The sequence below is a fragment of the Lygodium microphyllum genome, chromosome 21, assembly GCF_053477565.2.
Source record: "Lygodium microphyllum isolate KBCC chromosome 21, Lygodium_microphyllum_v1.1.10, whole genome shotgun sequence".
Classification (NCBI taxonomy): domain Eukaryota; kingdom Viridiplantae; phylum Streptophyta; class Polypodiopsida; order Schizaeales; family Lygodiaceae; genus Lygodium; species Lygodium microphyllum.
In genome coordinates, this window is record NC_141155.1 from 64,937,882 (window position 1) to 65,082,060 (window position 144,179).

Genomic DNA, 144,179 nt, shown 5'->3' on the forward strand with positions numbered 1-144,179 from the left:
CCCAATAACTTTTGTAGTTATATCACCTCACATGCTATCATAGCACCACCGTTGTACACACCGTCTATAGTTGTAAAGAAACTATATATTTATTTTTACTAATCAACATAATTGCTAAAGGAAATAGCTTACGATCAAGGAATTGGTCATTTGTGTTTTTCCGATGGAACAAATGCAAAAACATGAGACGTCTATGCATTCTTAGCAATTTGTTATATGCATTACAAGTAACGAATTTAGATCAATTAAAGATCATCTTTATAAAGTCGAAATTATTATTTTACACTTCGATTAGGCATGGAAAGAATAAATCGCATGTCGCATTATTAGGCATCTTTCCTTCGAAATGATTCATTAAAAGAAGGTTGGTAATAATCCGTAGGAATTTGCAAGGCATGGAAATGGTTCTTAAGCTGCATGAAGTAGATTAAACTCTAGTCGATTGGCTTAAATTTCAATCAAATATGTAAATAGTTACGAAAGGTTGTGTAATGCTCATTCAGCGTACGAAAATCTCATTTAGAAAAGAAGTTAGAAAAAGCTTCATGGTTCAATCATAAAACCCTAAAGTTTAGTAGTATGAATCTTGAATGCATGTTATAAAAGGATCAATTCGAATTATGCTATAACTTAACATATTCTTTGATCTTAACCCGAAAATTTAGGGTTTGTAAATCAACTTATATGCAGGCAATGAATCATGTGGTTACAAAAATGGTAGCGTAATTATCTTCAAGAATAGACAAGTAAAATTGATTTAACCTAAACACCTAGACCACAAGGGACTCATTTAGGAATGGTTAAATCAATGCAACATATCTCAAGTGCTAACTAGGACTTAGCATGTTGAGGACATGACCTAGTCGCTCTTATTGCCAAAGCTGAAACTCTTATACCCTAAAGACTTACCCACATTCACGGAATGTAGGGACAATAGGACATACTTGCGAGAAACAATCTAGGGTTTTTACCCTAAGGATCGCTTGCTAAAAAGAGGAAGCTCGATTTGAATTTGGAACCCTAGGACCGACAATGTCGGCCTAGGGCAATCAAGGACGGATTGTTATAAACCCTGTTTCCTATCTAATCATGAATTCGTGATTAGAAGGCGCCGTTGATGGGTAAAATAGTCCCATGGATTAGATGCGACACTCATACAACAAGTTGCAAAGTCGCATGATCTTGTGAATTGATCACAAAGGAATGGCCAATTCCTCGAAATGAGATTGGCAAATTCTTACGCAAGTTTATCTTGCAAGAGGATGAATAATCGTCCTGATTTAGTACCTTTCTTGGGTGAAGTAACCAAGATATGGGGATTAGATATTTGCTTGGAAGCAAAAGACCAATCAGTACATTGGAATAACATATTTATTGCTAATAGAACTTAAGGTATTGGTTAATTTGGGTTACTAGGGTATGGCCCTAACCCAAGGATATAAGGGTTAACAAACAAACCCTTTGGGATCTTGCCAAGTTGCAATTGATCTCGGATCGAGTGCTGGATGCATGCAAAAAGAAGAATTCGCCCCTTAGCAGTTGGCCAAAAATAACGACCACTGGAAATGATTGTGCTTGTAACAGTTTAAAGAGCATTATTTTGCTTTGTTTGCTCAAATAATTAAAGGATGAGAAGATATCTAATGCTTCAGGTTGAGGGCTTGAAGGGAGAGGCAGCTTCAATTACCCCCAACTGCCTGCCTAACCCTAACCAAGGGGGTTGTTAACTGCACCGGGAAGGTGGACCAAATCTGCCGCGAGAGGTCTCTCTGTTGAGCACTACTTGGAGCAGGAGGACGCTTGGGTGCTAGGGGGGGCTCTGTCCGTAAATCCCTTGCCTTTCCGGCCCTGCATAAGAGGCCAACGTGACTCGGGATTGGATCTCGAGATCCGCATACTAGTCTACAGGCGGAATCTTGGATTAGTAATCCCTATGGATTGCTAGATAGCCTTTGGGCGGATTATGGATAAGCCTACGCGGGGGCTGGATGTTATAAATGTATTCCAAAGATAAATATGATAAGTTGTTGAAAAGGAAATTGTTTGACATTGCTTTTCTATGTCAAGTGCTATGATTGCATGAAGGAACCAGTGCCTAATGGACTAATTAAGGAAGCTGTTTGATGCATATCCAACTAAATGTGGTGGACAGTAAGAAGATCGTTCAAAGAACACGAACAACAAGAGCATTGACCTAGAATCTAAATTACAATAATCCTAGTTTACGTTGTTTTAGGGGAACGGAATGGCACTATGCCTTATGGCAGAGAGGTCAACCCTTGCATCCCTCTCGTTTCCCATTCTCCTTGAACCAAGTGCAGCGTAAATCCGCTTCGACCGTGGCGTTTGTGCGTAAAGTAGTTTGCTTGGGGTGCAACGCTAGTTGCCGTTTAGAAAATGACCATTAGGGAAAACCCTGATTCAGGTCGGTCCTGAGTGGGAACGGCCAGAATACTTCCGCTACGTGGCAGACATGGAAATTCCTAGATCGCAAACCCCGTAACATTCCATGGGAGTGCCGGGCAGAGCTTTCTAGACATCCTTTCCGATGGACTGCTAAGACGTGTCCTGAAGATAACAGGTGGACACGTTACAATTGGTATAAGAGCGAGCCAACAAAGGATTTTTTTAAATGAAATCTTAATAAGATGAAGTAAAGCAAAGGTTGACTGTTCCAAACATTTCCTTACTTTCGATGCTGTCTTGCAGAATTACAAAGCGTGAAACAAGTTCTTAGTTTTCCGAGTCATGTTTATGACTGCGATGCATTCCCCGGATTATCAACAAAGGGTTCAGATGATGAACATCTTAGATTGTATCTATAACCCATCGCTTTATACATGGAACGAAGATGGATGGGTGCCTCAGGAATCTACTATATAGATGCCCACCGGTTTGCATACCTTCAAACCAACCTAAAGAGGATCAAGCGGTTGTAAGGCCTGAAAATCGTGAAGCTGTTCATTTTTATGGAGGCTCGCGTAAACTCAACTTTACATATTCGAGGTCGGAGGGTTGAGATGAACTCATATGTATATGAGGAAGTGACCCGTGTAATCCCTGCCGACAGGATCAAAGTGTTGGGGCGCTATGAGAAGAATGGATTCCAAAGAAAAGGATACCCTGATCTTCCAATGACTTACCGATTCTTGAAGATCCATGACCCGAAACCATACTATTATCCAGTTCCCATAGATAAATGTAATACAACATTATTCTTCCCAAACTAAATGTAAACAGTTGCCCTATCATCCCAAGAAATGTTGTATTCCGAAAGGGCTATGCCCATATAAATGCAATAAAACTTCTTTTTATCAATGTCTATTTTGTTCATGAGAATTGATAAGAAGTTAAGTAGTTAGATTGCTTAGTTGATAGCGAAAATGGAGATGAAATATAAATCATAACGATTAGTGAGTAATAATGTTAGGAAACCTTTATCCAAGCACAACCCTAGGTATAGGTTCCTAGTTCACCTCCTACATCAAGTACTATTGTAATCCAGGAGAAGAAGTTTCTTCTCAAGCAGATTAAGCCACCTAAATTTGACGGGAAAGGCAGATCCATCCAAGCAAATGCTGAAATTTGGATTGAATCCATTGGGGATTACTTTGAAGCAGCCAGTACTCAGCCTACCAACCAGGCTATGCTCGCCAAGCTGAAGCTCACCGGCGAAGCCATGCTTTGGTGGAATCAATGGTGTAGAGATCAAGGGACCACGGAAGGATCTGTTACCTAGGAGAAGCTTAAGAAAGCCGTGCAGTGAAGATACTTATCACCTACATATCGCACGCAAAAAATGAATGAGTTCTACGAGCTAAAACAGCTGGGACTCACTCTTGACACATACTACTCTAAATTCGTCTCACTTCTTAAGTATGTGCCACAGATGGACATGACACAGCAGGTGTCAAAATTTTGCGCTGGTTTAACCCACCAGTGAATACCCGTCTCGAATCTATATGCCCATCCGATCTTCAGGACGCACTCATTCGAGCTGCCCCTATAATTCAGGAGGTGTAGGCTAGACCAAGAGGTAACAAAACTTGGTCTTATAATGACCCAAACAGAGGAGCATTTAGGCCTCAAATGAAAAGAGTTCAAGGTCAAAATCAGGGACAAAGAAAGAAAGCAAGGACTAATAATATCAACAACTTTGTTCCTACTCAAAGCAATGGCCGAAACCTTCGTTGTTTCCACTGCAACAAGCTCGGTCATTTCAAGAGGCAATGTCCCAAGCTTGGAGGAGGACATCGCCAAAGCACCTTTCCGAGGAACTGGCCATGGTCAGGGAGCCGCTACTCGAGGCAGAGGAAGAACCGCTTGCGTTGCCAATAGGCAAATGTGCGAAGAAGAAGAAGATCCGACCATGGAAACAGAGTTTGAAAGGGCGACAGTCCATGCCAGTTCACGGTGATTCAGACACCGTAAGACTACCAAGGTAAAGGTTTCCAAACCTTGATTGATTGTGGCAGTACACATTCCTTTATCTCACCAGCTTGTGCAAAAAGATTAGGAATAGCCACGAGTAGAAACACCTGTCTTGCTTGTGGAATTGGCAAATGGTCGTGAGGTCACTTCCACCAAGAAAATTGCTAAGGTGGAATTCTTTCTGGGAGGAAAGGTGACTTCAGTCAAATTTAGAGTCATGAGCCTAGGCATCCATGAGTGTCTACTTGGAATGGATTGGCTTAAACCTAATGACGCCCACATTCATTGTGGAAAGGGCCAAATTTCCTTTCGGAACACTGAAGGGGAATTGGTCACAACTTAAGGTGAGGCTGGAAAGCCAAAAATTCAATTGGCCAAAGCATCTCAGATTATAAAGGGAGTCAGAAAAGGATTACCTGTCTACTTGATTAAGCTCAATAAGTTAAATCAGAAATAGGAGTCTAGTGAAGGACCTTCTTGGCTAAAGGAATACACAGACATATTTCCTGAAGAGTTAACAGAACTCCCACCTCAAAGAGAAGTGGATCATGAGATCAAGCTAGTGCCAGGAGCTGCGCCAATTGCAAAGAAACCTTATAAAATTTCCATCCCGGAAGCAATTGAGTTGAAGGAACAACTCAAGCAACTGCTAGATCAGGGCTACATCCGTCCTAGTAGTTCACCATGGGGAGCTCCAATACTATTCTAGAAAAAGAAAGATGGAACGCTTCGACTATTTATTGATTATAGAGGGTTGAATCAATCAACTTTCAAGAACAAGTACCCTATTCCTAGAATAGATGAGCTTCTTGATCTTCTTCAAGGTGTGAAGATCTTCTCCAAGATTGATCTCAGGTCTGGTTACTATCAGATAAGAATCAAGGAAGAGGATATCCCAAAGATGGCCTTCAACACAAGATATGGACAATTTGAGTTTCTAGTTATGTCATTCGGGCTTACGAATGCACCTGCCACCTTCAACAGGTTAATGCAGGATATCTTTAGGCCATATCTTGATGACTTCGTACTCGTCTTCTTTGACGATACTTTAGTCTATTTCAAACAGGAAGAAGATCATGAACCCCAACTTTGGATTGTCCTTGAGACAATGAGGGCACATAAGCTGTATGCTAAGATAAAGAACTGTGCATTCTTCAAACGTCAGATTGAATATCTGGGATTCATCATATTAGCGGAAGGAATCTCAGTGGACCCAGCCAAAGTTAGAGATGTGCTAGAATGGCCAATACCAACAACTATCAAAGAAATACACAGTTTTCTTGGGTTGACAGGATGGTACAGGGTCTTCATAAAAAACTATGCTTTGATTGCAACACCTCTGACAGACTTACTAAAGAAGCAAACATCTATTGCATGGTCAACTCCCGAACAAACTAGCTTTGATAGATTGAAGCAAAGTTTGGTATCAGCACCTATCCTAAAACTTCCAGACCTCAGTAAGGAATTTGAGGTAGTAACTGATGCTAGCATGCTTACCTTAGGTTGTGTGCTCATGCAGGAAGGTCATCCTGTAGCATACTCTTCAAGGAAACTAAAGAGCCATGAGAAGAATTATGCTACCCATGATCTATAACTATTAGCTATCATCCATGCTCTAAAGCTTTGGAGACACTACCTGCTGGGTAGCAAGTTTACTCTAGTGACTGATCATAAGAGTCTCAAGTGGATCTTTACCCAGAACAAGCTCAACATGAGGAAACGTCGGTGGATTGAAGTGCTGGAGGAGTATGATTTTGAAATCAAATATCGACATGGAAAGGAGAATGTAGTGATGCACTCAGTAGCAAGGCATTCCTTAATTCTCTAATCTTGCAAAATCCATCAACAGCTAGATCTCTAGCCACAAAGGTGTCCATGCCAAACAACCCAATACTTGAGCTAGCTAGAGAGGAAGCATGCCATGATTCATCCTATCAAAAGATGCTAAGGGAGATCTCTGTCAAGGACCAGGACCAAAAGCTATAGGCTAAGTAGCATGAATTCTCTACCAATAGTGGACTTGTCTACTATAGAATGAGGCTATGTATACTGGCAAGCCTGTCACTTAAGTAGAAGATATTGTGGAAACCTCATGATTCCCCTTTTTTAGGACATCCTAGCTATGCCAAGACTCTCAATGCAGTCAAGAAGAGCTACTATTGGGAGAGGTTTAAAGGTGACGTTCTCAAATATGTCACTGAGTGTTTGTCTTGTAAACGTATTAAAGCCAAACATGTCAAAATGCCAGGAAAGTTACAACCACTCGACATTCCCCAAATGAAATGGGAATTCATCAATATGGACCTTGTTGGCCTATCCCAAGTTCAAGGAGGATACAACTCCATCATGGTTATGGTTGACATGCTTACTAAGGTTGCACACCTTATTCCAGTAAAGACAAACTATAAAGCCTTAGATATTGCAAGGTTGTTTATCAAGGAGATATTCAAGCTACATGGGCTACCCAGAACAATCATTAGTGATCGTGACTCTCTCTTCACATCACACTTCTAGAGAGCTATCTTTGAAGCCATTGGAACTCAACTCTATTTCAGCATAGCTTATCATCCCCAAACTGATGGACAAACGGAGCGAGTCAATCAAGTTATTGAGGATATGCTAAGGGCACACTGCTTTCATGAACCAAAAAGGTGGATTCAATATTGCCTTTGGTGGAATTTTCCTACAATGCTTCTTACCAACAAAGCATTCAGATGACCCCTTTCCAAGCATTGTATGGTCATGACTGTCGAAGTCCCCTAAACTTCTCAGATCCAAGCTTGAGGGTTGAAGCCAGATGTTGGAAGAGATGGATGACCAAATAAAGTTAATAAGACATGACATCCAAGCCACCAAGGATAGACAGAAGGCATACGCGGATTTGAAGCGTCAAGATAGAATCTTCCAGGAAGGAGATATAGTCTTCATTCGCGTACGCCCAAAGAAGAGTTCTCTATCCTTAGGAGATTGCAAGAAGCTAAGTCCAAGGTATTGTGGACCATACAAGATCCTTAAGTGCCTAAGACCTAATGCTTATAAACTGCAACTCCCAGAGAACCTCAAGGTTCATAATGTATTCCATATCAGCCTATTGAAGAAGTATGTACCTAATCCTAACCATGTACTTGATGACCAACAAGTTGTAATGCCTAGTCAAGGAGTCCTTGAACTAAGGCTTGACACGATCTTAGATGTTGGGGAGAGACAACTGAGATCCAAAACCTTGAGAGAATGCCTCATCTAGTGGAAATATTATCCCGAGGAGGATGCCACTTGAGTAGATGAAAGCACTCTCAACCATCAATATCCCCAGTTTATCTCAAGATGAGGACATCTCGATTCCTCCAAGAGGGAGAGAATGTAACATTTCCGATTTCTAAACCCACGTTCTTCACAAGAACCTCCGCTTGATAGGAGGTCATGAGGATAATAATTGAAATTATGGCTAAATTTTTAAAAAATTATCCCCTCTTTCCCCCAGCCGACTATCGTGCTAGAGGAGAGGGAGGGGAGGCTCTATGACCAAGCTCCTTGCTGGAGCTCGTAGAAGGAGCTTAGCCATGCGTAAGGCCGCATGGGGGAGGGAGGTTCCCCTCTCTTCACCTATAAATACCCGGTGTGGAGGGAAGTGAGGCAAGAGCTGAGTGTAATGCTGCGAGAAGGAGAGTGGGTGGAGATTTGATGCTGCCAGTCAAAGGCTGAAGGAGTCATGGAGGAGCCACGCTGGTCTGCGGCACCGTGAGGGAGGAGCGCTGCCGAAGCCGTCACCTGTTGTTGCTGCCAACACGCCACCATTGAATTCATCCCCTTCTCTCCACATGGAGTGGCCACACCCACAGAAGCTTCTCAGAAGCTTCTTGAGAAGCTTCTAAGGGGAGGAGCTAAGCCCCCCTTCCTATGGCTTTCTTAAGCCTTCCTCTTGAAGGTTTTTTAACCCCTTTTCCCCCGGGATTTAACCCCTTCATAGGCGATCTATACATCCCCCTTCTTCCCTTTTCCAATCCATTAAGTCCATTTAAAACCCCCTTTTCCCATGGGGGTCCATACAAATCTTTTTATTAGCCACCTTTCAGCCTCGGGTTTCGAAAAACCTCTTTTCCTATTGGCTCTCAGGAGGGTTTTTATAAACCCCCCCTCCCCCCCCCCTCCCCGAGGTTTAAGCACCCCCCTTCCCCGTGGAAATCCTCATTTCCGGGTTTCAAACCCCTTTTCCATCGGCCCTACAAAGTGGGTTTTTTCAAACCCAGAGTTTAAGACCCTTAGCATTTCCACAAAGTCATTATTGACGGTTGTAAGGCCCTAATCGTGAAATCCCTACTTCAAGGAGGAGACCTATAAAGCCTTCTAAAGCCTATTTCGAAAGACGGTGCAATCGGTCACAAAGGGAGTTTTGCGTTCGAAGGAGACGGGCCAAGATTAAGTCTGCGACCAAGGCGAGAAGGTCGAAGTCTCGATGGCTCCTAAGAAGGCATAAGACGCAACCCTAGGAGGATCATCTCCTAACATCCATGTGGACATTTGATCCTCTGCATTACTCAAATCTTGCTGTAAATCAGCAATTCTGCACTCCAGTGGGGGCTGAATATCCTCAGCCCTCTACTCTATGGACTACATAGGAACATCCCTAAACTTTGGATGTTGAAATATTTTAGTAGAGTAAACTTTGTTGGCTGAAAGTTTTCAGCCCTCTGTGTCTCTGTAAGCTGATCATAATCAGCCGAAAAATCTATTTGCTGAATTTTTTCAGCACTCAATACTTTTTGCTGAGTCACCTCAGCCTCTGACTCTATTTGTGACACAAAATCTGCAATTTCATGAAACATGTCCAGGGATTGCACTAATACATTAGTGTGACAACTCTGCATATCATTTTCAGCATATTTTCCATCTCTGACATCGTATCTGCACAAATCATACTATCATACATCCCATCTATATGCTCATCATCCTCTAAAATTCTTGCATTTTTCAAAATTTTCTCCTTCCTGCATATGTACTGCCTGGCAGCTCTAGGCAACTTAGAAGTCTTCTGATAACTCATCGAACTGTTTGCTGAAATTCCAACAAAACTGGAGGAGAAAACACTGCTGCCAAGAGGCGAGAACTCCAATCTCCTCTGCTCTGTACCACCGTCATCTCGCGAAACAGTGGTACCTAATGAAAACCCGAATCTCTCACAATGGGCAAAGGTGCATCTCTAAGAGTATCCCTGTTTCTAACATGGTTCACACACATAGTCATAAACTGAACTACTCTCATGCCATCTTTACTACGAATCCGTGCATAAGCAAATCCATCATCCATTACTTTTGTTTCCATGCGCATCTCTGTGATGAATAGCTGTCCAAGAATTATGGGATAAGAGCATGAATCCTGCACAAAGAAATGGAAATCCTCCTCTACATCTCCAATAGAAACCCTGACACTGGGGCAGGCAGCATACAAATCACCTGCAGTATTGTTGGCAGCTCTCATACGCCACCCATGCTCTACATCCATAGGTTATCTATTACTTTCATAAACTCCACGAACTATGCGATTAATCTCTGAACCATGATCCACCAAAGCAACATAAGGCACCTGTTTCTCTCCAATTTTTACCATCGTTTCTGTAGTTTCCCTAGCCCAATGACTCCGCAAAAAGTGACTACGCAGTATCAAGACAGGCTCATCAGTTTCAGCATAATGCATAGGCTGAACCCTCTTCTCTATCTGTGGAAAAAGAGAAGCATTCTCAACCATAACCTCATCCTCATCCTCATCCAACTCCCCAATCAAAACACCCTATGTATCAGTAGTAGGCAATGCATGTCTTTTCCTCTTCAAGACTTCTTGGAATGATCTTGAAACTCTCTTTTCGAGATGCCCAAAACCTCAGAAATAGTAAAAGTCACCTCACTGCCAAGTATCTTGTCATTAAAGATTTTCTTCATGTCCGTAGATGTCTCAATATCGGACATCAATCTAAACCCTGGCTGCTTTCTCTCTCTAGGCTCTTGCCTATTTTCTTTCTTTTGAGTATCTTCCATCTGTCGTTCTGGCCCTGGTCTCAAAGAAGGTCCTGCAGTAGGTGGAGTTACAAACTCACCCCCTCTAATCTTTTTAGCTACATTTGGATTTTCTTCATCCCTCTTACGCTTCTCCTCAACAAGTACATCTGCTCCCTGAGACTTAGCCAAGTAGGCATAAATAGTGTACCTATCAACAGGCGAATCCCAACCTGTCTCAGATCTGATGCTAGAGTCTGCACTAGTCAAAACAGTTTGCTGAATTTTTCCCTTGTTTGACATCTCCATAGCATAAGTCCATAATGCTGACTCATTCTCTGATCCTTTCTCAATTTGTACTCCATATGCAGAAGCATCTCCTCTAGCTACCACATAAGAAGTACGCGCAGCCATGTCATCCACTAATTTCTTCATTCCGTCTTTCCCAAAATTGGTAGCAAGCGGAGCTCCTGTTTCAGTCAACCAGATCTCACCATCTTGTCCCCAAAATACCAAATTCTTCCTCCTTGCATCCTGAAAAGATTCACAATCCCTGCAATGCTGATGGTCCGTACTATCACACCAAATACATCTTCGATCTCTCCTAGGTGCACTAGGAGCACTCCTAGGTGCAGTAGGAGTACTAGAAGAAATAGTAGGCGCAGTCGAAGCAAACTACTCTTTCAATTTTTCCACCAATTCTGCTTTAACTGACTCTAGTGTCAAATCCGTTATGCATTTGATTATGTCATCAAGAGAGGAAGGAACCGACGGAGCGGATGGTTTTGGAGCAGAAGGAGCCGGCATCGGTCTTGGAACAGGAGAAACAGGAGGAGTAGAAATAGTAGGCACTGGCATAGGCCAAGAAACTGGCTAAGGAAGAGAAGAAATAACAGGGATAGAAGCAGGCATAGGAGCAGAAGAAGGCATCGATGTCATAGATCCATTCTGTAGGTGGGTCTTCCATATCCTCCTCTTGGTCAAAGTCGAGACTGCATCCTGAGCATCTTGCCAATCCGTTTTAAGACCCATAGGCTTCGTGCGATCCTCAAGAAGCTCTCCTAATTATTCCTAAAGAGCAGGATCTGTAGCTTGCAAGAAAAGCTCAACTTTCTCAACATCCAATGCTCTTTGTTCAATGGCATCAAGCTGACTATACCTCTCTTCAAATTCTTGTATCAACTCTGAAGCAGCTAGACCTTTGTTTGGCATGTAGACCCACTCTCGGAATGACCGCCGTGTAGCCATCCCAAAGTCCTCAAGGAAATACTCTTCTTTCAGGGCCTTCTTAAAATCTTGCCAATGCGAATTTTGAATAAAAGGATCAGTCACTTTTTCCCTCAAGGCGGGTGTGACAAGACGAAGGAAATACTTACTCATAAGTCTAGCTGGTACTTCAAAAAATCCCATCTTGATCTCATATGTCTTCAAGTAAGCAGAAACATTACGGCCATCAAATAGCTTCTTCTCATTCTCAACTGCTTCAATCGCCTTAGTTGCGCTGATCGCATTCTCCTGCTCCGAATATAGTTGCCTTTGCTGAGACAACTGTTGTTGATGCAATTGCTGCTGCTGCTGCATATACAATTGTGTCTGCTGATTTTGAAGCTGCATATACATAGGCATATTCTGCAAAATCTACTTTAAATCATCCGTTGAAGTACTTGAAGCAGCAGTCAATGATGGAGCTGAAGTAGAGGACAAAGCAAGAATCGTAGAAGAGGCTGAAACTGATGCTGAAGTATCTCCCATCCTGAAATTTATGCGACGCTTTCACGTCGGGTTCACCAAAGATGTCGATGGATTTCAAAAGCAAAGTCACGACCAGAGAGGACTTTGAATAACTTCAGGATAGAAGATCAATCAAGCAAATGAGCAAGATGAGAAAATGATACCAAGTAACAATATCTTTCCAAGAGTTAACAGCCTCTTTCCACTGGTGAATATTGTCAAGTGTTGCTTGAAGCCGATGCTTCTAATCAGATAAAGACGAAAGCTCTTATGAGGTTCTCTTTTCTGCATTTGAAAATCAGTTCATTCCTCTTCTTTGGCAGCAACAACATTCTGAATTTTCTGAAAAAGTAACTCAAGCTCTTCCACTCCAACAGAGCTTAAAACAGAGCTCATGCAACATCAGCATGCAAACTAGTTTTTGCTCCTCCCAACAGTTCCACTAGCTCTATGTAGGACACATTTATGTGCAAGTCCATTTGATCTTGAATGTCCAGGTCAGAACACAAGTTTTTGTTTTATCTTCTGAACACGATCGTCATCTCCCTTGTTGCATTCACCTCAAGATCATGCTGGAAAACAAAGTCTGGGATTGTAAGCTGCTCCCTGGACACATACTTGAACAACTGAAGGATTCTTTCCACATAAACGACCTTTCTCTAAACCTCTAGCTCTACAAACAGCTGTAATCCTAGAACTGTGGCCTTCAAACCCACTGTAGGATGGAGAACATAAATTGCATGCAAATTCTTTCTATGTTTATGGCCCAATAGTTGCTGAAGTCACTTCATCCAGTCTACTTCTGGTTGCATTTGCAATGTTGCCACAGAGTGGAAATATACAATTGTGTAAGGCCTTTGCATCAACGACTCAAACTCCTTGCCACTGGAAGTTATGGACTCTGAGTGGAACCTCCATCAATTGAATCAGAACCTTTGATTTATCCTCCTGCAACGCCTCGAGGCTCAGTAATTTCGCTTCGCAAATCAATCCTCGATGATGAGAGCACTGGTTGTGGATTCCTCTTCGCCATTCTTCGATGGTCGACTCCTCTCTGCATCTCACAGTTCTACCATCGTCAATCCTACTTAAAAACTGTTTCTTTTGTGTTACAGAGTGGCAACTATTGTGATTGCTTTAGCTCAGATCTTGTCAGGAAACTGATGATGGTAATTTGGAGACAGTTACTCTGTAATCTATAATCTGCTGAGTGATGTGGAACCCGCAGCCTCCATAGCCCTTCACAGAGAGTACAATACGCAGGGGTTCAAATTGTTCTCGTAGCAGTATTCCAGTAATGAATAAGTTTGATGGATGAAGTAACTATATAAGTGCTTCGAATAGATTTGAATGGATTTCTGCGCCTCCATAGCCTTCCCCAGAGAGCATTCCCCTCTGTTCTCTATTGCAGTTCTGAGATCAGGATGCTCCATCAAAGCATTGACTTCTTTGTCAAATCAAAAGATGAAGCTTATAGTAGGTCTCTTTTTATGTCCCTCTACCACACAGTACTGAATCACTGAATTAGCGTAGTTAGAGCTCCAGCAAGTCGATCCTCTTCCTGTTTTCCAAACTCAATTTTTAGTTTTTTTCTTCCATCCGGGCCTGTTACACCTCATACCCCTAGTAGACCAATTGCCTCCTCCCTTTTTACCTTTCTCTCATCGCAGTCCCCAAAAGTATCGTTCTCCGTATTGCGCTGCCCCATCAGACATGGCTTTTTCTTCCCTTTTTCTATTTTTCTTTTGCATTTTCCTTTGGTTCGATCCCACAATAGCCATCCGAAAAGCTGCAACTTGCCAAGCCAAAATCCCAGTAGGTCCACCTTAGGCTACATAGTGCTTCACAGTAGGAATAATGCCATACACCCCAGTCATGGACTCAAATATCCGAATTCCCTTGTCAATAAGGCTAGCACGACTACAAGCAGAAAAAACTGAGAGAAATGCCAATCCATCTGGAGCAATACTTGCCAGGCACATTTCTTCAAACATCAGCAAACTAGCTAAATTTTTCCTCCTTCTGCATACCCAGATATGCATGCAGTCCATGATACAACATTGTGCTCAGCATGTTCACAAAACACAATCTCCGCATCCATAATATTTCCAAACTCCCCACACATACTTATGAGAGTATTAGAAACAAATTCATATGAAGCAAATTCCTTTGTTTCAGCATCATCATGTAGTGCCCATGCTATCTGGAACAGCCATATGGAGCCTGTAATCGAAACCTATGCCACCATCTGCAACTAGGATGGAAAAGACTGGCATTCCACTCACATCTTCTCCAATTTTTTTAGCATTAGGATAAAGGGCATGAATCATGTCATTGGCAAGCATCAAATAATTGACTGCATTCATATGAGTTGCTAGCCCAAAATACTGTCATATCCCCCATGTCAACATAGCCAAGGATAAGGGAACTCCAAGAATACTCATTGCGTTGTGGCAGGCAGTCAAACGTGCAGTGCTGAACATCAAGCAAGCTCCCACATTTGGCATACATATCCACCAGTGTACTTCGATCTGCATCTCTTTGAAACAATTTAGTACTTCCTCACAAAGCCCATAATCGGCATATCCTAAAATAAGTGTAGCCCATGAGACTGCATCTCGAGTTACCAATCTATCAAAAACTCTATGTTCTACAAGCATGTCACATTTAGCGTACATGTCAACCAAAGCATTACGGATAAGTTCCTCTTGCACCAAACCCCTCTTCACTATATTACCCACGTAGAATAAAAGAGCAAACATAACGACTAAGTATGTACAAAGTATCAAATCCCACACACACAACTTTTTGGTGGATTCCACACCTTGGATGCACAGTAGTACGGCAACGGCCCTAACCCAAGGATATAAGGGTTAACAAACAAACCCTTGGGGATCTTGCCAAGTCGCAATTGATCCCGGATCGAGTGCTAGATGCATGCAGAAAGAAGAATTCGCCCCTTAGCACTTGGCCAAAAATAACGACCACTGGAAATGATTGTGCTTGTAACAGTTAAAAGAGCACTATTTTGCTTTGTTTGCTCAAAGAATTAAAGGATGAAAAGATATCTAATGCTTCGGGTTGAAGGCCTAAAGGGAGAGGCAACTTCAGTTACCCCCGACTGCCAGCCTAACCCTAACCAAGGGGGTTGTTAACTGCGCCATGAAGGTGGACCGAACCCACCACGAGAGGTCTCTCTGTTATTTATGGATAAGCCTGGGGGGGTTGGATGTTATAAATGTATTCCAAATATAAATATGATAAGCTGTTGAAAAGGAAATTGTTTGACATTGCTTTTCTATGTCAAGTGCTATGATTACGTGAAGGAACGAGTGCCTAACGGAATAATTAAGGAAGCTGTTTGATGCATGTCCAACTAAATGTAGTAGCTAATTAGATAACTAAAACAACCTGAGGAAAGTACGGTGGATGTGGCTATGGGTCCGTCCTACAGATGGGTGGTCCCAGTTCGCTGGAAACTTTTCTCAATCATGATGGACAGCAAGAAGATCATTCAAAGAACACGAACAACAAGAGCATTGACCTAGAATCTAAGTTACAATAATCTTGGTTTACGTTGTTTTAGGGGAATGGAATAGGACTATGCCTTATGGCAGAGAGGTCGAGCCTTGCATCCCTCTCGTTTCCCATTCTCCTTGAACCAAGTGCAGCGTAAATCCACTTGAGCCCTGGCATTTCTGCGTAAAGTAGTTTGCTTGGGATTCGACGCTAGTTGCCGTTTAGGAAATGACCATTAGGGAAAACCCTGATTCAGGTCGGTCCTAAGTGGGAACGGCCAGAATACTTCTGCTACGTGGTAGACGCGGAAAGTCCTAGAGCGCAAACCCCGTAACATTCCATGGGAGTGCCAGGCGGAGCTTTGTAGACATACTTTTCGATGGATTGCTAAGACGTGTTGTGAAGATAATAGGTGGACACGTTATAGCAATATGGATTATTTTACCAAATAATGACAAATAATACTAGAACCGATAGAATCTCTATTTTTCAATCTATCTCTTTCTCTAGATTTTTCCCTATCTCTAAAGTTGTCATGGCATCATGGCATCTTCAAACCTGTAAATCACCAAACTATTGATTTTACCTGATTGGCTAGCTATCACTCTAGTGTCCCATACCATGACCTCTTGAAGAGGAGGACCTACCACATCTTCTTTCTGAACTAGAGTATAATGTTTGGACATGTTCACCACTTCTTCTGAGGGTTCACCTTTGAATATTGATCTTTCCAATCATCATGTGAGAATTCAACTTATCAAAATCTAGAAAAGACTTCCATACATACAAAAAACTAAGAAGTGATTTCCAAGTCTTTTCTTTATTAAGACCACCCAAAGTAGATGATACCAAATCATCATCATTAGGCATTGCATCAATCACTACCAAAGCATTTGTAATACCCTTCACTTTCAAAACATACTCATTGACAAATATTTTTCATTTCTTCAAAGTATTCAGCTCTTTCTTGAGGTAAAACTTTTGTGCCTTTCTATTCACGGAAAATATATTTTTAAACGTACTCAATGCTACATGTGAACTTTTTACATTTCTAATATACCCCAACGTAGTGTTATCAACGACTACAGATAGATAATATATCATATCTTTACATTTTGCATTTAACTCTTCCATGCCTTTAATTCTTCTACAGTCACAAGGTCACTCATGTTTGACTAATTTTCTTCACCTAAAATAAACTTGTCGATGTAATATTTCCGTTTGAAATATTACTACACCTACCTCCCGCACATCGTAAATTTGTGAAAAGGTTATCTCCATTTCCGGTAGCTGATTTATGATCGTACGCGAGAAAAGGAGTACTCCGCATTGGTAAATCGGGACCGAAGAATCATGACCTCTCCACTGGCAAAGCGTGACCGAGGTTTAAATAACCCGCATAACCATAGGTAAACTCCCTCTTGGGAGGAGGTCAAGAGATTAATGTCATAATTAGTGCAAATTTTTTTATTTCCTTTCCCCAGCCGAAGCGTGGCCGAGGGAAGGGGATGGACTGAAGTAGGGAACTTGAGAGGTGGAGGGGAGATGAGCCATGCAGGCCACCACGTGGGAGGGTGTCCTCTCCCCCCTTTCTTATATAAACCCCCTCTAACGGGGGAGTTGGGAGGGCGACCGTGATGAAGGACTGTGAGGAGGAGACCGTGTGGAGGATCAGAAGAAAGGAGAGAGAGGACGGATCAACTCTACTGCTGCCGTTGTCACCTCACACGTGATCCCCCTGTGGTTAAGTGGGAGGAGGATAGAGAAAGGAGAGTGGGGAACGCTGCCGTGAGGAAGGGAGGAGGCTGCCACACTAGGAAAAAAAGGCACGGGAAGGCACGATTAGAGTGGAGAGGCCGAACGCTGCTGTGAGGAAAGGGAAAGGATCAGACGATTCTGCCGCTGCCATCGCCATTCCGCCGCCTGCTGTGCCACGGTCCGTCTACGGCGTTGGGCTGCCATCCATACTCCCTGCCATCATCGCTATAATGATTAATTTCCCCCCTTTTCTGTCGTCGACCTCTACTCTAATCATTACCCCTTTTTCCTCCCACGTCACGTCTGTGACATGCTGAAGAAGCTCCCTTAGAACCTTCTAAGGATAAGGCTACTTTAGGCCTTGTGCACACGGGTTGCACCCCGGGTGTTGAAAACCCTCACTCGTAGCTCCATCTCCTACGCAAGGAGGAAAAGTATCGACCTACACGCAACCTTGCAGAGCATGAACAAAGGCTAGAAGGAATCCGTGGAGTCCATAATCACGTCTACGATGGCTCCCAAGAAGATGCAAGGCACACCTGCGGGACGTTCCTCCCCGAACTTACATGTGGACATCACTGCGGATCCACAAGTCCAGGTTCTATGAATTTAATTCCACGTATAAGAAATGCTTTAAACACGCTTAATTCCATAGGGAAAATGCATTTTACGCTTATCGTTAATTCATGTGGTAGTGATAGAAGTACATTTGATAAATTATCTCTTTGAATGATTGATAAGGATTGGTGCATATCATGCAATTGGATCGTTTGTATCTCCAAAGTTATAAATGTAAATCACTTACTCGCCCTATGAACTTAGTCGCAAATTGCCTTGTCGTGCATTTTCAAAGTGGAAGTCTACAACACATATTGCCCAGGGTTAAAGAGGAAATTGTTAAGTGCATTGGCCGTGAAGGAAAAGAGTATCTTGCATTTAGTCAATAACTTCCTTCATTATGACTCGCATGAGGAAATTGTTAACTTCCGCTGCACGGCATTAAAATGGAACAATGGACATTGCATGTTGCTTGCAAAGATGTTTGTCGAACGGATTAAAGGTTGCATGTCACATGAACTTCATTAACAATGTTGTATTTAGAAAAGAGTCGCATGTGACATATTCGTCGTGCGTAAATTTCATTTCATTGAGTTGCATTTAGAAAATATCGCATATCATATCAAAGCATGAAATTCTAAAGCTTAGACAAAAAGAATTGTGAGCATGATTCGTGAATGCAAGTCCTAGTTGGATCAATGGAAGTTATGCTGAAATTTAACATGCCTTTTGGCCTTAACAAGAAAAGTTAGGATTGTGAATCTAGTCGTACGTAGAAGCAATGAATCGTGTGCTTACGTAAATTGTGACAAAAATGCAACTAGTTTTCCCCTTTTAGATCAAGTAAACATCTCTAGGAATGGTTCGTCCTTATCGCAAGACAAGTAAACTCGAATACCTAAATCACTTAAACCGCAAAGTATTCGCATAGGATGGCTAAACCGATACATAACCCAAGTGCTAACTAGGGTTTAGCACGTTAAGGACTTGATCTAGTTCCAAGCACTTGTTACCAAGACGAACCCTTGAACCAAAGGTCCTACCCACATTCATGGAATGTAGGGACAATTGGATGCTCATGCATAAAACGATCTAAGGTTTCTACCCTAAGGATCACTCGTTCAAATGATGAAACTCGGATTGAGTTGGAATTCCTAGGACCGTGGTCGGCCTAGTGTAATTAGGAATGGGTTGGGTAAGAAGACACCCTAAACCTTGCTTCTCATCTGGAGATAAGCCGTTCAATGGGTGAAATGATTCCGTGGAATAGATGCAACACATGTGCAAAAAGTTGCAACATCGCATAGACTTGTGATTTGTTCACAAGAGAGTTTTGCCATTTCTTGAAATGAGGTTGGCAAGTTATTGCGGAAATTTAACTTACAAGAGGATGAGTAATCATCCTGTTATATCACATTTCTTGGGAAAAATTGCCAAGTAAAAGGGAAGTTAGGTATTTTCCTGGACGCAAATGACCAATCAATAAATTGAAGCGACATGGTCGCCAGGATTTACTATTAATAAAACCTAAGGTATTGGTTAAGTTGGGTTAACAGGGTATGGCCCTAACCCAAGGACAAAAGGGTGAACAAACAAACCCTTGGGGATCTTGCCAAGTCGCAATTGATCCCAGATCGAATGATGGATGCATTCGGAGAGAAGGATTCACTCCTTAACAGTTGGCCAAATAAACGACCACTGGAAATTGATTGTGCTTGTAATAGTTTAGAAAGCACTGTTTGCATTGTTTGCTCAAGGAACTAAAGGTTGAAAAGATATCTAAATGCTTCAGGTTGAAGGCCTGAAGGGAGAGGCAGCTTCAGTTACCCCCGACTGCCTGCCTGACCCTAACTAAGGGGGTTGTTAACCGCGCCGAGAACGTGGACCGAACCCGCCGCGAGACGTCTTTCCGTTGAGCTCTACTTGGAGCAGGAGGACGCTTGGGTGCCAGGGGGGGCTCTGGCCGTAAATCCCTCGCCTTCCGGGTCCTGCACAAGAGACTAACGTGACTCGGGATTGGATCTCGAGGCCCGCATACTAGTCTACGGGCAGAAGCTTGGAATAGTGATCCCTGGCGGATTACTGGATAGCCTTCGGGCGGATTATGGACAAGCCTACGGGCGGAACTCCTTGTATTTCAAAGATAAAATGATGAAATGATAATAAAGAAGTTGTTTGATATTGTTTTTCTATGTCACGTGATAAGATTACGTGAAGGAACCAGTGCTTAACAGGGTTAATTAAAGAAGCTGATTGCTATATGTCAAAGTAATGTGTTAGATAATTACATAACTAAAACAAACCGAGGAAAGTGGGGAGGATGGACCATGGGTCCGTCCTACGGGTGGGTGGTCCCGGTTAGCCAGGAACTTTTCTCAAAAATCTCGAAGAGCAGCGGGAGGTTCATCGAAAGCAATGACCTAGAATTATGTTTTACCCAATTTGCGCTGTTTTAGGGGAACGGAATGGGACTATGCCTTATGGCAGAGAGGTTGAGTTTTGCATCCCTCTCGTTCCCATTCTCCTTGAACCAAGTGCAGCGTGAATCCGCTTCGGACCTGGCGTTTCTGCGTAAAGTTGTTCGCTCGGGTCTGACGCTAGTTGTTGCTAGCTAATGACCAAACAAGAAAACCCAAATTCAGGTCGATCCTAAGTGGGAACGGCCAGGATACTTCCGCTACGTGGCAGACGCAGGAAGACCTAGATCGCAAGTCCCGTAACATTCCATGGGAGTGCCGGGCGGAGCTTTCTAGACATCCTTTCCGATGGACTGCTAAGACGTGTCCGGGATGATTCTAGTGGACACGTTACAGTTGGTATCAGAGCCGACCAACAACGGAATTGTTTCCGTGAGATCTCAATAAAATGAAGTAAGAAAATTGTTGCTGTCCAAACATTTCCTCATCTACAATACTGTCTTGCAGAACTATGAAGCATGGAACAAATTCTTAGTGTTCCGAGTCATGTTTATGACCGCGATGCATTCCACGGATTATCGACAAAGGGTTGAGATGATGAACATCCTAGACCGCATTTACAATCCATTGCCTGTGTACATGGAACAGAGATGGATGGGTGTTTCAGGGATCTATTACATAACTGCCTATCAACCTGCGTACCTTCAAATTAACTTGAAGAGAATCAAGTGGATGGAGGATTTGAAGATCGTGAAGCTGTTCGTCTTTGTTGAGGCTCACGTAAACGCGACCCTACAGGTCGGAGGTCGAAGGCTTAACCAGAATAAGTATGTGTACAGGGAAGTGATTCAAAGAATCCCTACCGACCGAATCAAGGTTTTGGGACGTCATGAGAAGAATGGATATCGAAGGAAAAGATACCCTAATCTTCCAATGAACTATCGATTCCTGAAAATCGATGACCCCAATCCGTACTACTACTCAGTTCCTGTAGCTGAATGCAACAGTATCTTATTCTCCTCGAATTAATGTATCAACTTGTTCCATCGCCCCAAGAAATAATTGTACCTCGAAAGGGCTATGCTGATATGAATGGAATAATTTTTTTTTTTGTTAAAAAAAATCAACGATTGTCTTGTCTGTGAATATTGATAAAAGAAGTAAAGTGATTTGCTCACTTGGCTAAAGGAATACGCGGACCTAGTTCCTGAAAAGTTAACAGAACTCCCGCTTCAAAGAGAAGTAGATCATGAGATCAAGCTAGTAATAGGGGCCGCGCCAATTGCGAAGAGACCCTATAGAATGTCTATATCGGAAGCAATTGAGTTGAAGGAACAACTCAAGCAACTACTAGATTAGGGCTACATCCATCCTAGCAGTTCACCATGGGAAGCACCAGTACTGTTCCAGAAAAAGAAAGATGGAACACTTCGGCTATGTATTGATTACAGAGGGTTGAATCAATCAACAGTCAAGAACAAATATCATATTCCTAGACTAGATGAGCTTCTTGATCGCCTTTAGGGTGCCAAGATCTTCTCCAAGTTTATCTTAGGTCTGGTTACTATCAGATAAGAATCAAGGAAGAAGATATGCCAAAGACGACCTTCAACACTAGATATGGACACTTTGAGTTCTAGTTATGTCATTCGGGATTACGAATGCGCCTGCCACCCTCAACAGGTTAATGCAGGATATCTATAGGCCATATCTTGATGATTTCGTGCTTGTCTTCTTCGATGACACTTTAGTCCATTCTAAACAGGAGGAAGATCATGAACCTCAACTACGGATTGTCCTTGAGACAATGAGGTCTCATAAGCTGTATGCAAAAATGAAGAAGTGTGCATTCTTCAAGCGTCAGATTAAATATCTAGGAGGGAATATCAGTAGACCCAGCCAAAGTCAGGGATGTGCTTGAATGGCCAATTCCAAAATCTGTTAATGAAATACGTAGCTTTCTTGGATTGACAAGAGGGTATAGGGTCTTCATCAATAACTATGCTTTGATTGCAGCACCTTTGACAGAATTATTGAAGAAGCAAACGTCCATTGCATGGTCAACTGCCGAAAAAACTAGCTTTGATAGGTTGAAGCAAAGTTTGGTATTAGCACCAATCCTAAAACTTCTAGACCACAGTCAGGAATAGAGGTAGTAATTGATACTAGCATGCTTATGTAGAAAAGTCATCCTATAGCCTAATCTTCAAAAAACTGAAGAGCCATGAAAAGAATTATGCTACCCATGATCTTGAACTTTTAGTTGTCAAGCTTTGGAGACACTATCTGCTGGGTAACAAGTTTACACTAGTGACTGATCATAAAAAGTCTCAAGTGGAACTTTACCTAGAACAAGCTCAACATGAGGCAATGTCAGTGGATTGAAGTGCTGTAGGAGTGTGACCTTAAGATCAAGTACCGTCCAGGGAAAGAGAATGTAGTTGCCGATGCACTCAGTCGCAAGGCATTCCTAAATTCCCTAATCTTGCAGAATCCATCAACGGCCAGATCTCTGGCTACAAAGGTATCTATGCCAAGCAACCCTATTTTCGAACTAGCTAGAGAGGAAGCATGCCATGATCCAGCCTATCAAAAGATGCTAAGGGAAATCTCTATCAAGGACCAGGAACAAAAGCTATAGGCCAAAGGTCATGAATTCTCTTTCAATAATGGACATGTCTACTATAGAATGAGAGCATGTATATCGGCAAGCCAGTTACTTAAACAGGAGATATTGTGCGAAGCTCATGATTTCACTTTCTCGGGACATCAAAGCTGCGAAGGATAGACAGAAGGCATACACGGATTTGAAGTGTCAAAGTAGAATATTTGAGGAAGGAGACATGGTCTTCATTCACGTATGGCCAAAGAAGAGTTCTCTATCCTTAGGAGATTGCAGGAAGCTAAGTCCAAGGTATTGTGGACCATACAAGATCCTCGAGTGCTTAAGACCTAATGCTTATAGACTGCAACTCCCTGAAAACCTAAAGGTTCATAATGTATTCCATATCGGTCTATTCAAGAATGAAGTATGTACCTAACCCTAACCATGTACTTGATGACCAACATATTGCAATGCCTAGTCAAGGAGTCCTTGAACTAAGACCAGACAAGATTTTAGATGTTAGGGAGAGACAGTTAAGATCTAGAACCTTGAAAGAATGCCTCGTCCAGTGGGAAGATTATCCCGAGGAGGATACCACTTGGGTGGATGAAAAGCACTCTCAACCATAAATATCCCCAGTTCATCTCGAGATGAGGACATCTCGATTCCTCCAAGGGGAAGAGAATGTAATATTTCCGTTTGAAATATTACTAGACCTACCTCCCGCACATCGTAAATTTGTGAAAAGGTTATCTCCATTTCCGGTAGCTGATTTATGATCGTACGCGAGAAAAGGAGTACTCCGCATTGGTAAATCGGGACCGAAGAATCATGACCTCTCCACTGGCAAAGCGTGACCGAGGTTTAAATAACCTGCATAACCATAGGTAAACTCCCTCTTGGGAGGAGGTCAAGAGATTAATGTCATAATTAGTGCAAATTTTTTTATTTCCTTTCCCCAGCCGAAGCGTGGCCGAGGGAAGGGGATGGACTGAAGTAGGGAACTTGAGAGGTGGAGGGGAGATGAGCCATGCAGGCCACCACGTGGGAGGGTGTCCTCTCCCCCCTTTCTTATATAAACCCCCTCTAACGGGGGAGTTGGGAGGGCGACCGTGATGAAGGACCGTGAGGAGGCGACCGTGTGGAGGATCAGAAGAAAGGAGAGAGAGGACGGATCGACTCTACTGCTGCCGTTGTCACCTCACACGTGATCCCCCTGTGGTTAAGTGGGAGGAGGATAGAGAAAGGAGAGTGGGGAACGCTGCCGTGAGGAAGGGAGGAGGCTGCCACACTAGGAAAAAAAGGCACGGGAAGGCACGATTAGAGTGGAGAGGCCGAACGCTGCTGTGAGGAAAGGGAAAGGATCAGACGATTCTGCCGCTGCCATCGCCATTCCGCCGCCTGCTGTGCCACGGTCCGTCTACGGCGTTGGGCTGCCATCCATACTCCCTGCCATCATCGCTATAATGATTAATTTCCCCCCTTTTCTGTCGTCGACCTCTACTCTAATCATTACCCCTTTTTCCTCCCACGTCACGTCTGTGACATGCTGAAGAAGCTCCCTTAGAACCTTCTAAGGATAAGGCTACTTTAGGCCTTGTGCACACGGGTTGCACCTCGGGTGTTGAAAACCCACACTCGTAGCTCCATCTCCTACGCAAGGAGGAAAAGTATCGACCTACACGCAACCTTGCAGAGCATGAACAAAGGCTAGACGGAATCCGTGGAGTCCATAATCACGTCTACGATGGCTCCCAAGAAGATGCAAGGCACACCTGCGGGACGTTCCTCCCCGAACTTACATGTGGACATCACTGCGGATCCACAAGTCTAGGTTCTATGAATTTAATTCCACGTATAAGAAATGCTTTAAACACGCTTAATTCCATAGGGAAAATGCATTTTACGCTTATCGTTAATTCATGTGGTAGTGATAGAAGTACATTTGATAAATTATCTCTTTGAATGATTGATAAGGATTGGTGCATATCATGCAATTGGATCGTTTGTATCTCCAAAGTTATAAATGTAAATCACTTACTCGCCCTATGAACTTAGTCGCAAATTGCCTTGTCGTGCATTTTCAAAGTGGAAGTCTACAACACATATTTCCCAGGGTTAAAGAGGAAATTGTTAAGTGCATTGGCCGTGAAGGAAAAGAGTATCTTGCATTTAGTCAATAACTTCCTTCATTATGACTCGCATGAGGAAATTGTTAACTTCCGCTGCACGGCATTAAAATGGAACAATGGACATTGCATGTTGCTTGCAAAGATGTTTGTCGAACGGATTAAAGGTTGCATGTCACATGAACTTCATTAACAATGTTGTATTTAGAAAAGAGTCGCATGTGACATATTCGTCGTGCGTAAATTTCATTTCATTGAGTTGCATTTAGAAAATATCGCATATCATATCAAAGCATGAAATTCTAAAGCTTAGACAAAAAGAATTGTGAGCATGATTCATGAATGCAAGTCCTAGTTGGATCAATGGAAGTTATGCTGAAATTTAACATGCCTTTTGGCCTTAACAAGAAAAGTTAGGATTGTGAATCTAGTCGTACGTAGAAGCAATGAATCGTGTGCTTATGTAAATTGTGACAAAAATGCAACTAGTTTTCCCCTTTTAGATCAAGTAAACATCTCTAGGAATGGTTCGTCCTTATCGCAAGACAAGTAAACTCGAATACCTAAATCACATAAACCGCAAAGTATTCGCATAGGATGGCTAAACCGATACATAACCCAAGTGCTAACTAGGGTTTAGCACGTTAAGAACTTGATCTAGTTCCAAGCACTTGTTACCAAGACGAACCCTTGAACCAAAGGTCCTACCCACATTCATGGAATGTAGGGACAATTGGATGCTCATGCATAAAACGATCTAAGGTTTCTACCCTAAGGATCACTCGTTCAAATGATGAAACTCGGATTGAGTTGGAATTCCTAGGACCGTGGTCGGCCTAGTGTAATTAGGAATGGGTTGGGTAAGAAGACACCCTAAACCCTGCTTCTCGTCTGGAGATAAGCCGTTCAATGGGTGAAATGATTCCGTGGAATAGATGCAACACATGTGCAAAAAGTTGCAACATCGCATAGACTTGTGATTTGTTCACAAGAGAGTTTTGCCATTTCTTGAAATGAGGTTGGCAAGTTATTGTGGAAATTTAACTTACAAGAGGATGAGTAATCATCCTGTTATATCACATTTCTTGGGAAAAATTGCCAAGTAAAAGGGAAGTTAGGTATTTGCCTAGACGCAAATGACCAATCAATAAATTGAAGCGACATGGTCGCCAGGATTTACTATTAATAAAACCTAAGGTATTGGTTAAGTTGGGTTAACAGGGTATGGCCCTAACCCAAGGACAAAAGGGTGAACAAACAAACCCTTGGGGATCTTGCCAAGTTGCAATTGATCCCAGATCGAATGATGGATGCATTCGGAGAGAAGGATTCACTCCTTAACAGTTGGCCAAATAAATGACCACTGGAAATTGATTGTGCTTGTAACAGTTTAGAAAGCACTGTTTGCATTGTTTGCTCAAGGAACTAAAGGTTGAAAAGATATCTAAATGCTTCAGGTTGAAGGCCTGAAGGGAGAGGCAGCTTCAGTTACCCCCGACTGCCTGCCTGACCCTAACCAAGGGGGTTGTTAACCGCGCCGGGAACGTGGACCAAACCCGCCGCGAGAGGTCTTTTCGTTGAGCTCTACTTGGAGTAGGAGGACGCTTGGGTGCCAAGGGGGGCTCTGGCCGTAAATCCCTCGCCTTCCGGGTCCTGCACAAGAGACTAACGTGACTCGGGATTGGATCTCGAGGCCCGCATACTAGTCTACGGGCAGAAGCTTGGAATAGTGATCCCTGGCAGATTACTGGATAGCCTTCGGGCGGATTATGGACAAGCCTACGGGCGGAACTCCTTGTATTTCAAAGATAAAATGATGAAATGATAATAAAGAAGTTGTTTGATATTGTTTTTCTATGTCACGTGATAAGATTACGTGAAGGAACCAATGCTTAACAGGGTTAATTAAAGAAGCTGATTGTTATATGTCAAAGTAATGTGTTAGATAATTACATAACTAAAACAAACCGAGGAAAGTGGGGAGGATGGACCATGGGTCCGTCCTACGGATGGGTGGTCCCGGTTAGCCGGGAACTTTTCTCAAAAATCTCGAAGAGCAGCGGGAGGTTCATCGAAAGCAATGACCTAGAATTATGTTTTACCCAATTTGCGCTGTTTTAGGGGAACGGAATGGGACTATGCCTTATGGCAGAGAGGTTGAGTTTTGCATCCCTCTCGTTCCCATTCTCCTTGAACCAAGTGCAGCGTGAATCCGCTTCGGACCTGGCGTTTCTGCGTAAAGTAGTTCGCTCGGGTCTGACGCTAGTTATTGCTAGCTAATGACCAGACAAGAAAACCCAAATTCAGGTCGATCCTAAGTGGGAACGGCCAGGATACTTCCGCTACGTGGCAGACGCGGGAAGACCTAGATCGCAGGTCCCGTAACATTCCATGGGAGTGCCGGGCGGAGCTTTCTAGACATCCTTTCCGATGGACTGCTAAGACGTGTCCGGGATGATTCTAGTGGACACGTTACAGTCGAGGCCTTTTCAGTAAGGAATTGTGTCACATGCAACACAACTAGTCATAATTTGATGAAAATCAACATAACTCTGATAGTAGAGAGATGCTAGTAGAAAGACAATAAGAGAAATATGTATTAGATTTTGAAGGAAATGTAGCAGCAACATATAGTACAATCAGAAATTGCACTCTAATGTGGAGATCAAATCTCTTGACCACCTGCGAGTTGACTTCATATATATGAAAGAATCACAATCTCACTCTCAATCACACTCTTGCTCACAATGTCAATCATAATCACAATCATAGTCACATTCACAATCTCAATCTCAGATTTTTAAAGAAGAGGATAATGAAGATAACCATTTATTGAACTTTTCTACCAAAATGACTTTATGCATCAAGAATAGGCCTTTTCCAAGAATAGTGTGTTTTCCAAGAAAAGTGTATCAGAATTGATGCAATCATCCAAATGATCGCTTACATCATGCAACCTATCAAAAACAAAAAGAAAGCACAAAAAGCATGATACAGTTTTAAAAATATTTTAAGTGTTGAATTTTTTTATTTTTATTTTTTAAGACTTATCTCTAAAATGGTGAAGAATTAGACTGAACTTGTGAGACGACAAAATATTCTCCTCAATCTCCTCTTTGAACTCCATGAGAAGAACTTTGACCAAAATTTTCTCCATTTTTGACCACAAATCAACTTCCAAACTAGCTCTTATGTCTAAAAGTTGGAAACAATTTAACCAAAACTTTACCATCACTAAAATTTTTCAAAACACTTAAAATGACCTAAAAATCATTTCCAAACACTATCTACATACATGTTTTAAAATTTTCAATATGACAGGGTATATCACATCACAATGGAATCTCCATGATAGGTAGTTGTTCTTGGCAAGTCTCTCAATGATGAAGTTTTCACTATTCTCTTTCATTATCATAAAATTGATACAAATCAACAAGCATGTCTTTTGCAGCCTTTCACAATAAGCACGCAATAACACACCAAGTAACTTTTTTCACTGACTACTCACAATACATATAATTTGTAACTAATTTATAGATAAAACTTATGTTTTTTTCCTAGAAAAACAAAACTTATAGATTCAACATTTTTAGCATGTTCATCCACTTTCATTGATACAACAGAAATTGCGCAATATATCCTAAAACTAATGTTCACAACCTTACAATTCTAAAATGGAGCTTGTAAAATGACCTTAGATGGTCAAAAAGGTAGTAGAGAGCTCCAAAGAATTTATTCATAGAATATACAATGTGTTGATCACACACAAAATCTCCCAGCAATTTGAGATTTTTGCTCTATCGTTGCATTTGGTGTCTTCATAAATACTATCCAAGAGAAAAAGTGAGAGAATGAGAATGCTTCTTACCCATTGCTTAGTTGTTTGAATCCTTGCTTATTCTCCTTCACTTCAACCTCCAAAACTAGCCTCTATTAATGGTACAATTCTGATATTATGTCATGAGTCACGTGGTGGAGACACGTACATTAGTTGTTGTGCCAAACACACACCATACACATAAGAGAAAGCTCACTCAAGAACACAAGAGGAGAGATAAAAACTAGAATGTTTTCTTGCTCATTTATTTTTCTTATATCATAAACTTTTTAATGTATACAAAGTATAGATAAGGCACAATATAAAGGAAAGTAGACTACTAAGTCAAACAATCTATAATAGACTATAGTAATTGATTGAGGCTATAATTATACTAGTCCTAGATACGTTGTAAAAAACTAAATATAATAAGTGATAAGTCAATGGCCATGTAAGAATTATAATAACCACTAATGTACTAAGTGTAGATGTGTAGATCCATCTGACTATGCAGGCCATCATCGTCAATGTCCACATGTGTTGAGCTTGCCATGTCAATACCACTAATCTTTACCCATAAGAAAATTTGTCAATCTAAACTTTCAATTATAGAAGTTATACTTTTCAAGCTTATCACATTGATAATCTAATTAAATCCCTCAAGCATTGTGCAATAGAACCAATAAATCTACTTTAATCAACAACTTGCTAATTCAAGTAAATTGTCACCCATATTGAACTCAGTACATAAGTATACGCTAAGCAACACTTGTAATGTCTGATAGTCATATTTACTAAGTTAGTACATAAGTAATCAGTTAGTAAATAAGTAATGTCCATGATGTGAATACACTGAGTAGAAATATGACTAGATAGATATCCCGTAACTTAGGTAAGTGTATTAACTGATGTCCATCTATAAAGTATTACTAGAATGATATGCTAATGCAAGTACCAACACATTATTGATATGAATGCGGAAATAGACATCCACATATCTAAGTATCAGTTCATGTTGAGCCTACATGGCAAGTCCTTATCTCTTCAATGGTTTTACAAAATATCTCATAAAATACTTCCCTAATTTGATTTCATCTGTGGCATCTATGGCTTGTAATAGTATCTCCTCCCTTAATGAAACCATTATGATATACATGGATACTACTACATCTAGTTATGTCCAATTTTTCTAAAGTCAACCCTCTCAAAATGTTCTTTTACCTCTGATTGACAATTTTCTAGAATATCATGTAGTAATGAGTGCCAAGATGGTCGAAAAAAGCTAGCCCAAACTCTCATGTCTTCTATCATGCATGTTTTTAGTGATAATGATTGACAATTGTCATTGTATACTCAAGAAAGAGATAGTTGTAGTAGCCAAGGACATTTGTGTTTCTTCTAAAAGTATCATGTAGGGAGGTTTAACAATCACTTGATTTTTTAGAGGCATTCAAGAGGAGAGAGAAAAGAGACACACTCATAAATTGTGGATTAGAATGCCCTTGGACACCCACCATGCATCCATCACCTCAGGATACATCCATACACAATAGTGCATCCATATGCATGTATGTGCATCCATGCACATGTGTACATCCATGTGCATCCAACCATATGTATTTGCTTGCATTATAGTACACTCATCAAGTCTTGCACATACACTTGTATATCTATCACCCTAGATTGTACATATGTGCATTCTTGTGCATCTATAGTGTGCATCACATTTTAGTGCATCTGCGTGTGTATCCTCATGTATTGGACCACACATAGTGTGTTTGACTGCATACAACACATTCATACATCATACATCCATGCATCCCATTGCATGCTATGTGTATCCACACATCTCAGTCATGTCTAATCTCCTAGTCATACACACCACCTATAGCATATCCACACAACTTTTAGGTGCACTTATATGCACTCAAGGACACTTGTGTGCATTCAATATACTGGCACACCTTCTTGCACTAAGAAACCATTCATGCCTAGTGTGTTGTCATACTCAAACACTACCTAGAAACAAGGATAGACACCAACTTTTATGCATCAACAATTAGGTGCATTTTCATGTCCTCACACAAAGCTTGCATCATATCTAGGATATGTACTCATAAATACAGGATTGCATACACACATAAGTTCATTAGTGCATTTTAGTACACGTAGTGCACTTTTGCACTACATCCACATGCATATACTTAGAGCACATACTATTATTTTTTCCCGACACATTTCATTATATAACACACACACTAAACCACATGCATCCACCCATGCACCCACACCACGTGGCCACACACACCTAGGACCAAGGCACATAGGTTAGGTCACACCATCACATGTAACTTTGTTATGCAACAAACTTTGAGAGGTGCATCTATTAAACTCAAATTGAAATTGCAAGAGGTCAAGCAAAAAAGACCTAAGCTATGAGGAGCTGTTGAGTGTTGAAATGACTTGTTTTTTGGCTGATTTTTGTTGTTTTTGAGAGTTGAATGGTTGATTTTATGGGATGATTGATTGGTTTGGAAGTGGTTTGAGAGTGTTTTGGATGATATTGATTGTGTTTTGGAAGATCATGATGTTTGTTGATGGTTCTGTGATGTTCTGATAGGTTTTGATTGGTTCTGTATACCTTCTGTTTTGCTCTGTTTTGGTCTGTTTTGTTCTGATTGTCTTCTGTAAGGAGGGAAGGAGTATTGATTGATGAAGAATGAGATATTGTGAAAGCTTAGTGAATGGTTTGTGAGAGTTTGGAATGGTTTGAGAGTGAGTTATGAGGTTTTGATGACCTTCTGTAATCTTCTGTAGGTCTTCTGTAGAGCTTCTGTTTCTGTTCTGTTCTGTTCTGTTTCTGTTCTGTTCTGTACTGTAGCTGTTCTGGTACTGTTCTGTAGACTGTTCTGTAAGTGTTCTGTGGAATGTATGTGTGACTTTTGGGAAAGTTTTCTAGCCTTGAAAAGAGGTGAATACAAGTGCAAAAGAGCTGAAGGAAGTGGAAGAAGTAGCTGCTGAAGACTCAAGAGAAGACTAGAGTGAAGTGACAGTAGTGAGCTGTGAAGAGACACTGTAGTGGCTCTGGTGACCTTTCATATCAGACATACCTCTTGGGAGGGGTATCCACGACCTAAGAGTGATTATTGAGAGTAATTTTTGAGAGATTGTAGTGAGCAGATGATGTATTATTGATGGAGTGAGATAGAGAGAGTCAAAGATAGCCAATTCTACTAAAACAGAGTGATTGTATGTGAGAGATTGAGAGAGAAAACTATGAAGATATTGAAGATGAATACTATGTGATGTATTTCCATTCAAGGATGGTGTATTTCTTTGATTTCTTTGTTCCATTGATGGATTTTATGAGGATGTTGAAGAATATGGTTGATTCTATTAAAAACCGTGGGAGATTTACATGATGCTGCATGAAGATTTGTTGTGCTTGGTGTTCTTTTCTTCATTGTGATCATATGAAATATGAAAAACAAGCTTGTTGATGTTACAAGATAGATTTTCTTGCAAGAGAATTCCCTTTTCCTTGGTGTTCTTCTCGGGGCTCCATGTTTTTGGTGCGCAGCCAGGGAAACTTGCCATCAACAAGCACCAAAAGAGGCTGAAAATGAAGGAATTGGCATTGCCAAGAAGAGAAAAATTCAATGGATGCTTGTAAAATTCCTTCTTCCACTGAAGAGTTGGAATTCCTCATAATCAAAGCCACTTTCCACAAGAAGTTCTTCCCACAATGGCGGAAACACATCACCATCATGATGCATGCTCTATGTGGTGGACAGTTTCCTCTTCCTATTGAAGCAGCAGAAACTTGCATCTTGGTGGCAAACTGTTTGGGAACAAACTGAAGAGCAGAAACAGAGAGAATGAACATCCATGGAAGATTTGGCATTCATTGAGAAGTTTCCAGACAACATCAAGTGGGAGATTGTGAAGAAGCTTCAGGAGTCTTGGTCTGTAGAGGTTCACAGGGACAAGAAGGAAAAGAGTTGGAATTTGTTCGTGGATGCTCAACAGCAAGATACATGGGATGCTTGGTGTACTGATAATCTTCTGTTTGTTCAATTAGCAACCCACTGGAAGTTGGTAGACAGAGTGTTTTTCACAACATACACTATTGAAACCATTAGAAGCTGGCATTACTATGATGATGGCACCACCACAATGCTCAGATGTATGCATTTTGACACCTTCAGAACCGAATACCTTCCTCTGTGCAGTGGCATGAAAGCAGAATTTAGGGACGTTGAGAGGAAAGAAGTAGAAGAAATGTTGGCAAGAGAGTCCTCCAGAGACTGAAGCCTTCTGTTAACCCTCTGTGGAGCACTAACAACATAGTGGAGTCAACCCCCTGATGAATGACGCAATAAAAAGGCAAGCATTAGAACGAGTCCAGAGGTACGTGAGAAGAGAGAAAGCAAGAATCAGAGCCGAGAGCGAGCTCGCAGCAGAAGCTGCCTTTGACGCCCTTGCGGAACTCTTTACAGAAGTCCCAATGGCACATCAAGCCCTTCCTCTTCCTGCTGGAGGTCCACTTCCAAGCCAGATCCATCCTGGAAATATTGATGACAGACCAGCGAATGTAGTTCCATTGCCAGTTTTTAAGGGAGAGTACAATGAAGACCCCGATCTTCATGTAGCAGAGTTTATGGTAGCATGTGTGGCTAACAATGCCAGAACCCCTGAGCATTGGTTAGCAATATTCCCCGCCACTTTCAAGGGCGCGGCATTTCAGTGGTATGAGAGACAAGCAGCAGGAACTTTTGGCACATGGGACGACCTGAAGTTGACCTTCCTCACTAAATTCAGGCGTGAAGGTTTTGAAGAGCGGATGAGAGAGGAATTTATGAACCTAAGTCAGTCCTCTGGAGAAAGAGTGGAAGCCTATGTCTCACGAATGGAATCCATCCTGAAGAGATGGACTAACCATAATCTAGATGATGGCATTCAGAAGGGAGTGTTTCTCAGAGGATTACAACCAGAAGTCCGTAAGTTTGTAGAGCTACAAAGACCAGCCACCCTGCAAGCTGCAACAGAAGGTGCAAGACTGTACGATGAAGTGGAAGCTAGATTAGCAATGAATACAGGAAGAGGAGTCCTACCTCCTCCGGTGCCAGGAATGATGTACCCACCAAATGCAGTCCCAAGGACTGTTCCCTATCCCTACCAACAGATGCCCCCGGTATCACAGTACAGTGCACCAAATCCTCAGTGGCCACAATCCATGCCTCAAATGATGGTTCAACCACAACAACAATGGTCCCAACCAATCTCCTCGATGCAAAATCAGCAGCAACAGTGGAACCCTACCAACTGGAGTCAACAGCCAATAGTTCAAACAGGAGCTCTGAATCAGAACCAGAACAGAGACCCCTCTGTACCAACCCAACCAGTTTATGCAGTGATTACAGAGACTCCTCAAAACCCTCCTGCCAGTACGTCAGGAGGAGAAAGCTTGAAGGATTATTTATCCAACTCAGTTGCAAACATCAAAAAGGAGTTGATGGATGTGATTACAGAGCAACTACAGACGCTGAAAGTGAACACAGCGAGCATATCCAACGTTGCAGGAGCAGGAAGAGATGTGATGCGGTCAAATACTTGGTGTGGTAAGTGTCATCAAGCAGGCCATTTAGCCACTGAATGTACACGGAAACCAACCATCCCTGGAGCCTTCTGTTCCTACTGTTTGCGGAAGAACCATACAGAGGACATTTGCTCCCTGAAGGAGATGCATGACAGGAGAAGAAAGGAAGAAGACGCAAGATTTAACTTGCTAGAATCCAAAATGACAACACAAGATATTGGACCCAAGCCTAGAGAGTTTGGTCCTAATTTCGGACCCAGAAGATTTCCTTCTCAAAGTTACAGAGGAAGACAGTCTGGCGGTGGTCAGAGATCAGAAGTGGAGTGTTACAGATGCGGAGAAAAGGGCCACATCTCACCAAATTGTCCAAATCCTCGAAGGTCAGTGGATTACAAGCCCTTATGCAGTCGATGCAAAGGAGAAGGCCACACTGCAAAAGACTGTCCAAGCCCAGCCCCAGTGAAAAACAGTGCTACTGATAGTCCGTCCAAGGCCCAAGAGCCTACCTCCAATTTGGTAGAATTGGAAGTTGCTGCCATCACGCGTGCAAAGCAGAAGGAACCACCTATCCAGAAAGAAAATAGCCCTCCTGCCAGAACAGTGAAGTTCAATCTTTCACTAGAAGAACAGAACAGAACAGAGCCTAACAGTGCCGTACAGAGCCCTATAGTGCCACAGAGAGTTACAGAGACAGGACCAGAGGTCCAGGAGACAGAAGAGGAGGAAGTGCCACAAGTGGCAGAAGAAGTTCCTGTAATTCCTCTGTTGGAAGAAAGAGGGAAAATGAAAATGGGTGTTGCCCCATTCCCTAATCGGTTAGAGAAGCCAGTGGATCCTATTAAGGAATACGATTTGGTCAGAGATCTAGATACCTTTAAACCAAACCTCACATTCCGACAATTATTGATGTTGTCTCCCAGTTGCCGGAAAAGGTTCAAAAGTATACTGACAAAAAGACGTGGTTTAAGGATTGCTCGCGCAACAGCAACAAAGTCCAACAAGGCTCCAGAGCCTGTAAAAGAAGTGGATGTGGCTAATGCTTTTCTAGATCCAGGTACTCCAGAGACTGGCGTATGGATAGAAGGTTGCTTCATTGCAAATGCACTGATTGATGGAGGTTCATCAGTGAACATTATGACGGATGTGACAATGAAGGATCTAGGCCTACAAGGTATGCAACCAACCCAATGGCTCATCAGACTGGCGGATCAGAGTAGAATCAAGCCTTTGGGCATTCTTCCATATGTGAAGACTACAATGGCTGGAAAAGATTATTGGCTGACCTATTTGGTGGTGAAGCCAAACTCTTATGGTACATCCTATCCTCTATTACTGGGCAGACCTTGGCTTTTTGAAGCCAGAGCAAGGACGGATTGGTTCAAAGGAACCTTGACCTTGGGTAGAGGACCCAACAAAGTGGTGCTGAAACTGTATGGTTCTCAAAAAGGACATGGATCCACCTCCTTGGAATTATCTTCTGATTCCCCTAACGAGGCTACAGATGGAACATCAGCAGACGAAGATGCTGTCAAACAGATCCTTTCTAAGAAAACAGTGGCACATTCCTTAACAGTGGATACAGTAAGCCGACTTCCAAAAGATGCAAAGCCATTATCAATGGGTGAATACTTCTTGCCTGAACCAGAAATGACTTCGGAAATCACTTCTGACAGTGAGATAGAAGCATGGATGTACTGCTCTCCCTGTTATATGGCCACAGCAGAGCCAGAGACAGAGGCGGAAGAGGAGACAGAGAATCTATTCTTCTGTTACAGAGCTCCTACAGAAGCAGAAACAGAGACAGAAACAGAGACAGAAGCAGAAGCAGACGCAGAGACAGAGACAGAGACAGTAGAGGATGGATATGATATGGACGAGGAAGATTATGAAAGTAAAATGGAAGGGTCTATCCCACCTGAAGAGGATACATTTGAGGAAGAAGTTCCAGAAGCATCAGAAGCCGACGAGCTCATGCTATGGGACAGAATGGCAATGGTACCATTTGGTCTAGTAAATGGATCATCTCATATGCAAAACCATTATAAGAAATGGATTAAGAAGAGCAAGCCGTCTTTTAAGTGTGGCTCCTGCCGTCCTACCCCATCCTTGCCAAAGAAAGATGATGATGATGCACCGTGCCAACAAGCACCAGTCCGACAAACCCAACAGGCATCAGAGGGTCCCTGTTATGTGACGTTCCTGGATGTATCTTCAGAAGATGAGTCTTCAAGCCAAGAGGTAATTAATTTTGAAACCAAACCCGAAACAGCTCTAATTCCATTTCAACATCTTAAGGAGCAACCTAAGTCTACACCAAAAGAAGAAGTGAGTTCTAGTGGGACATCCGAAGAGGATACCACTCCCTTGAAGGAGTCGGATCTCTACCCAGAAGCAGTCCGTGGGACCTTCATCTGTGAAGTAGAAGGTGAAAGACAGTTAACCTTTGTGGATTCAGAAGGCACTGAACGCCACTTGAAGGTAGGTAGCAGTCTCCCAGAAGAGGAGTTGTCAACTTTGTACAACTTGTTGAAAGAAAATTTGGACGTGTTTGCATGGTCTTACAAAGACCTAAAGGGGATTGATCCCACAATATGTCAACATCATATTGACTTGGAGCCTGATGCCAAGCCAGTACGGCAACGACAGAGGCGAATGAATCCGAATTATTCCACATTGGTGAAAGCGGAGCTACTGAAGCTTCTGAAAGCCGAGTTCATTTATCCAGTGGCAAATAGTGAATGGGTTTCACCCATCGTGGTTGTACCCAAGAAGAATGGCAAATTGCGAATATGTGTGGATTTTCGAAAGCTTAATTCCAAGACAAAGAAGGATCATTTTCCTATCCCTTTCACAGACCAACTGTTGGATACAGTGGCAGGACATGAACTTTATTCTCTTCTGGATGGATTCAGCGGATACAACCAAGTCCAAATCGCAGAAGAAGACCAATCCAAAACAACCTTCACCACAGAATGGGGGACCTACGCTTACCGAGTGATGCCATTTGGGCTCTGCAATGCCCCTGCTACTTTCCAACGAGTCATGATGGCTGCATTTCAAAATCATCTACACGACTTTATTGAGGTATATTTGGATGACTTTTGTGTCTATAGTTTGATCAGTGAACACTGGGGACATTTGGAACAATGCTTTGACCGATGCCGGGAGTATGGGATTTCCCTCAACCCCGACAAATGCATCTTTGGGGTCTCTTCTGGAGTTCTGTTGGGCCACATTGTCTCAGCACAAGGGATATCAACAGACCCTGCAAAGATCGAAAAGATTGCAGCTCTGACAGCACCCACCAACCTCAAACAGTTGAGGGGATTCCTAGGCCATGTGGGTTACTACAGAAGGTTCATAGCCCATTTTGCGACAAAGGCAACCTCCTTGCACAAGCTTCTGAGGAAAGATGCAGAGTTTACTTGGACAGAAGAATGTGACAAAGCCTTCCACACTCTGAAGCAGTGTCTGATTGAGGCACCCATTCTGCAACCTCCTGATTGGACGAAAGAGTTCCACGTACACACTGATGCATCAATTGAAGGCTTAGGCGCTGTCCTCTGCCAAAAGGGCTCCTCGAAGCTGGATCAACCGATCTATTATGCAAGCCGAAAAGTCACTGATAGGGAACGGAACTATACAGTGACAGAGCTGGAGTGCTTGGCAATGGTGTTTGCCCTGGAGAAGTTTCGCCATTACCTCCTATCTACCCACTTTAAATTTTATGTGGATCATGAGGCCCTATCCTTCTTGATGAACAAAGTAGATGTGAAAGGACGAATGATGAGATGGCTCCTTTTATTCCAGGAGTTCAACTTTGAGGTGATTACTAAGCCTGGTCGTTCCCATGTTTTGGCTGATCATCTGTCGCGTATCCCACAAACAGCAGACGAGGAGCAGGATGATCCAGACCTCCCTGATGCTTCCTTATTCTTGGTAGAAACTGTCACTCCCTGGTATGCGGACATTGCCAATCTGTTGGCAACCCAACAATACCCTCCTGGTATTTCTAGTCGGGAAAGGAAGAAGCTCATGCTAGAATCAGCCCCCTACACCCTGCTTGGCGATGCACTGTACAAGAAAGGCAAAGATGAAGTGCTCCGAAGATGTGTTGCCGGGGATGAGATTGGGATTGTTTTGAAGGCTTGCCACGACGAGCCATGTGGAGGTCACTTTGCAGGAGAAGCTACAGCCAGGAAGGCTCTGCTAGCAGGATATTGGTGGCCTACCATTCACAAAGATTCCTATGATTACTGTAAAAGATGTGATGCTTGTCAAAGAATGGGGAAACCCACGAAGACAAGTGCCATGCCATTGCAACCTATCCTTCCGTTGAAGCCGTTTGAGAAGTGGGGCATTAACTTCGTAGGTCCAATCGATCCTCCCACCAGAAGGAAACAGAACCGATACATCCTCGTATGTACGGATTATGTCACAAAGTGGTGTGAAGCTAAAGCCCTAAAGCGGGACGATGGTAACAGCGTGGCCCTGTTCATGTACGAGAATATCATTACCCGTTTTGGCAGTCCCTTAGAGCTGGTAAGTGATAGAGGCACTCATTTCCTTAACAAAGTCATGGAAGAGTTGACAGAGTTGTATAAGATCCGCCATCGCAAGTCCACTCCCTATTACCCCAGAGCCAACGGCCAAGTCGAAGTCACCAATCGCATCCTCTGCTCGATTCTGACAAGAACGATCGCTGCACATCGTCGTGATTGGGATGATCGACTTACAGAGGCCCTCTGGGCGTACAGAACCTCCCATAAAGCAGCAACGGGACAGACACCTTTCCAGTTGGTGTATGGTACAGAAGCTGTTTTTCCTGTTGAACTAGAATTACCCTCTTTGAGAGTGGCGATCAAAGAGCGTTTGGGGGATGACGATTCACTGCAACGCTGTCTCCTGCACTTGGAATGTTTGGACGAAATTCGTAGGATGGCTCTACAGTGCATGGAAGCCACGCAAGCTCGACGCAAGGCTTACCATGACAGTTTCATCAAGCACAAGGAGTTCAAAGAAGGTGATTTGGTCCTAGCCTATGATTCACGCTTTGGCAAGTTTCCTGGCAAGCTCCAACAGCGGTGGATGGGCCCCTATAAGGTACTTGCAGTTAACCCTAATGGTTCTGTCCAAATACAGACCGTTGATGCCTCTGATGATCCCTTTCTGATCAATGGATATCGCTTGAAGAAGTACTTCCCTCCTTGGGGATCTTGACAATTACGGACACTTGATCTTTTCCCTCGTTGGCATGGCACTGTACTTCTTATGATGCTATTTCTGATAGCTGTTCTTCAAACACTCCTGATGAAGTGGACGCAACCCTCTGTCCCCTCAAAACCCCCTTCCAGCCTTGATCTCTTATCCTCTATTTTCCACCAGCGACAGTGGCGAGGTGGGTTTTGACAAATGGTAGTTCTGCCATTCCCTTGCTCAATATTGAAAAAAAAAAAGAAAAAAAAACAAAAAACAAAATATATCGGTCATGGGAGAAAAGGACTTAGGTCCCTGTCATGCCGACCTATTCTTCGAGAAAAGGTGGAAACACCCTCGGGAATAGGGGAAAATAAGCAAAAGAAAGAAAAAAAAAACAAAGAAGAAAAAAAAAACAACAAACAAAACAAAACAAATCTGTTATGAGAGAAAAGGAAGCAATTCCCTGTCATAGCAGGCCTCGTTCCAAGAAAAGGTGGTAAACACCCTTGGGCGAGAAGCTAGCTGTGGAAAAGGTGGTAACACCCAGCAGTCCAGAAAATGGATTCATTAATTGATATCCCTAGGATTCAATTCCGAAGCTGCCTCCCTTGGTACACTGTGTCATGGGTCTCTTTGCAAAGTGACTAACTGTCCTCTAGCAGATGACATGTTCCTATCCAACACAACATTCGATTTGATGGCTACCTCCCTAGGTACGCCTCTTTAACAATTGATGACGCGATCTTCATCGACAACCCCTTGAGTGATGTGAGCTTTCATCCTAACCGGATGGGGAAGTGAGTATGGTTGCCCTCTTATATCTATCAACAGAGAGTGAGACAAGGGTGGGGCGAGAGACCAATCTTTTCCCTTCAAATCAAATGAGAGGTGAGAAGTGTGAATGAAGTGTTGCACCCACGGGATGGGCCTCTCAATGCACCAAGCACAATTTGTTTCTGTGCACTGCACCATAAGGCTCCCTTGCCTTCCTTCTCGCATTGTATGCCGGCACAAGGCGGGATGCACTGTTGTACCATCAACTGCGCACAAGGCATACACCCTTTGCACAAGTGATTGTGAGGATTACATCAATGGGTTTCAGGAAAAGGCTGCCCTCTTATATCTATCAACAGAGAATGAGACAGAGGGTGGGTTGAGTGTGAATGGAGTTTCTTCAATCATTTACCGAGAGGTGAGATTGAGGGACGTTACGACACTTGGAGTCAGGTATGTTCCCGTTTCCCTGTGCACCCACGGGATGGGTTTTTACCGTCATCACAAGACACATCACCCTGTTTTGTACACTACACTGTAAGGCTCCCTTGCCTTCCTCCTTGCACTTATGCCAGACGGCTTGGACGCACTAATGCACCATCAACTGTGCACCCTGGCATACCCCTTCTGCACCATTCCCCCTTGTTGATTCCTCAACCGGATATGAGTTATGGGTTTTAATCATTCTTCCGCGAGTGATATTAGTTATGGGGCGAGTGACTGATCTTTCATTCCAATTGAGTGACTGTGAGTTGAGTGTAATATCCCTCATCATCGACAACGAATTTCCTACGATTCCTTCCATCAGCTACCTCCCTGGGTGCTGTGGCATGGTCCCTGCCATGACGAACGTGTGCTGTAGAGATGCCTTGGTCCCTCCAGCACCGACAACAACACTAGGCGTGCCATCGACACTCAACCTTGATTCTGGACGAAATGGGCCAAGTTCTTCTAACCCTACACTTTGGTTTCTTCGTGCTGGTCATGTTTTAAGTGTGGGGAAGTTAGTGGATGGTCTGTGGCGTGGTCCTAGGTCCCTGTTGCTCGGTTAACCCTATCCGTTCAGGTCTTAAGTGTGGGGACGCGTCCCTGCGCGTCTACATTGCATACTCATTTGCATATGCCTTATTTTGCTCATGCATGTATACCATGACTTGCTTTTACCTTCCTGGGGTCCCTTCCCACCCACCCGGTTATGTTCCACCCACCCTTGGGGCTGTTCCCTTGCAGTTTTTCTTCATTCCCTGATTTTGAGGTTTTTCCATGTGAATGCCTCTTACGTTCACCAAAATCCAAATCTAACCTTATAGCCCTGTTTTCCCCATTGACATGATCATTTTTCCTTTTTACCTACCCCTGTTCCGGTGCACGGTTTTTGAGTTATTAATTTTTGAAGCATTTTACGCAATTTAGACGGTTTTCCATGTGAACGCGCTTTTCTTGCTTCGGAACCGTGATCTGACATCATAGCCCTGACAACCACTTTTCCCCTGATATTTTTCCTTTTTATTCCACATCATTCCGATACACGGTTTGTCCGTTATTAATTTTCCGGGGTTTTCACGACTTTTTCGTGCGTATTTTTGACATTTTTCCATGTGAACCTGCCCTATTTGTATCGGAATTCCACTTTGATTTGACAGCCGTGTCCCCTGTGCCTTCCCCTACCTTTTTCCTTTTTCCTCCACCCTTTTTTGACTTTCGGATTTTTACTTATTAATTTTTAAATGACTTTTCGGGCGTATTTTTGGAGTTTTTCACATGTGAACCCCTCCTATTTCCGCCGGAACTGCGGTTTAACGTGATAACCCTGTGCCACTCCTTTCTGTGGACATTTTTCCTTCTTACTGCACGTCATTCCGGTGCCCGGTTTGTCAGATATTAATTTTCGATCCCATTTTCAGGGTTGTTTTTTGGGTTTTTCCCATGTGAACGCGTCTTATTTCAGTCAAAACTATGTTTTGATGAGATAGGATTGTCGGGCACATCTTTCTGCACCGTTTTCCTTTTTGCTGCACCTCATTCCGATGCACGGATCTTTCGATATTAATTTTTAAATTGCATTTTTGGTTCGTTTTTTGTGTTTTTTGCACGTGAATGCCCTTTACCCCTCCCGGAACCCCCGTCCCGTATTTTTCTTGTTTCCCCCCTGTCGTCCTGCCCACTTTTCGTTTTTACGATATTTCGTTTTGACATCCAGATTGGGAGTTATTAATTTTTCTTTCTTTTTACGTGTATTCGCGCGCCCGTTTTGCGCGTGAACGCGCCCTTTTTCGATTTTACGAATCTCCACGCGCCCTGGTCATGTCCACGTGCTCCGTTCCTGTATCCGAGTGCCCTTTCCCTTCCGTCACCGCAAATTTTTTTACCCCCGCCCCGCGCATGCGCGCGGGACAGGGGCATCTTCCCTTTCCCTCTTTTCTTTTCTTTTTACATTAATTAATTACCTTATTTTTTTAAAAAAAAAACTAAAATACAATTTTTTTTACCCCACCCATCCCCCCAACGGACACCCTTCCCCCCCCGAATCCCAACCGTCTTCCCCCACTCTCTCTCTCTCTTTTTCTTTCTTTCTCTCTCTCTCTCTCTCTCCCTCTCTGCGCGTACCTTCTTCCTCTTCTCCCTCCATCTCCACCTTCTCTCCTTCTATCTCCTTCCTCTCCCTCCTCCCTCTTCTCCCTCCATCTCCACCTTCTCTCCGTCTCTCTCCTTCCACCCCCACTCCATCTCCTCCTTCCACTTCTCCCTCCCTCCAGGCAGCGCCCCCGCCCGTGGCTTCTTCCTCCACAGCGCCCCGCCCGCGCGCTCCTCCCCACTCCTTCTCCTCCTCCCTGTGCCTCCGCCCACCCCGCCTTCTACACCCTCTGCCCACCCTGCCTTCTACTCCCTCCCTCCACCCCGCCTTCTACTCCCTCCCTCCACCCCGCCTTCTACTCTTCCCCCCACCCTGCCTTCTACTCCCTCCTGCGCTTCCACCTCCTTCTTCTCCTACCCAGCGCCGCGCCTCCTCGCCGGACCGCTGTGACGCGCCGCCCTCGTCGCCCGCCGTCGCCGCCCGGATCGCCCGATGTCGCGCCTCCTCGCCCGCCTGGCCTGGTCGCCGCCTGCACCACCTCCCTTTTCCTCCACCACCCCCACCTCCTAAGGTTAGCTACTAACCTTAGTTAACTCATTAACACTAACCTAATCCCACTTAACTTAACAGACCTAACTTACCCTAACTAACTCGAGCTAGTTAGACCTTAGTTAGACTTACTTAACTAACCTAGGTAGACCTAACTTAACTAACCTAGGTAGACTTCCGAGACTGACCTAGGTAGACTTACCTGACTAACCAGACTAGACTTAGGTTAACCAACCTGACTAGACTTAGGAAGACTAACCTGACTTACTCCTACTAACCTGACTAACCTGACTTATGTCTAATGTGACTAATGTGCTTAATGTGACTTAATTGATCACTACAAATATTTTTTTCCCTAAAAAATTTCAAAAAAATTTCTAAAAATCCCTTCTGCCAGTTGCCAATTTTTGGACCTTTGTCTGCTAAGAATTGCCTTTCCTATAATTTCAGAAAATCCATCTTTCCTAAATTTCCCCATAAATTGCCAAACAAATATGGAAAAATCATTTTAAAAATTGTAAAAACTTCTAAAAACTTCTAAAAACATTCTAAAAAATTTCCCTCACCTCCCTTGCTCATTTTCCATTTATTCCACCAAAAAAAAATCACAACTACAAATAAAATAAAATAAATAAAAATAACAAACCAACATAAACTAAATTAACACATCTGCTAAGGTGTTCTCATTGTTGTTTCATCAGTACTTTTTGCTTTTCCTTTACTGGGACTCTTCCGCGCGCATTCTTGCATTACATACACACCATTCCAGGTATTTATTTTATGTGCTTTATTTAATTTTTATTTTCCCCTTAATCACGAATTAATTGTTAAAATAAACCCTTTAATCCACCCACCGTTTCCACGCGCATTCGTGCTAAACACACATTTTTTTAATTAAAATAAACCAGCCGTTCACTTAGCACGCGCTACGTGCGCTAAAGAGGCACTTTTAAATTTTAAATAAAATCAACCAGCCGTCACATGAGCACGCGCTGGCAAAAAAGCGCTCCACATCACCTTAATTATAATCAATGAATTGCATTTAGAGACCCAGTCGGGAATCGAAGTCCGGGAATCGTATAACTGCACGGTTTAACCTAATAATTGGTAAATAAATTTATAATAAGGAACCGCCGTTTTCTTATTAAGGTTTATCACCTAATAAAAATTCACCCATTTTTAATAATTGATGAAAATCAACCCTTCATTAAAATAATTCCCCCCTCACTGCACTTAATCCCCTTTTTAATGAACCGTTTCGTGGGATGGGTATACGCAGTTCTTAATGTTATTTTCCATGGTCCAGTTTTGGTTCTATCACAGATGTTGTATTGCTATGGTATGGTTTTGGTTTCCTGTCTTAGTTACGGTTACGAGTACGGTATGCAGTTTTTTCTTTTATTGCCTGATACGGGGTTCAGGGTGTTTGTTTGATGCATCGCATGAAGCTTTCGGTCGCATTTGTCTCGAGGTCATGTCAAATTTTTTCTAGGATGTGGTTTGCTTGGGGTTAGTAGGTCGAGTCACGTTTATTTGGTAATTCTCTTATCCTTGGTTTTTTGTCTGTTGCTTTGCAGGCATTCACCTTGATTGTCTGTGTTTGTGGTGTGTGTGTAACCATCTGAATGGCGCCTTCTCATGCTCCTCCCCCTATCCAGTACGTCCCATTAGTTAGTAGGGATTACTCGTCCCTACTTACTTTTGAGCCCCTCACGAAGGCAGGACTTGCTGCTTTTGTGGCCACTCCTTTTCCATTACTTCCAGAGGATCCGTCCGTCTGTGATGAGTTCCTGGCCTCTTACAGCAAGAAGACAGGAGTAGTCCAAGGCATGTCTATGACATTGACGTCTCGAGGCTTAGGGAAGGCTCTGTCCTTACCCTCCAAAGGAGAACCTTTTGTAACCACTCGTCAGCTCTTCTCTAATAAAGAGATTCTCAAACTGTTGCAGAAGCAGACAAGGGAAGTCCTTGATGTTAAGAAGGTGATAAACTCTTCAGGAGTTTCGTTTTCTATGATCACTGATCCCGTCTGGAAGACGATGTGTCAATTCCTTCAGGACAGGTTCATGCCTGCCAAAACGCCATCCCACTATTTGTCCAAAGAGCTTTTCACAGCTTCCAGGATGGTGCTAAAAGGCGTTGCCATTGATTGGAGCACATACCTCCTTACTAAAATGGATCAGCATTTTGTAAAAGTCACGAGGGGTAATGTTACCAATGTTACCTATGGATCATATTTGTCTGCCTTCTTGACCTATTCAGGTTTACAGAAGACTGTACCTCCACCTCCTCCATCAGATCCAGTACCTCCTCCTCCACCTTCAGAAGAGTCAGTACCTATTGACATTGAGGATGATGATTCTCCGCCTCCCCTGGTCATACAGCGTAAACGCTTGAAGCGGGTAGCGGATAAAGCCCCTGCTGTACTTCCCTCAGTGTCTCTCCCTGCTACTTCTAGCAGTGAACTCCCTAGGTATCTCACTTGCAATAACCTGTTCCGAGCACATAGAGAAGGATCCTTAGAGATCTCAGTTCCTTCCCTGAACAGTCTCGTTTCAAGAGATGCCATTCCTTTCCTCTGCAAGGATATTCAAAGTTCCATTGAGTTGTCAGTGACAGCCTGTGTTCAACAGCTGTACGCATCTTTCTATGAGGAGCTCATGCAGTCTAAAGACCAATTGCATAAGGCAACATCTGAGTTAGCTTCTGCTAAGGATACCCTAGCAGATCTATTTAAGCAAATGGAACAGCAAACCCAACTGGTTGCCACTCAAAGCGATGAGATTTCTTCATTGAAGACCCAGTTATTCGAGGCTCAGTCACAGGTTACTAGCCTTTCAGCAGAGAAGGAGCGGATGTCCAGCGAAGCGAAAGAATTCCAAGTTCTTTTAGATGACAAGCTTTCAGCTTTACAGATGGCTAATGACACAGTGGCCAACCAAGCCTCCCAAATCCAGCAGTTGCAGGATCAGCTTGCAAAGTCCCGCTCTATTCCTCCAAGCCCTCCTATTTCATTAATTCCTTCTCTTTCACAGCAGGATTTGGCTGCCTTACAGAGACAGGCTACTTTGTGCCCTCTATTCCAAGACAAAGTGGAAAGATTGCAGTCCAGAATGGACTTGTTATGGTCTACCTTTGAACAATTTTAGGAATATGTCTTACCAGACCATTCTTTCTTTGTCCACTACCACTTGCAGAAGTTGGTTTTCTATATGAAGCTTTCCACGATGGATTTACCTTTTCCAGAGGATGGCTGGAGTGGGGCTTGGTCTGCTGAGTTGTTGACAGAGGTAGTCAGAATGCTCTTTGAAGATTCTGTCACGCCAGACACCATGTTGATGTCATACATGTATCTCCGAGGAGATTTGTTAATTCCAGATGAGGTAGATATGGCATGGTATGTGGGGGATGTGGTCTTACAGGCTGTTCTATATGTCAATCATTTGGAGTTGCGCATAGCTGATATGTTCCAGAGTTATTCCTCCAAAGTAGCTGATTGTCAGGATAATTCGTGGCATCCCATGATTGAGTCAGTGGTCCTAAATCAAAGACAAAATACAGCTCCTACCTTTGCCCAGAGTACTAACCAACTGAGGATGGATCTCTTAACCTATCTTTCCAAACATAATCCATTTGATGCTATCTTCTTTGATGCCTATCATAGACGATCTCTCTTAGGACCTTCTGTTCCTACCCTCCTCTATTACCAACAATTGGCTCACCGTTATGCTATATATATTTCCCTTTGTCAAACTAATTCCACAGTAATTTTACCCCTTCTTTTCCAACCTTCCAATTTCCCTCAAATTCCTATTTTCACTTATTGTTCCTTTATTGAGGATAGGGTATTTTCCCCTTCTCCACCTTGTCCTTCACCCCTCATTAATGTTCCCTCCACATTTCCTATTTATCAGTTAACACCTTTCCTTAGTGATTCCTTACAAATTTCTGCCACTCCTTCTTTAACCTTTTCTTCCTTTTATGATTTTTCCTATCCTTCCCTACATCCACTTTCCCTTATTCCATTACCCTCTCCTAACACTTCCATATCTCAACCACCTCAGTTGGTTAGTGACTGTGACGGTTTTGATACTCAGATTTCCAGAAGAAGGGGATGGAGTTCGGATGATTGCCTTACAGGATCGCAGATTAATTGGCCAGTAATTCCAGGGGAATGGACAGCTTCAAGTCAAGCTTATCAAAACTATGTTCATTTTGCCCAACAATATTCACAGTCTGCAGATCCCTCAGTGAGATTAACTGCTCACTTTGCTTGGTACCTGGCGTATATGCATAGGCACTCTCATACTGATTCAAAGCCTATCCCAAAGTTGTGCATGAATGTCAATGTTAGCATTGATTCCCAACAGTTGGAGATACTGTATTTTCATGCCCTCTGTTTGCCTAGCAGATACTTGGTCCTGTTGGAAAGGATGTGTTGTCTCCAATTTTTCCAAAATCCTCCTAAAAACTTTGTAGATGAATCCTTATCTATGGATCGATTCCGACAACATCAATCTTTTAAGAGGGATCATCTTCATTGATACCTTTCCAATGTATGGTGCAAGCTTTTTAATGCCAAAACTCTTCTTTTTGAAGAAGTCATTCAGATGGTTGTGTTGTGTGTTTGTGCTGTGAGTTCATTTATGTCAAACGAACGTGGTGGTTTCCTATTGGATTTTGTGTACGAGCTATATTTTGGAGATTTGTCGAGATGGGGTCGTGGTTGGAGAATTGAAGCTGATGCTGATGAAGAAGAAGCAAACTCTTATATCCTTTACAAATTTGTGGTGATTTTTAGTTTGATAAGAGGTGTTAATTTCAAACGAGTTTTCCTTTCTTTGTATTATATATCAGAAACAGGTTATAAGTTGGGGTCGTGGTAGATGGATTCTTTGTAAGAAGATAATGAAGATCAAAGTGAAGCTTTTTCTTGAACTTGTATTCCCTTTTTCCTGGGTCGCGAGGACGCTTCCTTATTAAGTGTGGGGATATGTTGAGTGTTGAAATGACTTGTTTTTTGGCTGATTTTTGTTGTTTTTGAGAGCTGAATGGTTGATTTTATGGGATGATTGATTGGTTTGGAAGTGGTTTGAGAGTGTTTTGGATGATATTGATTGTGTTTTGGAAGATCATGATGTTTGTTGATGGTTCTGTGATGTTCTGATAGGTTCTGATTGGTTCTGTATACCTTCTGTTTTGCTCTGTTTTGGTCTGTTTTGTTCTGATTGTCTTCTGTAAGGAGGGAAGGAGTATTGATTGATGAAGAATGAGATATTGTGAAAGCTTAGTGAATGGTTTGAGAGTTTGGAATGGTTTGAGAGTGAGTTATGAGGTTTTGATGACCTTCTGTAATCTTCTGTAGGTCTTCTGTAGAGCTTCTGTTTTTGTTCTGTTCTGTTCTGTTTCTGTTCTGTTCTGTACTGTAGCTGTTCTGGTACTGTTCTGTAGACTGTTCTGTAAGTGTTCTGTGGAATGTATGTGTGACTTTTGGGAAAGTTTTCTAGCCTTGAAAAGAGGTGAATACAAGTGCAAAAGAGCTGAAGGAAGTGGAAGAAGTAGCTGCTGAAGACTCAAGAGAAGACTAGAGTGAAGTGACAGTAGTGAGCTGTGAAGAGACACTGTAGTGGCTCTGGTGACCTTTCATATCAGACATACCTCTTGGGAGGGGTATCCACGACCTAAGAGTGATTATTGAGAGTAATTTTTGAGAGATTGTAGTGAGCAGATGATGTATTATTGATGGAGTGAGATAGAGAGAGTCAGAGATAGCCAATTCTACTAAAACAGAGTGATTGTATGTGAGAGATTGAGAGAGAAAACTATGAAGATATTGAAGATGAATACTATGTGATGTATTTCCATTCAAGGATGGTGTATTTCTTTGATTTCTTTGTTCCATTAATGGATTTTATGAGGATGTTGAAGAATATGGTTGATTCTATTAAAAACCGTGGGAGATTTACATGATGCTGCATGAAGATTTGTTGTGCTTGGTGTTCTTTTCTTCATTGTGATCATATGAAATATGAAAAACAAGCTTGTTGATGTTACAAGATAGATTTTCTTGCAAGAGAATTCCCTTTTCCTTGGTGTTCTTCTCGGGGCTCCAGGAGCTAAAGGACGTGCGAAGCCAATGCAACCGAAAGCTCAAGAGCCAACATGAGCAATAGGTACCACAATCCCTATAAAGATTATTGGACTGTTATTAACATCTCAAGTACTCCAAGATCCACGAGTTTTTGAAAAGAAAGGAAAGCTGCTTGCACACCATGAGTTTGCACAAATTAAAATCAAGGAAAAGTGTAACTTTGCATTCACATTACTCAACACATGATTGTGGGAATTAGAACCAATAGAAACATAAAGGCTAGGAACACCCAAGGGTGCTTACATATCGAAAATGGACCTAGACCTTGTAACTTTCTTCTTGTATCCAACTCTTCACCTTCATCACACATCGGAAACCCTAGTGCAAGTTGGAATTCTTGGACAAATAATGATCATGGATCCTTTCCAACACACAACAGAGTCTATGCGCTTCAATGAGATCCCAACAACCTTTGAGTTGAATGCCCAAGGAACATATTCACTAGCTACCATCACAAGAAGCACACAAATTGGGTGCCACATAATTTCCATAATTGGACCTCATAGCTTACTCAATCTAAATGATAAAGCCATTCACCTTTCCATAGATCAAAACTTGAAAAGAAACCATATGCTTAAGAAAGCCAAAATTCTTCTTCAACTCACGACATGATAAACCAACTTGAAGAAAAAGTGCAAAATCTATGTGCCCAAATGAGACAAAACCCAACCGCCATGTAGTCATCTCATGACCCACTCCACACTTCATATGTTGCATAGCCTTGCAAGCCTTGTTCTTGTTGGAAATGCCATTATTCAAGCATGTGGCCTGCTACTACCCAAAGACACAAAGTAATGCTAAGGAACCTTAGCGCATTGAGTTTACCTCTATGCATCATGAAGGTCAACAATGCACAACACCCACTAGCAATTTTCCTATGCCTATTGGTCCTAAAATTTCTACTAGTATGGGAAAGGCTATCATCATTAACCTGAAAGAAAATGAGCTAATTTCGCCTGCCTATCTTAGGGTTAAATTAATTGCAAAATGAGAGCACATCATTGAATCTCTTATATCAAAGAAGGATCTAATCACAATATCCTCACCTATAATGCTTGGACTTGCATAAGACAACCCAAATTAGCTCAAGGAAGATACTATATGTATATCCTCTACATCACGTGCATTCAAGGCCTATTTATAAATATCCTTATCTGTGAATTTTTTCTAAATAAATCATAACCATTTTCTATTCAATCTATAAATAACCCCTATATATTGCACCCTTCTGTATGTAAAAAATGTATAAAAATGGTATTTGAAAATACCTTATTTTGAACTCGGGTGATGCACACATATATTCATGAGTAACTTACCTAAGCAAGTTAGTGCCTATTGATGCTATAGTTACTTCTTATGGAGGGTCTTCGTACTCTCTTCTAGGAAAATGAAAAATCTTAATTTCCTTAGAAATTGAATGCTTTTGAAATAACTTTTATGTACTTGCTAATTAAGAGGATATTACGAAGGAAATCCTACTTGGCAGACCCTTCAAATGCACAACTAAGTGCAATGTAGACTTTGAGGCACACTGGATATATTTGACCCTACCAAGTGTCAAGATCATCATGATATTAAGCAAAATAAACCTTGCTATTATTCAATACAAGGGCAAGATTTCAATTTCTTCCCTAGATTAAAACTCAATAGAAGAGAGTCATGAAGTAGGCTTAGAGAACTACTCGAAGCACAAGACTGCAAGCAAAATGCCCCTCAATATGAAGTTCCCTAGTCCTAGAAAGAAACTCCAAGCATCTCAGATCTCCTATCCCATTTCTAGTACTATAAAAAATAGACCCCACACACAAAAAAAAAAGATCCTAGGGAAACCACCATAAATATTGATAGAGAGTTAGAAAAATGCCATGATTGGTTCCCAAAGTGTTGCTATGAGCTGAAGGGTATCATATAAGAAATCAATGGATCTAGTTACCCAAGCCATCTTCATCACCACCTCTATCAGTCATACCCCAAAAGAAACAAAAGAAAAGACCTTAAATTGAACCCTTTCCTATGACAAAAGCCAGTCAAGAAATTCAACAAGCTAAGAAAGTTATAAAAAATCCAAACATCACTTATTGGAAAAAGGAGACATAGCCTAACATTGAGATACAACCACAAATGCACTTATTCAAATCTAAGGAGATGATGATAATACATCATAGGAAAAAAAATCCAAAATAGGAATCAAAGTTTCCACTCCATGGTGATATTCTTGATGTGGATAGGCGTTTATGTGCAATGTGTTGAAGTCGACTATAGGAGATACCAAAGCTTGTCCTAGCATGCTTTAATCAGGATAGGTACCATGCAGCAACGCGTAGGGAGATAGCATTGTTGATGAAGAGCCATTACGTTATGGAGGATGAAGAATATAGTGCTCAACTCAACAACCACTCCTGTTTGCTACACAAGAATATTCACAAGACAAAGGAGTCACAGTATCAACAAGCAATGAGCAGGCACTAGAGGCACCAACGAGCCTACTTAGGAGTCACAAGTCTCCTAAGGACTCTTTGCCTAAGACAAAAAAATAATTCCCACAACAACAGCCTCATATAGACACAAAAATCAGCCAAGGACATTGTCATGCCCAACCCAGATAAAAATCTCATGAAGAACTCGCCCTAAAATGATGCATGTAGCTAGTCCTTTGATGCAACTATCATTACTTCCATTGAGAATCTAAATAGTCACCATCCTTGGTCAAGAGAGAGCTCACATCTAGAAAGGAACAAGCCCTTCTTGTCAGCCCACTCATAAAAATGATGTTTCAACAAACAACTTTGTCACCTCAAGAATCTCCAATGCACCTCAAGCCTACACTCACCAAGAAAACTCTTGAGGAGATGGCTAACGAGATAGTGCAACAAATCAATGAGCGAGCAATGAAGTGTCTAGTATGGCTTGATGCAAAACTGACATTGCTCACACAAGCATATGTCTACAATGATCTTAGAAAACCAACCAACAAGTATCAAAGCCTCTTAGAAAAGCGAGTGACGTGGATGAGCAGCAATAAATTTGCTCAGTACGCAAGCATTGCCAAGGAAATCATGAAAGGTATGCCAAAATCCATAGCTAGAGAGCTGCATCTAATTCCCTCTTTCTACACTTCCATCCATGGGATGAAGGGAAAATTTGATGCAATAGAATGGAAAGGAAAAGAACAAGGTGCCTTTGAGCACAAATTCATTCTAATTGCAATCTACTAGCGACTAAATTTGGCCATTGACTAATGATGGTAGTTGAGCAAAGAAATGCTATTTGCACATCCCCATACAAGCCCATATATGTTTCTCCTATTGAGATTTACAATCACACCCATTGTGGCTTCTTTGTATGAGGCAGTTTTGGGCTTAGGACATGTAAGCAGACTGAATCCCATAGGCACAGAAAGGGAAACTGCTACCCATCCAACAACTATAAAACATTGAACCTAACTACCACTTTTTGTGAATGCAATATCATGATGCTTTACCATTCTAGTTAGTGTATTGGTCATTCTCAGTCTTATACACAAGATTGTGTTTATGAGTCCAAGTCCCAATCTTGGAACCTAATTCACTTTTGTAGCATGTCAAGTCTTGCCTATGTCATCATGAGCATAATCTTCATCTTCAATTCACCATAGCCACTTCCATGCTCTAGATCGTGCATCTTTTAACATGGTATCAAAGCTTAGTAGAGCATGGCACAATGATTACTTTGATGTAACTAAAGCTATCTCCCCATCCTTTACATTGATGAGACATTTTTCCGATGTTATCAAAGATCTAATGGCGAATGCAAATTCATCAAAAAGAGTTTCATTTGATGAAATAAATGAGCATATTTGTAAGCACCGTGGTATGAATGGAGAATTGGCTATGCGCCTCTTGGAAGAAATGGAGCCAAGCCTTATCTGAATACTTATTTGTGTGAACAATACCATATCACATGCCTTGTAACTCATTTTACTTGATTAGCCATATATAAAAATATTTTTTTGAAAGCCTTTAGATGTTAGTAAAATATGCCTTTTATTTTTTATATATCATTTAAAAATTATGTTGCTAGCTTTTATGCAAAGCATTTTTTTTTCAATGGAGCTATCATTATTTTAATTTTTATAGGTAACTTTATTTTTTTAAATCTTACTTTGATTGTCATTGGTTGTTAATTAAATATCATAAGATGAAATAATCAAGCATGATTTTAGTGCTTCAAGAATTAGTTAGTTATGCGATTTTATTTTCAAGAGAAATTATTTTGAGACGTTAGAAATATGCTCTTTATTTTACATGGATTAGTTAGAAATGATGATACTAGCATTTTTGCAAACCAAGTTTTTTCAGAATGGGGGCTATCATTATTTTAATTTCTACATGTAACCCAACATTTTTAATCTCACTTTGATTGTCATGGGTTGTTTGATCAAATATCATTAGATGAAACACTCAAGCATGCTTTTGGTGCTTTAAGATTTATTTAGTTACATGGTTTTAATTTTCAAGAGAAATAACTCTAAGATTCCATGTTCTTATGTGGCTCAAAACATATTACTTGGTTGAAAGTTTTTTCAAAGATATCCAAATTTACTAAATATATTGTCATGTACCTTTTATTATGGTATCGACTTAGCATTTGTAAGTCTTTTCTAGTTAGTAAATGTGAAACATTGGTGACTAACGAAGTAAATAACAAAAAATATTAACAATTATATCTTGGTATTTTCATCATAGACTTAGAGTGCTTGTTACAATATATTAAGTTAACATAACAGTTAGAAACATCAAGCTTTCTAATCTAATCAACTCGTTCTTGTAACACCCTCTCAATGTTGAATGCAGTCCTTTCACAATTGAGCAACATGTCTAATATTTGGGCTTCGTGGGATCTTTGCACAAGATTCAAGTAATTCTTGATGATAATCAATGATATATAGGTCTTGTGAGACTTAGAAAGGAAGGATCCAAACCTATATTTGCTCAAATCTGTGAGCAAATTGAAGGTGGTGAGCTTATAGATGGATCTTTTGATTTCATTCGTGAGGATAACTATGTTGTCAAGCAATGAGAAGAGGAGTGGTGGACTATTGGTGAAAATTTTCAAGTTCATATCAAGAGGAGTGTCAATATCACAAATGAACTTACTTCTTCAAATAAGAGACAATGTTTAGAACAAGTTTTACAGGAATAAAACGATACTCCAAGCAATGACACATCCAAGCTAACAAGTACATTGTTGAATCCAAGCATTCTTGAGACTTGGACACAAGAATGCAGTAGAGTAAGGCTAAATTTAGAACAATCAATAATCTCAAGGAATGACAAGTTTTAACTACACAGTGAATATGTTAATTGACAACCTCGAGTTCAAATTTGGTGCAATGAATGTCACTCATTGTATGGGAAGGGCAGACTAGAAGGGAAGCATGCTACATACACTTGTCTTTCCAACTTCATGAGAACACACATTTTGAAAAGTAAACAACATGAAAGAAATTATCTTATGTTTTGAGGGCTTAAAAGGATGGATATAAAACAAATAGCAATGGAGCAAGAATCAGATGATAGGAAAAAAATAGAGGCCTCAATAGAGAAGTTGAATTCTTACATGAAGAAACATGAATGTATTTTTAAAATAAAAAATTGAGTCTATAAATATGTTTTTTTTTAAGAGTTATATTGTGTACTAGATGTGATTCTTTAATACCAAACTTATTGCATAATATAAGTTTACTTTTCATGTAGGTTGGGATTTTGAAGTCATGGTAGCTACACTACATGACTTTAAAGACAAAAGCTTTGTTTGTTTAAGATGCAAGTACAATGACACATGATTACATTTGTGCCCTTCAAGGTCCGATTTATGTACTATTTTGACTAAACACACAAAGTCAATCTTGCATACAAAGGAGTTTCAAAGGAGGTTTAGAAATTCAAGCCATTACTTACAGGCTTTCGTGGATGTCCTTGAAAGGGAGAAACACATGATCCAAAGCAAGAATCTCTTAGAAATCTTTTTTTTTCTACAAAGGTGGGGAACCCAACCAAAGGTAATTCATTGCCCTCCTATCCTAATGACCATGAGGATAATAGAAATCCATTGACAAGTTTAAACTTGTTATGCTGGGGTTTATGGATCCACATTATTGAAGTGAATAAGAAGAAAATTAATGTGAAACCTTTATTACATGATCAATGTGGTGGTAAACTTTGTTGAGATATCGAGCTCCACTCGTGATATGCCAAGGTGACCGTTGTGCATTTATGTCACCGACGTGTTAGTTGCAGATGTGGTTGGTACACCGCCCATGAATAATAGCTACATGATAGCTATCCTTATCTACTCTAGTTCGTGGCTCAGTTAGTATGCCACCTTAGTTATTTGAGTTTGGTTTGAGACCCATATATAGGGTTCTTCTATTTCTTTGTATGAGAGTTCTTTTGGCTTACATAACTAAGAAGAGGAAAACTGTTTTCAGCCTCCACCCTTGTGTGTATTCCCATATTGTGCAAGCAAGAAAGCTACAAGTGAGAGTCCTTCCTTCTCTCCCACAATCTTGACATGGTATCAGAGCCTTGTTCGTGGTAAGGAGCTCAAGAAAGCAAGCCAAGCTCGCGGTGTTCTGGTAAGAGGAGCAGTGTTGCTTTCATTTTTCTGTTTTGGGAGCAGATCTCTGCAGGTAGCACAGCCGGAAATTACAAGAGTGCATTGTCTCAAGTTGAGATGCCCTTCGCGGTGAAACAAGAGAGCAGTATATGCTGTGGGAAGGGGCTTTAGCCCTCGGCAACCCTGTTTTTTTGATTTGAGGCCATTTCAAGGCCTGTTTTGGAGGCGGAAGTTTTTTGCACGCACTCAGGAAAAGGCCCAGTTTTATACTGTGCGACCACTGTTCTACATGTCGGTGAAAAGTTACTGTAGAAATTGCATCGTATGCTTGTGTGCAGAGACATTGGGAGTTACAGAATCATCCTTGTTGCCTGTTGATACAAAATCGTCACTAGGAAGTGACTGTGTGGTCAAATACCACTTTCGTCAGTTTTGCAGATTAGCCCTTGTGAAGCTGAAGCTGTGTTCTTTGCAGTGACAGAACTTTTTGCAGTGTTCTGTAATGGCGTCTGATTCTCTCTCACAGATTGTCACTGAAAAGCTTGACAAGAACAACTTCCAAGCATGGAAGTTTAGAATGACGAATTTCCTTATGGGAAAAGGATATTGGGAATTTGTTGCAGGAAATGAAGAAGAACCAGTTCTTCCTGATGTTCCCAATCAATAGCAAATGCAGGCATTCAAAGCATGGCATGAGAGAGCCAGGAAAGTTATGTACTGGCTGTCTATCAGTATTTCAGACTCTATGATTGTGCATATTCAGGATGCAAGTACGCCAAAGGAGGCATGGGATACTTTGTCAAAAATGTATAGCACAAATACGCAAGCCAGGAAAAAGCAGCTCAAGCAAGAGTTGCATAATGTGCAAAGAGAAAATATGAGCATCAATGACTACCACATGAAGGTGAAGAAGATTGCAGATGCACTTGCTTCCATTGGGTTGCCAGTGGAAGATGATGATTTAGTTTCCGTGACCTTGAATGGTCTAGGAAAGGATTATGCACAGTTTCGAACATCCATTTCCGTCCGTGAAAGATTTCCTGATTTTGAGGAGTTGATTGCTCTTCTAATTTCTGAGGAGCAGAGAAATGGTGGTGCATCTTCTTCAGGAGGAACTTCAGAAGAAGCTGTCTTCTACTCAAATGTTGGAAGAGGTAGAGGTAGAGGTAGAGGAGGCTGATCTGGAGGCCGTGGTAGAAATCAGAATATGCAGCAAACTCAAGAAAACCAGTCCTATGGAGGACGACGTGGTAATTCTAGAGGCAGGGGGAGCCAAAGAGGTCGTGGTGGATGGCAAAGAGGCCAAAATGCAAACATCAATGTTGAATGCTACTACTGTGGTAAAATGGGTCATATGGCTAAAGACTGCTATAAAAAGCAGAATGACATCATGAATGGAAAACTGCAACAAGGAAATTATGCATCTTCTAGTAGATAGGGTGATGACAGAAATGAGCATTTGTTTATGGTGCAGCACATGAATAATTCTGTGACAAGTGTAGAAGAAAGCAACGATGTATGGTATGTTGACTCAGGTGCATCAAACCACATGACAGGTTATGCAGAATGGATGGAGGATGCAAAGAAAATGGAAAAACCAGGATTTGTGGAGACTGGTGATGATACTACACATCCTATTGTGCAGATTGGAAAAATTCCCTTGTCTATGCAGGATGGGAAAAAGAAATACCTGTCCGATGTATTTCATGTCCCGAATATCACCAAGAATCAGGTTTCTGTTGGTCAAATGGTTGAGTAGGGCTTGCAGGTCAGATTTAATCCTCATGGATGCTTTGTTGAGGATATGAAAAATAAAGGTCGCTTGATAGTAAAGGGAAAGAAGAAGGGCAGAATGTTTACGTTGGATGCAGACATGTCTGAATTGAGTGCAGCAATGTTTGCACATGGGACCGGTGTAGTTGCAGATATTGATATCTGGCATAAACGCATTGGTCATGTTAATGTACAGCGACTTAAATCAATGCAGGCCCAAAATATTGTTGCAGGATTGCCTAAATTCAAGGTTGCAGAAATGCATAAGGTATGTGAAGCCTATCAGTTTGGAAAACAGGCAAGGAAACCATTTCCTAGACATGTTCAAGAGAGTAAGAAGCCATTGGAATTAATCCACTCTGATGTGTGGACTACTAAAGCTGCATCTCTTGGAGGCTGTCATTATTTTGTCACTTTTATTGGTGACTATAGCAGAAAAGTTTGGGTGTATTTTATGAAAAAGAAAAGTGAAGTTTTTGGGCATTTCAAAACTCTTAAAGCTATGGTTGAAAAAGAAACAGGCCTGCAAATAAAATGCCTAAGGTCAGATGGAGGGGGAGAGTACCTCTCAAATGAGTTTGCAAGGTTCTTGCAGGAGCATGGCATAAAGAAGCAATATTCATGCAGTCATAACCCACAGCAAAATGGAATTGCAGAAAGAAAAAATAGGCATATTGGAGAGGTATCTCATGCCATGCTCAATGAAAAAGACCTGCTAGATTTTTATTGGGCTGAAGCAGTTGCTACAGCAGTCTACATAATGAACAGGACTCCCACTGTAGCAATACATGGGATGACTCCAGAGGAGAGGTATATTGGTAGGAAACCAGATATTTCTCATTTGAAAATTTTTGGTTGCATTTCCTATGTACATGTGCTAGATGAGTTGAGATCCAAGTTGGATCCAAAAGCTGAGAAGTGCATCTTTATTGGTTACTCTCTGTAGCAAAAAGGGTATAGATGCTATAACCCTTCTACTCGTAAGTTTACAGTGAGCAGAGATGTTGTTTTTTATGAGATGAGTAGCTGGTATAAACCAGTTAATGTGATTGATGATGTAAATGCACAAAATGGTAATGCTGCACAAAATTCACAGCAGCAGTCACAAAATATTAGTGGACCTGGAGTGTCATCTAGCAGTGGTTCATATTCTTCACCATGGACAAGCAGATTGAGATCAAGAGAATCTTCTCAAAGCAATGCAAATTCTGGTATGCAGGTATCACGAAAAGGAAAAGAGAAGGTTGATCAGCCCATGTTTGATGTGAATGCAGGTCAGTCTTATGTGGATGGTGAATCCAGTGGCTCAGAACAGAGCATTGATGATGAGTTGGGTATTCCTTCTATTGTTACACCTAGAGTAAGGAAAACCAGGGATGTTTTGAGAGCACCTGGGAGTGAACCTACTTTGCGCAGGTCTACGAGAGCTAGGTATCCTGTGGATAGGCTGAAATATGATGGATTTACAGCCATTCACTATGCATATATGGTCAAAGTGATACAGGAACCAGAACCCACTTCTTTTGAGCAAGCCATGGGAAAAAAAAATGGGAGAAAGCCATGGATGAAGAAATGGATGCCTTGGAAGCAAATGCTACATGGGAATTGGTACCTTTGCCTAAAGGTAAGAATGCAATTGGCTGTAAGTGGGTTTATAAGGTGAAGCACAATGCAGATGGTTCTGTGAACAGATACAAGGCAAGATTAGTAGTCAAGGGGTATGCACAAACATATGGCATTGACTATGAAGAAACATTCAGTCCGGTTGCAAGGATGGCAACCGTAAGAGCAGTCATTGCTATGGCTACATCAAAGGGATGGTCTTTACATCAGATGGATGTAAAGAATGCCTTCTTGCATGGTGATTTGCAAGAAGAGGTCTATATGGAGCAGCCACCAGGTTATGTGCATGCTGTTCATCCTGAGTTTGTTTTCAGGTTGAAGAAAGCCTTGTATGGCTTGAAGCAAGCACCTAGGGCATGGTCTGACAAGATAGGACAGTATCTTGTCACTATTGGTTTTCAGATTTCCAAGGCAGATTTCTCACTTTATGTGAGAAAAACAGAGAAAGGTATTATGCTGCTTGTCATTTATGTTGATGATTTGATTATGACAGGTGACAGTGATGAAGATATCCTTCATGTGAAAATGCTATTGAAGCATAAGTTTGAGATGAAGGATTTGGGAGAGCTGCGTTATATCTTGGGCATTGAGGTGATTAGATCACCAAGTAGGATACAGCTCTTGCAGAGGCAGTATGGATTGGACATGCTATCCAAATATGGGATGACAGGCTGTAAGCCTATTTCAGTTCCTTTGGAGCAGAATGTGAAGCTAAGCGCAGATGCAGGTGAGCTTCTGGAAGACCCTACTATGTACAGACGCATAGTAGGAAGCTTGATTTATATGACTATTACTAGGCCAGATTTGAGCTATGCTGTTGGATTGGTAAGTCAGTTTATGCAGGCTCCAAGGAAATCACATTTGGATGCGGCTAGACGTATACTCAAGTATGTGAAGTCCACATTGCATTATGGACTATTTTATGAGACTGGGGTTCAGATACAGTTGCATGGATACACTGATGTTGATTGGGCTGGTAGCATTTCTGATAGACGTTCTACCAGTGGATATGTGTTCTCCTTTGGGAGTGCTGCAGTCACTTGGAGCAGCAAGAAACAGCCTACAGTTGCCTTGTCGAGCACAGAGGCTGAGTACAGGGGCGCAACAATGGCTGCATATGAGGTAGCTTGGTTGCATAAGCTACTTTATGATATGCATCAGCCTACAGATGGGCCAGTTGTCATTTATTGTGACAACATGAGCAGTATACACTTGGCAAATAACCCAGTCTATCATGCTAGAACAAAGCACATTGAGGTGCATTATCACTATGTGCGGGAGAGGGTTTTACTAGGTCTTATTGATCTAGTTTATGTCAGCACAGAGGATCAGGTAGTTGACATATTTACGAAGGTATTGGGCGCAGAGAAGCTGCGCAAGTTCAGAGACTTGCTTGGTGTGCAGGAATTGGGATTGAGCTCGAGGGGGAGTGTTAAGATATCGAGCTCCACTCGTGATATGCCAGGGTGATCGTTGTGCATTTATGTCACCGACGTGTTAGTTGCAGATGCGGTTGGTACACCGTCCATGAATAATAGCTACACGATAGCTATCCTTATCTACTCTAGTTCGTGGCTCAGTTAGTATGCCACCTTAGTTATTTGAGTTTGGTTTGAGACCCATATATAGGGTTCTTCTATTTCTTTGTATGAGAGTTCTTTTGGCTTACACAACTAAGAAGAGGAAAACTGTTTTCAGCCTCCACCCTTGTGTGTATTCCCCCATTGTGCAAGCAAGAAAGCTACAAGTGAGAATCCTTCCTTCTCTCCCACAATCTTGACAAACTTTGGTTTGCAAAACCTTTTACTAGGGCAAGTCTGAATGATGAAAGAACATGTTTTCAAAGAGATGGTTTCTTTCATCATGTTGATTGTCAATGTGTTTCAACCAATGGGCAACCATTCAAAGACTTACCTTCTAGTCATTTCAAAATTATATCCAAGCTTAATGACTTTAGAATGAGAATATATAAGGAGAAGCTAGTACAAGAGAAGAGAGGAAATATGGGAACATAAAATGGTAGAAGATTCGACTACCCCATTAGAAAAGAGCTTAGGCAAACAACACTTGTTGCCAAACGAAATGTAAGAAATCTTACTCTCAAGTCATGGATGAGTAAGTCTCGACTTGTAGTTCTCTCAGTGAAAATAAGGAGTTTACATGAAGCCAACATGGAGTCTCTAAATCGAAAAGATGTCAAGAGATTTTGTAGCAATATAGTAGAAGCTCATAGATTGGGAAAATTTGGGGGAGAGATTGCTTTATGGGAGTTTTTACAAGATATAGCTACAAACATGGTATAGTCAAAGGAACGTCAACAATATGAGTAAGTCTCGACTTGTAGTTCTCTCAGTGAAAATAAGGAGTTTACATGAAGCCAACATGGAGTCTCTAAATCGAAAAGATGTCAAGAGATTTTGTAGCAATATAGTAGAAGCTCATAGATTGGGAAAATTTGGGAGAGAGATTGCTTTATGGGAGTTTTTACAAGATATAGCTACAAACATGGTATAGTCAAAGGAACGTCAACAATATAGTACAAATGCAAAAGCTTTGTTTGATGTTGCAAAGATGTGGGGTGGACCAAGGTTGCATGAGTTCCTCACTGCTAACCTAAATGGCCCTTCACTCTCAGTGACAACGAGAGGCCATAGACAAGCCACCCACGTTATCCTCGGGATACATGGATATGTCTTTGATGCTATTGCTAAAATATATCAAAAGGAAAAAGAAAAACATGGCATTACTATAAGAAACATTCCCTTTGTCTTGGTGGAAGATTAGACTGCTATAAAGAAGTGAAAAAGGTAAACATATTGAAATATTTGTTCTTTTGACTTGCAAAAAATATTACCAATAAATTATTAAGATTTTATAAAATTTACTATTTTCATCGTAGATGGAATCCCAAATATGATACTCTTGTTGGATACAAGTCTTCAGACCTTGAATGCGGGACATCACACATGATTAAATTTGGAGAAGGAAAAGGAGGTTATGATATCATTGTTGATGCATTTGAGAATCGTACCATTGGTAGTTATGCAAGAGTATTTGTCGCAAATCCACTGTTAGAAATCAAGCTCATCGTCCGTGTGTCTTCATCTATGACCGACATCTATGACAGCTAATGTGTACAGCTATCTACATGTGACTACATTAAATAAGTCGGGTTAGTAGTCAGTTAGTGACCTGACTAGAGTTAGTCAGTCTAGTCTACATTTACACTAGGTCACTTTATCTTGTGGAGTGTGTGTGCTTTTCAGTAGAGTGTGTGGAAATGAAGGAATGAGCTTGAGAGCCTGAAGGCTCATGGATATGGAGTCTTTCCCTTTCTCTCTCTCTACTCTTTGTACATGGTATCAGAGCTTCATCCATGAGGCTGTGGGAGAATGGGCATGACAACTTGTAGTGCAAAGGAGATGGAAGTAAGGAATCAGGAAGAAGCTGGACACTTGCAAATGAAGCCATAGTCAAAGGAAGGAATCAGCATGGACTGCCTTCTGAAAATCGTGGACTGCCTCCTGAAAATCAGCAACTTGTGTCTGAAAATCTGCGCCTGCTGATCTGAGTGGACAGCAACCTGTGTCTGAAAATCTGCATCTACTGATCTGAGTGTGTAATATTTCCGTTTGAAATATTACTAGACCAACCTCCCGCACATCGTAAATTCGTGAAAAGATTATCTCCATTTCCGGTAGTTGATTTATGATCGTACGCGAGAAAAGGGGTACTCCGCATTGGTAAATCGGGACCGAGGTATCATGACCTCTCCACTGGCAAAACGGAACCGAGGTTTAAAAACCCGCATAACCATAGGTAAACTCCCTCTTGGGAGGAGGTCAAGAGGATAATGTTTGGATAAAATTGTTGCAATTTATTTTTTTAATTTAAAGAAAAATATTTACCTTCCCCCAGCCGATGCGTGGCTGAGGGAAGGGGATGGGCTATTATGGCAATTTAAGAGGTGGAGGGGAAGAGGCCATGCAAGGGGCCACGTAGGGGGGAGGTCCTCTCTCCCCCCAAACTATAAAAAGGAGGGAAAAAAAATGCTGCAAGGGGCTGCCGTGGAGAGCCGCGCCATTTTTTTGGCCATGAGAGAGGGTGAAGACGGACAAAAAGGAGGGAGTACAGGCCGCCATCGTCGTAAGTAGAGGGAGCGTGAAGAAGCTACTAGAGAAGGAGGAGAGAGGCCGTGTAGCCTGTAGAAGACGTCCTAAAGGAGGGGAAGCTAAGTGCTACGTGGGAGGAGAAGGAAGTTGAGCCATCGTGCTGTAGAAGGAGCCACCACCAATTCGTGAAGGGCCGCCACTTGTACCGGAGGCCGCTGTTGCCATTGCCGAGATGCCACCAGCTGCCGACTGAATTCGCTGACGCCATCCCCTTGACAACTGCCATCGAGGCCTTCTAATCACCGTCATCCACGTAACCATTATTCTCCCTCTTCCCATGTCTGCGCGCTTTAGAAGCTTCATAGAAGCTTCTTTAGGAAGCTTCTAAGGGGGCTTCCCTAAGCCCCCTTCCCACCAATCACCTATAAGCCTCCTAGGCTTGGGATTTAAAGCCCCCTTCCCACTACATTTCCCCCATAACCCCATCCCTATCAACCCCCCCCCCCCCCGAGGTCTTTGTAGAGAACAAGAGGGTTCCTTAACGCCCTTTCACACAGATCCTCCATAAGTCCATTTTTCCCCTGGCTTTGAAGAGGAAGCCTATAAGGCCATTTCTACCAAATCTCCCATAAGCCCCCTAGGGCCAGATTTAAAGTCTCCACTCCTGCAAGGTCCATCACAAGATCCCTTTCACGAACCCTCTCTTTTCTCGAAAGAAAGAAGGCCCAAGCTCCGAATCCTAAGGCCTTCCATAAGCTCCAAATCCCATATACCCAAATCCCATAGGCCCAAGTCTCACAGGCCGGCCTTTTAAAGATTCGAAGTTCCACGAAGGTATCTCCTGCGTACGAGGGAGAAGGGCAAGATCTTGAGGCTGCATACCAAGGCGAGTAAATTTATAGACCGCGAAGGCAAACAGGAAGCCAAAATCACGCCTACAATGGACCCTAAAAAGTCACAAGACGCGCCTGCGGGAGGATCTTCTCCTAGTATTTACGTGGATATTTCCCGGAGTCCACAAGTCCAGGTTTTATCTATTTGGATTCCACACAAAAGTATTGAATTAGTCACGATAACTTCATCGATTAGGAAGCACTCATGCATGTTAAAATTCAACTAGTCAAGTTAAATGCAATTGGAAAATGAATTGGCTATTTGAACATTTACTAGAATTAGCTCAAGATATGAAAAATGATCATTGGTACGTTCAATGGAATGAATGAAAAAAACATAAGGTGTCTATGCATTTTTAGGACCTTACCAGTAAGTTTCCTTTTGTGCATTCAAAAGTGACGAGCCTAGGACAACTGTTGCCTCATTACAAGGTTGAAATTATTGAGGTACACCTTTTACTAGGCATGAAAAGATTAATGGCATGTCATATTTTTAGATAAATCTTCTTGGTAATGATTCATTAAGGAAGTCGTTATCACCCGTAGGAAATAGCAAAGCATGGAAATAATTCTAAGGGCTGCATTAAATAGGTTAACTCTAGCTTCGATTGGCATGAATCTCATTTAACTACGTGTAGTTAGGAAAGGATTGCATGTTGCACATTCATCATACGTAAGAACTTCATTCATCAAGAGATGTAGTTAGGGAAAGGTTTCATGGTTCATTAAGCATGAAATCTTAAAAAGCTTAGAAAAAGAATTGCGAGCATGATTCGTGAATGCAAGTCCTAGTTGGATCAATGGAAGTTATGCCGAAATTTAACATGCCTTTTGGCCTTAACAAGAAAAGGGATTGTGAATCTAGTCGTACGTAGAAGCAATGAATCATGTGCTTACGTAAATTGTGACAAAAATGCAACTAGTTTTCCCCTTTTAGATCAAGTAAACATCTCTAGGAATGGTTCGTCCTTATCGCAAGACAAGTAAACTCGAATACCTAAATCACTTAAACCGCAAAGTATTCGCATAGGATGGTTCAATCGATACAATAAATCCTCCAAGTGCTAACTAGGGTTTAGCACGTTAAGGACTTGACCTAGTTTCACACTTATTGCCAAGTCGAAACCCTCATACCCAAAGGTCCTACCCACATTCACGGAATGTAGGGACAATTGGATAGGCTTGCAAGAAACGATCTAAGGTTTCTACCCTAAGGGTCACTCGTTCAAATGATGAAACTCGGATTGAGTTGGAATTCCTAGGACCGTGGTCGGCCTAGTGTAATTAGGAATGGGTTGGGTAAGAAGACACCCTAAACCCTGCTTCTCGTCTGGAGATAAGCCGTTCAATGGGTGAAATGATCTCATGGAATAGATGCGACACTTGTGCAATAAGTTGCAACGTCGCATAGACTTGTGGTTAGTTCACAAGAGAGTTTTGCCATTTCTTGAAATGAGGTTGGCAAGTTCTTGCGCAAGTTTAACTTGCAAGAGGATGAGTAGTCATCCTGTTATATCACATTTCTTGGGAAAATTTGCCAAGTAAAGGAAAGTTAGGTATTTGCTTGGAAGCAAATGATCAATCAATAAATTAAAGTGACATGGTCGCCATCTTGGGGGTTCCATCATCTATATGAACTGGCCTATACATGCTGAATGCATGGAGAATTGAAGCAAGCAATGAGCATCATTGAAAACTGAATTTTGAAGGTGAAGTAAATGCAGTTACACTGTCCTGGTTAATTACAAACAGCTCATGTATTGAACTTGCCACTACAAAGTAAATGTATGACATGGTCAAAAGACATTTTGGAGCTGCTTGGAGCTTGGTATGCTGAATTTTGGTTGACTGAAACCTGAAACTGAATTTGTTGACACACTCAGTTTTGGACTTGAAATTGCTGCTGGTTACTCACAGTTTACAGTTTTCAGACTGCATGTATGTACCCTGGCAGTGAGGTTACAGAAGCTTAAGCTGAAGCAAACACATAGCTTATGTATTGACAGTTATATCTACAGTTGAGACCACTTGTTTGTGGATTGTTTTGGGGTGTTAGTGGGCTAAAATACCCTGGTTTTTTTCTGCAATTTAGTGCAGAAAACTGTCATAAACTGTTACGGACTGAACTTAGTCAGTCATACTTATTGGACTGCAGGGAGTCAGGCACTTGATAGACAGTCTATTGCATCATGGCTAATGCACATGGGACTGACAATATCACTCAGATAGTTGGAGAGAAGTTGGATAATAAGAACTTTACATTATGGAAATTCAGAATGAAAAAATTTCTGGTTGGCAGAGGTTATTGGGATTTATGTACAGGAGATAAAGTTGCTCCTAAGTTGCCTGCACACAATCCAACAAATGAACAGAAAAGAGCCTACAAGCTATGGAATGAAAGAGCATGCAAGGTACTGCATTGGTTTTCCATATGTATATCTGATGCTATGGTAATTCAAATCACTAGATGTGAGACTCCGAAGGATGCTTGGGACATACTGATGAAAAATTATGGAACCATGACACATGCAAGAAAGATCCAGTTGAAACAGCAGTTCAACAACATGTCTAGGAATGGCAAGAGCATCCAGATGTATACCACGGAGATTAAGACCATAGCTAATCAACTTGCTACTATTGGCTCAAGTGTATCAGAAGATGATATGATTGTTGTTGCTTTGAATGGCTTAGGCAAAGAGTACAAAGCTTTTGACACTTCCATTTCTGTCAGAGAAGAGCCCCCTAGCTGGGAAGAGCTAGTTGCTTTGTTGCTGCATGAGGAAGTCAAACTTGGTTTGAATATAGGTTCTAGTGCATCTCAGAGTAGAGACACTGTGTTGTACTCTAGCCAGCGTGGCAAAGGATCTAGAGGTCGTGGTTCATTTCAAGGTCGTGGTGACACTCGTAATGCCTATGGACAACAGTAGCAGCAAGGAAATTGGCATGGTGCAAATACACAAGGCCAGCGTGGATCTGGTGGGTTTAGAGGCAGGGGGAGATCACCCCGAGGTAGAGGTGGTGGTTCTGGTTCATGGGAGTCGTCTGATCAGTCCAACAGGGACAAGGACTGCCATTATTGTGGCCGGTATAGGCATATTGCAAAGGATTGTTACAAGAAGCAAGGAGATTTGAAGGCAAAGGGCAGACAGCATGGGCACTATGCATCTTCCAGTGGTGCTCATGATGAGTCAGTTGATAGACTCTTTGCCATGTAGCATGTGTCCAAGATTGCGTCAAGGTAGAACAGAGATGACAGGTGGTACATTGACTCTGGTGCGTCAAACCACATGACCCCGCGTGGAGAGTGGTTTGATGAGATGGTTGAAGGTACACATGGTCATGTATGTACTGGGGATGATACCCAATATGACATAAAGCATAAAGGGATTGTTCCATTGATGATGCCTGATGGCAAGAAGAAAGGCCTGCATGATGTCTTACATGTACCGACCATAACAAAGAATTTGTTGTCTGTGGGTCAAATGGTAGAACAGAATCTGCAAGTGAGGTTTAACAAGGATGGATGTTTCATTGAGGAGTACGGAAATGGCTGCAAGCTAATTGCCAAGGGCAGAAGGGATGGCAGGATGTTTACTTTGGAAGCGACCATTCCTGAACTTAAAGCAGCCATGTTTTCTCATGATAAGAGTGCCATCAGAGATGTAGAGATCTGGCACAAGAGAATCGGATATGTCAATGTACAAAAGCTGAAATCTATGCAGCAGAAAGAAGTAGTACTTGGATTACCTAAATTCAAGTATAATGATTTTGGTCATGTATGCCCTGCATGTTAGTTTGGGAAGCAGGCATGGTTTCCTTTCATGAGACATGTAAAAAACAGCACTAGGCCTTTACAGTTGGTACACTCTGATGTCTAGGGTCCTTCACATAATGCTTCCTATGGTGGTGCACGATATTATGTCTCATTTATTGATGATTTCAGTAGGTACACTTGGCTTTATATCTTGAAACATAAGGATGATGTGTTTGATGCATTCAAAGACTTCAAGAAACATGCTGAAAATGAATTGGGCTGTTACATATCATGTTTGAGATCAGATGGAGAAGGTGAATATGTCTCAAACTACTTTGACAGGTATCTTGCTAAACATGGGATCAGAAGATAGCTCACATGCAGTTATACACTGCAGCAAAACGGTGTTGCAAAGAGGAAAAACAGGGTTTTGATGGAGTCAGCTAGAGCTATGCTGAATGAAAAATGTCTGCCAAATGGTTATTGGGCTGAAGCAGTGGTGACTGCTATATATGTGCTGAATCGAACCCCTACAGTAGGGATTCATGATGTCACTCCGTATGAACAGCTATATGGTCATAAACCTGATATTTCCCACTTGAAGGTATTTGGCAGCATTGCATATGTGCATATACCTGATGAGAAGAGGAAGAAATTGGATCCTAAGGCAGTGAAAAGTGTGTTTATTGGATATGCACAGGAACGGAAAGCTTATAAGTATTATGTACCTTCTACGCATGAGACACTCATAAGCAGAGATGTGGTATTTGATGAGTTAGCATCTTGGTATGCGAATCCTATTGCAGTGCCTACTGGTGGCTCACCCAGTATGAGTCATACTGAAAATACTCCTGCAGAGAGTACTTCCATGACTGGTCAGACAGGTGATGTATCATCTACAGTGAGTCCTTGGATAGGACGATTACGGAGTCGCACTACTGCATCCACTGACACGGATATGTCAGTGAGGGGGAGAACAGATAAGGGAAAAGAAAAGGTTTTTGAAGATGTAACAGGTCCACTCACTACAGGTTATGATTCATCTAGCAGTGACAGCTTAGATAGTGAATTGGGGATTCCGTCTCTTATGACGCCAGGTGCTAGACAGAGCCGTTATGTGCCGCCTCATGAGAGGCAAGCTCACAGTGAGCCACAGCTCAGGAGATCAGAGAGGGTCAGACGACCTGTTGACAGGTATACTTACACTGGATATTCAGCCCGTCATTATGCTTATATGACGAAAGTAATAGGTTTTAGAGAACCAAGTTTGATGAGGCAGTTTCAGATGAGAATTGGCGTGCTGCTATGGATGAGGAATATTCAGCTTTGGCTGAAAATTGTACATGGGATTTGGTACAGTTGCCTGAGGGCAAAACACCTATTGGATGCAAGTGGGTGTATAAGGTAAAATGTAAATCAGATGGATCATTGGAAAGATATAAGGCCAGGCTAGTTGCAAAAGGGTATGCGCAGCAGTATGGTCTTGATTATGAGGAGACTTTCAGCCCTATAGCAAAGATGGCTACAGTTAGAACTATGATTGCTTTGGCAGCAGCTAGAGGCTGGAAACTATGGCAGATCGATGTAAAGAATGCATTTCTCAATGGAGAATTACAGGAAGAGGTTTATATGGAACAGCCTAAAGGCTATGTATATCCAGAATTTCCAGCACATGTATGTCGGCTGAAAAAGGCATTATATGGGTTGAAATAGGCACCCAGAGCATGGAACTCTCGCATGAGGAGTTATTTACAGAAACGTGGTTTTCGATTGGGAGATGCTGATCATAGTCTATTTGCGAAGAAGACAGATAGTGGCTATGTTTTTCTAGTTGTCTATGTTGATGACTTAATCATTACAGGAGATGATGAAAATGGGATTGCAGAAATAAAGACATGTTTACAGGCTGAGTTTAAGGTCAAGGACCTTGGAGAGTTGAAATACTTTTTGGGGATTGAGGTTGTCTCTACACCTCAAGGCATATGGCTGCTACAGAAGCAGTATGCTCATGACATGTTACAGAAATATGGTATGGCTGATTGCAAGCCTATGGATACGCCTTTGGAGCAGAATGTCAAGCTGTAGATTGATGTTGGGATAGAGATTGAGAATGTTACTATGTACAGACAGATGGTACGCAGCTTAATCTATCTCACGATCACTAGACCTGACTTGAGTTATGCTGTGGGGCTGATCAGTCAGTTCATGCAGAAGCCTCGCAAACCACACTTGGATGTAGTCAGAAGAATTCTGAGATATGTAAAGAGTACCACAGATCATGGACTGTTTTATGCATATGGGAAACCCCTTGACTTGATGGGGTATACTGATGCTGACTGGGCTGGTTCCACGTATGACAGGAGGTCAACCAGCGGCTATGCATTTGGATTGGGTAGTAGCATGATCAGTTGGCAGAGTAAGAAACAGCCTACAGTTGCATTATCCAGTACGAAAGCAGAGTATCGTGGTGCAGCCTTAGCGGCCTGTGAAGCTAAGTGGTTACAGAAGTTACTGAATGACTTGGGAGTACACTTGGACAGCAAAGTCAAGCTGTACTGTGGCAATTTGAGCAGTGTTATGTTAGCAAGAAATCCTGTTTATCATGCAAGATCAAAACACATTGAGCTTCACTACCATTTCATCAGGGAAATGGTTTTAGCAGATCAGATTGACTTGGAGCATGTGAAGATTGAAGACCAGGTAGCAGACATCTTTACCAAATCACTTGGTAAAGATAAGTTCATTCACTTTAGACAGCTACTTGGAGTGATGCAGATGATTTGAGTTTTGTTTTTGAGCTTGAGGGGGAGTGTTAGAAATCAAGCTCACCGTCAGTATATCTTCATCTATGACCGACATCTATGACAGCTAGTGTGTACAATTGTCTACATGTGACTACATTAAATAAGTCGGGTTAGTAGTCAGGTGACTAGAGTTAGTCAGTCTAATCTACATTTACACTAGGTCACTTTATCTTGTAGAGTGTGTGTGCTTTTCAGTAGAGTGTGTGGAAATGAAGGAATGAGCTTGAGAGCCTGAAGGCTCATGGATATGGAGTCTTTCCCTTTCTCTCTCTCTACTCTTTGAACATCCACTGCATGAAGTACTTCCATGCTTGGTTGTGGCTGCTCATTGTACTTGTAATCGATTTGATGCAAATTTTGTTCATAAACAAAGGATTGAAATTGACATTATGGGATGAGAAGCTCAAATCAAAAGTAGGCCCTATTATTGGACATGCATCAGATGGAGATAGTCAAAGAAAATTAATCTTAGCTAATTATGTCAATAAGCATGGTGCTCGATATGAGATCAGATGGAATGGATGGTCTATTTCAGAAAAATTATTAAATGCAGAGGTTTCAGGATCGCATGATCAAGATTTTATACACAATGGAAAAAAATAGTGAATATTCTCAGCAAACCAAATCACCAATTGGCTCTTGGGCATGTCGGGGTTACTTTGAATCATGTTACCATTGTTTATGATTATTTTTCTATTGATAAACATATGCTTAAGGAAATAGATATCAAACGAGATGATCGTCAAATTTGGGTTGCAACATAGAGGATATGTAGTAGGCAAGTCCAATGGTGTTTGGGAGAGATAGCAAATAATGGAAAGCATAGAAAGGAGTGGAGCATGGTTGGAACACAAGTCTATCTTGAAGTTGCTGGAGACTACATTGATATTTTATTGTCTCCATACTTGAGCTTGGTGGAGAGAGTCCATTTAGTAGCAAAAGTGGCATTCTTCTTCCAACTCTAGAGATCTTGGATTTTAAAACATGCCATGTAAACATTATCAAAGAATTTTATTAGTAAGGAGGCATTCTTAGATGTACAACTCTTATGCCACTTTGTTGTATTGCTCATAAAATATTTTAGAGACTTTCAACCAGATAAGATGCTTCCACTACAATTGACAACTAGATCTGATGCAATCTTTGCAGCAAAGTTGGTAGCATGGTTGGGTAAGAGCACACTTATGACTTGATGGACATGTTGCATAGTATAGGAAACTTGAATAGGCTTTCACATTTTGAATGCAAGGAGGATGGTGTGAAATTTACATGGGCCCATAAGAAAAAAGAACATATATGGAAAAAGTTAAATCTCAAAGAGGACATGAAAGAAGAAAATCTAGGTGATTATAAATGTGTTTCAACTGATGAAAAGATCATTGATGACTTGAAAAGGGGATTACAAAGTGCTCAGCAGATCTGTGAAGGTTTGCAAATGAAGCCAAAGGGTAAAGAGGATAAGAAATGGTGGTTTGGAGTCTTGGTCTAAGGGCTTTTTTTAGGATTATGCCAATTCAAGTCTGCAAGATTCTGATACAGATGAGGAATCTTCAGTCCTTGCAGATGATGGAATGGATTTAAAGGAGGATGCATCTATAAGTGAGATAAGACATGTCGTAGATTCTATGTTGGATGAAAATGATGAGAAAAAATATAAATTGAACCCAGTAGTGGAGCTTGACAATAGTAGATTTCTTTTTAAGTCTACATTGGCAAGTCAACTTAATGGCAATCCCATGTTGTCCAAAGGTAGGCTTACAAGGGTACAACAAGGAGTATATTACAATAAGGAGGAGAAGTATCAAGATGAGACAAACGATAATCTATTTGGCATTCGTTCAGATTGTGCTGTATTCTTTGAAGAAGAGAATACCAATGGGAAGATCACAAGGTCATCAAAGCCATGATCTTCAAAAGGTATGAGAAAAAATAAAATTTAAAGTGTGTGGTACTTGGGATGAGTTCAAAAGGTGAGAAGAAAAGTTAGTGGTGCCTATGTGGAGTACAAAAGAGGGTTTAGTCTCTTAGATAGACCATCAGGGGCGGAGGTTCAACTTGGATGGTATCAAAAATCAAAGGGGCTGAGGAGTTTTACATATGATTTGATAGACCTTGATATGGTGGATATTGAAAGTATCATTATCCTTGAAAATCTCACATATGATTGTAACAATAATAAATATGAACTTGATAAAAATGATTGGAAGATCTTCAATGAATTTGTAAAGGACCATTGAGATAAGTAAAGGAACATCACTTTTTCTCTCTTATAATGTTGTATGCTACGTAAAATGACTAAAAATAAAGTCTTATTAAGAATATTCTTAGCATTTCCCTTGATTTTAATTTATTGTATTTCTATCTTTGGTTCAGGAACATAACTAGTGGATTATGAGGATACATCTATGTATATGAAAATGACAATGAACTCTAGCTTGAAAAATGTTAAGGTGCTGAGTAGAATGCATGGCCTAGAAGAAAACTTTGAATATACACATTTTTTGTATAACCATATCTACTTTATAAAAGAAAATGAGATAAATTTTGTATAGATGCAAATATAAACCATCGTTCTTTTAGTTACATCTTCAGGCAAATAATTCTAGGATTTAGTTGTGGACTATATAAATGCAATATATTTTTCCCTTCAATATAGTTATCTTTTTTAGCTACAAGTTAAACTCATATTCTTTGACTTTTTTAAAGACTTGATACTAGCTAATTGAAAATTTTTAAGTGTAATTTATTTCTTGTTATCTTTAGAATTTGTGTGTGTGTGTGCATTTGTTATTGATATGCTTTGTAGAAATGGTGGAGACAATTATTTAAGATGAATTAGATACAAAAGATGTAATGTTATAGTCCAATGTTATCACTAAAAGACAAGATTGAGATCAATATTGCAATGTATGAGAGCTCAAAGATAGTATTATGATGGTGAAACTATATATTCTTACATTTCTATTTTAATTTTCATGTATAAAGCCCCACAAGGCTCGCTTTGAAGTAGGCTTGAGCAACTAGCTTACTAGCACATGTACACCATAGCTTGTGAATTTTAGGCAATGCTAAGATGTGTTAAAACTTTCTAGGATCACTTTCTTTTTAATGAAAGCTTAGAAGTTTTGGGATCTTATATGTTATGGGGTTGTTTTAATGAGCTGATCAAGTTTAGAATGGATTTTTAGCTCAGCAAACATTTGGTCCCACATTGTGCCCACTTGTCATATCTTCTTTAGATGCGCCCTTCATGGCATTGAGTGGTGAGAACCATTAATATGCTTCCACCCTTTCATAGAGCAGCTCGAAGTTGTGCCTTTACTAGTTTTTGATCAATTCTACAATAGAGCTAGTGTTTTGTATCTATTACACACGAATTTGTTAAATTATTTTATGGAAAAAATAAACTTATAGTAAGGGATTTATAAATTATGGAAAAATTTCATAGAAGGGTTAAAAAAAATCTCAAAATAGGTTACGTTATCGAAGGGTTCTCGAAAGCAAAGTCGCAACCACAGAGGTTCTTGATAAATTCCAAGACAAAAGATCAATTGAAGTAAATAATCAAGGCAAATATGATGTCAAATAACAATTGTATTACTGCCAAGTTATCTCTGAGCATAGAGAAACATCATAACAAAACCACATGTGATCTAAACAATTGATCCATGTCATGTAAACAAGCTCTTATTAGAGTCCAAGGTAACTTCCCTTTTGAGATGTAGTGCTCAAATGCAGAATTGTCAACCCTGTTAACAGCCCATGTTTAATTGAAGTAGGTATGAAATTTATGGCCCTATAAAGTTCGTCCCAAATCCAAGATTTCTTCAAAGCACTCCAATATCCTTCAATATCTGGTTGCTTTCTGTTACAAGCAAGTATTCGCAAGGAAGACAAAGCAATAATTCAATGTGTGCCTTTCTGATAAGTCCTTTGGGTTTAAGCGTTTTGTTTCCCTCTAGTCAAAAATTTGCTATAAGTGCAAAGATCTCCAGTCCGTAAGAGTTAAATATATGCATAATCAATCTGTCTTCAAGCTTTGTGTTTGGTTCAAGGTAGCAAGGAAATTGATCCATGGAGTTGTACTATATTCGATTGAAGAAATTATGCATGCGTACTGTCAAAATTTTCCATTATTGATGAAGAGACATCGTCCTCTAATTCTCGCATAACCTCCACTTGAATATCATTGAATTGCATTATTCATTGTGTCATCGCCTAGTCAGAACGTGTGACAACAGCTGTTCCAACCTTCACTACAACTCGTCTGGCTTTGCGCGAAAATCTGTGATTAAGTCCACTCTGTCCAACTGTTGCACAAGGTTTTCCATCCAGTTCTGATTGAGGCTTTTGAAGATCTCGACACCTTTGTTAATCAGTTCTTTCATGGTAGGTCTCTGACATATTCACTCGTATGTAAACCCAATCATTACATGAACAAAAGGAAACCCAAAAAACAGGAACAGTACATTGCAGAGCAGAGAACTTATACTCCCCATCCCCAACAGGAATCGTGAATTCCCTACCGACCTGTTTTTCCTGCTTTTTCTCCCCAAGCGGCCTAAAACACGCCACTTTTGGACCAGAAAAGCGGCCTCTCACTATATCAGCAGAAAGCTTTTTCAATTCTATTTTGCCCACTCCAGTGGGTCCCATGAACATAAAATTGGTGATAGGACAGTTCAAATCAGCAAGCCCAGCTCATGACCTCCGAATTGCATCTGCCACTGCTTTCACTGCTTACTTGATCTTGTCCAACAACCCTCTTGTGAACTTCCTCATCAAGGGGAAGTAATTTTTCTCGTTTAGACTGTTTCAGCTTTGACACAGAAATGCCTGCAGCTCTCAACACTAGCCCCATTCCACTAGCCAATGTCGTTGTTTCAATGACCTGTTCAACTAAAGAGACTAAGCATGACAAGCAATAACTAGGCCCTTTCTTGAAACCCAAGTGTTGCTTGATGGCTTGTGGAAATTTGAAAAGCCCTCTGGGAGTTCCCCAAACCTTACTCATAATAGATTCAAGATCAATAAAATGATCATGAGAGAACCCACTATCTTCCTCACTCAGAATACTGTAGACAACCAAATCTTCCATAAGCCCCTCCTCTGTAAAACATTTTCATTACATGGCTTAGGCATACTCATTTGATCAAATGCAGTGTCACCCTTACATACCCCATCCATTGAGCTAACATGGTACCATTGACGGCAATACTAGCAACTTATAAAACATGAATAGACATTTAAATGCCATCTCAATACCTGCCTTTGGCCATCAAGGTATGCCATGTTTACAAATATTTATCCAGTACATAGCCCTTTGCCTTCAATAACGTCTCCCAATAGCACATTGCAGTTGTTTACCCATCACATAGATCTACACATATCTCCAACTTTCTCTTTAACAAGGAGAGGGGCATGTATTTAGCACTTGATTTTGAAAAGCATCCCAATCTTGATAAAAATGCCAAGGGAGTAAAATGTGGAGATCCATTCCTTCTTTTCGCTCGGGAATTGGAAGCCAAGAAAAGCCATAGAAGACATCGCATGCCCACCATTGTTGAAGGAGGATCTATCAGGTGCAACCCCAGCTGAAAGGAAAGGCAGCAAAAGACCCCTCTCTCTACTATACTACCCACGCAAAACAAAATGCAAACACAACGACTAAGTATGTACAAAGTAACAAATGTCACACACACAACTCTTTGGTGGATTCCACACCTCAGATGCACAGCAGTACGACATTCACCCCCTCTGATCCTGCACATCCTCCGGATGGGCCAACTACCCATGATCATTATCATCAAGTTCCACAAACAAATCAATTTCTTCATTGTGCATTTCCGGTATATCAACAAGATTATCTATCATATCATCTGTCTCTTCTATTGGAGTTTCTTCTCGTTGCTCTTCTTTTGCAAATTCTTCCAATCCATAATCCTCATCATCTCTTTTCTTGAAAATCTTGATTCTTTTCCCTGCAATAGGCACTCTAAGCACTATCCCATCCAATTCTGTCAATTCATATGTTGCATTGTCAAAGACATGTCTGACTATGTATGGCCCAAACCATCTTTTCACCATCTTCCGAAGTGTAGTATGCTGATTTTCAAGGCTGCTATCAAAGACTAATACTCAGTCTCCCTCTTCTATTGCTCTAGGCCGCAAGCGATGCCTGCTGTCAAACCTGTACTTATTTCTTAGTCTAGTAACCTTCAACCTGTCAATAGCTAACTGAATATCCTCTGGTCTTCTCTCCACCTGCCGGATCCGAAGAGCTAAGAGCTCCTCTCTCGTCAAATCCTCCTGCCAAGGTAAAACTGACCAAGTCAAAGCACAAGTCTCAGTCGGCATAACCGGTTTCTGACCATACATCAACTCTGCGGGCATATATCCTGTGGTAACACTGTGAGTCGTACGATCAGCCCACAAAGCAAATGGTAGAAATCTCGGCCATTCTCCAATTCGTCCTCTACATGCTTTGGCTAATGCTTTCACTATCGGCAGATGTCCTCTTTCACTCTTCCCATTTCCCTCTGGATTGTATCTGTGGTTAGAGCCAACTTGATTCCTAGTTGAGAGAAAAACTCCCTAGCTTCATCTGCATCCAATTCACTGCGATCTGCAGTGATCTTACCCACACAGCCATACCTGCAGAAAATTTCTTCCAATAAGAACTTACACACTGCACTAGTGGTCTTCGTTCTCAAAGATCTGCCCTCAACATGATTGGTAAGATCCTCTCTAGCTAAAAAAATATATCTCATCTGCCATAGACCCATAGGCATAGTAACCAAGTCAACTACCCACTTATAATGAATGCATAGCGGATAGGTCGGATGAAGCTCATCTCGATGACGCACTACCGAATACATCTGGCAGTCTCTGCAAGTCTCTACAAAGTGAGAAACATCTCTATACATGCCTTTCCACCAATATTTCTCCTTGATTTTCTCATAAGTAGCCCAAACTCCTCTATGACCAGCCCAAGGACTCTCATGAAACTCCCTCATCACTTGTAACTGTGTCTCTCTATCGTAGACAACCCGCAAGGGTAATCCACCTCTTTTCTTCGGATGCTTCCAAAGAAATCCGTCCTTGAGAAAATAACCATAAGCTTTTCTTCTGATCTTCTTGAACTCTTCATCTGTCCATTCATCTCTTTTGCTTAATGTACTAAGGTACTTGCCAATCTGCAACCCATCTCCAACATAGAGTTCTTCTATGAAAGCCACAATATCATAGACATGGCAAACATGATCAACCATAGCGGCTGAAATTTTTGCATCATCCTCTTCTGCAAGTAGTGTCTCCTCATCATCATATCTGGCTCTAGACGGCATATCTGCCACTGGATTATTCTTTCCTGCTATGTGTTTAAATTCTGGATTTAATGACTTGATGTATGCAATCCATCTCAGCATAGCTATATCCGGAGTAGAGCAACTTGTAATCATACCTATCAATGGCAAGCAATCTGTCTCTACCACAACTGAAGCTCCAATAAAGTACTCCTTGTCACATTTGAGAGCCGTAACAATCCCCAGTAACTCCCTCTTGATTTGCGGATATCTCCTCTGTCTCTTGTTTAGGACTTTCGCCGCAAACCGAATAGCATACCTGTTTCCATCTGCATCATCTTGACCCACAGCCCAACCTATGTCAATTGGGCTAGTATCAACTGTCAATACAATAGGCCTTCCGCAATTATAATCCGCTTTCCTGAGAGTAGGAGCAATCTGCAATAACTTCTTCAATTTTCGCATGGCTCTAGTGTGGCTCTCATCCCAATAAAATTTGTGCCCCTTTTGAAGCAGCTGATATAAACAATCTGCTATGTGTGCAAAATGGGGTATCCAAATCATATGAAACACACAAGCTCCAATGAATCTTCGTACCTCTGAAGTGGTAGAACAATACTCCGTAATCTTGCCTATAGCATCCACCTTCTCAGGTGAGGGTTTCCTGCCATAATGTCCACACATACGTCCAACAATGACAACCTCATTTACTCCAAAAACAGATTTTTGCCCTGATAGTGTCAAGTTCACTTCTTCTAACCTGGCCAAAATCTTCTCACAAGCTGAAATATGATCAGCCACAAAGTATCTGCATCCCTGCTCATTTAGACTCTCATTATCCTCTTCTTCTGCACACCCCTTAATGGGCACATCATCCAAGAAAGGCATGGTAAGCTGAGGTATGTAATCACGAAGGACCTTATGCATGGCATTCATCATATGCGCAACTGAAGTAGTGGCACCTTGAGGCAAGGTACACATCCTGACAAGCCCAATAGGAGTTCTCATAGTGGTTATGTCCCTGCTTTCCAAAGCCAATTGAAACAGATCATATCCCGAATACAAATCACCTAAAGAATAGATGGCACGTCCAGCAAATGCTTCTGCAAACTCATCCACAACTAGACCTATACCAACATTCCTGATAGTAACTTTGTTTACTGGCTCTATGTCCTATATAAATCGGAGAGTACCATTCTTCTTTGGAATCGTAAACCACCTATTTGAGTATGGTGCAGATGAAGGCTCTAGGATTCCCATCCTGATTTTCTCATTCAACAAGTCAATCTGCTTTGGCAGGTGTGCCCTAGGCACTGGAATAGGTCGGAGGTTCCATGGAATATGAGGAATAGTAAAGATCACCATAGGATCAACAATATCCGGATTCACACATCCAATCTCATGCAGGAAAAAAGCAAACCCCCTTCCATGTCGCTCAAGCATCTCCTGAAAGCATTGCTTCTCTGTGGGTAGCAAGAAATCACCATTTCCAATTTTCAATTCAGCAAGAGTCTCTAATGAAAATTTATGGCCTATATGCTCAGGATTCCTCAAAATTGGCTGTTTGGCAGCCCTCTCTATTTGCTGATCACTGTTAGGAGGAAGCGGTACAGCTACCGGCTTTACCTTCTTATCCACAGTTTTGTATTTCATGTCAACCCTGGCTTCATTATGATCCTTTGCATTACTCAAATCTTGCTGTAAATAAGCAATTCTGCACTCCAGTGGGGGCTGGATATTCTCAACCCTCTGCTCTATGGACTGCATAGGAACAGCCCTAAACTCTGGATATGCTGAAATATTTCAGCAGTAAACTCTGTTGGCTGAAAGTTTTCAGCCCTCTGTGTCTCTGTAAACTGATCATATTCAGCCGAAAACTCTGTTTGCTGAATTTCTTCAGTACTCAACACTTTTTGCTGAGTCACCTCAGCCTCTGACTCTATCTGTGACACAAAATCTGCAATTTCATGAAAAATGTCCAAGGATTGCACTAATACATTACTGTGACAACTCTGCATATCAGTTTTCAGCATATTTTCCATCTCTATCATCGTATCTGCACAAATCATATTGTCATACATCCCACCTATATGCTCATCATCCTCTAAAATTCATGCATTTTTCAAAATTTTCTCCTTCCTGCATATGTACTGCCTGGCAGCTCTAGGCAACTTAGAAGTCTTCTGATAGCTCATCGAACTGTTTGCTGAAATCCCAACAAAATTAGAGGAGAAAACACTGCTGCTAGGAGGCGATAACTCCAATCTCCTCTGCTTTGTACCACCGTCGTCTCGCGAAACAGTGGTACCTAATGAAAACCTGAATCCCTCACAGTGGGCAAAGGTGCATCTCTAAGAGTATCCCTGTTTCTAACATGGTTCACACACACAGTCATAAACTGAACTGCTCTCATGCCATCTTTACTGCGAATCCATGCATAAGCAGATCCATCATCCATTACCTTTGTTTCCATGCGCATCTCTGTGATGAATGGCTGTCCAAGAATTATGGGATAAGAGCATGAATCCTGCACAAAGAAATGGAAATCCTTCTCTACATCTCCAATAGAAACCCTGACACTGGGACATGCAGCATACAAATCACCTACAGTGTTGTTGGCGGCTCTCATACGCCACCCATGCTCTACATCCATAGGCCATCTGTTACTTTCATAAACTCCACGAACTATGAGATTAATCTCTAAACCATGATCCACCAAAGCAACATGAGGCACCTATTTCTCTCCAATTTTTATCATCGTTTCTGTAGTTGCCCTAGCCCAATGACTCCGCGAAAAGTGACTATGCGGTATCAAGACAGGCTCATCAGTTTTAGCATAATGCATAGGCTGAACCCTCTTCTCTATCTGTGGAAAAACAGAAGCATTCTCAACCATAACCTCGTCCTCATCCTCATCCAACTCCCCAATCAAAACTCCCTATGTATCAGTAGTAGGCAATGCATGTCTTTTCCTCTTCACGACCTCTTGAAACTGATCTTGACACTCTCTTTTCGAAATGCCCAAAACCTCAGAAATAGTAAAAGTCACCTCACTGCCAAGTATCTTTTCATTAAAGATTTTCTTCATGTCTGTAGATGTCTCAATATTAGATATCAATCTAAACCCTGGTTTCTTTCTCTCTCTAGGCTCTTGCCTCTTTTCTTTCTTTTGAGCATCTTCCATCTGTCGTTCTGGCCCTGGTCTCAAAGACGGTCCTGCAGTAGGTGGAGTAACAAACTCACCCCCTCTAGTCTTTTTAGCTGCACTTGGATTTTCTTCATCCCTCTTACGCTTTTCCTCAACAAGTACATCTGCTCCCTGAGACAGCCAAGTAGGCATAAATAGAGTACCTGTCAACAGGCGAATCCTAACCTGTCTCAGATCTGATGCTAGAGCCTGCACTAGTCAAAACAGTTTGCTGAATTTTTCCCTTGTTTGCCGTCTCCATAGCATAAGTCCATAATGCTGACTGATTCTGTGATCCCTTCTCAATCTGGACTCCATATGCAGAAGCATCTCCTCTAGCTACCACATAAGAAGTACGCGCAACCATGTCATCCACTAACTTCTTCATTCTGCCTTTCCCAAAGTTGGTAGCAAGCGAAGCTCCTGTTTCAGTCAACCAAATCTTACCATCTTGTCCCCAAAATACAAAATTCTTCCTCCTTGCATCCTGAAAAGATTCACAATCCCTACAATGCTGATGATCCGTACTATCACACCAAATACATATTCGATCTCTCCTAGGTGCACTAGGAGCACTCCTAGGTGCAAAAGGAGCACTAGAAGAAATAGTAGGTGCAGTTGAAGCAAACTGCTCTTTCAATTTTCCCACCAACTTTGCTTTAACTAACTCCAGTGTCAAATCCATTATGCCTTTGATTATGTCATCAAGAGAGGTAGGCACTGACGGAGTGGATGGTTTTGGAGTAGAAGGTGCTAGCATCGGTCGTGGAATAGGAGGAATAGAAGGAGTAGAAACAGTAGGCACTGTCATAGGCCAAGAAGCTGGCTGAGGAGGAGAAGAAATAATAGGGATAGAAGCAGGCATAGGAGCAGAAGACGGCGTCGGTGTCATAGATCCATTCTATAGGCGGGTCTTCCATATCTTCCTCTTGGTCAAAGTCGAGACTGCATCGTGGGCATCTTGCCAATCCGTTTTAAGTCCCATAGACTTCGTGCGATCCTCAAGAAGTTCTCCTAATTCTTCCTGAAGAGCAGGATCTGCAGCTTGCAAGAAAAGCTCAACTTTCTCAACATCCAATGCTCTTTGTTCAATGGCATCAAGCTGACTATACCTCTCTTCAAATTCTTGAATCAACTCTGAAGTAGCTAGACCTTTGTTTGGCATGTAGACCCACTCTCAGAATGATCGCCGTGTAGCCATCCCAAAGTCCTCAAGGAAATACTCTTCTTTCAGGGCTTTCTTAAAATCTTGCCAATGCGAATTTTGAATAAAAAGATCAGTCACTTTCGCCCTCAAGGCGGGTGTGACAAGACGAAGGAAATACTTACTCATAAGTCCAGCTGGAACTCCAAAAAACCCCATCTTGATCTCATATGTCTTCAAATATGCTGAAACATTACGGCCATCAAATAGCTTCTTCTCATTCTCAACTGCTTCAATCGCCTTAGTCGCACTGATTGCATTCTCCTGCTCCGAATATAGTTGCCTTTGCTGAGACAACTGTTGTTGATGCAATTGCTGCTGCTGCTGCATATACAATTGTGTCTGCTGATTTTGAAGCTGCATATACATAGACATATTCTGCAAAATCTGCTTTAGATCATCCGTTGAAGTACTTGAAGCAGCAGTCAATGATGGAGCTGAAGTAGAGGACGCAGCAGGAATCGTAGAAGAGGCTGAAATGGATGCTGAAGTATCTTCCATCCTGAAATTTATGCGACGCTTTCACGTCGGTTCACCAAAGATGTCGAAGGGTTCTCGAAAGCAAAGTCGCAACCACAGAGGTTCTTGAGAAATTCCAAGACAGAAGATCAATTGAAGTAAATAATCAAGGCAAATATGATGTCAAATAACAATTGTATTACTGCCAAGTTATCTCTGAGCATAGAGAAACATCATAACAAAACCACATGTGATCTAAACAATTGATCCATGTCATGTAAACAAGCTCTTATTAGAGTCCAACGTAACTTGCCTTTTGAGATGTAGTGCTCAAATGCAGAAATTGTCAACCCTGTTAACAGCCCATGTTTAATTGAAGTAGGTCTGAAATTTATGGCCCTATAAAGTTCGTCCCAAATCCAAGATTTCTTCAAAGCACTCCAATATCCTTCAATGTTTGGTTGCTTTCTGTTACAAGCAAGTATTCACAAGGAAGACAAAGCAATAAGTCAATGTGTGCCTTTTTGATAGGTCCTTTGGGTTTAAGCGTTTTGTTGCCCTCTAGTCAAAAATTTGCTATAAGTGCAAAGATCTCCAGTCCGTAAGAGTTGAATATATGCATAATCAATCTGTCTTCAAGCTTTGTGTTTGGTTCAAGGTAGCAAGGAAATTGATCCATGGAGTTGTACTATATTCGATTGAAGAAATTATGCATGCGTACTATCAAAATTTTCTGTTATTGATGAACAGACATCGTCCTCTGATTCTAGAATAACCTCCACTTGAATATCATTGAATTGCATTATTCATTGTGTCATCGCCCAATTAGAACGTGTGACAATAGCTATTCCAACCTTCACTACAACTCGTCTGGCTCTGCGCAAAAATCCGTGATTAAGTCCACTCTATCCAACTGTTGCACAAGGTTTTCCATCTAGTTCTGATTGAGGCTTTTGAAGATCTCGACACCTTTGTTAATCAGTTCTTTCACTTGCTCACAAAGAGAGCCAATTCACCCCACAGCAAATAACTCTTTCATGAATATTTGTTGTTTTTACATGCAAGAATCAAGCAACAAAAATCTTACACAGAGCAGTCTCCTAAAACTCTTGTGGCAAACACCATATGCAGCAGGAGGGGATGTCAGGAGGAAAAGGGACATTCGCCAATTTAAGTAGTTTATTGTATTCACAAGATACTGGCCAACTAAAGAGCAATAATGGGAGCGCTTACTAAGAAGAACAATAAAACCTTTTCATGCCTTTCTGGAAATCTTCGAACCACAGGCCTCCTACAGCTCCTTATCATCGTAACCAATGGTCTGCTTGATTTTCTGTGCAGCATTAGCAGTTGCTGTCTCAAACTGCTGTTTTTCTTCTTTAGTATCTTCTCCAACCTTCTGCTTGAGAGCTTCCTCTGTGCTTGTCCCCTTTACTTTTGCTTCCTCAACCTGCGCTGCCCCTTCCTCTGCAGTCCCTATTGTAAAACCAGTTATCTTCTCCTTCACCGAGTGCAGTTGCTCTCCTGCCTGCTTTGCAAAGGTCTTTCCTTGATCCTTAAGCTCCTCTTCTTCCTAAACAATCGTGACTGCATGATTCTTCAGGAACTTTTTCTGTCCAACAAGAATCATGGATACATGAGCACATTTCTCCCTGCCTCCTTAGCACCTGTTGTCCTGCTTTACTGATTTCATGCAATAGGTTTAGACATTGCCATGCTTGCAAGATCGATTGACCATACAGACAAAAGTTCAGATTAGACTCTGATGCCAATCTGTCAAAGTTTGTGCACTAAGCATTTTTTTTTAATATGAACAGTGAATAGGTACGTCTCTAACATATTCACTCGTATGTAAACCCAATCATTACATGAACAAAAGGAAACCCAAAAAACAGGAACAATACATTGCAGAGCAGAGAACTTATACTCCCCATCCCCAATAGGAACCGTGAATTCCCTACCGGCCTGTTTTTCCTGCTTTTTCTCCCCAAGTGGCCTACAACACGCCACTTTTGGACCAGAAAAGCGGCCCCTCACTATATCAGCAGAAAGCTTTTTCAATTCTTTTGCCCACTCCAGTGGGTCCCATGAACATAAAATTGGTGATGGGACAGTTCAGATCAGCAAGCCCAGCTCATGACCTCCGAATTGCATCTGCCACTGCTTTCACTGCTTACCTGATCTTGTCCAACAACCCTCTTGTGAACTTCCTCATCAAGGGGAAGTAATTTTTCTCGTTCAGACTGTTTCAGCTTTGACACAGAAATGCCTGCAGCTCTCGACACTAGCCCCATTCCACTGGCCAATGTCCCTGTTTCAATGACCTATTCAACTAAAGAGACTAAGCATGAAAAGCAATAACTAGGCCCTTTGTTGAAACCTAAGTGCTGCTTGATGGCTTGTGGAAATTTGAAAAGACCTGTGGGAGTTCCCCAAACCTTACTCATAATAGATTCAAGATCAATAAAATGATCATGAGAAAACCCACTATCTTCCTCATTCAGAATATTGTAGACAACCAAATCTTCCATAAGCCCCTCCTCTGTAAAACATTTTCATTACATGGCTTAGGCATACTCATTTGATCAAATGTAGTGTCACCCTTCCATACCCCGTCCATTGAGCTAACATGGTACCATTGACGGCAATACTAGCAACTTATAAAACAGGAATAGACATTTAAATGCCATCTCAATACCTGCCTTTGGCCTTCAAGGTATGCCATGTTTACAAATCTTTATCCAGTACATAGCCCTTTGCCTTCAATAACGTCTCCCAATAGCATATTGCAGTTGTTTACCCATCACATAGATCTGCACATATCTCCAACTTGCTCTTTAACAAGGAGAGGGGCACCTATTTAGCACTTGATTTTGAAAAGCATCCCAATCTTGATAAAAATGCCAAGGGAGTAAAATGTGGGGATCCATTCCTTCTTTTCACCCAGGAATTAGAAGCCAAGAAAAGCCATAGAAGACATCGCATGCCCACCATTGTTGAAGGAGGATCTATCAGGTGCAACCCCAACTGAAAGGAAAGGCAGCAGAAGACCCCTCTCTCTACTATACTGCCCACGCAAAACAAAATGCAAACACAACCACTAAGTATGTACAAAGTAACAAATGTCACACACACAACTCTTTGGTGGATTCCACACCTCGGATGCACAGCAGTACGACAACATAGGGATATATAAAATATGCCATGAACTCACATGATATATAGGATTTATATACTAGTGATTGACCCGAGCGTAATGACAACTCTTCCAACTGCCATCTTTGCCATTGAAGCAAGTGTCTTCTCATAAAAAATCCCATAAGTCTATGCATAGCCTTTTGCAACCACTCCTATCTTGAATCTACTCATATTACCATCTGCATTATGTCTTACTTTGTAAACCCACTTGTAGCCTATAGCTTTCTTCCGCTTTGATAGGGGCACCACATTGCAAGTTTGATTTACATCCAATCAACCATTTCTTCATCCATGGCTTTCTTGCTTTGCACATGACCAACAGATTTCTCAAAAAAATTAGGTTCAACTCATTTTATAACCTTTGGCATATATGTATAATGGAAAGTAACATAACCATCATATGTCAACTTGTTTATGGAATACCTTACCCTCATTGAGCTCTACACTTGCGTTGCACTATGTGATCCTTTTGTACCAGCCTTAGTTTTTCTTACACCAAGCATACAAACAACTAGAATACTAAACTTCTCAGCCATACTCTGATTTGAGCCATCACACTTACCATCTATATGTGAATAGCCTATAAAAGTATCTGGCATACCAAGTAACTCAACCACCTTTTTTTTTGTGATACATTTTCTACACTTACGAGTGCTACTTACATGCAACTTGCCACTCCATGGTCTCTCAATAAACCTACAAGAAGCTAACTTTTCTAGGTAAAAAAAAGTAGGTTCAACTAACTTTATAACCTTTGCCATATATGTATAATGGAAAGTAACATAACCATCATATGTCAATCTGTTTATGGGATACCTTACCCTCATTGATCTTTGCACTTGCGAAGCACCATGTGATCCTTTTGCAGTAGCCTTGGTTTTTCTTATACCAAGCATACAAACAACTAGAATACTAATATTCTCATTCATACTCTGATTTGAGCCATCACACTTACCATCTACATGTGAATATCCTATAAAAATATATGGCACGCTAGGTAACTCAACCACCTTTTCTTTTTCCTATGTGATACATTTTCTATACTTATAGGAGTGCTATTTACGTGCAACTTGCCACTCCATGGTCTCTCAATAGTCCTACAAGAAGAGGACTCTTATAACTCACTCAATGTCTATGACTATGGACCCACAATTTTTGTAAGAAAATTTTCTTTTGTATCATCTACAACAACTTGGTTTTTAGCAACGTAGCAACTTCTTATCTCATCAAACACGACATTTTGGCTCACTTTAACTTGCATATAAATGGATGATAATATATGTAACCCTTTTTATCAATGGAATAGGCCACAAATACACAATTTTTAACTTTTAAATCTATTTTTTTTCTTACCTTGCATGTAACTAAATTATAATACATATAATCCTTTTGATCAAGGAATAGCCCATAAATACATAACTTTCAGCTTTTGGAAACAACTTCTTTCTTAGCTAATCACAAACATAAATATGTGCAATGCATCTAAATACCTTAACATGTGACAAAGCTTATTTCTTGTTAGTAAACTTCTCCTTTAGGGTCACATCATGCATTGCAGCAATGAGAGTCTTTTCCATAATATACACATCTATAGAGAAAACTTTAGCTCAATAATAATGTGACATATTTTTTTCAGCCTCCATCAATGCTTGTACAATTTCTATAATGTATCTATTATTCCTTTCAGTCAAAGTATATTTGCATATAAACTACCTTTGAATTCCATTTTGTTTTAGAAAACTATTGAATTCATTGGAGAGGTACCCTCCATTTGACCTCAACCACTTAATCTATATACCTATTTCTTTCTCAACTAAATTTTTAAAATCTTGAAAGTGAGGGAACACCTCACTTTCTCCTTCATGAAGTATACCCATACCTTCCTTATATGATCATCAATAAAGGTTACACAAAACTTACATCCACCTATTCATGCAGTATTTGTAAGACGGTAAATGCCTACTTGCATGTTTATCATGAGAAAATGCATGCCTTGTCTGTTTTCCAAATTAACATGCTTCACATACTTTTTACATATGAACCACTTTTAACTTAGACAAGCCTATCACAATTTCATCTAACTACATATTTTTCAATTGTTGTACATTAACATGGTGAATATTTTTATATTAATTGTCAATATCACCCACAATTCTTGCATCTTGTGCAAATATAACAGTCTTTAGCTTAGGCATATTTACATCCACAGTAAAAATCCTTCCTATTTGCTTGTCTTTTGCAACTAATTTATATCAATTTCTACAATCTTCTACCAAGCAGCCATTCTCATTGAACTTTACTTCTCACAATCCCTACACAACCATTTATCTAACAGAAACTAAGTTCTTTGTGATGCTAAGTACATGCAGCATATTTGCCAAATATTTAACTTTTCCATCCTCCTGCATAGACAATGAGTTACTATGAACATGAGTAGTAGGATATATTGTATTGTTACCTATTTCAACAAAACCTAGAATTTCATGATATTTAACTTCTCTAAATCATTCTCCATGAGGCATCATGTGGTTAGAGAAACTTGAGTTCATATACCATACATTATTACTCATTATTCTTGATACATCTATACTTATTACATTCATCATGTGCTATATAATAAACAACTTCTCTTTATCAACTTGATTATTGGTAGATACATAATCTTTATGATATCTTCTTTCATATTTGTCTACCACGTTGTCGTGCTCTTATATGGACACAGTGTGAAAAACTCTAGAGTGCATCATCATTTGACTTTCTTATTGATCTAGAGATTCAATTTCATATTAGTCATTAGTGTCAGTGTTTGTAGTGTGAATGGTTCAAAAATACTAGATTTTTGGACAAGTTTGGCTTATTTTTTATATTTTGCATATTATTTCTTGTAAATATCTAAAAGTTGTAGACAACTTCTAGAATAGGATGACATGTAACAAAAGCAAGTGGCTTTCAACCATTTTCGGGGGATTTTATGCAAAAAGAAGGATTGGCCAAATCGTTCTATGCGCGATCGCAGCTTACAGGTAGCAAAAAACACTCAAAATTGAGAGAAGGAGTGATCCGAGAGAAGGCATTCAAGTATTTTATCTCCCTTTTGGAGCCAAGGGAAGCATTGGATTGGCGGTTTGAGCAACAGAGAAGAAGCTACTATTTGATGCACATTTTTTGTCTACAAGGGATTTATCTTCTCAACATGTAGAAATAAATTGAGAGGCCTCACCTCTATCAGTATTCTTCTACATCTTCTATTTCTTTGAACCCCTTCTCTTTCATCAATTTCTCTCCTTGAATCTCCCTTCACCCTACTGTCTCTTACCCCTGTGGTAGAATTTCAACCCCAAATGCTCCGATAGTGGTGAACCCCACATGAAAGTTGGCAAGTGGTAAACAACATACGAAGACAGTTCAAAAGTTAAAGAGCTTATTGATTTCAGCCCCAACACTAAAGAGAGCAAATTATGAGAATGGTAGCCTATTATTCTCACCATGGATACAAGCCTAATTGGCAAATTTAGTTGAGCAATGGGTCAAGATGATGCTAATGGAAATAGGTATGCCATTCGGTTTGGAGCAAAGGTCCTCAATGAACAGAACAACGGTAATTTCAAGTCAAAAGAGAGCTTTGGGGGTGTAATGATAGCTCTTAAGTGTGATAGGGATTACTTTATGGGAGCTCATGTAGTGGTAGAGACTGATTTTCTACCTCTACTGGGCATGATAGTAAATTTCTCAACTCTTGATATTGCCATGTTACGATGGATTGCATATATAAAGTCACTTAACCTTAATTTCTACCATATTGCAGGTAGAGAAAACCCCATGGTGGCTGATCTACATTCATGAGCAATGTTTGAAGATAAAGAGGAGCTGATGAAAGATGAAGAGGACGATGTGATATGTGGTGAAAATGACTTTATGATAGCAAGGAATGAGTATGCAATTGTTGTTACTATAGGTACAAATCTAAAAACAATAAGTATAGTTGTCATTAATGTAGGTACAACTGTCCTAACAAAAAATACATGTACAACTATTGTAACAAGGATTTTAGCACTAAGAAAAGAACTTACAGCCATGGAGAAGAGATGGGCAGTAGAGAGAAAGCATCATCAGTGTTATGCTTCTGTGAGAACACAATTTTCGAAAGAGTTGTATGAGGATTATAGGCCAATATCTCAGCCTCATGATAAAGAAGGCTGAGTGGTATGAAGTTGAATTCAAAAGGATTAAAAGAAAAACTTGTGGGTTTTTGGTTGAAAGACAGATATTTTTGGAAGCATGCAAAGAAAAAGAGATGAGCTCCAGTACGTATATTGGGAGATAGGTCTTCTCAATAATAGGTGATGTAGGAGTTTCATGAAAGTTTATGGGCTAGCCATAGAGGAGTTTGGGGCACATTTGCCAAGATCAAAGAGAAGTATTGGTGGCAGAATATGTATAAAGATGTGGAGCATAATGTGAAATCATGTAGCAACTATTAGATGTGTTCCATGGTAAAGCATAGAGATGGGTTGTAACCGACCTATCCATTGTCTATGCATTACAAATGGGTAGTTGATTTGGTTACCATTCCTATAGGTTTATGGAATATAAGATATCTTGTTCTTGTACGAGAAGACTTGACAAATCAAGTGGAAGGTTGAGCTCTTAGTACAAAGGCTACTCAAGTAGTTTGCACGTTCTTATTGGAAGAAGTCTTTTGTAGGTATGGTTGTGTTGGTAAAGTGGTTGGAGATAGAGAAGAATTGGATGTGGATGAGGCTTGTGACTTCTTTTCATGATTGGGTATCAAGGTGGCTTTAACATCAGCATACAATCCTAAAGCAAATGGCAAAAGTGAAAGAGGTCATCAGCCGCAAAGTCATGCAAGGGCTGGATGAAAGAGTGGCCAAGAATGTTACCCTTTGCTTTATGGGTTGATAAGATCACTCATTGTGCAGTTACAGTGTATATTCCTATTGAATTAATGTATGAACAATAGCCAAATCATGCCTATTGAGGAGACTATTGCTACTTGAATTGTTCTACCCATGGAAAGAGGGTTTGAATTGTTACAACTATATATATCATCTCTCACTTGACTTGGGTCTCACCTATATATATTGACTCTACATCAATATGAATCATTCTTTGGGAGCATGTCTTGTGTATCTCTCTCGTACTCTCTCTCTCTCTTAACATGGTATCAGAGCTATGGATGCGTAGCAACAACAAGGAAGATAAGTTGTTTCATTGTTTATACTTGATTGAATTCTTTGCACAAGTGATGATTTGATACATGAACTTGTTCAAATTAGAAGTATTAGTTAATTTTTTCTTTAAAAGGTTTGGGTACGTAGCTCTTGTCGTGCTCTCAAATCCTGTCAAAACCCCTTGTCAATCGGAGTTCTGGATCAAAAGTTATGACAGTTCAGGATTCAAGACAACAATTCTGCTCGAATCTATGATTCTTTATTTAAAACTGTAATTCTAATTACAGTTTGTTAATCCCCAATTACAGTTTTTTAATTGCTCGTCTTTGTTAATGACTTTGATTACGACAAGCAAACATCTTGCTATTTTTAGCAATGTTTAATTCTCGTTCACGTTCTTTGTTTGACCGAAATAGCACTTTTCTTATACGTGTCATCTCGCCTTACACGATACGTTTCTCTATTTTGGGTTTTCTTTTTAGTCACTCAATACTTTTCATCGTTCTTACGTGCATCTCCTTATTTTGATTGTCAGGCGTCTCAACTACGCTCCTCTTGTTCATGGTTTGCAGATTCTGCGATCTCATCTTATTTGTTTTCTCTCGAGATACAGGCATGGCCAATTGCGTAATTGTTAACGGATATCCGTCTGGCCAACATTCGGTTCCCTTCTTCCAAGGACAAGGCTTTCCTAGGTGGAAAGCAAAGATGATGCTAATTCTTGAAGGTGACGAATTATTTGATATTGTTTTGGGCGACGTGTCTTGCCCAATTCAACCTATTGATGTGATGAATGACAATTCTCTGATTTATTGATGGCCCGTTATTTGAACAATGGAAAATTGATCATACTAATTGGATTCATCGTGACAAAGCGGCTCGTCGTTATATATTGTCTGCACTTCCTGACTCACTTATGTTACGCGTCCGCACTCTAAACTCATAAACATTTATTAATTTAAGTATGTATTTTGCAGAATCACCCGCTATGGAATCACCCACTTACACATTAAATTAACAAAACGCCTGAAATTGATAGGCGTCCCCATCAGCTTCTCGCACATAGAATCCACCTTGTGTATGAACCCTGGTAATAAAATTTTACAGAATCCACCGCAAAACCTCACGGAATCCACCATGGAATATGCCTCCTGGCATCATACCCCCGGGGTGGGATAGCAATTGTCCTCAATTGCTATTAGCTCAATGTGGAGCTAGCAGTGTGGGGAAAGCACTTAGGTCTCTAGCGTGCATCTATTGGGCCTCTTCAATAGGATGATTTTTAAACTTGACCAAATATTTAGAATATCTACGGCTAGTTCTAGTGGTCATAAAGTTAGTATCTATAATAGTTTCAGGCTCAAGGATTTCAGTTTCTTCATCTAGCAAAGGAGGGTTTTCATAGATAGGGTGTACAGGTAGTTATCCTCTAAAAGGTCGTAACAAACTGATATGGAAGGTGTTGTGGATTTTCCAATTTTGTGGTAATTTTAGTTTAAATGCATTGTCATTGATTTTGTGTATGATCTTGAATAGTCCATAAAATCTAGGTACTAATTTGACAACTAGGTGTTTATCTACACTTTGTAATATGCATTTTTCAATTCGTAACCAAACATAATCATCAACTTTAAAACTCATAGCTTGTCTTTTCTTGTTTGCTTGTTTTGTGTATGATTGTTGGGCTTTGGCAATCATATCTTTAACTTCATCAAAAATAGTAGCATGCATGTTAGCAATATCATTAGCAGTTTGAATTTTGTTTGATAATGATGTAACAAGTGTAGGCAAGCGATATCCATAAATAACTTCAAATGGTGCTTTCTTTGTAGCTGTATGTGGTGTGTTATTATATGCAAATTGAAGTAAATGTAGATATGTATCCCATGTATGTGGTTTTGAAATGGTGTAAGCACGCAAAAGATCTAAAATAGTACTGTTAGTAGCTTTTTTTTGACCATTTGTTTCAGGATGAAATGCAGATGAAAAATCAATCTTTGTTCCTAAGTTAGCAAACAAAGTAATCCAAAAATTATTGCAAAATCTAGAATCATGATAAAAAATAATGACTTTTGGTAAACCATGGTTAGTGAAAACAGTTTTCAAAAACAATTGAGCAGCTTGAGATGCAATTAAAGTTTTCTTGTATGGAATAAAATATGCTTGTTTGCTGAACCTGTCTACAACAATCCAAATCATATCATGGTTAGCTTTAGTGTTAGGTAGACCAATGATAAAATCCATTGAAATCTATTCCCATGGTCGTGATGGAATGGATAATGGCATTAGTAAACCATATTGTTTACCATGGTGTCTTTTAACTCGTTGACAAATTCGGCATTCAGATATAAAGTTAGATACATCAGTATCCATATGTGGTCAATAAAAATCTTCAATCAATGTACGAAAAGTAAATATAATTCCTCTATGACCTTGATATGGGGGACAATGAATTTCATGCAAAATAAATGATTGAAATGGAACAGTCACACATAATCTTTTTTCGTAAAACATAAATCCATTAGTGTAAGACAATGAATCAATAGGAATCCAACTATTTGCAACTAATTTATTCCAATTAGCTTGAAAAGTAGGATCCTGATAATAAGTATCTTTCATAGGAATAAGAGAATCAAATGATATCACATAAATATTTTGAATTGTCGGTCTTCTACTCAATGCATCAGCAACAACATTCTCTTTTCCAAGTTGATATTGTATAAGGGGATGAAAACTTTGAATAAAAGCAGCCCATTTAATGTGTCGGTCAGATATTTGTGGTTGACTAAGAATATATCTAATGCTTTGTTGATCAGTTTTAATCATAAATTCAGATCCCATTAAATAATGTTTCCATTGATGTAAAGCTTGTACTATGGCTAGCAATTCCTTATCATAGGTAGAATATTTAAGTTCAGATGGTTTGAGTTTGCAGCTAGAGTAGGCTATGGGATGAGAATCTTGCATAAGGAGTGCTCCTATTCCAAATCCACTAGTGTCAGTAACTACCAAAAAGAATGGTCTATTGAAGTCAGGTAATTGTAATATAGGAGTATGATTTAAAGCATGTTTCAACAAATCAAAGGACTTTTGTTGATTGTCAGACCAATTATATACAATACCCTTCTTTAAGAGTTTTGTCAAAGGTAATGCAAGTAATGAGAAATTCCTCACAAATTTTCTGTAAAAGCTAGCAAGACCTAGAAAAGAACGTAATTCATGCACATTTTTGGGTATCAGCCAATTAAAAATTGCTTCTATCTTTTTAGGGTCGACTTTAATACCTTTTGATGAAATAATATGTCCTAGATATTCAATTTTTGTTTGAAATAATTCACTCTTTTCTGGATTAGCATATAATTGATTGTCTTTTAATAACTTAAAAACTAAAGATAAATGTTCATAATGCTCATTCTCATTTTTACTAAAAACTAATATGTCATCAAAGAAAGCAATGACACAATGCTGATGTTTCAAAAATATGTGATTCATCATACGATTGAATGTGGCTAGTACATTAGTTAAACCAAAGGCATAACCAGAAATTCATAGTGTCCAAATTGTGTTCTAAATGCAGTTTTGAATATATCAGATTTATCCAATCTTACTTGATGATATCCAGATTTAAGATCTATCTTACTGAATATGGCAGATCCTTGTAGCTTATCCATAAGATGGTCTACCCTAGGAATCGGGTATCTATTCTTAACAGTAATTTTATTGAGGGCACGATAATCAATGCACATGCGATAAGTATTATTTTTCTTTTTCACTAATAAGACATGTGCACCAAATGGAGAACTACTAGATCTAATTAATCCTCTGTTAAGCAATTCTTCTATTTGGTTTTGAATTTCTTTCTGTTCAATTTGGTTATGTCTATATGGTGCTTTACATGGTGGTTGTGTTCCAGGAATTAAATCTATCTTATGATCTTCAGGACATGAAGGTGGTAATCCAGGTGGTAAATCAGCAGCAAAAAATCTTAAAATTGGGCAAGAAATTGTGCATACCTAGAATGCATATGTTTGTCTTTAGCTTGAATTTCATTCACCCATATTAAATAAGATTTGCTACTTTTATGTAATGCACATTTAGCCTAAGTATGAGTAAGCAATGGAAAATTTTTGAAAGCGTGCATACCATGCAGTGTGATTTGTTTTCCTTGAAAATAAATTTTAATTGAATGCGTAGAATAATCTATATCAAGATTGTATTGATGACGCCAAGGCATTCCTAAGATAATGTCACTAGACTGCAAAGGTACAACTAAGAAATTTCTTCGTTCAGTATAATCACTAGTTTTAATTTCTAAATTATGCACCTCTTATGTTCCATTATATCTCGTAATAGGAATGCAACCTTAATGTAATAATGCATAGAAATAGTATGTAAATTCAATTTTTTGATTAATTTTGCAGAAATAAAGTCATGTGTGCTCCCATCATCATGTAAAATAGTCTTTTCTTTACCATGCACAAAACATTTCATTGTTAATAAGGAATGGGGAGTTGGCATACTTGGCAAAGTATCAGAAGTAGTACCAATGTCGTCATCGTCTTCTGTAAAGTCCGGCATTTCCTCACGTTCTTTATCTTCTATTGCTCCCAGATAATTGATATGGACAGATGGCTTTTTGGATTGACAATTGGCTGCTAGATGTCCAGGTTGATGACATTTGTAACAAACTATGGGTTTTGCTTTGGATACATTATTGGTGATAGCTAGAAGTTTAGGAATGTTAGGATTTGACTGAAGAGATGGCTTAGGGTTTGGATTTGTATTTGATGGCAAAGTAGGTGGTTGTGTCCAAGATTTATGGAATGAAGATGAAAAAAAACGACTTTAATTGAATCTTCGAAAATTTGAATTGAATTGTTTGGAACCAAAGTTACCATTAGTTGGAAATTGTTATGGTCGCTTATCTCGTCCGCGAATTTTGTCTTCAGTGTCATGGGCCAAGGAAATTGCATCTTCAAGGGTTGTTGGCTTAAACATATTGACTTCCGCATAAAAATGTCCAAGTAGACTAGAGATAAACTCGCGTTTATGAGTTGCTTCAGGTACATCTTCGAGCATACGTAGTTGCAATAGAGCATTCCAGAAATGTTCAGTATATTGGGAAATAGGTTTGCGATCCCTTTGTTGTAGAAGATCCCATTGCTTGATTGCTTTTTCATGGAATTGGGGAGGAAGGAAATTCTGCAAAAATTTCTTTTGGAAAGTCTCACAAGTAGTGGGACAATCAACGCTTTTGCGGACCACAGTTCACCATAAGGATGCTCGGTCAACTAAATGGTTAGTGACACATTTAATTTTGTCTTTCTTAGCATATATTTCTTCATGGAAATAATCATCAAATTGACTTATAAAAGCAAGAACAGTCTTTCCATCGCGTGATCCATTGAAAGTACGAAATTTGAAGTTTCTTTTACTTATCTTTGTTTATTTCCAAATAGATTGGGCTTCAAGTGTTGCATCAATGGTATGTCGTATAAGATCTTCAGGTTGCGATCCATCTTGGTCAGTTGTAGATCATTTCAGATTAGCCAATTGAGCTTGCAAAGCTTGTCATGCTCTTCGTTCTTCTTGTAGCTGCATCATAATCAAATCCAACTTTTGCTCCATTGTTGGTTCGGGTAAATCACCTTCAGCCATAAGATCGTCCATGTTTTGATTAGTCATCTTGCAAAATTCCAAAAGACCTCACACACTCGAAACCTTGTTAGTGGGATGAGCGTAGATCAAAGGTGGGTTTATGAGGCTTGTATATTTTTTAGTTTGGCTTTTGTAGTATCTCTCCTTTACGATTGCAAAATTCGATGTCACAATCGTCTTCCAAGAAAGTAAGTTTGCGTATAGACTGCCTATAGTCTGCCTGTGAACTTCTGCTTTTGTTGAAACTAGTTCAGCAAGACTGCAAGTGTTAACAGGGACTTCTTGAGAGTAATAAAGTGAATCGTGTATTGCTGAGTATGAACTGCCTCCATGGTAGTTGGTGAAGATGACTTTGATGACCTTAGTGACTTGAGAAACTTGGAGAACTTAGAGCTTTAAGCTTTTTTGACTAAGCGTAAATTTTGAGGACCTGAGTATGTCCTCGCCCGATTTGAGGATGGGCAGTTTGTCCTGCCACCGTCGACATTTAAAAAACAGATTGTGAAGCTTTTATTAAGCTTCTTTTGAAGCTTACTAAGCTTAAATAATAAGCTTGAAGAGTTATTGCTGAGATTTCTTATTTGTTCTTCACGACTTCTTGAAGGATCTTGCCGCGTGGTCCTCCGCCCGTAGAGGCCGGTCCCTCGTGATCTGAGTATATAGCAGGGGGTTCTTGATTGCCAGGAACACGATGGTATCGACCGTTTGCCACGAGACTGACTATAGATCTCGATTGTTCCAAGATCTCCACCTTTGTACGAGATGGTAAGCGATTGGAAGCTCTCGATCTCAGCTTCGCTCTGATACCGCTGGTGCACAGTTCGGATGCCGTATGCGCACGTAGTGAGCATCAGAAGGTCCCCAAGAACAAAAAAACTCTACTTTTTGCACAAAAAACAATGAAAAAAGCTTGCACGACATGAACAAGAGACCAATTGGGTGTCATCTCCCCCCATGCCTTGTGTGAGCGCTCCACAAAGTATGTATTTTATATATCATTTATCTTCAAGCTCAAGAAATAGCCCAATTTACAATTAGCACACTTTAGCTTTTGTGTTTGCTTTTGTGCTACTAAAGAATTAAAGCTATTGGGCGCCCAAGAAGTCAGGCAGTACCCAAATACAATGTCCAATATAAATATTTAAATCATGCGTCCATGCGCATAAAAAAATAATAAATAAATATCAAGCACTTTAATAAATAAGCGTGACAAAATATAGGGACCATACCTAAGATACGTGCCCATCAAAAATTGATGATAATTTGAATACACGGTATCCTCCAATGCTTCCCAATGCCACCGTTGCTAGCTCTACACATCAACTGAAGCATTCACAATTGTTAGAAAAATAATACAATTAAACCGATAAAAGTGAATTCCTAGCAGTCTTCAGCTACAAAAATAAATTGGTTAGAAATCAATCATAACCTTAATTTATTACGAGTGCACACTCTAAACTCATATATATTTATTAATTTAAATATGTATTTTGCAGAATCACCCACTATGGAATCACCCACTTACACATTAAATTAACAAAACGCCCGAAAAGGATAGGCATCCCCATCAGCTTCTCGCACAAAGAATCCACCTTGTGTATGAGTCCTAGTAATAAAATTTTAGAGAATCCACCGCAAAACCTCACGGAATCCACTATGGAATATGCCTCCTGGCATCAAGAAAGAAGGAAAAGTGTGCAGAACAAGGTGTGCAATAACCCTATCACATCAAAACACGGTTCTAATCGAGATAGGATGCGTTCATATGGAAAAAACCCCAAAAATGGGCCTGAAAAGGGACTCGAAAATTAATACGGGAAAAACTATGCGTCGGAATAGCAGACGGTAAAAAGGAAAAATGTCTGAAAAAAGAAACTCACAAGGTTGGCACATCAAAACAAACTGTGGGGGAAATGAGGAAGGATTCACGTGGAAAAACCACGAAAAATGCATTAAAAAAACGCTCGAAAAAATTAATAACTAAAAATTCGACAGTTGAAAAAGGGGGAGGGAAAAGGAAAAAGTGGGGGAAAGGCTGGCAGGACACAACTGTCAAATCAAACTAGAATTTTGGTGAAAATAGAGCAGGTTCACATGGAAAAATGTAAAAAATAGGCACGAAAAAGGTCTGAAAACCTGCAAAAATTAATAACGGATGAATCGTGAATCGAAAGGACACGGAGTAAAAAGGAAAAATGTCAGGGGAAAGAGGTAGGATAGGCCTGACTCATCAGATCACGGTTTTGAAGCAATCATGATGCCTTCACATGGAAAATTATCCAATTTACGGGATTTGCTTCAAAAATTAATAACTTGAAAACCGTCTGTCAGAACAAGGATCGGTAAAAGGGAAACATAGGCAATTCAAAGCAAAAAATAGGGATGTATAGTTGGATTGAGCTTTCGGTGAATGTAAGGTCCGTTCATATAAAAGAAGTGCAAAACCAAGAATAAGGGCAAACAATCAAGAAATAACCCCTAGGACAGGGTGAAATAGAACGTAAGGGTAGGGAGGGGACCCCATCGGGGTAAAATGAAGTCACTACATAAATGCATGATTAGAACATGGTGTATGCATGTGGGAGTATGCAACATGGATGCGCAGGGATGCGTCCCCACACTTAAAACATGACCAGTACTGAGAAACAGAAGGTGTAGTGTTAGAAAAACTTGGCCCATATATTGCCGAGAAGGAATGTCGACTATCGAGGTTGCGTCTTGAGGTGCCATCAGCTGCAGAAGGTAACAAAGTATCTTCATAGCACACCTCCTTTGTCCTTCATGGCAGGGACCAAGCGGCAGCACCTAAGGAGGTAGCTGGTTGAAGGAATCACAGGAAATTTGTCGATAACGAGGAATATTGCACTCAACTCGTGATCACTCAAATAGATTGAAAGAACAGTCACTCGCCCCATTACTAATATCACTCGAGGAAATAAAAATGAAACCCATAGCTCACACTTGGTTTAGGAATCAACAAAGGAATGATGCTGAGGAAGTATGCTAGGGTGCACAATTGATGGTGCATCAGTGCGTCCAATCCGTCTGACATAGGTGCAAGGAGAAAGGCCCGGGAGCCTTGTAGTGCAGTGTATAGAGCAGAGTGATGTGTCCTGTGCTATTGGCAGAACCCAACCCGTGGGTGCATAGGGAAATGGGAACATACGTGACTCCAAAGGTCGTAACGTCCCTCAATCCTCACCTCTCAGTAATTGATTGAAGAAACTCCAGTCACACTCAACCCACCCTCTGTCTCACGCTCCGTTGATAGATACAGAGGGCAGCCCTATCCTGAAACCTGTTGATGTAATCCTCACTGTCACTTGTGCAAAGGTTGTATGCCTTGTGCGCATTTGATGGTGCAACTGTGCATCCCGCCCTGTGCCGGCATACAGTGCAAGAAGGAAGGCCAGGGAGCCTTATAGTGCAGTGCACAGAAGCAAATCGTGCTTTGTGCATAGAAAGGCCCATCTCGTGTGTGCAACACTCCATTCATACAACTCACCTCTCATTTGATTTGAAGAGAAAGACTGGTCACTCACCCCACCCTTTGTCTCACGCTCTGTTAGATACAGAGGGCAGCCCATACTCACATCCCCATCCTGTTAGGATGAAAGCTCACATCACTCCAGGTGTTGGTGATAAAGATCATGTCGGCTGTTGTTTGCATAAGGATCTTGAAGCCGAGGCGTACCCAGCGAGGCAGCCTACAAGTCTCATACTTCAATGATTGGTAAGAAAGATTGTCTATTAAGAAGGGCAAACTGACTGATATTGTAGAGAGAGCACACCAAGGGAGGTGGCTTCAAATCACTTTCTGAAGAGGTTTTGCTGGTGATGAGTCAGCTATCCTGAACTACGGGGTGTTACCACCTTTTCCACGGTCAGCTTCTCGCCTAAGGGTTTTTTACATTTTCTTGAAATGAGGCCTGTTATTACACGGAATTCCTTCCTTTTCTCCCATAATAGTGTCGTTTGTTTTTCTTTTTTTCTTTTACTTTTTCTTTTCTCTTTTTTTAATTTGGTTTTCTTTTTTCCTTTTTTTTTCTTGTGTTTTTTTTTTCTTAATAAAGGGAATGGTAGAAATACCATATATCAGGACTAACCTCGCCACTGTTGTTGGATCAGATGAGAAGAGAACAATGTCGGGTTGAGATGGTTCTGCAAGGGGGTAGCAGAACGAGACCGCCTTATGAGGAGAATCATAAGGGCTATCAGAAGCACGACAAGATGGATAGTGCGATGCCCAAAAGGGAAAGGGTAGGTTGACTGTGATTGTCAAGATCCCCAGGGAGGGAAGTACTTCTTCAAACGATAGCCATTGATCAGGAAAGGATCATCAGAGGCATCAACGGTCTGCACCTGAACAGAGCCATTAGGATTGACGGCTAGTACTTTGTACAGGCCCATCCACCGTTGTTGGAGCTTGCCAAGAAACTTGTCAAATCTTGAATCATAGGCTAGAACAAGATCACCTTCTTTGAACTCCTTGTGCTTGATGAAACTGTCATGATAAGCCTTGTGTCACGCTTGAGTGGTTTTCATGTACTATAGGGCCATCCATTGTATCTCATCCAAGCATTCCAAGTGTAGAAGACGGCATTGCAGTGACTCACTATCTCCCAAGCGTTCTTTAACTGCCACTTGCAAAGAGGGTAATTCCACACTAGCTAGAAAGAGGTTTGTCCTGTAGCTGCCTTATGGGAGGTTCTGTACGCCCAGAGGGCCTCTGTAAGTCGATCCTCCCAGTCGCGACGATGTGCGGAAATTGTTCTTGTCAGAATCGAGCAAAGGATGCGATTGGTGACTTCAACTTGGCCGTTGGCTCTGGGGTAATAGGGAGTGGACTTGTGATGGTGGATCTTATACAGCTTAGTCAGCTCCTCCATAATTTTGTTAAGGAAATGAGTACCTCTGTCACTTACCAGCTCAAGGGGACTACCAAAACAGGTGATAATATTCTCGTATATGAACAAGGCGACACTATTACCATCATCCCACTTCAGGGCTTTAGCTTCACACCACTTTGTGACATAATTCGTACATACTAGGATGTATCTATTTTGCCTCCGTCTGGTGGGTGGATCAATGGGACCCACGAAATCAATCCCCCACTTCTTGAATGGCTTTAGGGGGAGAATGGGTTGAAGTGGCATGGCACTTGTTTTGGTGGGTTTCCCCATTCGCTGACAAGCATTACATCTCTTACAGTAATTGTATGCATCCTTATGGAGGGTCCGCCACCAGTATCCTGCTAATAGAGCCTTCCTGGCTATTCCTTCTCCTGCAAAGTGTCCACCACATGGTTCGTCATGGCACGCTTTCAATACTATGCTGATTTCATCCCCTACAACACATCTCTACAGCACTTCATCTTTGCCTTTCTTGTACAGTGCACCGCCTAATAAGGTGTAGGGGGCTAATTCTAATAGAAGCTTCTTCTTTTCACGGATTGAGATGCCAGGAGGATACTTTTGTGTTGCTAGGAGATTGGCTATGTCTGCATACCAGGGAGTAATTGTTTCAACTAGAAACAAGGAAGCATCAGGAAGGTCTAGATCATCTGGTTCCTCTTCTTCTGTTTGAGGGATCCATGATAGATGATCAGCTAGGACATGGGAATGGCTAGGCTTAGTGACCACTTCAAAGTCCAACTCTTGGAATAGGAGCAACTATATCCTCATCAATCGTTCTTTAACATATGCTTTGTTCATCAAGAAGGACAAGGCTTCATGATCCACATAGAACTTGAACTGCCTTGAGAGTAGATAGTGTCGAAAGTTCTCCGGTGCAAACACCATTGCCAAGCACTCAAGCTCTGTCACTGTATAGTTTCGTTCCCTATCAGTGACCTTTCGGCTTGCATAATATATCGGTTGATCTAATTTAGAGGGGCCCTTTTGACATAGGACAACACCTAGCCCTTCAACTGATGCATCGGTGTGCACATGGAACTCCTTCGTCCAATCAGGAGGCTGCAAAATAGGTTCTTGGATAAGGCACTGTTTTAGGGTATTAAAGGCTTTTTCACAGTCACCCGTCCAAAGGAAATCAACTTCTTTCCTTAGGAGCTTGTGCAGAGGGGCTTCCTTAGTTGCAAAATGTGCAATAAATCTTCTGTAATAGCCCACATGGCCAAGAAATCCTCTCAATTGCTTGAGGTTTGTTGGTGCTGTTAAAGCGGCAATCTTTTCAATTTTTGCTAGGTCTGTTGCAATCCCTTGTGCAGAGACAATATGGCCCAACAGAATTCCTGAGGAGACGCCAAAGACACATTTGTCGCGGTTGAGAGAAATCCCATGCTCTCGGCATCTGTCAAAACATTACTCTAGGTGTCCCCAGTGCTCTCGGATCAAGCTATAGACACAAAAGTCATCAAGATGCATCTCAATGAAATCATGCAGATGATTTTGGAAGGCAGCCATCATTACTCGTTGGAAGGTTGCAGGAGCATTACAGAGCCCAAACAACATCATTCTGTAGGCATAGGTCCCCCATTCTGTGGTGAAGGTTGTTTTGGATTGGTCCTCTTCTGCGATTTGGACTTGGTTATATCAAGTGAACCCATCCAAGAGGGAATACAGCTCATGGCCTGCCCATTGTGTCCAGCAGTTGGTCTGTAAAAGGGATAGGGAAATGATCCTTCTTCGTGTTCGAATTGAGCTTTCAAAAGTCGACACATATTCGAAGTTTACCGTTATTCTTGGGTACTACCACGATAGGTGAAACCCATTCACTGTTAGCCACAGGATAAATGAACTCTGCTTCAAGAAGTTTCAATAATTTGACCTTCACCAAAGTAGAGTAATTAGGATTCATACGCCTTTGTCTTTGCCTTACAGGTTTGGCATCAGGCTCTAGGTCAATGTGATGTTGACATACTGTGGGATCAATCCCCTTTAGGTTTTTATATGACCAAGCAAACACGTCTAAGTTCTCCTTGAGTAGGTCTCGCAGGACCACTAGTTCTTCTGGAAGATTGAGACCCACTTTCAGGTGACGTTCAATACCCTCGATATCTAGGAACATCACTTGTCTTTCACCTTCCACTTCAAGGATAAAAGTCCCACGGATTGCTTTTGGATAGAGGTGTGACTCTTTCAGGAGAGTAGTATCCTCGTCTGATGTCCCACTAGAACCAGTATTCTCCTTCTGTACAGATGACTCATTCGTCTATTTAGGTTGCTCAAAAGGTATCAGAGCTTTGTTTACTTTGATGTGAGTAGTGACTTCTTCTGGACTTAGGGATTCATCTTCAGAGGATGCATCCAGGAATGTCACGTAGCATGGACCTTCTAGAGGCCGTGGCTCTGAGGGATTTGGCTTCTATTGACAAGGGGCATTATCATCATCTTTTCTTTGGACTAAACAGTCAGGGCGACAGGAGCCACTGGTGAACTTAATTTTAATGCCTTTAATCCATTGCTTATATAGATTTTGCATACTTTGTGGTCCATTAATCAATCCAAACGGCACCATGGTCATTCCATCCAGTACCCTGAGATATTCGGCCTCTGAGGTCTCTGTAGGGACATCAAGAAGATCATCCTCTATCAGAGGAAATTCTTCTTCTGCACTTACATAACTAGATTCATTTTCTTCCTCATCATTTTCATCCTCTTTCTCTGGAGGCTCTGTCTCTGCTTCTGTAGAGGCTCTATAGGAGAAGAACAGATCTTTTGCCTCTGTATGCATTTTTGCTTCTGTCATAGCTTCTGACTCTGTTTCTGGCTCTGGCTCTGTATCTGTTATTGTCTCTGTAATTGTCTCTATACTTGCTCTGTCTTTATTCTGTAGCCGCTCTATATCTACTCTACCTCTGTATTGTCTCTGCACTGTAACTATACTGTCTTTGTAATGTCTCTGCTCTATCTTTGTGACTGTCATGTAACAGGGAGAACAATACATCCATGCTTCTATTTCACTGTCAGAGGTGATTTCAGAAGTTAATTCTAGTTGAGGCAGGAGGTATTCTCCCATGGACAAGGATTTTGCTTCCCATGGCAGTTGGCTTACAGTGCCCATTGTTAGGGAATGTGCCTCTGATTTCTTAGGAAAGATTTGCTTAACAGCCTATTCATCTCCTGATGTACCATCTGTTACCTCGTTAGAGGAGTCAGTTATGACTTCAATGGATGTGGATCCATTGTCTTTTTGCGATCCATACAACTTTAATACTGCTTTGTTGGGTCCTTTGCCTAGGGTTAGGGTTCCTTTGAACCAGTCCGTCCTGGCTCTTGCTTCAAAAATCCAAGGTCTTCCCAACAGTAGGGTATTAGGTCCCATAAGAATTTGGTTTGACCACCAAATATGTCAGCCAATATTCTCTTCCTGCAAGGGTTTTTTTTACATGGGAGGATGCCCAACGGTTTGACTCTGCTTTGGTCTACCAATCTGATAATCCACAGTGTAGGTTGAATTCCTTCCAACCCTAAGTCCTTCATTGTCACATCTGTCATTATGTTTACTGATGAGCCTCCATCACTTAATGCATCTAAAATGAAACACCTTCTATCCATACACTAATCTCTGGGGTTCCAAGATCTAGGAAGGCATTAGCCACATCTACTTCCTTTACAGGCTTCGGGGCCTTATTGGTCTTGGTCGCTGTTGAAGGAGCGATCCTTAGCCCACGCCTTCTTGTCAAGATGCTTTTGAATTTCTTTCAGCATCTAGGAGACAGCATCAGCAACTACCGGAATGTTAAGTTTGGTTTAAAAGTGTCTAGGTCTTTGAATAAGTCATAATCTTTGATAGGATCCACAGGCTTCTCCAGCTTGCTGGGGAATGGGGCTACATCCATTTTCATCTTTCCTTTTTCTTCTAACAATGAAAACATAGGCACTTCTTTTGTTTCTGGAAGTGCTTCTATATCTTCTATCTCCTCGTCCTCTGGTCCTGTCTCTGGGATTGTCTCTGTAACTCTCTGTGGCACTGTAGTGCTATGTACTGTACTGTACTGTTCTGTACTGCTCTGTCCCTCTGTTGGCAGGTTGAACTTCACAGTCTTAGTAGGAGAGTCATTTTCATTCTGAACCACTAGTTCCTTCTTCTTGGTATGTGTAATAGCAGCAACTTCCAACTCTACCAAATTGGAGGCATGCTCTTGTACCTTCTATTGGCTATTAGTGGCATTGGCCTTTACAAGGGCTGGACTGGGACAGTCCTTTGGAGTGTGGCCTTCACCTTTGCATCAGCTGCACAAGGGCTTGTAATCCACAGATCGTCTAGGGTTTGGACAATTTGGGGAGATATGTCCCTTTTCTCCACACTTGTAACATTTGACCTCTGATCTCTGACCACCGCTAGACTGTCATCCTCTGTAACTTTGAGAGGGGAATCTCCTTGGACTAAAATTAGGACCAAATTCTCTAGGCTTTGGTCCAATATTCTGTGTTGTCATTTTGGATTCTAGCAAGTTGAATCTTGCATTTTCATCCTTCTGTCTTTGTTCATGCATCTCTTTTAGAGAGCAAATATCCTCTGTATGGTTCTTCTGCAAACAGTAGGAACAGAAGGCTCTAGGAATGGTTGGTTTTCGGGTATATTCGGTGGCTAAATGTCCCGCTTGATGAAACTTTTCACATCAGGTATTAGAGCACATCACATCTCTTCTAGCTCTCGTAGGAGTGGATATATTGGCGGTATTCACCTTCAACGTCTGTAACTGCTCTGTAATCACATCCAGAAGCTTATTCTTGATACTTGCAACTGAGTTGGATAAGTAGTCAACAGTGTATGTTATGAAAAACAATATGTCTACCAACTTCCAGTGGGTTGCTAATTGAACAAACAGAAGATTGTCAGTGCACCAAGCATCCCATGTATCTTGCTGTTGAGTATCCATGAACAAATTCCAACTCTTTTCCTTCTTGTCTTTGTGAACCTCTACAGACCAAGACTCGTGAAGCTTCTTCACAATCTCCCACTTGATGATGTTTGGAAACTTCTCAATGAATGCCAAGTCTTCCATGGATGGTCATTCTCTCTGTTTCTTCTTTTCAGTTTGTTCCCAAACAGTTTGCCACCAAGATGCAAGTTTCTACTGCTTGAACAGGAAGAGGAAATAGTCCACCACATAGAGCATGCATCATGATGATGATATGTTTCTGCCATTGTGGGATGAACTTCTTGTGGAAAGTGGCTTTGATTATGAGAAATTCCAACTCTTCAGTGGAAGAAGGAACTTTACAAACATCCATTGAATTCTCCTCTTCTTGGCAATGCCATTTCCTTTATTTTCAGCCTCTTCTAGTGCTTGTTGATGGCAAGTTTCCCCGGCTGCGCACCAAAAACATGGAGACCCAAGAGGAACACCAAGGAAAATGGAATTATCTTGCAAGAAAATCTATCTTGTAACATCAACAAGCTTTTATTTCATTCTTTTGATCATCAAACAAAGAAAACAACAAATCTTCACATAGCACCATAGTAGATTTCTCAACCATAATCTTCAACATCTTCATAGAATCCATCAATATAACAAAGAACATAAAATAATACACCATATTTTTAATGGAAATCAATCACATAGTATTCATCTTCAATGTCTTCATATTTCTCTCTCTCAATCTCTCACATACAGTTACACTGTTTTGATAGAATTGACTATCTCTGGCTCTCTCTATCTCTCTCTATCAATAATACATCATCTCCTCACTACAATGCTCTCATAATAACCTTCAATAATCCTTCTTAGGTCATGGATGCACCTCCCAAAAGGTATCTCTGATATGAAGAGTCGCCAAAGCCACTACAGTGTCTTTTCACAGCTCACTATTGTCACTGTCACTAAGGTCTTCTCTTTAGTCTTCAGCAGCTACTTCTTCCACTTGTTTTAGCTCTTTTGAACTTAGATTTATCATTTCCAAAGGTTAGAAAACTTTCCCAAATTCACACATACATTATACAGAACACTTATAGAGTACAGAGACAGAGGCTCTATAGAAGGTCTACAGAAGGTCATCAGAACCTCATAACTCATACTCAAATCATTCCAAACTATCAAAAACTATTCAATATGATTCCAAAAGATCTCAATCTTCATAAATCATCAATCCATGCTTCATACAGAAGACAATCAGAACAAAATAGAAGCTATACAAAAGGTATACAGAACCAATAAGAAGCTCAATAGAACCTATCAGAACATCAAAGAGCTTCATATGTCCACTGAGAATCATCATGAAATTCCAAAACATAATCAATATCATCCAAAACACTCTCAAATACTTTCATTAACAACTATACATCACTCTAAATCCATCCAAAATCAATCATTCAGACCTCAAAAACAACAAAAATCAGTCAAAAATTCAACCTTTTTCCACTCTCAACAGATACATTCTTGTTTGGGTATTCAAGTTCAATGACAACGACAACAAGACATTCTTCTTCTTCTCCAGACAAAGTTTATTAATGATATTGTTGAGAAGTTTGGGTTGACAAATGCGCACTTTGCCACAACACTCCCATTCTTTCGAGCTCTACCAAGGCTAACTTTTTGGGACAGTATCTTTCTTCCCCTTCCACTATTCATTGGAGTGCTGCAAAACATATTCTTAAGTACCTCAAGGGTACTAAGGAGTTTGGTCTTATTTATCGTCATCGAGAGGATTCTTCTTTATCTTCTTCAACTTCTCTTGACCTTATTAGATATACAGATGCTGATTGGGCAAGTTCACATTTATCCATGCGATCTACAAGTGGAAATTATTTCTTTGTAAATGGATGTTTGGTTTCTTGGTCCAACAAGAAACAACGATGTGTTGCGGTTTCTACAACTGAGGCCAAATATGTTGCTGCATCATTAGCAGCTCGCGAGCTAGTTTGGCTTCGACAACTACTTACAGATTTGGGACATCCTTCATCATCTAGTACACCTCTTCGATGCGACAACCAAAGTGCTATTAGTCTTACCAAAGACTATATACAACATAGCACATCAAAGCATATTGCTATTCATTATCATTATGTTCGACATGAAGTCAAGAAAGGTTCCATTATGGTGGAGCATTGTCCCAGTGATCAAATGGTTGCAGACATATTCACAAAAGCTCTTAGTGAAGCTCGCTTTAGTTCATTAAGACATGCACTTGGTATTGTTCCAAGTTCTTGTCTCACTGATTGAGGCATGTATCATTGTATTAAAGAAAACTTTATAGTAAATCATTTTTGTATCGTAGGTATGTTTAGGGGCTCGGTTTTTGTATCGTAGGTATGTTTAGGGGCTCGGGTTTTTCCCTTGTTCTCCCCAAGGGTTTTTTCACTCACAGCCAGAGACCTTTGTTTGAGTGGGGATGTTACAACTATATATATCATCTCTCACTTGACTTGGGTCTCACCTGTATATACTAACTCTACATCAATATGAATCATTCTTTGGGAGCATATCTTTTGTATCTCTCTCGTACTCTCTCTCTCTCTTAACATGAATAGAGAAGATTTATTGGTCCTACGTATTAGACAGTTGGAAAGAAGTCTTGAAGACATTGAGAAAGCCATGAAAAAGCTGAAGACTACAAGGATCAAGAACAATAAGAGGTTTGACAAGAAACATAGATTTCAACCACGAGCTATATAGGAAGGGGAGTGGGTGTTGGTTTATGATAACAACTTGGGAAATCAGCATAGTGCCATTCGAAAGATCGCCACGTGGTGTTTTGGTTCGTATGTGGTAAGGTTTGTTTTTGATAATGCTACCTATACATTAAGTGAGATGGATGGGACAACTCTAAGGATTCGAGTGGTGATTGGAAAATGTATCAAGCTCTTTAAACATAGAGAGTCTTCAGTATATGAGTTGAAGGAGTTGGATATTGAGCATGAACATGAGAATATGGAAGAAGAAAAGATAGAAGATGAAGACATTGACATGGCAGAGGATACTTCTTATGACACTGCAGATCCATAAGAATTTGGCACATGCCCGAGGTTGTGCAGGTTAAGAGGAGGTGGATGTGGTGCCGCTACATAGGCACAATGTGAAAAACTCTAGAGTGCATCGTCATTTGGCTTTCTTATTGATCTAGATAGTTAATGCCATATTAGTCATTAGTGTTAGTGTCCTAGTGTGGATGGTTCAAAAATACTAGATTTTTGGACAAGTTTAGCCTATTTTTTATATTTTGGATATTATTTCTTATTCATATCCGAAAGATATAGACAACTTCTAGAATAGGATGACATGAAAAAAAAAAGAGTGGATTTCAGTCATTTTTGGGAGATTCTATGCAAAAAGAAGGATTGGCAAAATCACGCGACGCACGATCGTAAGCAGTAAACAACACTCTGAAGAACTAGGAGAAGAAGGAGTGATGCCATGGTGTCACCGTATGCATGTAGTAATCTGGGAGAATTTTGACCATGTGTCCTGGTATATTATCCCCCTTTCGAAGCCAACGAAAGCATTAGATTGGTGGTTTGGGCAATAGAAAAGAAGCTATTGTTTTATGCACGTTTTTTACTACAAGAGATTTATCTTCTCATAATGTAGAAATAAATTGACAGCCTTCACCTCTATGAGTATTCTTTTATTTCTTTAACCCCTTCTCTTCCGTCTACTCCTCTCTCTGAATCTCCCTTCACCCTACTGTCTCTTACCCCCATGGTAGACTTTTGACCCCGAACTCTCTAGTAGTGGGAACCCGATGTGAAGGTCTCAATAGCTGGTTCAAGTAGTGGTGATGCTTTACAACAGATGATTTCTTTGTTGCAACCACAACAGTAGCAGTTGTTGTTACAACAATAGATACAAACTCAGCAGGAAGTAGAAAGAATTGATTCCTTAGTCATGAATGCATTTCAGGCAATGGGACAGGAATTGAAGCAATTTAAGGGTCATAATGTTTCGGTCTTCATCGAATTGTATGAAGAAAAGATGTTTCATGGGATACCGCAGTATGCATGGAGTTGGTATTTCTCACGTTTGGCCATGCCTGCATTGCATGATCAGATTGATGAGGTACATAGAAGAGATGCTGATGGGGAAGTTTTTAAGAAAACTTTGAGAGAAGAGTTTTTCTTAGAAGATGTAGGATTGGTAACTAAAAAGGCATTTACAGATTGGATTGAAAAGCCCAATTAAGGGTTAGCTACTATAGCTTTGCTCCACTAAAATTAAATTCAGTATGCGCAATTGGATACTGATGAGGAGCAATTGTTGGAGAGTCAAAATTTTGATTTGTTTCTAAAGGCTATGATCCTATTTTGCAAGAGAAGCTGACTAATCATTTAGAAGATGTCTCTTTCTCTAAAATGGGACTGAAGTTAGATTGGACTAATGTAATTGAGGTAGTACATATGTTGCTAAAGAGAGAGTGGATGGAAGTAAGATGGGGTATATGCACTACACCTACCAATGCTCAAAAGGGGGTTGAAATTGCAGCCAAGGTGCCTGTAGCTATGGTGGAACAATCGACTATACATGTTGGTCCGACTCTTAAAGGTGATGTTGTGGATAAATTAATCAAGGGCATGTGTGATTTGATGTTGAATTTGAAAAAAATCAATGCAAATGTCAAAAAATTGGATATCAAGGTAGAAGAGAAGGGTCGGGCGAGGGCAATAGCCCAAAGGCCATATAGAGAAGGATACAAGAGGAGATGCATTTGGTGTGACAGTTTACAACATGAAAAGCAAGATTGTATAGCCTACCATGAAGCGAAAGAAAAAATGTTAGTCTTTTGGAAAGATGGCAAAATGCATGCAACAAAAACTGGTCTTCCAATAGAGCCAGATTTTGTGTAATATCCCCGTGCCCCCATAAGAACCCCCCCCCCCCCCTTTTTCTTTTTTTTTTCAAAAATTTTTCCCTCTCCCTCCCCCCCTGACAGTATGTCGGGGAGAGAAAGAGGGAGTGAAGTGGGAGAAGGGGGGGCATGTAGCCCAGGTGACGGTGGTAGAGGGGGGGCATAGTGGTGGCGGCAGACCACTGCGCCCCCCTCTATAAAGACTACCCCCTCCCACTCGTCAAGCACAGCTTCCCCCTGTTTGCTACAGGTGCCACCCCCTGCGCGTCACCCTGTCAAGCGGCCCCCCCTCCCCCCTCCAGCGATCCTTGTGAAAGAGAGAGAGTGGGAAGGAAAAGAAGAAGAGGAGGTAGAAGGAGGAGAGAGAAAGAAGAAGAGAAGGTTAAGAAGAAGAAGAAGAGGAGAAGGAGAAGAAGGAGAGAAGGAGAAAAAGAAGAGGGAGAAGAGGGAAGAGAGAGAGTGAGAGAAGGATGAGAAGAGGGAAGAGAGAGAAGAGGGAGAGGAGAAGAGAGAGAAGGAGAAGGAGAAGAAGAAGGAGGAGGAAGAGGAGAGGGAGAGAAGAAGAGAAGAAGAGAGAGAAGAGAAGAAGGAGGAGAAGAGAAGAAGGAGGAGAAGAGAGAGAGAGAAGAGAAGTAGAAGGAGAAGAAGAGGGAGAGAGAGAAGGAGAAGGAGAAGAAGAAGAAGAATAGGAAGAGAGAAAGAGGGAGAGGAGAAGAGAGAGAAGGAGAAGGAGAGGAAGAAGAAGGAGGAAGAGGAGAGGGAGAGAAGAAGAGAGAGAGGAGAAGAAGAAGGAGGAGAAGAGGGAGAGAGAAGTAGAAGGAGAAGAAGAGGGAGAGGGAGAGGGAGAAGGAGGAGAAGAAGAAGAATAGGAAGAGAGAAAGAGGAGAGGGAGAGAAGAAGGGAAGGAGAGAGAAGTGAAGTCGAAGGAGAAGATGAGGGAGGGAGAGAGAAGAGAAGTAGAAGGAGAAGAAGAGGGAGAGAGAGAAGGAGAAGGACAAGAAGAAGAAGAATAGGAAGAGAGAAAGAGGAGAGGGAGAGAAGAAGGGAAGGAGAGAGAAGAGAAGTAGAAGGAGAAGAAGAGAGAGAGAGAGAGAGAAGGAGAAGGAGAAGAAGAAGAAAAAGAAGAATAGGAAGAGAGGAAGAGGAGAGGGAGAGAAGAAGAGAAGGAGAGTAAGAAGAAGAAGAGAAGAAGGAGAAGAAGAGAGAAAGGAGTAGAAGAGGGAGAGGAGAAAAGAAGGAGGAGAGAGAGAGAGAGAAAGAAAGAGAGGGAGTGAGGGTTGGTGTGTAGTCTCGCGGAGTTGCATTTGTGAAGCCAGCCTCTTGGCAAAGGACCCCCATCTAACGACCCTTCCTACCTGGGCCTATCGTCTTGAAATCTGTCGAGGTCCGGACTGTCCAATCTCCCCGGGGCAAACGGCTCCCAAGAAGAAAGTCATGGGAAGCATAGGTGCCAAAGCTACCGTTGGTGCCGCTAATGTGGGTGAGGCAAGCGGAGCGACCAACATGACGAATGCCCCTACGATCACAAATCAAACTCAGGTTCTTTCAGCTTTGTAATTAATTATGTTTTATTTCTCGTGAAAGAAATGAAGGGGTTAGCTATGGGCATGGAACACGAATGAGCCTTAGGCGCTAGGTTGCATGCTCGAAATGATAGAGTATGGAGTTCGCATAAGTTTAGATGCATGAAATGATAGCTTTTACACACATAAAATGATAAGGTTTTTTCATTGCTTCACATAAAATAATAGCTTTTAAACTAGTTTAGTGCATGAATAGTCATTTAGAAATCATGCTTCACGATCATGACTAAAAGAAACACATGAAATCATAGTTTCCGATGGATAGAAACCTAGACCTTCATGAGATCCGGTGCATTAGGAATAAGTATAATTGCCTGCAAATTGTTTTATCGATCTTGCGGTGGACTATCGCAAATGGATACGCTTCTAGCTTAATTGAAGCTGGTGACCTAACCCTAAATGGATTGTTGACCCAAGTTATGCATGGTTGTTGAAAAGGTTGTAAATCCCTTGAGCAAGTGTTTTGATACATCCAAGTTAAATTCTAATTATGCACACAATGGGATTGCGATGGCTTGAAGAAGCAAGAGGTTGTGCATTCAACTATTTGTTAATGTGGTTTTGGATGCTGACCCAAGTGGGGTATGATTGATGATTGCATGGCCGGGCCTGAGATGATTGATTGCCATGGAAACAAAAGGGATGTTTTCCCTACTAATTGTTTTTAAGCTGGATGCTTTAGTTGTGGTTGATTTCCTAAAGGGATAATTAAGGAAGGATGGCGCTAGCTACCCCTTGTGAACTGCCAAACCCTAACCAAGGGGGTTGTGATTCCGCGCTGGGAATGTGGACCGAACCCGCTACAAGAGGTCTCTCCATGAAAATTACTTGGCGTAAGAGGACGCTTGGGTGCTAGTGGGGGCTCTAGCCGTAAATCCCAATGCCTCCGGGTCCTACACAAGTGTTCTACGTGACTCGAGATGGGATCTCGAGGCCTTGATACTAGTTACAAGGCGGAATCTTGGTAGGATAAACCTTTAGATTTTGTTGTCGGGAGACGGAAGGATTTTTCTACGGAGGCAGAAAGGAACACTTAATTCTCCCGTATGGATGAGAGACAAACATTAATTTGAAGATAAGTTAAAGAAGTGTTTGATCTTGTTTTATCTTGTCTTTGTGTCTGTGCCCTAAATTACGTAAAGGAACCTGTGACTAATGGGTTAATTAAGAAAGCTGCTTTTATGTGTCAAACATATCATGGTAGGTAATTAGATAACTAAAACAACCCCAAGGGAAGGGTGGTGGATGTGACCAATGGGTCTATCCTAGGGAAGGGTGGTCTCGGTTAGCCGAGAGCTTTCCTCAAAGGAAATGTTAGGAAAAAGTCGGTCTATGACCTTAGACAATGTTGACTAGGAACCCGGACTTTAGGTCGATCCTAGTGGGAACGGTCGGATAAGTTCTGTTACGGGGCAGACTCGAGAGACCCTAGTTGGTAAACCCCATGTCATTCCTTGGGAGTGCCGGGTGGCATCTTCTAGATATATCTCTTAATGGACTGCTAAGCCGTGTCTTGCGATTTGAGGAGCGGGCAGGTTACATTTTGGAAATGGTGGCATGTACAAGAGGTTGGAAGAGATGGCTACAAGGACAATATTTGTTGCCATAGATGCAGCCACATATGAGTTGAGAATTGAAAGGACGGATGAAGCTCATAAAGGAGGTATGGCTAAAGAAAAATATCTCATTTGGATGCAAGCATTAGATTGCATGGAAAAGGGAAAAACAACAAAGTCTGAATTGGCAGGTGCAAGTTAGAGTATACAAGGGAGAACAAGATGGAGTGCACCAGTGGACTCATTTTCAGCCTATGGTTATTTGGCTAGAGTTCATAATCAAGAAGCTATTGTGGAAGAAACGAGAATAAGAGATGAGGACATTGCTGGTCTTTCTTCTTCAGGCCCATCTAAACGCATAACATGAAGTAAAATGGAGCAGTAGAAAGAGGCTAAGAAAGCCATACATGAGCATGTTATGGAGGATGCATCTAAGAGAAGAAACAAGAAGGAAAGAAAAGGGTCAAGCAGCCCCGTTACATGTTACAATTAGATCTTGAGATTTCCACAAACCTTAAAAAAGTCTTGTAAGATTGCATACTTGGCAGTTGAGTGGAATTCACACTTGGCGAAGTTCTTGGAATTGCAAAGTGTAAATTTCATGATGCAATCATTGATATGTTGAAACAAAATACATAGTTTGATGGTGAAGTTTTATAAGCATTGATGCAGGTTGACAAAGACATGGATAAACATCTTTAGAGGGAATATGATGATGCATGTAATGATTATTTGGAGCAAGTGGATGTTAAAAATGGGTTAAATGGGAGTATAGCCAACAAGCTTGTGATTGAAAATGATATTATGGGTAGCACTAAGCATAGAGAGAAGAGTACGTATAATGGGAATGTCCATCAACAAGCAAATGAAGAAGAAGATGCTTATTTTATTCTAAGTACTCATTATTCACGAATGCATTGGGCTGGTGCTACAACATAGACAATTGTTAAAGTGGGAGAAAGAGAGACGCCTTGCATAGCTCTCTTGGATCATGGTTTTGAAATCCATGTTATGGCACACAGCTTGTACGAGAATGGAGGTTGGACGATTGATGTAGATCCAGGATGGTACATGCAAGCAACAAACAATTCATCAAGGGATCTTTATGTGGCTTGTCCAAATGTACGTGTGACTATTGGAGATGCTAGGGATGAATATCATTTTTTGTGCATGATTCATGTAGTTACCTGGTGATGTTAGGGTAGCCCTATATTTTGGAATCAAGGCTAGAAAAAAATGCCCAGAATGATGTTTCTTCATACGCTTAGGTTCGGAATAAGACAATAAAAAGGTGGTATAGTTTCTCACTCTTTGTGTGAATCATCCCCACAATCGCGATAGGCTATGGAATAATCCCATGCCACCTAATGCACAAGAGTTTAAGGGTTTTCAGACAGCATTGTTGTATAAGTGGAGGCTATGGCAGTGCCTCTAAGAAGATGGTTATGCCTCCAAGAAAGGGAAAATTTGTGTTTGTGTCTAGATTGCAGGAATGGACAGCTTGTAGTCTTGGTAGTTTTAGGAATATTTCAGCCATATATAGGGCTAAAAAGAAATATGTAGGATGGGTTGAAAAAGGGCTGAAGACATATGGTTTGAAGGCTACAAATGAAGGTATTTTAGGGCTATTTTCAGGGCTATTGATGTTGATACAGTGACTAAAATTTCTAAGCAATTAATGTTGAAAACAGGGTAAAACAAGAAGTTATTTATGTTGAAACTTTAGAGATGTATGAACTCATTCAAGAGTTTGTTGAGCATGAATGTTATGGGCTACAAAACAGGTTTGAAGCAAGGGTGGATACCAAGTACAAAACAATTGCAAAGAAGGTTAAGCCTATGGATATGCCTTTACCACCTGAAAGTGATGGGTTGGCTGAAAAAGTAACTCAATAACCTAGTTTATGGGATCCACATGGAGTAAGACATAAATTTACAGCTAAACCTTTACAAAAGTTGAAAATTGGTGATACAAGATTTCTTTTGCCTATAGAAAGAGCTTGTTTCTGGCAGATGTTGGCAAGGCATGGGAAATCCTTTGCGTTTCAGCTAGATGAAATTGGATGTGTTGATCCGACCACAGTTGCACCTATAGTGATCTTTACAATACCTCATGTGCCATGGAATTTAAGGCCTATTCTAGTACCTTGAGCATATTTGCCTAAGGTACTGAAGCTTTTAAACAAGAAGATCACAACATGGATTTTGGAGCCCTCTTCAGCTCCATATTCAAATCAGTGGTTTACTATTTCAAAGAAAAATGGTGCTTTGCAGTTTATATAGGATTTGCAACCAGTTAATAAAGTCACCATAAGAAATGTTGGATCAGGCTTGATAGTCGATGAATTTGCAAAAGCATTTGCAGGCAAAGTAATTTACTCTATAGGAGATTCATATTCAGGTATGATCAATTTCACCTTGCATTAGAAAGCTGAGATATCACTACCATGAAGACACCACTTGGATTGGTTAGGATGTGTATGCTTCCGTAGGGAGCAACCAATTCAGTGGCACATACGATGAATGCTATGCATAAAGTTTTAAGGGATTATATTCCTCAGTTGACCTTACCCTTTCTTGATGATGTGCCAATCAAAGGATGTGATATCTATGAGAAGAATGAAGAGTTGAATGAGAATGGATGTAGAAGATTTGTGGTTGAACATATTGCTGATTGTGATAGGATTTTGAGTAGTCTTGAAGAGGTGCATTTGACTCTGTTAGGAGAAAAGTCAGCTTTTGGAGTGGAGGAAGTATTAGTTTTTGGGCACATGTGTGGACCATATGGGAGAAAGCTCTCACCAGTAAAGATTGATTCCATAAGCAAGATGTGGAAGACATGTTCAAATGTATCCAAGGTGAGAAGATTTTTGGGTGCATGTGTCCTTTACTTGATATGGATTCCCCATTTTGCAATGTTGCTGAAAGTTTATGTCAACTCTTGAGAAAATGGCAAATGTTTTGGTGGGAAAAATAGGATACGAAGGAAATTTAGAAGTTAAAGATCTTATTGATTTTAGTTCCAACACTAAAGAGAGCAAATTATGAGAATGGACAGCCTATTAATCTCATCGTGGATACAAGCCCAATTGGCATTCATGGTACAGTGGGCCAACATGATGCTGATAGGAATAGGTATGTCATTCAGTTTGGAGAAAATATCCTCAATGAATAGCAATGGCGGTATTCTCAAGTCAAAAGAGAGCTTTGGGATGTAGCGACAGCCCTTAAGTGTGATAGGGAGTATTTCATGGGAGCTCATGTAGTGGTAGAGACTAATTGTCTACCTCTATTGGGCATGATAGTAAACTGCTCAACTCTTGATATTTCCATGTTATGGTGGATTGCATTTATAAGGTCACTTAACCCTGATCTTCAGCATATTTCATGTAGGGAAAACCTCAGTTGACATGCTTTCACGAGCAAGGTTTAAAGATGAAGAGGAGCTGATGGAAGATGATGAGAATGATGTGAGAGGTGTTGAAAGCAACTTTATAATAGCAGGGAATGAATATGTTGTTATTGCAGGTACAACTATTGTAACATTGATTTTAGTAGTAAGAAAAGAACTTACAGTCATGAAGAAGAGATGGGCAGTAGAGAGAAAGCATCATCAGTGTTATGCTCTAATGGAAACACAATTTTTGGAAGAATTGTATGAGGATGGTTGGTTGAAAATAGGCTAATATCTCAACCTCATGACAAAGAAGGTTGAGTGGTCTGAAGCTAAACTCAAAAGGACTAAAAGAAAACCTTATGGGTGTTTCTTGAAAGATAGATATTTATGGATGCATGCAAAGAAAAAAGAGAGGATCTCCAGTATGTGTATTGGGAGATAGGGCTTCTCAACAACAGGTGATGCAAGAGTTTCATGAAAGCTTATGGGCTGGACATAGAAGAGTTTGGAACACATTTGCCAATATCAAATAGAAGTATTGGTGGCAAAATAGGTATAAAGATGTGGAGCATTATGTGGAATCATGTAGTGTCTTCAGATGTATTCCATGGTAAAGCATAGAGATGGGTTGCAACCGACCTATCCATTGTCTATGCATTACAAGTGGGTAGTTGATTTGGTTACTATGCCTACATGTTTATGGAATATGAAATATCTTGTGCTTGTATGAGAAGACTTGACAAATCAAGTGGAAGGAAGAGATACAAAGACTACTCAAGCACTTTGCACATTCTTATTGGAAGAAGTCTTTTGTAGGTATGGCTGTGTTGGTAAAGTGGTTGTTGCAGATAGAGAAAAATTGGATGTGGATGAGGCTTGTGACTTGTTTTCACAATTGGGTATCAAGATGGCTTTAACTTTAGCCTATAATCTTGAAGAAAATGGCAAAAGTGAAAGAGGTCATCATCCTATCATTAAGGCATTAGCAAAATTATGCAAGGGCAATATGAAAGAGTGGCAAAGAATGTTATCCTTTGCTTTATGGGCTAATAGGACCACTCATAGTGAAGTTACAGGGTATATGGCTACTGAATTAATATATGGACAACATCCAATCATGCCTATTAAGGAGACTATTTCTACTTGGAGTGTTCTACCATGGGAAGAGAGTTTGAATAGAGAAGAGTTGCCGGTCCTACGCATTAGACAATTCGAAAGAAGGCCTAAAGACATTGAGAAACCCATGAAAAAGATGAAGACTATAAGGATCAAGAACAAGAAGAGGTTTGACAAGCAACATAGACTGCGACCACGAGCTATACAAGAAGGGGACTAGGTGTCGGTTTATGATAGTACCTTGGAAAATCAACATAGTGCCAGTACGAAGATGGCAAAGCATTGGTTTGGTCCATATGTGGTAAGGTTTGTTTTTGATAATGCCAACTATGCATTAAATGAGATGGATGGGACAACTCTAAGGATTCCAATGGCTGGCAAATGTATCAAGCTCCTTAAACATAGGGTGTCCTTAGCATATGAGTTGAAGGAGTTGGATATTGAGCCTGAACATGAGAATATGGGAGAAGAGGTAGAAGATAAAGACATTGACATGGCAGAGGATACTTCTTTTGACATAGTAGATTTGTAAGACTTTGGCAGAGGATACTTCATTTTTGTTGGCTCTGAAAGAGAAGGAGAGGAGTAGACAAAAGAGAAGGAGCTTAAAGAAAAAGATGTAGAAGAATACTTACAGAAGTGAAGCCTATCAATTTATTTCTATATTATGAGAAGATAAATCTCTTGTAGAAAAAGCATGCATAAAACAATAAATTCATTTATGCTACTTAGAACACCAATCTAATACTTCCATTGGCTCTGAAAGAGGGTTAAAATACCAAGATACATGGCTAAAATTCTCCCAGATCACTCCTTCTCCTCCCAGTTTTTGAGTATTGTTCATTGCTTGAAAATTGCGATCGTACATTGCCTGATTTTGCCAATCCTTCTTTTTACATAAAATCCTCCCAAAATGGCTCAAAGCTATATGCTTTCTTTTACATGTCATCGTATTCCAAAATTTTTCTACAATTTTTGGATATTTACAAGAGATAATATCTAAAATATCTAAAATTAGCTAAACTTGTCCAAAAATCTAGTATTTTTAAACCATCCACACTATGAACACCGACATTAATGAATAATATGGCATTCGCTCTATATATCAATAAGAAAGCCACACTCTAGAGTTTCTCACACTATAACTGCATAGCGGCATGACATCTACCCTCTCCCAACCTACACATCCTCTAGCATGTACCAAAGCCTTACAGATCTACTATTTCAAAAGAAGTATCCTCTAACATGTCAATGTCTTTATCTTCTACCTCTTCCTCCATATTCTCATGTTCAAGCTCAGTATCCAACTCCTTCAAATCATAAGCTAAAGACTCCCTGTTGAGATATCGAGCTCCACTCGTGGTATGCTAGGGTGACCGTTGTGCATTTATGTCACCGACTTGTTAGTTGCAGATGCGGTTGGTACACTGCCCATGAATAATAGCTAGATGACAGCTATCCTTATCTACTCTAGTTCGTGGCTCAGTTAGTATGCCACCTTAGTTAGTTGAGTTTGGTTTGAGATCCATATATAGGGTTCTTCTATTTCTTTGTATGAGAGTTCTTTTTGGCTTACACAACTAAGAAGAGGAAAACTATTTTCAGCCTCCACCTGTATGTGTATTCCCCCGTTGTGCAAGCGAGAAAGCTACAAGTGAGACTCATTCCATCTCTCCCACAATCTTGACATGGTATCAGAGCCTTGTTCGTGGTAAGGAGCTCAAGAAAGCAAACCAAGTTCGCGATGTTCTGGTAAGAGGACCAGTGTTGCTTTCACTTTTCTGTTTTGGGAGCAAGTCTTTGCACATAGCACAGCCGAAAAGTGCAAGAGTGCATTGTCTCAGATTGAGACGCCATTCGCAAGAGTGCTCTGTTTTTTTGATTTGAGGCCATTTCGAGGCCTATTTTGGAGGCGAAAGTTTTTCGCACGCACTCAGGAAAAGGCCCTGTTTTATGCTGTGCGACCACTGTTCTACAGGTCGGTGAAAAGTTACTATAGAAATTGCATCGTATGCCTGTGCACAGAGACATTGGGAGTTACAGAATCATCCTTGTTGTCTGTTGATGCAAAATCGTCACTAGGAAGTGACTGTGTGGTCAAATACCACTTTCGTTAGTTTTGCAGATTTGCCCTTGTGAGGCTAAAGCTGTGTTTTTTGCAGTGACAGAATTTTTTGTAGTGTTCTGTAATAGCGTCTGATTCTCTTTCACAGATTGTCACCACTGAAAAGCTTGACAAGAAAAACTTCCAAGCATAGAAGTTTAGAATGACGAATTTCCTTATGGGAAAAGGATATTGAAAATTCGTTGCAGGAAATGAAGAAGAACCAGTTCTTTCTAACGTTCCCAATCAACAGCAAATGCAGGCATTTAAAGGATGGCATGAGAGAGCCAAAAAAGTTATGTACTGGCTGTCTATCAGTATTTCAGACTCTATGATTGTGCATATTCAGGATGCAAGTATGCCAAAGGAGGCATGGGATACTTTATCAAAAATGTATAGCACAAATACGCAAGCCAGGAAAATGCAGCTCAAGCAAGAGTTGCACAATGTACAAAGAGAAAGTATGAGCATCAATGACTACCACATGAAGGTGAAGAAGATTGCATATGCACTTGCTTCCATTGGGTCACCAGTGGAAGATGATGATTTAGTTTCTGTGACCTTGAATGGTCTAGGAAAGGATTATGCATCTTCTTCTAATTTCTGAGCAGAGAAATGGTGGTGCATCTTCTTCAGGAGGAACTTCAAAAGAAGCTGTCTTCTACTCAAGTGTTGGAAGAGGTAGAGGCAGAGGTAGACGAGGATGATCTGGAGGCCATGATAGAAATCAGAATATGCAACAAACTCAAGAAAACCAGTCCTATGGAGGAGATGTGGTAACTCTAGAGGCAGGGGGAGCCAAAGAGATCGTGGTGGATGGCAAAGAGGCCAAAATGCAAACAACAACGTTGAATGCTACTACTGTGGTAAAATGGGTCATATGGCTAAAGACTGCTATAAAAAGCAGAATGACATCATGAATGGAAAATTGCAACAAGGGAATTATGCATCTTCTAGTAGACAGGGTGATGAGAGAAATAAGCATTTGTTTAATATGGTGCAACACATGACCAATTCTGTGACAAGTGCAGAAGAAAGCAACGATGTGTGGTATGTTGACTCAGGTGCATCAAACCACATGACAGGTCATGCAGAATGGATGCAGGATGTAAGGAAAATGAAAAAACGAGGATTTGTGGAGATTGGTGATGATACTGCATATCCTATTGTGCAGATTGGAAAAATTCCTTTGTCTTTGTAGGATGGGAAAAAGAAATACCTGTCCGATGTATTTCATGTCCCGAATATCACCAATAACCTAGTTTCTGTTGGTCAAATGGTTGAACAGGGCTTGGAGATCAGATTTAATTCTCATGGATGCTTTGTTGAGGATATGAAAAATAAAGGTCGCTTGATAGCAAAAGGAAAGAAGAAGGGCAGAATGTTTACGTTGGATGCAGACATGCCTAAATTCAGTGCAACAATGTTTGCACATGGGACCTCTGTAGTTGCAGATATTGATATCTGGCATAAACGCATTGGTCATGTTAATGTAGAGAGACTTAAATCAATGCAAGCCCAAAATAATGTTGCAGGATTGCCTAAATTCAAGGTTGCAAAAATGCATAAGGTATGTGAAGCCTGTCAGTTTGGAAAACAGGCAAGGAAACCATTTCCTAGACACATTCAAGAGAGTAAGAAGCCATTGGAATTAATCCACTCTAATGTTTGGACTACTAAAGCTGCATCTCTTGGAGGCTGTCATTATTTTGTCACTTTTATTGATGACTATAGCAGAAAAATTTGGGTGTATTTTATGAAAAAGAAAAGTGAAGTTTTTGGGCATTTCAAAACTCTTAAAGCTATGGTTGAAAAAGAAACATGCCTACAAATAAAATGCCTAAGGTCAGATAGAGGGGGAGAGTACCTCTCAAATGAGTTTATAAGGTTCCTGTAGGAGCATGGCATAAAGCAACAATATTCATGCAGTCATACCCCACAACAAAATGGAATTGCAGAAAGGAAAAATAGGCATATTGGAGAGGTATCTCGTGCCATGCTCAACGAAAAAGACCTGCCAGATTTTTATTGGACTGAAGCAATTGCTACAGCAGTCTACATAATGAACAGGACTCCCACTGCAGCAATACATGGCATGACTCCAAAGGAGAGGTATACTGGTAGGAAACCAGATATTTTTCATTTGAAAATTTTTGGTTGCATCGCCTATGTTCATGTGCCAGATGAGTTGAGATCCAAGTTGGATCCAAAAGCTGAGAAGTGCATCTTTATGGTTACTCTCTGTAGCAAAAAGGGTATAGATGCTATAACCCTTCTACTCATAATTTTATAGTGAGCAGAGATGTTGTTTTTGATGAGATGAGTAGCTGGTATAAACCAGTAAATGTGATTGATAATGTAGATGCACAAAATGGTAATGCTGCACAGAATTCATAGCAGCAGTCACAAGATATTAGTGGACCTGGAGCGTCCTCTAGCAGTGGTTCACATTCTTTGCCATGGACAGGCAGATTGAGATCAGGAGAATCTCCTCAAAACACATGCAGATAGTGGTATGCAGAACAGAGCATTGATGATGAGTTGGGTATTCCTTCTATTGTTACACCTGGAGTAAGGAAGACCAGGGATGATTTGAGAGCACTTGGGAGTGAACCTACTTTGCGCAGGTCTACCAGAGCTAGATATCCTGTGGATAGGCTGAAATATGATGGATTTACAACCATTCACTATGCCTATATGGTCAAAGTGATACAAGAACCAGAACCCACTTCTTTTGAGCAAGCCATGGGAAAAGAAAAATGGGAGAAAGCCATGGATGAAGAAATGGATGCTCTGGAAGCAAATGCTACATGGGAATTGGTACCTTTGCCTAAAGATAAGGATGCAATTGGTTGTAAGTGGGTTTATAAGGTGAAGCACAATGCAGATGGTTCTGTGAACACATACAAGGCAAGATTAGTAGTCAAGGGGTATGCACAAACATATGGCATTGATTATGAAGAAACATTCAGTCCGATTGCAAGGATGGCAACCATAAGAGCAGTCATTGCTATGGCTGCATCAAAGGAATGGTCTTTACATCAGATGGATGTAAAGAATGCCTTCTTGCATGGTGATTTGCAAGAAGAGGTATATATGAAGCAGCCACCAGGTTATGTGCATGTTGTTCATCCTGAGTTTGTTTGCAGGTTGAAGAAAGCATTGTATGGCTTGAAGCAAGCACCTAGAGCATGGTCTGACAAGATAGGATAGTATCTTGTCACTATTGGCTTTCAGATTTTCAAGGCAAATTTCTCACTTTATGTGAGAAAAACAGAGAAATGTATTATGCTACTTGTTATTTATGTTGATGATTTGATTATGACAGGTGATAGGGATGAAGATATCCTTCATGTGAAAATGCTATTGAAGCAGAAGTTTGAGATGAAGGATTTGGGAGAGCTGCGTTATTTCTTGGGCATTGAGGTGATTAGATCACCAAGTGGGATATGGCTCTTGCAGAGGCAGTATGGATTGGACATGCTTTCCAAATATGGGATGACAGGCTGTAAGCCTATTTCAAAACCTTTGGAGCAGAATGTGAAGTTGAGCATAGATGCAGGTGAGCTTCTCAAAGACCCTACTATGTACAGACGCATAGTAGGAAGTTTGATTTATATGACTATTACCAGGCCATATTTGAGCTATGTTGTTGGATTGGTAAGTCACTTTATGCAGGCTCCAAGGAAACCACATTTGGATGCGGCTAGATGCATACTCATGTATGTGAAGTCCACATTGCAGTATGGACTATTTTATGAGATTGGGGTTCAGATACCGTTGCATGGATACACTGATGCTGATTGGGCTGGTAGTATTTCTGATAGATGATCTAACAATGGATATGTTTTCTCTTTTGGAAGTGCTACAGTCACTTGGAGCAGCAAGAAACAGCCTACAGTTGCCTTGTCGAGCACAAAGGCTGAGTACAAGGGTGCAGCAATGGCTGCATGTGAGGTAGCTTGATTGCATAAGCTACTTTATGATATGCATCAGTCTACAGATGGGCCAGTTGTCATTTATTGTGACAACATGAGTAGTATACACTTGGCAAATAACCCGGTCTATCATGCTAGAACAAAGCACATTGAGGTGCATTATCACTATGTGTGGGAGAGGGTTTTACTAGGCCTTATTGATCTAGTTTATATCAGCACATAGGATCAGGTAGTTGACATATTCACGAAGGCATTGGGCATAGAGAAGCTGCGCAAGTTCAGAGACCTGCTTGGTGTGCAGGAATTGGGATTGAGCTCGAGGGGGAGTGTTGAGATATCAAGCTCCACTCGTGGTATGCCAGGGTGACCGTTGTGCATTTATGTCACCGACTTGTTAGTTGCAGATGTGGTTGGTACACCGCCCATGAATAATAACTAGATGACAGCTATCCTTATCTACTCTAGTTCATGGCTCAGTTAGTATGCCACCTTAGTTAGTTGAGTTTGGTTTGAGACCCATATATAGGGTTCTTCTATTTCTTTGTACGAGAGTTCTTTTTGGCTTACACAACTAAGAAGAGAAAAACTGTTTTCAGCCTCCACCTGTATGTGTATTCCCCCATTGTGCAAGCGAAAAAGCTACAAGTGAGACTCCTTCCATCTCTCCCACAATCTTGACACTCCCTACGTCTAAGCAACTTGATACATTTTTCAGCCATTGGAATCCTTAGATTTTTCCCATCCATCTCATTTAATACATAGTTAGCATTATCAAAAACAAACCTTACCACATATGGACCAAACCACTGCTTTTCCATCACCTAGTCCCCTTTTTGTATAGCTCCTGTTCGCAGTCTGTGTTGCTTGTCAAACCTCTTCTTGTTCTTGATCATTGTAGTCTTCAGCTTTTTCATGGCTATCTCAATGTCTTCAATTCTTCTTTCTAACTCTCTAATGCGTAGGACTAGCAACTCTTCTCTATTCAAACCCTCTTCCCATGGTAGAACACTCCAAGTAGAAATAGTCTCCTTAATAGGCATGATTGGATGTTGTCCATATATTAATTCAGCAGGCATATACCCTGTAACTGCACTATGAGTAGTCCTATCAACCCATAAAGCAAAGGGTAACATTCTTGGCCACTCTTTCATCCTGCCCTTACATAATTTTGCTAATGCCTTAATGATAGGATGATGACCTCTTTCACTTTTTCCATTTGCTTCAAGATTATAGGCTCAAGTTAAAGCCATCTTGATACGGGATTGTGAAAATAAGTCATGAGCCTCATCCGCATCCAATTCTCCTCTATCTTTAACAACCACTTTACCAACATAACCATACCTACAAAAGAATTATTCCAATAAGAACGTGCAAGTTTCTTGAGTAGTCTTTGTACTAAGATCTGTAACAACCACTTTACCAAACAACCATACCTACAAAAGACTTCTTCCAATAAGAACGTGAAAATTTCTTGAGTAGTCTTTGTACTAAGATCTTGTCCTTCCACTTGATTTGTCAAGTCTTCTTATGCAAGCACAAGATATCTCATATTCCATAAACATGTAGTCATAGTAACCAAATCAACTACCCACTTGTAATGCATAGACAATGGATAGGTCGATTGCAACCCATCTCTATGCTTTACCATGGAATACATTTGATAGACACTACATGATTCCACACAATGATCCACATCTTTATACATGTTTTTCCACTAATACTTTTCTTTTATCTTGGAAAATGCGTCCCAAACTCCTCTATGTCCAGCCCAAAAGCTTTCATGAAACTCATGCATCACCTGTTGTTGAGAAGCCATATCTCCCAATACACGTACTGGAGATCCTCTCTTTTTTCTTTACATGCTTCCATAAATGTCTGTCTTTCAAGAAACACCCATAAGCTTTTCTTTTAGTCCTTTTGAATTTAGCTTCAGACCACTCAGTCATCTTTTTCATGAGGTTGAGATATTGGCCCATTTTCAACCAATCATCCTCATACAACTCTTCCAAAAATTGTGTTCTCACTTAGGCATAACACCGATGATGCTTTCTCTCTACTGCCCATCTCTTCTTCATGACTGCAAGTTCTTTTATTACTACTTAAATCCATGTTACAACAGTTGTACCTGCAATAACAACATGTTCATTCCCTACTGTCATAAATTTCCTTTCAACACCTATCACATCATCCTCATCATCTTGCATCAGCTCCTCTTCATCTTCAAACCTTGCTCGTGAAAGCATGTCAGCCGAGGTTTTCCCTATCTCAAATATGCTGAAAATCAGGGTTAAGTGACTTTATAACTGCAATCCACCATAATATGGCAATATCAATAGTTGAGCAGTTTACTATCATGCCCAATGAAGGTAGACGATTAGTCTCTACCACTACATGAGCTCCCATGAAATACTCCCTATCACACTTAAGGATTGTCACTACATCCCAAAGCTCCATTTTGACTTGAGAATACCGCCAGTGCTATTCATTGAGGAGCTTTTCTCCAAACTGAATGGCATACCTATTCCCATCAGCATCATCCTAGCCCACTCTCTCACCAATGCCAATTGGGCTTATATCCACGGTGAGAATAATAGGCTATCCATTCTCATAATTTGCTCTCTTTAGTGTTGGAACTAAAATCAATAAGCTCTTTAACTTCTAAGTTTCCTTCGTATCTTGTTTTTTCCACCAAAACTTTTACTATTTTCTCAAGAGTTGATATAAAATTTTAGCAACATAACAAAATGGGGAATCCATATCAAGTAAAGAACACATGCACCCAAAAATCTTCTCACCTCGAATACATTCAAATATGTCTCCCGCATCTTACTTATGGAATCAATCTTTATTAGTGAGAGCTTTCTCCCATATGGTCCACACATATGCCCAACAACTAATACTTCCTCCACTCCAAAAGCTGACTTTTCTCCTAACACAGTCAAATGCACCTCTTCAAGACTACTCAAAATCCTATCACAATCAGCAATATGTTCAACCACAAATCTTCTACATCCATGCTCATTCAACTCTTCATTCTTCTCATAAATATCACATCCTTTGATTGGCACATCATCAAGAAAGGGTAAGGTCAACTGAGGAATATAATCCCTTAAAACTTTATGCATAGCATTCATCATATGTGCCACTGAATTGGTTGCTCCCTATGGAAGCATACACATCCTAACAAATCCAAGTGATGTCCTTATGGGAGTGATATCTTGGCTTTCTAATGCAATGTGAAACTGATCATATCCAAAATATAAATCTCCTATAGAGTAAATTACTTTGCCTGCAAATGCTTTTGCAAATTCATCGACTATCGAGCCTGATCCAACATTTCCTATGGTGACTTTATTAACTGGTTGCAAATCCTATATAAACCTCAAAGCACCATTTTTCTTTGGAATAGTAAACCACTGATTTGAATATGGAGCTGAAGAGGGCTCCAAAATCCACGTTGTGATCTTCTTGTTTAAAAGTTTCAGCACCTTAGGCAAATATGCTCAAGGTACTGGAATAGGCCTTAAATTCCATGGCACATGAGGTATTGTAAATATCACCATAGGTGCAATTGTGGTCGGATCAACACATCCAATTTCATCTAGCTGAAACACAAAGGATTTCCCATGCCTTGCCAACATTTGCAAGAAACAAGCTCTTTCTGCAGGCAAAAGAAAGCTTGTATCACCAATTTTCAACTTTTGTAAAGATTTAGCTATAAATTTATGTCCTACTCTATGTGGATTCCGTAAACTAGGTTATTGAGTTACTTTTTCAGCCAACCTATCACTTTCAGGTGGTAAAGGCACAGCCACAGGCTTAACCTTCTTTGCAATTTTTTTGTACTTTGTATCCACCCTTGCTTCAACCTTGTTTTGTAGCCCATAACATTCATGCTCAACAAAATCTTGAATGAGTTCATACATCTCTAAAATTTCAACATAAATAACTTCTTTTTCTGCCTTTTCTTCAACATTAATTGCTACATAGATTTCAGTCACTCTATCAACATCAACTAGCCCTGAAAAAAGTCCTGAAATAACTTCATTTGTAGCCATCAAACCATATGTCTTCAACCTTTTTTCAACCCATCCTACATATTTCTTTTTAGCCCTACTCATGGCTGAAATATTCTTAAAACTACCAAGACTACAAGCTATCCATTCTTGCAAAAACTAGCACCACTAAGAAAGGTTGGTTTTGAAGGCTAAAGTGAAGGAGAAGAAGCAAGGATTTGAGTAAGCAAGCAACAGATAATAATCTCTCCCATTCTTTCACTCTTTCTCTTGGATAGTGCTGTTGAGTCATCGAAAGCAAGGAAAAGTGAAAATCTCGAGATTTGATGTGCAAGCATATCACTAAATATTCTACAAGTAGGCCCTTCAGGGAGTCCTCACTACTTTTTTGGACATTTGAGGCCATTTCAGGCCCCGTTTTAGAGCCACAAGGTTGCAAACAACAATTTTAGGGTATATTGTGATTTCGACTGTATCGATCGAAAGTGGATGCATATGTTGCATATTTGGAATCTGTAAAATTTGAGGTATTTTTCAAGTAGAAAATATAAGTTTTATTTGCAAAAATTGGTAATAGATTTCATGTACTATTGAGCAACCAGTAAAATAGATTGCTTCAGGTATTGTTATGTACTTATTGTGAAAGGTTGGAAAAGACTTGCTTACTGTTCTTTATCATTTTTGTGATAATGGCAGAGAATAGTGGAAATCCCATCATTGAGAAGCTAGACAAGAATAACTACCTTTCATGGAAGTTCTCTATGATGGAATTTCTCATTGGAAAGGGCCTTTATGAGTTTGTTTCAGGTGAAGAAAAGGAGCCAGAGAGCTAAGCATCCTTGTGATTATAGATGAATTAAAGGCATGGAAAGAATGGAATGTAAACGACAAGAAGGTGATGTATTGGATATCTACAATCATTGATTACTGGGACATATTAGAAACGTAGAAACTTCATATATAGCTTGGAAATTTTTTGAGAACATGCTTTTAGTAGATACAAAGGCACAAAAGATTCAACTGAAGCTAGAGTTGAATACCTTGAAAAAAGTAAAAATGTCTATACATGAGTATTTTTTGAAGGTGAGGACATTGCAAATACTTTAGCCATAATTGATGCAATGCATGATGATGATGATTTTGTTTCATCTGCTTTGGGTGGCCTTAATAATAACAAGGCTTAGAAATCATTTATCACTTTTGTATAATACAAAGGCACAAAGTATTCAACTCAAGCCAGAGTTGAATACCTTGAAAAAAGTAAAAATATCTATTAATGAGTATTTTTTGAAGGTGAGGACATTGCACATACTTTAGCCATAATTGATGCAATGCATGATGATGATGATTTTTTTCATCTACTTTGGGTGGCCTTAATAATGACAAGGCTTACAAATCATTTATCACTTTTGTATAATACAAAGGCACAAAAGATTCAACTCAAGCCAGAGTTGAATACCTTGAAAAAAGTAAAAATATCTATTAATGAGTATTTTTTAAAGGTGAGGACATTGCAGATACTTTAGCCATAATTGATGCAATGCATGATGATGATGATTTTGTTTCATCTACTTTGGGTGGCCTTAATAATGACAAGGCTTGGAAATCATTTATCACTTTTGTATATGTATGGAAGCCATTTCTAGATTTTAATGAGTTGGTCTCTCTCATGATTATTGAAGTGATCAATATGTAGGGTGACTCATTTGAAATAAATGGTGAACATGTACAAGCATTTTACTCAAGTTTAGGAAGTGAATTATGTGGTAGATCCTCTTTGAGAGGTTGTGATATGGGACTTGCTGGTGATAACTAATAAAACAAGTAAAATAAACAATTTGGTGAAATGCAAGTTTCACGAGGCTATGTAAACTTTGGAGGCAAGGGGAGCTCTAGAGGAAGAGGTGGATGGCCGAATAGAGGTTTTGGAAGGTCTACTATTATTTGCCATTATTGTGGCAAAACATGTCATATTGTAATTTATTGTTATGCTAAGAAGGATAATATCAACAGTGGTAATTTACACTAATGAAACTATACATCATCTTCATGACAAAATGAAGACAGAAATGAGTGCATATTTGTTATATAGCATATGATGAATGTTGTTACATGGGAAAAGAGACATGTAATGATGTATGGTATGTCAACTCAGGTGCATCTAACCATATGATTAGTCATGTTGAACTGTTCGGAGATGATTCATGCCACCCAATTTCACATATTAAAAAGGTTCCCTTGTTCTTACATTATTGTGAGATAAAGAGTCTATCAGATGTATTATATATGTCATCAATCACAAAGAATTTAGTGTCTATTGGCCAAATGGTAGAGCAAGGGTTGCATGTTTGATTGAATACAAAATGTTATTTTGTAGAAGACTTTAATAATAAGTGCAGTTTGGCCACAAAAGGAAGTATAGTTAGTGGCATGTTCACTTTAGATCCTAGATTTTTTGCAATGAATGGTGCTATGTAAACTAAAAGGAAAGGCGTGATTGTAGATATTGAAATATGGCATAAATGTATTGGACATGAAAATGTGCAAATGCTAAAATTAATGCAATCCAAAGGATTGGTTATAGGGTTGCCTTCTTTTAGAGTTTCAAAATTTCATAAATTATATGAGGCATTGCAACTTGATAAGCATGAAAGACAACCCTTCTTACATGATAGATATGTGAGAAAAAATATACTTGATGTTGTGCATATAGATGTTCAAAGTCCTACACAGAATGTATCTCTTAGTAGTAGTAAATACTTTGTCACATTTATGTGATTATTCAAGGAAGCTATGGGTATATTCGATGAAGGAAACTAGTGATGTATTTGAGCACTTTAAATCTTTAAAGGCAGCTATTGAAATAGAAACAAGCTTGAAAGTTAAATTCTTAAGATCAGATGGAGGGGGAGAGTACCTCTCTAATGTGTTTAGGGCTTCTTCAGGTCTCATGGGATAAAGAGACAAATTACTTACAAGTATACCCCACAGAAAAATGGAGCTGCAAAAAGGAAAAATAGGCATATTGCAAAAGTTGAACGGGCATTGATGGTGGTTGAAAAGAATATGCCAAAATATTTTTGGTGTGGAACTATTCATATTGATGTATATGTCATGAACACAACTCCAACAACTACAATTCATGGGATGATACCCAAAGAATGCTTTACATGCAAGAAGCCCAATGTGTCACATTTGAAAGTGTTTGAGTATATTGTATATGTTCATGTTCTAGATGAGTTGCAAAAGAAGCTTGATCCAAAGGCTGAAAAATGTATGTTTATTGGACACTCTTTACAGCAGAAAGGGTATCAATGTTATACCCATGTCATCAAAGGTGGATTCAGAGTGAGCATGACTGTTATTTTTTATGAGATGAGAAATTATTATGCATCTAATACTGATGTATCAGATGATAATAAATATCATGATAGCTATGTGTAGAAGGAAAAGAAAGAACTATGGAGTCTAAGTGGACCAAAAACATCATTTAGTACTACACCTATAGTTAGCCTCTGGTTTGGGAGACTAAGGAGAAGACCCAAATCTTTAGGTGGATCTATAAGTGTTGTATGTAAAGACAAAGGAAGAAGAAAGTGTTGGATGGTAGTGATGCATCTACTAGTCATTGTGGGGATTTGATGGATATTCTAGTGGATTAGAGATTTTGGATGATGAGCTTGGTATTCCTTCAGTTAGGAAATGGGGGTACAGAGAGCACATAGTAATGTCAAGGCTCCATTGAGTGATCGAGTGGTACATATGTCTAGTAGAGTCAGATATCCTATTAAAAGATTTGGTTTTGAAGGTTATGCAACTCACCATTATGCTTATATGGTATGCTTATATGATGAAGATAGTTGAGGATGGTGAACCTACTTATTTTGATGATAATGTCAGTCATGCTCATTGGGATGCAACAATGGATGAGGAGATGGCTACAATAAAAGCCAATAAGACTTGGGATTTGGTACTCTTGCCTAAGGGAAAGAAAGTTATTGGTTGTAAGTCGGTTTACGAAATCAAACATAATGTAGATGGTTTGGTTAGCAAGTATAAGGCTATACTTAAACATACGGTATAGATTATGAAGAGACATTCAATCTAGTTTTTAGGATGGCAATTGTTAGATGTATGATTGCTTTTATAGTATAGCCAAAGGTTGGAGTTTGTACCAAATGGATATTAAGAATGTCTTCTTCTATGTTGTTGCAAGAAGATGTATATATGGAGTAGCCTTAGAGCATCCTACATATATGTGCAGGTTAAAGAATGTGCTTTATGGACTAAAGCAAGTACTTAGAGCATGGTTTGACAAGATCGGAGAGTATCTTATATTGTCTTTTATATTTTTTATGTTGATCACTCACTTTATGTGAGAAAGGGAAATGCAAGTTTGATCATCATAGTCATCTATGTGGATAACTTCATTATTATAGGTGTGTGACAATGACGATGGAATTATTGACGTCATGGAATTTCTAAAGAAGAAGTTTGAGATGAAGGATTTGGGTGAGCTGAGATACTTCCTTTGTAGTAAGGTGATAAAATGTGATGATCGTATATGGCTATCCCAAAGGTAGTATGGCTTAGATATGTTATCAAAGTATGGTACGACATCATGTAAGCCTCTTTCTATACCATTGGAGAAAAATGTGAAATTGAGTGTTGACATTGGGGATGAGATAGAAGACCCTACTATGTTTAGGAGGATAGTTGGGAGTCTAATTTACATGATTACCACAAGGCTAAACTTGAGCTATGTTATTGGCCTTGTTAACCAGTCTATGAAAATGCCTAGAAAGCCTCATTTGGATGCAGTTAGATACATATTGAGGTATGTGAAGTCCACTTTACATGAATGACATTTTATGAGATAGATAAGGATGTATAGATGTTTGGATACACAAATGCAGATTGGGCTAGTAGCATATTAGATAGAAGACCTACCAATGGATTCATGTTTTCCCTTGGTAGTGTAGTAGTTACATGGAGCAGCAAAAAGCAACCTATAATTTCTTTATCTAGTATAGAGGCTGAGTATAGAGATGCTACTATGGCAGCATATGAGACGGTATGGCTACAAAACTTATTGGGTGATTTGGATGTGCAGAGAGATGGTCTAGTTGTTATTCACTATGACAACATGAGCAATATACAACTAGCTAGAAACCTAGCGTTCCATGCTATGACAAAACACATTGAGATGCACTACCACTTTGTGAGAGATAAGTTATTTGCAAGAGAGATTGACTTGGTATATGTTAGCACATAGGATTAGATAACTGAAATTTTCACAAAGGCATTGGGTGTGGAGAGAAGCTTTGAAAGTTTCAAAGCAAAGAAGCTTCGAAAGTTTCAAAGCTTACTTGGAGTTTTAAAGATATATTTGAGCTTGAGGGGGAATGATAACTCTTGATTTCAATTTTCAGAGTTGCTAAAAGATCCTACATAGTATCTGAGCATGACAGCCCATCATAGAGACCATCTACCCTATCTTCATCTTGTAGAACACTTGCAAGCTTCAATTCTTTCTCTTTTCTCTTCAAATATTTCATGGTAACTCTAGGCATGTCCGAAATCTATTGAAAACACAAGGTATTGAGATATTGAGCTCCACTCGTGATATGCCAGGGTGATCGTTGTGCATTTATGTCACCGACTTGTCAGTTGCAGATGCTGTTGGTACATCGCCCATGAATAATAGCTAGATGACAGCTATCCTTATCTACTCTAGTTCGTGGCTTAGTTAGTATGCCACCTTAGTTAGTTGAGTTTGGTTTGAGACCCATATATAGGGTTCTTCTATTTCTTTGTACGAGAGTTCTTTTTGGCTTACACAACTAAGAAGAGGAAAATTGTTTTCAGCCTCCACCCTTGTGTGTATTCCCCCATTGTGCAAGCAAGAAAGCTACAAGTGAGACTCCTTCCTTCCCTCCCACAATCTTGACATGGTATCAGAGCCTTGTTCGTGGTAAGGAGCTCAAGAAAGCAAGCCAAGCTCGCGGTGTTTTGGTAAGAGGACCAGTGTTGCTTTCATTTTTCTTGTTTGGGAGCAAGTCTCTGCAGGTAGCACAGCCGAAAAGTGCAGGAGTGCATTGTCTCAGATTGAGATGCCCTTCGCGGTGTGGCAAGGGGCAGTATATGCTACGGGTGAGGGCTATAGCCCTCGATATCCTTGTTTTTTTTATTTGAGGCCATTTTGGGGCCTGTTTTGGAGGCGGAAGTTTTCTGCACGCACTCAGGAAAAGGCCCAGTTTTATGCTATGCAACCACTGTTCTACACGTCGGTGAAAAGTTACTGTAGAAATTACATCGTATGCCTGTGCGCAGAGACATTGGGAGTTACAGAATCATCCTTATTGCCTGATGATGCAAAATCGTCATTAGGAAGTGACTGTGTGGTCAAGTACCACTTTCGTCAATTTTGCAGATTTGCCCTTGTGAGACTGAAGCTGTGTTTTCTGCAGTGACAGAATTTTTTGTAGTGTTCTGTAATGGCGTCTAATTCTCTTTCACAAATTGTCACTGAAAAGCTTGACAAGAACAACTTCCAAGCATGGAAGTTTAGAATTACAAATTTCCTTATGGGAAAAGGATATTGGGAATTTGTTGCAAGAAATGAAGAAGAACCAGTTCTTCCTGATGTTCCCAATCAACAGCAAATGCAGGCATTTAAAGCATGGCATGAGAGAGCCAGAAAAGTTATGTACTGGCTATCTATCAGTATTTCAGACTCTATGATTGTGCATATTCAGGATGCAAGTACGCCAAAGGAGGCATGGGATACTTTGTCAAAAATGTATCGCATGAATACGCAAGCCAGGAAAATGCAGCTCAAGCAAGAGTTGCACAATGTGCAAAGAGAAAGTATGAGCATCAATGACTACCACATGAAGGTGAAGAAGATTGCAGATGCACTTGCTTCCATTGGGTCGCCAGTGGAAGATGATGATTTAGTTTCCGTGACCTTGAATGGTCTAGGAAAGGATTATGCACAGTTCTGAACATCCATTTCCATCCGTGAAAGATTTCCTAATTTTGAGGAGTTGATTGCTCTTCTAATTTCTGAGGAGCAGAGAAATGGTGGTGCATCTTCTTCAGGAGAAACTTCAAAAGAAGTTGTCTTCTACTCAAATGCTGGAAGAGGTAGAGGCAGAGGTAGAGGAGGCCGATCTAGAGGCCGTGGTAGAAATCAGAATATGTAGCAAACTCAAGAAAACCAGTCCTATAGAGGACGACGTGGTAACTCTAGAGGCAGGGGGAGCCAAAGAGATCGTGGTGGATGGCAAAGAGGCCAAAATGCAAACAGCAACGTTGAATGCTACTACTGTGGTAAAATGGGTCATATGGCTAAAGACTGCTATAAAAAGCAGAATGACATCATGAATGGAAAATTGCAACAAGGGAATTATGCATCTTCTAGTAGACAGGGTGATGACAGAAATAAGCATTTGTTTATGGTGCAACACATGAACAATTCTGTGACAAGTGCAGAAGAAAGGAACGATGTATGGTATGTTGACTCAGGTGCATCAAACCACATGACAGGTTATGCAAAATGGATGGAGGATATAAGGAAAATGGAAAAACCAGGATTTGTGGAGACTAGTGATGATACTGCACATCCTATTGTGCAGATTGGAAAATTTCCTTTGTCTATGCAGGATGGGAAAAAGAAATACCTGTCCGATGTATTTCATGTCCTGAATATCACCAAGAATCTGGTTTCTATTGGTCAAATGGTTGAGCAGAGCTTGCAGGTCAGATTTAATTCTCATGGATGCTTTGTTGAGGATATGAAAAATAAAGGTCGCTTGATAGCAAAAGGAAATAAGAATGGCAGAATGTTTACGTTGAATGCAGACATGCTTGAATTGAGTGCAGCAATGTTTGCACATGGGACCGGTGTAGTTGCAGATATTGATATCTGGCATAAACGCATTGGTCATATTAATGTACAACGACTTAAATCAATGCAAGCCCAAAATATTGTTGCAGGATTGCCTAAATTCAAGGTTGCAGAAATGCATAAGGTATGTGAAGCCTGTCAGTTTGGAAAACAGGCAAGGAAACCATTTCCTAGACATGTTCAAGAGAGTAAGAAGCCATTGGAATTAATCCACTCAGATGTATAGACTAGTAAAGCTGCATCTCTTGGAGGCTGTCATTATTTTGTCACTTTTATTCATGACTATAGCAGAAAAGTTTGGGTGTATTTCATGAAAAAGAAAAGTGAAGTTTTTGGGCATTTCAAAACTCTTAAAGCTATGGTTGAAAAAGAAACAGGCCTGCAAATAAAATGCCTAAGGTCAGATAGAGGGGGAGAGTACCTCTCAAATGAGTTTGCAAGGTTCTTGCAGGAGCATGGCATAAATCAGCAATATTCATGCAGTCATACCCCACAACAAAATGGAATTGCAGAAAGGAAAAACATGCATATTGGAGAGGTATCTTGTGCCATGCTCAATGAAAAAGACTTGTCAGATTTTTACTGGGCTGAAGCAGTTGCTACAGCAATCTACATAATGAACAGGACTCCCACTGCAGCAATACATGGCATGACTCCAAAGGAGAGGTATACTGGTAGGAAACCAGATATTTCTCATTTTAAAATTTTTGGTTGCATTGCCTATGTTCATATGCCAGATGAGTTGAGATCTAAGTTGGATCCAAAAGCTGAGAAGTGCATCTTTATTGGTTACTCTTTGCAGCAGCAGAAAGGGTATAGATGCTATAACCCTTCTACTCGTAAGTTTACAGTGAGCAGAGATGTTGTTTTTGATGAGATGAGTAGCTGGTATAAACCAGTAAATGTGATTGATGATGTAGATGCACAAAATGGGAATGCTGCACAGATTTCACAGCAATAGTCACAAAATATTAGTGGACCTGGAGCGTCCTCTAGCAGTGGTTCACATTATTTGCCACGGACAGGCAAATTGAGATCAGGAGAATCTTCTCAAAGAAATGCAGATAGTGGTATGCAGGTATCACAAAAAGGAAAAGAGAAGGTAGATCAACCCATGTTTGATGTGAATGCAGGTCACTCTTATGTGGATGGTGAATCGAGTGGCTCAGAACAGAGCATAGATGATGAGTTGGGTATTCCTTCTATTGTTACACCTGGAGTAAGGAAGACCAGGGATGTTTTGAGAGCACCTGGGAGTGAACCTACTTTGCGTAGGTCTACCAGAGCTAGATATCCTCTGGATAGGCTGAAATATGATGGATTTACAGCCATTCACTATGTATATATGGTCAAAGTGATACAGGAACCAGAACCCACTTCTTTTGAGCAAGCCATGGGGAAAGAAAAATGGGAGAAAGCCATGGATGAAGAAATGGATGCCTTGGAAGCAAATGCTACATGGGAATTGGTACCTTTGCCTAAAGGTAAGAATGCAATTGGCTGTAAGTGGGTTTATAAGGTGAAGCACAATGCAGATGGTTCTGTGAACAGATACAAGGCAAATTAGTAGTCAAGGGGTATGCACAAACATATGGCATTGATTATGAAGAAACATTCAGTCAGGTTGCAAGGGTGGCAACCGTAAGGGCAGTCATTACTATGGCTGCATCAAAGGAATGGTCTTTACATCAGATGGATGTAAAGAATGCCTTCTTGCATGGTGATTGCAAGAAGAGGTATATATGGAGCAGCCACCAGGTTATGTGCATGTTGTTCATCCTGAGTTTGTTTGGAGGTTGAAGAAAGCATTGTATGGCTTGAAGCAAGCACCTAGAGCATGGTCTGACAAGATAGGACAGTATCTTGTCACTATTGGCTTTCAGATTTCCAAGGCAGATTTCTCACTTTATGTGAGAAAAACAGAGAAAGCTATTATGCTACTTGTCATTTATGTTGATGATTTGATTATGACAGGTGATAGTGATGAAGATATCCTTCATGTGAAAATGCTATTGAAGCAGAAGTTTGAGATGAAGGATTTGGGAGAGCTGCGTTATTTCTTGGGCATTGAGGTGATTAGATCACCAAGTGGGATACGGCTTTTGCAGAGGCAGTATGGATTGGACATGCTGTCCAAATTTGTTATGACAGGCTGTAAGCCTATTTCAGTTACTTTGGAGCACAATGTGAAGCTGAGCGCAGATGCAGGTGAGCTTCTAGAAGACCCTACTATGTACAGACGCATAGTAGAAAGTTTGATTTATATGACTATTACCAGGCCAGATTTGAGCTATGTTGTTGGATTGGTAAGTCAGTTTATGCAGGCTCCAAAGAAGCTGCATTTGGATGCGGCTAGATGTATACTCAGGTATGTGAAGTCCACATTGCAGTATGGACTACTTTATGAGACTGGGGTTCAGATACAGTTGCATGGATACACTAATGCTGATTGGGCTAGTAGTATTTCTGATAGATGATCTACCAGTGGATATATGTTCTCTTTTGGGAGTGCTGCAGTCACTTGGAGCAGCAAGAAATAGCCTACAGTTGCCTTGTCGAGCACAGAGGCTGAGTACAGGGGTGTAGCAATGGCTGCATGTGGGTAGCGTGGTTGCATAAGCTACTTTATGATATGCATCAGCCTACAGATGGGCCAGTTGTCATTTATTGTGACAACATGAGTAGTATACACTTGGTAAATAACCCAGTCTATCATGCTAGAACAAAGCACATTGAGGTGCATTATCACTATGTGCGGAAGAGGGTTTTACTAGGTCTTATTGATCTAGTTTATGTCAGCACAGAGGATCAGGTAGCTGACATATTTACGAAGGCATTGGGCGCAGAGAAGCTGCGCAATTCAGAGACCTGCTTGGTGTGCAGGAATTGGGATTGAGCTCGAGGGGGAGTGTTGAGATATCGAGCTCCACTCGTGATATGCCAGGGTGACTGTTGTGCATTTATGTCACCGACTTGTCAGTTGCAGATGCGGTTGGTACACCGCCCATGAATAATAGCTAAATGACAGCTATCCTTATCTACTCTAGTTCGTGGCTCAGTTAGTATGCCACCTTAGTTAGTTGAGTTTGGTTTGAGACCCATATATATGGTTCTTCTATTTCTTTGTACGAGAGTTCTTTTTGGCTTACACAACCAAGAAGAGGAAAATTGTTTTCAGCCTCTAGCCTTGTGTGTATTCCCCCATTGTGCAAGCAAGAAAGCTACAAGTGAGACTCCTTCCTTCTCTCCCACAATCTTGACACAAGGTACTTTCAAAAAATACACAATGAATACTTGAGGAAAAACTTATGCTGCTAGGAGGCGAAAACTCGTACTACTATCATCTCACAAGACAATGATACCTAACAAAAATCTGGCTATGTTGCTAGAAGAGGGGAATCCCTCAAGGAATCTGTATTCCACTAATGGTTGACACAAACTGGACAACCCTCTTTCCATACTTGCTTCGGATCCGTGCAAACCCATCGTCCAAAAGCTGAGTCTCCATCCAAGACTCAGCACTGAATTTCCATCCCAAAATAATAGGATAGGAACAAGATTTCTGCACAAAGAAATGATAAGTCTCATCCATATATCCAATATAAATCTTCAAGTTTAGACAAGCAACATACAAATCTCAATCCACGCACTATGACATTGATCTTGGAGCCATGATCCAAAAGAGCAACACAAGGTGTCTCTATCTCACCAAGTTTTTGTCTACTGTCTCCATAGTTGCATGAGCCCAGTGACTACGAGAAAAATGGCTACAAGGCACCAATATAGGTGTGTCACTCTCCACATACTATACGAGCTAAAGTAAAGGCTAAATAGTCTTCTTCGACTGCATATATAAAGCTCCATTTGTAGACTCCTCAGTAATCTCCTCATCATAATCAATCTCCTCAATTTGCAAGCCATAGATAATAGCCTAAGCCTCTCAATGGATCAAATCCTGTGTTGGCTCTTCAATAATCTATCGTTTTCTTTTAATGATGTCGATGATAACATCATCAAATTCTCTTTTGGCGATCCCCAAGACTTATTGCTCAAGCACCGTCTTCAAGTCCATAGTCGTCTCAATGTCAGAAAATAGCTTGAATCTGATTGAAAACACCACATATTGATAGAACCTGAGATGATAAACAAAATCCTTGTATGGGACTACTCAAAAGTAATCTCCAAGCATTAGATCTTGTGGATCTCCCTAGTAGACCAAAAATGTGCACCAAACACTAGCTTCTTCTACACTGCTCAGATGGCAAATCTGATGGTTTCATTGGCTCCAAAAGGGGGATAAAACAATAGGACACTTGCTCACAATTCTCTTAGATTGCTCTTTCTTCTTCTTCCCAATCTGATTTGTTGTTTGTTGCCTGAAAAATATGATCACGCACTACATCTATGTCCATCCTCACATAGTGTGTTCATTCACATACAAGTCTATATCCTCCTACCGTATGTATCCATAGACACACATATGCATCCACATCCCCCTACGCATCTATTCACATGTGTGAAGATACTCATAGCACCCTAGGTGCATGTCGTACACATTAATCATCCATTCACGCATTCTCATTGCACTCCACAATGCATTGTGCATGCACATATGCCCACTACATCTTATGCACACCTGTACATCTTAGTCACACCTAAATGCCTAGTCATATGCAGTGTACATCTAATGTATTCACACTACGTTTAGATGCACTCATATGCATAAAAGGGCCCTTGCATGCATTCAACACACTAGCATAGCTTCTTACATTAAGAAACCATTCATGCCTAGTGCATTGTTGCACTACAATCACTGCCTAGGAACAAGGATAGACACCAACGTTTGTGCATCAACAATTAGATGCATTTGCACATTCCCTGCACAAAGCTTGCATTACATCTAGGGTATGCGCTCATAAGTGCATGATCTCATATGCATATAATTTCATTAGGCATTTTAGTACACATAGAGCACTCTTGCACTATCCACATGCATATAGCTAAAGCATGCCCTATTATAATTTCTCCCTACACCTTGTAGCATAGGATATGCACACTAACGCACATGCATCCACCAACACACCCACAGTACGACCTAGCTACACGCAACTAGGACCAAGGCATGTAGGTTACATTGCACCATCACATGTAATTTGGTTGTGCAACAAGCTTTAGGACGTGATTATTAAACTCAAAGTGAAATTGCAAGGAGTTGAGCAAGAAAGGCTTGAGCTATGAGGAGCCAAAGGATGTGTGAAGCCAATGCAATCAAAGCTCAAGAGCCAACACAAGCAACAAGTGCCACAATCCATACAATTGTTATTGAAGTGTGATTAGCATCTCAAGTGCTTAAGAGCCACGAGTGTTTGAAAAGAAAAGAAAGCCTACTTGCACAGCACGCATTTTCCCAAATTAAAATCAAGAAAAGGTGCAACTTTTCATTCATGATACTCAACACATGATTGTGGGAATTAGAGCCAATAGACCCTTTTCTTGCAGCTTTAGTGTCCACCACTTTGATCTTTTTGTCCTTTTCTTCTAGGTTCTGCTAGTCTTCTTATTTATTGGCTTTGCTTGCATTAGTTGCATTAGTCTTCATGTTTATGTCCCTCTCAATCAAATGTATCATCATCTTTGAGGCAAAAGAAATGACTTCAAACTCTTGCACTTTCTCCAAGGTAGCAGGTAGTTCTACATTTCAAAGGACACAAGGAGGTAGTGTGAAAACACACTATGGAGTATCAAGAGATACTATGCTTGAGTTTGATGATGATTCTTGATGCTTGTCTTGTCCTTCAACTTGAGTCCCCTCCTTGTTGATGTGATGGATAAATTTTACTTGAATCCTTGCTAGAAACTCAACTGGGATCAAAGTGGCAAAACTTTCCAATGGAGTGAGAAGAGTGAGATGGAAGAGGAGCTTGATGATGATATTTGATTCAATATTCCAAGTCTTCCAAACACTCCACAAATGTCTTCACCTTGATGTTTATCATTGAGTAAGTCAATGAATCAAAGTGGCAATTCTTAATCCAAGTGGTAGGAGAGAGAAAATGAAGTAAAGATAAGGCCTTTGAGAAGTTGGCTATGGCCTTTCAGAAGTTGGCCTTTGAGAAGTTGGCTATGGATGCCAACTCTAGGGTTTCTGGGCAACCCTGGTTTTTTTACTCGTGTAGCTCATAGACTTAATCATTTTTCTGAAGGCTTGATGAGAAGGAATCTTGGGTAGTGGGCTTTCAAATCCCTATGA